The sequence below is a fragment of the Triturus cristatus genome, chromosome 8 (assembly GCF_964204655.1).
Source record: "Triturus cristatus chromosome 8, aTriCri1.1, whole genome shotgun sequence".
Classification (NCBI taxonomy): Eukaryota; Metazoa; Chordata; class Amphibia; order Caudata; family Salamandridae; genus Triturus; species Triturus cristatus.
This window is the reverse complement of record NC_140591.1, coordinates 662,281,515-662,425,693: the sequence shown is the minus strand read 5'-3', so window position 1 is coordinate 662,425,693 and position 144,179 is coordinate 662,281,515. Positions and strand designations below refer to the sequence as shown.

The following is a 144,179-nucleotide window of genomic DNA, read 5'->3' as shown; positions in this document are numbered from 1 at the left end:
CCATTGATTCCAATGCTAAGGGCTATATTTACAAGCTCTTTTTGCAACCAGAGTGTCACTTTTTCTGATGCTCCGGTGGCATTGTGCCATTCCCCGTATTTACAATGTGGCGCTAAGCCATTTAATGTGGCTTAACAACACCTTGTGAATATGCGCCTACTCGCAGCAGTCCGCTGCGGCAAAGGGGCATTGAATGGGTGTTGCTGTGGGCATTCCATCTAACCATTCATTGATTTTTGATGCTGCCCCAGATATACAAGGCCGGGGCAGCACCAAAAACTAAGGCCAGGTAATACCTGGTCTAAGAATGGTGATACAAAGAGAAATTATGAAACTCTCTCCCATTTCTTGCTCTTTCTATGTGTGCTGCATTCTGCAGCACTCATAGAAAGAGCAAATCACCATGAATTATTGTTTATGTGCAGGAAGGTGTCTTTTTCTTCACATAAACAGTCATCCCTGCAGCTTTTTTTGCACCAGCGCTAGGGGAAACACAGGGATGCGCTGTGTTTTTTTGAAATACAGCGCATTCCTGCGTTTTAAAAACATCAGAGCGCAGCTTTGCCAAATTTGGCACAGCATCGTGATCCAACATAATTTTGCAAAGTTGCTACTAAGTCCAGGCAATTAGAAAATGTTCTACTAGTATGATGGGAATTCATTGGAGATATATGATCTTGTAAAACTGTGAGAATGCTATTATAGTGAGTGTGGCCTGTGGACACCATCTGTGTAGCACATTTTGTTAATGTCGAAGCAATAAAAATAAATTTTAAAAAATGATGAACAAGAACCAGCAATATCTATAGTATTAGCAAAAACTGAAAGCCAATCTTCAGTCACTTGTGAATCTAGGCCATCAATAAACATACGATACATGACCTCATGTATCCATGAACTAATGCATCCATTTGTTCAGAAACAAACTAATTCCTGCATTCATCTATCCACGAAAAAAAAAATACAAGCATGCGCATGGTAGATTAAAACAAGGTATAAAAAAGAAAAACATGTCACCCCCTAAATGTAGCAGGCAATAGCTTGCAAATAGAAAAGTAATAAGTTAAACATAGCAGTGGGCAGTTACCTTGAAATGGTATTGTGCAATGTTTGTCATTGTTGCACTCATAGAAGATGACAGACGTGATCACTCTAATTAAGGTTACTACCTTGGAACAGCAAAACAATGATTCATTCTGGACAACACCATTCTAAGGCGGATGCCCTGTTTAGAAGCAGTCACCGTGTAGGATGAGCCGCCCTGTAGATCCAATAGGCTGCAACTGAGCGGCCCAGTGGCACTGTCAGTGGAACTGCAGGGTGCTTTAAAAAAATGCAAACAGAGGCGGCGTGGCCAGCCAAGATGGCTGTGTGGACGTCATCCACGACGACTCCGCTGCCAGCTGAAAGCTTTTCAAGGACAACATCACGCAAAAGCCATCAAAAGTGTGGTAATGTACCTGGAGTATTGCAGAGACTAATCCAGATTGTCTTGAGACGTTCTGAACTGTAGGAAGGTCGGCAGGTGGCGTTCCATTGAAGGAGGACTGGGTAGCAGCATACCTGGCTGGAGTTTAGTCCGTGGACGAGAGCGGAGGAGTCCGGGAGTCAGAGAGCAGATTTCCCGGAGCCCGTCAGGAGAGACTTCAACACCGAGCATCCCTCTCCCTGTCCCCAGCGGTTCGGTGAGTGAAAGCCACGCGATGTGGGGGACGCGATGGCCGCCATTTCCTTATGGCACAGCACAACATGAGGAGGAGTGCAGACCCTTCAGGAAAGACCTGAAGTGGCTGCCTAGTGGCAGCCTTGGGTGCATCAACGAGCGATTCCTGACGGAGATAGCTTTAAAATATGCCACTAGATTCTGCTCCCATTTGGGAATCGGCTGTGCCTGACTCTAAGATGGTGCCTGCTAAGGACGAAACGCCTTGTGTTGATTCTGGTGTTACACAGCAGGCTGGACTACAGCACTAGCGGCAGGGCACATCTCATACCCTGAGGATGGTCCCTTGGTGCATCCTGCTGCCCACAGATCTGATATGTTGCAGGATATACAAGACAATACTACCCTCATATTCACATACCTGCAACATGACTGAGGCACCTAAAGGAGGTGTGTGGAGGCCATCTTTTGCTGGAGAGACCGCGGGGGCAGAGGGGTGGTGAACGAAGAGCAATACATCGTGGATAGGACAGAAGGCGAACTTGTGCCCCCACATTGAAGAGGGCTGAGAACAGGACTCAGGCGACATCCTGGGGGTTGAAGGCTGCCCGTTATCATTCGCAGAGTATACCGGCACTGGTGAGGGGGCCATGGACAGTTCAGGCATTGAGATTTTGATAAGACCTGGACTCAAGACACCTCCCACAGGCAATATTGACTACTTCTCTATGCCACCCAAAAAACAACAACAGAGCAACAGGGTATCTACCTACTTCACTCTCGCCACCACTACAGAATCACAATCATGCCTACGAGAGGAGACCAGACTGGCGCTGTCTAAGGAGGACCTACTTCCTCTTTGAGAGCATTTAAACAGGAACTACCGGACGAACTGAAGGTGGACAAGACCTAATCCCTGGATTCACTGGAGGCGGATCTCATGGCAAACTCACTGCACTACAGCAAGACATTGATTAGGTGGGCACGAGGCTGCTAGATACAGAAGCCAAAACCGCGGACCTCAAACGAAGAACGGAACAGATCTCAGTGATGATGAGGGAACTTCAGACTCAACTCGCAGCAACACAACTAAAACAAGAGAATTTGGAGAACCGCTTCCGGCGGGATAGCATTAGAATCCGCAATCTGGAAGAAGGGGCAGAAGGCCTGGATCTCGAGGCCTTGGGAGCGCGTAATTTAAGGTGAAATTGGAGAGAGTACATAGAGTAGGAAGGCCTTTGCAAGATGAGAAAAGTCAACCACGGGATATCCTCTCTAAACTACATTCTTTCAAGACCAAAGAAGATATACTACAAGCTGCCAGGAAAGTAGAAGTGGTGAAGTTTCAAAGGATACCCATGTGAGTTGTACCAGGATATCGCCCCAGCGACCCTGGTCCGCCGCCGGCAACTCAGGCCTGTAACTGACAAACTACGGCAGGACAACATCAGATACATATGGACCTACCCCTTTGGTCTCAGTTTTGAATACAAAAACAAAGCCCATCCTATCACCGAGGACCAAGAGGCATGCTGCATCCTGGGAATCCCACTACCAGTCAACAACCCCAGGGTGACCACCCAAGATCCTCAAGGCAACGCCATGACTGGTGAAAGAGCGACAAATTCGTGGCACACCCGCCTGCTTCCCAGAACGAAGAAGACTCAAGGTACTCCTGAAACAAACTGAAAGACTCCACATGGTGAGCCAGACATGAGGGACATCTTACCGGCTCTCAAATAATAAGCGGCTTTGGCACGGATGACCTGGGGCTCATCAACGCTAAGATATGGACAGCAGAGACCAAGCTCCCTTTTTATTTTTGGGAGCTAGACACTTTTGCCACCATCACCATCTACCCCAATCCTCCGAGAACTCTCAAGCGACACAGACACTGTAGACTGGCCAAGGAAGAACAGTGATTGTCTTTGCAATTAGCTGCATCATAGAACTCTTGGCAGCAGACTTTGGTCCAAATTGCCTCACAGTGTCGGACAGACACCATGGAGGTACGCTGGACTGGGGACGTACAGTTGACATTGTTCAAGTTCATTTTTTACTTTTTTCTTTTTTGTTTTTTCTTTTTGACTCTGGGTGATGGGGAGGACATGGAGGGCTCTGAGGTGAGGGACAGGCTCAGGCGAAACATGACTCGGTGACCTGAAGGGGTGGGAGAGGAGGGGAGGCCGGGGGGGAGGAGTGGGTGGAGGGATACAGGTTAAGACTCAATCACGAGAAGTTAATCCAATCGCCACAACCAATATGGTGATCACCACATTGTCTTGGAACGTTTGAGCTATGATTGCTCCCTTTAAGCATCAGACGATCTGGAAATACCTCACAGACCAACACTATGATGTGGTGGCTCTTCAAGAGACTCACCTCAAATGATCAGAAGATCACAGGTTGAAGCAAAAGTCATACCCACCGATCTAGAAATCCTCCTCCACCACAAAACATAACGGTGTAGCTTCCCTTTTTCACTCTTCGCCTAAATTCCAGCCAGACGACTTCGGGGGCGACAATGTACCATTGTGTCTATATACGCACCCAAAACTAATCAGGCGATGTGCCTTTACACCACTCTGTCTTTGTTGGGGGGCTTTGCTACGGGTGACAGAATACTCATGGGGGATTTTATCCTCACTTGGCAGTCGGGGACAGATAGTTCAAACCCACATAAAACACACAGGGGGAGTTTTCCCAAAACTCTGAAAAAAGTGGTTCAGGAAATGGCCCTCAAGGAGGCGTGGAAGGAAGCGCACGTAGACAATACAGATTATAAATTTTTCTCTGCAGCTATTCGAGGCTCGACTTCACTTTCCTAAGACAAACCCTAAATGGCCAAGTTCAAGAGGCCATTATCCACCCGATTGTTATCTCTGATCACCCCCCAATAGCAGTATCGTTGGAGTGGTCTTACCCTATACATAAATACAAGAGGTGGTATTTTTCCCAATGCCTTAATCCACGATAAAACATTGTGTGACTCGTTACATTCTTCCATCAGGGAATGTTTCCATATAAATGACCCCCAGGACACGTCTATGGTGAACAACTGGGACACGTTTAAAGCAGTGATTCGAGGCCAATGTCTGTCCCTCATGTTTGCTCTTAATAAAGAAAGGACGACAGAGCGACTACTCCTAGAGGGGGAGTTGAAAACCGCAGAACGCGCGCACAAGGCCACTCCACACTCACAGTCCCGAGGAAAGTCACAGCCCTGAAAAGAAAATTACAAGCAATTTACTCGAATTGGGCAGAACTGACATTACTTCGCCTTCAACAGACATCCTATGCCTAGGGTAATAAAGTAGGGGCACATTTGGCGCGACAACTGCGAGTAAAAAGGGAAAGAGCTTACATTACATTGAAAGCATAAAAGACCCTACGGGCGCGCAGATTCGACAGGAGTCCGGGAAGGCTTGTATTTTTAGAGATTTTTATGACACACTATACACAACCAGCCAACCCAACCCCAAAGCACAGGCAAGTTACCTAAGTACAGTGACGCTCCCTCAGGTTACGAGTACCCAGAACAAACAACTTGGAGAGCCCATATCAGGGGACGAGGTTCAGACGGCCCTCAAGAACCTCAGCTGCACAAGGCCCCAGTGCTTGATGGGCTGACAGCTCATTTCTTCAAAACCTTCAGCGCAGAACTCATTCCCCAATTGACCATTCTTTTTAATCACATTGCGTCCTCTACACGGGTGACACGCACCATGAGTGAAGCATTAATCACTGTGATCCCTAAGGCGGGAAGGACCCCCAGCTCTGTGGATCCTACCGCCCCATAGCACTTCTTAATCTAAATTCCAAATTGTGCACAAAATATTGGCTTCTTGGCTAGATAACCTAATGCCAGAACTCATACACCCGGACCAATCTGGTTTTGTTAGGGGCAGACAAACTCATGACAATGTGCGTAGGGTGATCCACTTAATAGAAAAAAAGACAAAAAAACAGATTCCCGCAGTGCTCTTGGGTCTGGATGCAGAGAAGTCGTTTGACTGGGAAGACTTGTCCTTTATCTACCAAATTCTACATAAGTTAGGATTCTGCAACACATTCATCAACATGATACGGGCTAACTTTGTGGCTCCAAGTGCTAGAATCATGGTTAATGGGGTGGCCTCGGACCGGTTCTACTTAGGGAGGGGAAACAGACAGGGCTGCCTCCTGTCCCCACTCCTCTTTGCGCTTAGCATTGAACCCTTAGCTGCAACTATTAGAGAGTCAACTGAGATTAGAGGGGTGCCCTTCCAATGAACATAAAATATCTCTGTTTGCAGACGATGTCTTGCTGACATTGGCAGACCCCCTGCAATCTCTGACATCATTACAAGGGGAGTTGATCTGCTTCGAGCAGGGAGCAGGACTCAAAATTATTCTCCCTTAATCATTCATTCTAAACCTGGCAATGCCAGAAGCTGAAATGATAACTCTGGTGGCATATACACCATTTCAATGGGCCAAGAGGGAACTGACATAACTATGGATTAAACTAACCCCCAAAATATCAAATTTGTTTGCAGCTAATTATCCGCCGCTTCTCACACCACGACAAGCCGACCTTAAGCGCTGGTCACCACTTTATCTGTCTTGGATGGTGATAATGCCAAAGCTTCTGCACCAATTTCAGAGTCTCCCCATCAGCCTAGAGAAACACTCCCTAAATAGAGAGCATATATTGCTTAAAAAAATCCTTTGGCAAAATAAGAGGCCGAGGCTACCATTCCACCTCTTACACAAACCCTCAGACGAAGGAGGCCTGGTGTTGCCTGACCTGACCATTTATTATAAAGCAGCACAACTCCGAGTCATAGTCGAATGGTCCCAAGGCAAGTCAGACAAACACTGGCTACACATGGACCTGGTGATAGCGGGTTGGGTGCTCTGGGATCTCTTTTGGAAGCCAAAAACAGATCAGTCGGCAAATGCATATATAAGCACCCCCACTAGAACGACTCTTCAAATCTGGGACGACATATTGAGACAGACTGACTGGATGACGCTTCCATCCCCATTCACACCCATACACTACAATCCGACGTTCCCTCCCACACTACAACCGGGTCCTTTCGATGCATGGAGGGAAGGGTCTGCCTCACTCTTGTGCATATATTCCACAACTGGAATATCCTAACATTTGAACATTGTCAGCGAGACTTCAATCTGCCCAAGTCAGAAAATTTTCACTATCTCGAATTACACCATTGGGTCCTGCAACCCGAGATCCGGGAGGGGGCGATGAGGGAACTCACACCACTGGAGCGCTTTCTAATGGGGGAGGGCACAATGACAGGGGCTATCCCCTTCCTCTACGCACTACTACTTCACACCTTGCTATCTCCCCGTCCACGCTATCTTGACTTCTGGGAAAGAACGCTTGGTCATGCTATCACTGATGCTCAATGGAAAGCTTTATGGAGGTACATACAACATCACAACCACTCGCTGGCCCAGGGTGAGGCCCATTACAAGGTTCTCTACGACTGTTACTTATACCCCACCAAACTCAAGAAGATATTCCCTAACACAGCAGACTTATGCTGGAGGGGTTGCGGCATCCTAGATGATTTTCACCACATATGGTGGGACTGCTCGACCATTCGCCCTTTTGGGACTGAAATTCTCGCTCACATTAAAGAAATACTAGGGTACCCCATCCCGGATTCTCCTGAATTTGCACTTCTGGGGCTCTGAGACCCGGGTCCATCATGTGACTGTGTCTAGGAGTAGCCAAAATAGCTTTGGCAGCAGCCTGGAAGAAGAAGGATGTTCCGGCCATGACGCAATGGCAGGCGCGCTTATGGAGAGCACTAACCATGGAACATATGAGTGACATTTATAGGGATGCCTTTAAAATTTTCGAACATGCTTGGGGACCCTTGGGCAATTACTTGTCCACTGGCCTTTGGCTGACTACTTGCTCCCCGAGGGTTAGAGCATTACACCTGTTACAATTCTAAACAGAGCAAAACTCCACACCAGAGTACATCACAGGCTTCGTCCTACATCACCTAGTCACCCAGGACCACAATTAGACTGGGTTGGTTGAACCCAGCTTGTTGTTTTTTTCTTATTTTTTGTTCTCTCAGGTTCTCCTGACTGCTCCCCGCATGTGGTAGTAGGAGCATAGTCCTGTTTAAAAGGATTGGGTTCTGGGGAGGGGGAGGTTTAAGGGTCTATGGGAGGGGTCAGATTAAGAGGAAGCTGCTGAATCTAAGGTATTGGTATTATGCATATGATGACCTGAGAATGCTACTACTCCTATCAACCGCAATATTCTGTACACGGAAATAGATTTCTGACAGCTGTATACGGGTGAACCGATTATATGTTTTACCATGTGCTATGATACTTATTGTGTAAAACTTAATAAAACAAGTTTGACAAAAAAAAATGCGAAGAAAAGAAATCAAAGGGTTTTTGCATAAAGACGAAAATGGAAAGTAAAAGAATGGCCTCCCAACCTAGCAGTTAAGCTCAATCATTTTGGGACAGACATGTACATATGATTCAGAAATGCTGTGACTCAGTGTGCCTTTTATTGTCCCATTCTAAATGCTCTCATGGATACAGAATGTAAATGACACTCAAACATACCAATGGCTAAAGAGGGCTAGCCTGAATCCTGTCTATGTATGGCTATGTATTTTTTATGATTGTTTAAATTACAAAACCTAGCAGACAGTAAAGGAGTCAAACGAGACCTACAAAGTACTTTCTTACACCCACAGTAAAAATAGTAAAATCAAGTTAGAAAAAAAATATGAATCACCTCAAATGAAGGGCTAGCAACGATTATCACAGCGTATGTCTTCTACACTGGGCGGCATATTCACAAGGATTTATTGCCGAGTCATCGGCACTTTATCACAGCCAAAGTGGCGATAAATTTACCTCCCCATTCACAAGCTGGTTATAACAGCCCACAGCACCATTTTCCCCGCGATAGCAGCCACAAAAAAACATCGCCACAGAGGAACACCACAACTATTGCTAATGAGATGCAAAGTGGGCGTTCCCGTGCCAAAAGCCGTGACCACACCACAGCTCAACATTCTCAATGACCAGACAGATCGGCGATAAAACCACAAAACAGGCAATAAGGGGCGTTAGCACCAGAAAATCTACACCTGCTCTGACCTGGTGTTAAGTTGGACGGCAAAAACAACAGTTGATGGACAGAATGCAGAACAATGTCATACATTCACCCCAGTACAGAGATCTGGGCCTAAATCCATCGTTTTGTTGCTCACCATGCCATTCCAGTTTGAACCCAGCCATATGCAAATCAGTCTTGACCCTGTGCCTCATGGGAACAGTCCAGCCCAAACTGCCACGCCAGGTCCTCCCTGGACTGGAACCAAGCATCCTAGGACCGGTTTCGGGGTTTCACCCCTCTTCAGCCAGGATAGCTTGATTCCAGTGGCATGGAGAGCACGGGTCTCACGTCTGAGCATACCTGTCCCACTCGGGGTGACAAATGCAAAAACAACAGTTGATGGACAGCATGCAGAACAATGTCATACATTCACCCTAGTACAGAGATCTGGGCCTAAATCCATCGTTTTTTTGCTCACCATGACATTCCAGTTTGAACCCAACCATATGCAAATCAGTCTTGACCCTGTGCCTCATGGCAACAGTCCAGCCCGAACTGCCAAGCCAGGTCCTCCCTGGACTGGAACCAAGCGTCCTAGAACTGGTTTCGGTGTTTCACCCCTCTTCAGCCAGGATAGCTTGATTCCAGTGGCATGGAGAGCACGGGACTCACGTCTGAGCATACCTGTCCCACTCGGGGTGACAAATGCAAAAACAACAGTTGATGGACAGAATGCAGAACAATGTCATACATTGACCCCAGTACAGAGATCTGGGTCTAAATCCATCGTTTTTGTGCTCACCATGCCATTCCAGTTTGAACCCAGCCATATGCAAATCAGTCTTGACCCTGTGCCTCATGGGAACAGTCCAGCCCAAACTGCTAAGCCAGGTCCTCCCTGGACTGGAACCAAGCATCCTAGGACCGGTTTCGGGGTTTCACCCCTCTTCAGCCAGGATAGCTTGATTCCAGTGGCATGGAGAGCACAGGACTCACGTCTGAGCATACCCATCCCACTCGGGGTGACAAATGCAAAAACAACAGTTGATGGACAGAATGCAGAACAATGTCATACATTCACCCCAGTACAAAGATCTGGGCCTAAATCCATCGTTTTTTTGCTCACCACGCCATTCCAGTATGAACCTAGCCATATGCAAATCAGTCTTGACCTTGTGCCTCATGGGTACAGTCCCGCCCAAACTGCCAAGCCAGGTCCTCCCTGGACTGGAACCAAGCATCCTAGGACCGGTTTCGGGGTTTCACCCCTCTTCAGCCAGGATAGCTTGATTCCAGTGGCATGGAGAGCACGGGACTCACGTCTGAGCATACCCGTCCCACTCGGGGTGACAAATGCAAAAACAACAGTTGATGGACAGTTAAGTCGGACGGCAGCCAGCACCACAAAAGAGAGACCAGCCCAGGGCCACATCTGAAGGGCAACAGATACCATGGAGCCACTCATCATGCGGCCCGGACACCCAAGATAGCCACAACACCCACCGACACCACCCCCTGGACCACCCCCCCCGGACCACGCCTCCCTGGCACCCCCCACCAACAAGGACATGCCACATCAGCTACACAAAAACATGTACAAAATATTCTGCATGAAAATGAGCATCTCACATTCACTTTTGAAGAAACAAATAAAACTTTATTAACATGAACACCGAAATGAAAAGAAGACACATGGCGGCTCCGTGGGTCACAGCCTGCAAGAAAAAGACAGGATGAGAAGGTGTGTCCGGAGCACATCAAAGGACAGAGAGAGAGTGAAGGAGAGAGAGAGAGGAAGAGAGGGAGAGACAGAGAGAGAGAAGAAGAGATGGAGAGAGAGAGAGAGAGAGAAGAAGGGAAAGAGAGAGAGAGAGAAGAAGGGAGCGAGAGAGGGAGAGAGAGAGAGAGAGGGAGAAAGGAGAGAGAGAGGGAGAGAGAGAGAAAGAGAGAGAGAGAGGAAGGGAGAGAGAGGGAGAGAGAGAGAGAGAGAGAAGAAGGGAGAGAGAGAAGAAAGGAGAGAGAGAGAGAGAGAGAGAGATGCCCCTGCACACCCAGGCAACACTGCTCACCTGCTGCCACCGGTGTGTCTCCAACCACGTGCCGGTATGTAGAGCAGTTCACCAGAACACACATCTGAGTCAGAGCCGTCATCTGAAACAGAGTCCAGATACATGACTGGCACAGTACACACACTTGCACAAGATAACATCACCTACCCACCCATGCACACCCAGGCAGAGGCATCACAAAGGCGCCCACGGAGCATGCCCGCCCATGCACACCCAGGCCTCACTGCTCTCCTTCTGCCACCGGCGTGTAGACTGGATGTCCCAACACGTGCCACTGCAAGCCACAAGCCTGGGGCCCGCAGACATGGCACCCTCCACACCATGCAGCCACGCACCGCAGGCCACCAGACCTCACGTTTGGTGCTGCCTGCAGGCTCTGGCCTACACTGCAGTCCAGCAGGGCATATGAAACTTGAGTCGACTGGACCACCGGGACGGGGCATTATCGCAGGGTGCCCACCCGCTCAGCAGCCTAAGGTGCCACTTACTCAGTGCACCCAAAGTCACCATCCCGTGGCGGGGTGCCTCTGCCTGCCGCAATGAGCCGGGTGCGACTAACCCTGTGCAACCCCAGTCAGCACCACGTGGTGGTCAGCCCATGCCTTATGCAGGCCTGGGTTACCACTAACCCTGTGCAACCCCAGTCAGCGCCACGTGGTGGTCAGCCCATGCCGTACACAGGCCTGGGTTCCCACTAACCCTGTGCGCAACAAAAACTCATGGGCCCTTTATGGTTGGGAACCATGGCGTGCGCAATCCAGTCTCCATGGGCAGAGGAGAATGTAACGTCGTCTGCCCCTTATGTTGGCGGAGTCACATGGCCTGTGACGCCTGTGCTGGATGGGTATGGTGTGTGTGCAAACCTGCCCTCAGGGAGTGGCTGTGACATGCTGACAACTAGACCAGTGCCCTGCACACCACCAGCGAGTACGTGCACATGGAAGTGAGTGATGCGTGTGTCCCTGTTGTAGTGCCCATGGGGCCCGGTGCACAAAATGCAATGTAGCACCTCTGACTGGCGTCCCACAGGATGAGCATCATTGATGCAAGGGTAATCACTGCCCCTACATTCATCTTCACATGCATACATGACTGATGAAAGACGTGACACAGCAGTGCGTCAATGGATGTTGATTGCACATCCAGTGCAGTTATGCAGATGGAGCGGTTCAGGGCAATGCCCAGCACACTACACAATATGGGCCCGTGGAGGGCCAGCCAGAGTCCATCCGGGGATGACAAGTCCTGCTGAAGGGAAGGGTACATTCAGCAGCCTGGTCGACGTGTCATTGGTCACCAATCCAGAAGTGGCAGTCCATGTCACTGTCCAAGGTGAGTGCACCGGAGTGTGTCGTGGGTCAGTGTATGGTCATGAGGCCATGTGCGGGACCATGCAGAAACAGGCCAGGTGGCAGCAATGAATGCTAGTGCCTAGTCCTTCTGACCACAGTCCCATCCATGTCCTCGTCCCCGGGTGTGTGCCCTGTCTCACCTGTGGGTGTTGCAGAACCAGCTGCCGCTCTGTGTGCCACTGACACATCAGGGGCCTGAGTGTATCCGGCTGCCACACTGGGTGGCACTGACACCCCAGGGGGCGGGGATGTGGATGGTGTGGGGGCAGCAGCATTCATCTGCGCCATGCCTTGTGGTGGCAATGCCATGGTGGAAGTCAGTAGGGCACCTCCATAGCACTATGTCCTCCATGAGCCTCCGTATCTGTGTCAGCTCACGGCTGGCATCGCTGGAGTCACTCTGAGTGGACAGGTGTTCTTCTCTTTGCGTCATGACTCCAGCGATGTCAGTCAGGGCTCGTTGGAGACCATGGGGTGGACATAGACACCCAAGGATGGCATTCAGTTTGGCAGCCATGATGCCGAAGCCCACCAGCACCTGCTCAGCCGTCTCCATCTGGCACTCCAGCACACGGCGTTGGAAGGCCATGTGTTGTTCCTGGAGGTCTTGGGAGGGTGCCGGGGCTATGAGTGCATCCTGCTGGGTGGTTTGGGTGGCGGGTGGGGTCTCATCGATGTAGCTGGGCTGCCCTGAGTCTGGAGGTGAGTGGCAGATTAGGTTAATCATGTCTTGGATGTCGATGCTGGCGTTGTCCTCCACGTCATCTGTGAGAAGTGGTTGGGACTGCTCTGCAGGAGGTTAAGACGGTGCCCCTGCGATGTGAAGGGGAGATGCGTGTATTAATATGTTTCCACATGTGTGTAGACACATGGTACAGGTTGACATTCAGACAGCATTGCATTGTACATTGTGACAGTCTGTAAATCTGGGCGATGACCCAGAGTCATTGTGGGTGTGCACTGTGCTCTGCTTGACTGTGCATGTGTGCCATTTTGGCCATCTCCACCTGTCCCCCCAGTACGTGGTGGTCACTCACCCTGTTGTGGTTGTGTTGTGTCCTGTCGAGCAGTGTCCGGTCCCCTGACTCCAGCCAAGTCTCCACGCTGATGAGTGTCGACAACAGCTTCTCCATGTCATCCGGCTCCAGCTGTGGCACGTTGCCCCCACCTCCAGTCTGCATTGCTGCCTTCTGGTTGGCGGAGAGTTTCTCCTTGGTCTTCCGCTTGATGTCATTCCATCGCCTCTTGACCTCGTCCCTTGTCCTCTTGTGCTCTCCGACGGCATCCACCTTGTCGACGATGTCCCGCCATATTGCAGTTTTGGTGCCCAGTGACACGGAGGTGATGAATAGTTGTTGTTGGTGTTCCATCACCTCCGTGACTATGACACTGTTCACCTGCGGACAGAACTTTGCCTTCCTCGTCTTCTTGTCCTTGCCCTTCCCTGTCCCCGTGGTCTCAGGCTGGTCGTCCGGGCTGCTTGTTGGGTTGCGCTTGTACTCTGCGCCTGCTCCAGCTGCCTCCATGGTGCTTGGGTGTAGGTCAGGTTGTGTGTGGGTGGGAGTTTTATCTGCTTTTATTGGGATGTTTTCCCGCCCACCAAGTGTGTAGTGCAGGCCTGGCACTGCTTATCGCTGATTTCGTTATCGCACTTTGGCCCTTCGCAGGTTTTTTGGTGTTGTGGTTTGTGTTTTTATTTCCATGAAGGTGGTTTTATCGCAGACACTGTCCGTGGTTTCGGCAGACTATCACATGCTACCGCATTATTGGGAATCCCATGTTGTCAAGGGTTTAGGTTCCCGCGATGGGCTGCGATATTGAAAGTTGTGTTACGCTACTCTTGCGGTAGTTATCACACGTTCTTGTGAATATACCCCCCAAAGTTTGTTTGAGCGAGCAAATAACACCAAAAACGTTGCCTACTTGGGTAAACTGTGAGACTCCTTGCAACACAAAACCTATTTATAGGCCTTACAACAGTGCAATATAATTCGCACCTATAAACATATTAACGTAACATATACATTTCACAATGAAAAAAGTAAAAAAGGAAGTCAAAAGGTAGACAAAAATAAAATTACACAAAGGAAAAAGGGGACAACTGCGATAAAAATTAGAAGTGTTAAAAATTAAGTAAAGACTAATTAAATAAAACACATGGGAGAAAATAACTAAAATGATACTATTTAGAAGTAAAGAAAAAACAATAAGCAAAACAAGGTGCAACCCTACTGTGTGGCTGGCAATAACAACAGGGAGAGGGGAAGAGGCAGATTTCCAAACAGGTGCATGCCTCTATAGGTCAGCCCAGTAATAGCAAACGTGGTTACATTTCAGGCTCCCCTGTAAGAGGACATTAGGAATTAGGAAAGTTAGGCCTTTCCTTCAGGTACAGAGAAGGCTGGGACTGAGTCAATCACATGTAAGGGTCGCCAAGAACTGTGTAGTAATGCACGGTGGGACTGGGAGGAGTGAGTTCGGTACCAGCCCTGCTCTGAAATGACAAGAAGACTGAGGCTTACCCTACTGGTCTGCACTGGAGTGCCTGATAGACACTGCTGTAGTAGAGGTTCCAGGGCTCCAATTCAAGCCCTCAGATGCTAGTTGGGAAGTAATGGACAACCAGACATGGTGTACAGTGGGCCCCTTGGGCTCCTGGTCTTCAGTGCTACTCACCTGCTGCAATGGTGATGGCTACATCTGTGTCAGTAGGGTTGGGCCAGAGTATGTGTTTGAGCACTACCTTTAAAATCCTGGTAGACCCATGAAAGTTTGCTACATGACTTTGTGCATTTATGCCCGGTAGGGCCGAAACAGATTTAGTCGCACTGTACATCAGATGACTTTACTCAACCGTGTCAGTCTTTTCAGAAGAATCAGCGGCTAGAATTTTTCATTTCGCTTGCAGGCCCGTCCACACCATTCACAGCAAAATATGACTAGTTCTGGCACTTCAGATCGGAGGTACCTAATAATTATCCCCACATAACACCTTTCTCAATGTTGAGATAAATATGTTTTTTGAAGTGAACAGCAAGCAAACCCTTCCTATTGTAGATGAAAAGTAGAAAATTATCTAGTAAGATATTTCAAAAGTTTTAACGGTACAGGAATTAAATAGTAGCAGCAGTAAAAAAAAATCCCGGTTAAGTCCCTCAGTTGCCTCCAACCACCACTCTTGCTCGGGCAGGGTGATTACCCAGAAGATGCCCAAAAAGAGGCGGTTTTGCTGAGTGACCCAGCAAGAGTCAGACTTCTGCGGTACCTGCTCAGGCTCCTCCATCTCAGATGCCATGCTAAAGATAGACCCACATAAATCAAGACATAAACCACTTCCGGGCCACAGGGTAAGAGGTATGGACATTAAGAATGGAATACTGAAAAACAGTGAAGCAGCACTTTCCAAAATGACACTCATAAATAAAGCAGCCATCATAGATGTGTTATTTCCAGTTACTGGACACACATTTACAATCATAATCTGCGGTTGGATAAGCGTGCAGAAAAAAAGAGCCAGGACCATATAGGTACCATGCAGCAGGGGAAACAAGCAAGCCTGCAGAAGTAATGAAATTGACGTGGCTTTCCGAAGCAGCCCCATGCTGAAAGATGAAGTGTGACATCCATGATGCGGGGCCACACTGATCAAGAGAAACACACTAGCGCTTGTGTGTAGAGGACATGGGAGGAGTTAGAAGGGATTAAAGATGCATTAAAAAGCAAGCAGCTACGGGTGCTGAAGCTGAACACAGGCAAACAGAACAACTAAAAAAATAGAACCCCAAAAGCGTTAGGAAACCATACTAGGTAAATGCTCCAAGTAGGAGGAAACAAAAAACAAAAGGGAGGGACAAGAGGAAGGATTGACCACTAGCAAGTAAGGAGTTTTAAAGGACACTGAAACAGACAAATGAAGACAGTGGGCGGGCTGTAAGCCCACAAAGAATTATATGTAGGAGTATATAATTAAGCATATACTAAAGCATGGGTACTCACAAACTTTCTGTTGGAGGCCAAAATTGCAGTGTGGTTTGTGGCCAAGGGCCGCACCGGTAGGGTTGGGGTCAGTGGAGGGCAGGGTCAGGGGGGTGGGGCTAAAGTAAAAAAAAATCAACCCCTTTTCAAGACATTAGACAATGCAACAATGCTGTATTTCAAAAGCAGATGTAACTACAAAGAGCACATTTTGATAATACATTTTTAGTAGCAGACAATAGCAATCCTAAGAAGCATTGCATAGCTCTATACACACTTTGACCCAAATTCCATCACAGGGTTACTTTTGGCCCACCCTTTACCCTGCAATAGCCTGCAATGTCTTGCAAATGGAATGGCAGAAAGGCAAGGACCAAAAACTGAAGAAAGTCAAGAAGACTCCAAGAGTTTACTTTTTATTCCTGGAGCAAACTCCATGACCGCTGAAGCCAGTCTGAGAGGGCTTCCCAGATTTTCTTTCCTGTCTGCCTGGCCTTCCTCACTTTATGCTTTTATAGTGCAGATGCTAAGAAACACCCTTGCCCTTGCTGGAAGGAGGGGGGATTGCGATCCAGGCATGCTGAAGCAATACAAATACGACAAACTGCCACGGTGATGAAGACCATCCCTTCTTTCACTGTTTACTTCATCCTTTCTCCTACAAGGCAGATAACCTCATATCCACGCCACCACAATGCCATCACACACCCTGAATCTACTACCCACAGGCACTTTCAGTGTAGCTGAGTGTTCTGATCATTTTTGTGGGCTGTCTATAGACGGCTTCAGAAGTCTTTTGCAGCTTTGCATACAATATTACATGGAGTGGGCTTTGGTTCAGGCCCCTGCTCATGATTGCAAGGCTTTTTGTCCATGTCATTGGCAGATCCTGATTTTGTATTTTCTCTCTATTCTTGTGCTGATCCCAGTCCAAGAGGAATTTTGTTTTACCCTGATTAAATGAGTTGTTTCCTTGAAATGCTGATATCAGCGAACAACTTGCTTTTCCCCTACAGTAATCTTTTGTAGTTTCCTCCCCTTGCACATTGTACTGACTTCACAAAGTGCTGATGTCTCTCTCTCTCTCTCTCTCTCTCTCTCTCTCGCTCTCTCTCTCGCTCGCTCTCTCTGTCAGTAAGTCTTTCTCTCTCTCAGTCAGTCAGTCTCTCTCTCTCTCTCAGTCAGTCAGTCAGTCTCTCTCTCTCTCAGTCAGTCAGTCTCATGCTCTCTCTCAGTCAGTCTCTCTCTCTGTCAGTCAGTCTCTCGCCCAGTCAGTCAGTCAGTCTCTCTCTGTCGGTACATATCTCTCTCTTTCAGTCTGTATCTCTCTTTCTGTCAGTCAGTGTCTCTAAGTCAGTCAGTGTCTTTCTCACTCTGAGTCAGTCTCTCTCTCTGAGTCAGTGTCTCTCTCTCAGCCAGTCTCTCTCAGTCAGTCAGTCTCTCTCTCTGTCAATCAGTCAGTCTCTCTCTCTCTCAGTCAGTCTCCCTCTCCATCATTCAGTCAGTCTCTCTCTCTCTCTCTCTCTCTCAGTCATTCTCTCTCTGTCAGTCAGTCAGTCAGTCTCTCTCTGTCAGTCAGTCAGTCTCTCTCTCTCAGTCAGTCTCTCTCTCCACCATTCAGTCAGTCTCTCTCTCTCTCTCTGTCAGTCAGTATCTCTCTGTCAGTCAGTCTCTCTCTCTTAGTCAGTCTCTCTCTCTCTCTCTCAGCCTGTCAGTCTCTCTCAGCCAGTCAGTCTCTCTGTCAGTCTCTCTCTCTCTCTCTGTCAGTCCCTCTCAGTCAGTATCTCTCTCTCTTTCAGTCAGTCAGTCAGTCAGTCTCTCTCTTGTAGTCACTCTCTCAGTCTCTGTCAGTCAGTCAGTCAGTCTCTCTGTCAGTAAGTCTCTCTGTCAGTCAGTCTGTCTCCTCTCTGTCAGTCAGTTTGTCTCCTCTCTGTCAGCCAGTCTGTCTCTCAGTCAATCTCTCTCAGTCAGTCAGTCTCTATCAGTCTCACTCTCTGTCAGCCTCTCAGTCAGTCAGTCTCTCTCAGTCAGTCAGTCTCTCTCTCCACTCTCTCTCTCCACTCTCCCTCACTCTCACTAGCCACGCTCTCGCTCCACTCTCTCTCTCCACTATCTCTCTGCCTCCACTCTCTCTCTCCCCACTCTCTCTCTCCACTTTCTCTTTCTCCACTCTCTCTCCTCTCTCTCTCTCCACTGTCTCTCACTCTCTCTCTCTCCACTGTCTCTCTCTCTACTTTCTCTCTCTCTTTCTCGCTCTCTCTCTCTCTCTCCACTCTCTCTCTCTCTCCCCATTCTCTCTCTCCACTTTCTCTCTCTCCACGCGCTCTCTCCACTCTCTCTCTCGGCTTATTCTCTCTAAACAAATGCTGGGAGGCCATTGGTACATTATCTGCAAGGTCCGCGGGCAACCAAGGAAGGCATGCCCAGCCGGTGGCGGCCCACAGGCCGTACTATGAGTAGCCCGGTACTAAAGTATATATCCAGAGATCTTGAATGCTTAACCTGGAAATGGGTGGTGTGGAGGGACAAATGAGGAATGTATGCCTGCAAACCATTCCCATGAGTGTCTTAGCAAATGGGAATCATAGTGGGCATGTTTACATAGGATTCACTTTGTGGAGAGCATATAATAAATGAATAAATAATTAACATAAATAGACTAAGCCTGTCCACAATCAGGCAAATTAACCTAATCTTGTTCTAGCCAAGAGCAGACTGCTAATGATAGTTGTAGGGAAATGCCTCTTTTTGCATGATCGGCCCCTTTTTGGTGAACTGATGCTGCTTTTTTTTTACTTTGCGCTCAGGAACTCTGCTAATCAGGCCAAGTGATTTGTGCTCTGACTACTAAAACCTGTCAAAATTGTTTATAGTCCTAATTGCCATATGTAACTTACCTATAAATCCCTAGTTTATGGAACAAAGAATACAAAGGGACTCTTAATTAAATGTCACTAGGGTACTGCAGCACCTATTGTGCCACCCACCTCAGTGACAGTGCAGACATGACTGGAGGTCTACCATTAAAGCTTGGCTGTGGGAGTTTCAAAATACAATAAGACTTGTGAAATAAAACATGCTTGACTGGGCAAAACATTTCTGTTAAATATTAGTAAGTCACCCCTATGTAGGACTCATAATCCAATCAAAGGTATCAGAGCCACAGAATAGGAGAGTGGCTCTTCCAGTTGTCTGCTGCTACAACTTGGTGAAATGTAGTGGGTATCACCTGCTCTGAGGACACCAGATGACCCCTGAAAGTAGTCATACTGGCTCCTGTGTCCCTGAGAACCTCCACCCTCTGCCCATTGAGGCTGACCCACTCGGCATTCGGTACCATATTCTTCTCATTCAGGGACACTAGGGTAACATCAGCTTTCTCCCCCCCACATTAACTGGGGCCATCTCCTTCCTAAGCACTAGACTTGCCAACCCCAGGATCTGCTTGCCACTGGGGATTGTGCCCTCTTCAGACATTTGAGATCCCCCTTGGTGTGCACATACTGATAACACTTATAACACGTGTAGACAAATTTATCAGTATTCTTGTCAACAAACCCTGTTTTCTTGTGGCCAGATTGGGAATGCGACCATTTCCCCCAAAACTATTTTGGGGCCCTTGCGAAGACTCCTTGTTTTCATTTCCTCCTCTTTCTTCTTATGGGAACCCTGACCACCCTCGTGGGAGTTCCTCCCAAATGCCTTCTTGGACACGCTGGTGCTGACCCAGAGGTCCACCTCCTCAGCAAGCTTCCTGTGATCAGTAAGCCTGTTATCCATTAGGTGCTGGCACAGCTTAGTAAAACAAGCATTGAGCATGTTTTAAGTTACACAGCTCTGTATAATCATTCAGTGCCTTTCTGGAGTAGTCTAAGAAGTCCACCCAAAACTGGTCTGTGAGTTTGTGGCTGTCCCTGAACCTCTGACGGTATTTCTCTGAGTCAAACCAAATTTGGCAACAGGTAAAGCTTTCAAGGGGGCATACTTTGCCTGGTCCTCTGTCTCAAGTGTGAGAAGTGTGTCCCTCTACACTGTGGGCATGTCTTTCCATAAGCTTCTCCCAAGTACTCATCCGGAACCTCATAAGCAGAAAAACACTTGTTTATATCATCTCCTACCATATAATTGGGCATCTGATCTTGTGGTATGCGGACCCTCACCCCTCAAGTAGACACTGCAGGTATGCTGCCACCAATGTTGCTCGGCTCTGCTTGATTTGCTTTTACATCCAGCTGTCTGAAACTGTGCTCATGTGCCATTCTACTTTCCTCCATGGCTAGTCTCTACTTTGCCTTTCTCTCCTCAGATTCCATCTTTAGTTTGTCCAGTTGCAATTTGAGCTCCCTCTTTACCCTTCCAGCCCTTCAGCTAATCTGGGTACAGGCCCCTGGAAGACATACTGCTCCCTGCCCCATCCTGGACATCCTGTGCTTCTGCTGAGATTGGGTTGGGCTCTCGTTGCAGCTCAGGGCCCATGGTTTGGTCTTCAATCTCCTCATCATCCTCTGAGAGTCCTCTCCTCATCATCCTCCTCTGGGGTGGTCTGCTATCTCTACGTATGTATGTATGTATGTATTTTGTTCTTATAGAGCGCTACTGTCACCCAACGGGTATCCTGGCGCTTAAGACTGAGATGGTAAAGAGACTTTTAACGAGCCAAGTGACCATAGACAAACCAAAGAGAAATACAGAATTAGGAGATCAAGGGCTTCTCCCTAGGGAAAAGCCAGGTTTTCAGGCTGTGCCTAAAATCCATCAGAGAGTTAGCCTGTCTAATATTCAGAGGAAGATCATTCCAGCACCGCGATGCCACTGTACTAAAGGCCCTGCCCCCCATCCTGGCCCTCTTGACCCTACCAGTAGTTAGCAGAGAAGCATTTGAAAAATGTAGAGTCCTTTGAGGCTTATACCAGGACAATTTCTCCTGCAGGGAGATTGGGCCGAGGCCGTGAGCCGCTCTGTAAACAATGCATAGGGCTTTAAACCTAACCCTTTCCCTTATGGGGAGCCAATGGAGCTCTTGTAACGCTAGTGTGGTTGCAGATCCGCGTTTCTTATTCAGCCCCAATTTGGCTGCCATAGACTGGACCCTCTGCAAGCTCTGAAGGATGTAGAGAGGAGCTCCCAGGTACAGAGAATTGCAGTAGTCCAGCCTGCTCAGGATGATACTGCGTACCACCAGAGGTCTTTTCTCCTCTGGCAGAAGAGGTAGAATCTGGCATAAGGCTTTCAGGAGAGCAAAGCAAACACCCACAGTTTTTTTTAGCTTGAGAGGCCATTTGAAGATTATCATCAAACATAACCCCCAGATTCCGCACTGTTGTCACAGGGACAATGGGTTCCACCTCTGGGGCCAGTCTGAGGTCAAAAGGCATACCTCATACTCCTGCAGAGGAACAGTAGATCACCTCTGTCTTTCCTCCATTAAACTGCAGGGAGTTAGCCCTAAGCCAGTCCGAAGTCTGGCGCATACATTTCTGGAAGTTATCCATAGTCAAAGCACCCTTCCCCTCCAATGAGAACACCAGTTGGGTGTCGTCGGCATAGTTGACCAAGTCGACCCCATGCGACTTGATAATAGAGATTAATGGCTGCAGGTAAATATTAAAGAGGATGGGGCTAATGGCCGAACCCTGAGGGACCCCATGCTCCACCAAGGTCCTGCTAGAGTGAAGTGAGACAGGGTGACCACCTGTTGTCTCCCTGTAAGATAGGATTGCATCCACCTCATGGCATGTCCCTTAACTCCCAGATGCTCCAATCTGTTCAACAGAATTCGGTGGTTAACCGTGTCGAATGCGGCTGACATATCTAAGAGGACCAATACAGATGAAAGGCCTCTGTCAGCCCGCATCCACAGATTGTCTAGTACGGTGACCAGAGCTGTCTCCGTTCCATGACCTGGCCGGAAGCCAAACTGGCTCTTATCCAGGAGATGGAACTCTTCAAGGTACCCTGAGAGAGACCTACTCACTACCTTTTCAAGAATTTTTATAGGAAAAGGCAGCAGGGAGATAGGTCTAAAACTAGTGGGATCTCCTGGGTCTAGAGATGGCTTCTTTAGTAAGGGAGTAACCACTGCCAGCTTCCATGCTTCAGGCACCACCCCTTCCTCCAAGGATTGGCAGCAAATCTGCCACATCCGAGGAAGCAGTGCCTGTGCATGCTCTTTCCAGATCTTGTTAGGTAAGGGGTCTAGCAGAGACCCTGACCTCACCTTTTGTGCACAGCTGGTAAACAGCTCATCTGTAAGGGGTGTAAAGTGCTCCAAAGAGGTTACCACCCCTGGTTCTTCCGCAGACCTATGACCATGGATGTTTTGGGGGGAAGAGTCACACAAAGTAAGCCCCCCTACAATTTTTGAAAACTTCTCCTCCAAATGGGAGGCAATTTTATCACATAGTGCCTGCGAGGCAACCACTTTATTTCCCAGACTAATGGGGGTGGAGAGGTCTCTGACGATCTTAAAGAGAGCTCTGGCGCTGTTCGATGATGACAGGATAGTATTGGTAAAAAAGTCTGCCTTGGCTTTAGCAATCAGCTCCTTATACTGAGCTAGCACCCCTTTGAAAGCCACTTTGTCATGCTCAGCGTAGTGCCTGCGCCATTTACTCTCTGCCAGCCGACAGGACCTGCGTGTAGTACTCAGCTCTTCAGTAAACCACGGTGCAGAATGTTTAATTTTGGCCCTCAAGCGCTTCAGAGGCGCATGCTGATCCAGTACTTCGTGGATGTAATTATGGTACAGATGATAGTTTGTACCCACTGACCCATAGGGGTCAAATGGAGGCAGATTTTGAAAAAGCGGCTCCGTCCTACTTTTCATAAGTTTAGCCCAGTCTCTCCCCATGCGATATGTTACGGGAGGCAACCTAGTTGCTTCTCCACCAGGTATTCGAATCCGAAACTGGATCAGCGAGTGGTCAGTCCAAGTCTGAGGTAGAATGTTAATCACCTCAGTTTCATTACAGTCCGCGAACAGAAGATCCAGAATGTGCCCCCCTTGATGGGTGGGTTGTTGGACCAGCTGATGCAGGTTGCAGCTCTCACAGGTTTCCCTGAGATCCATGTTCTCAAAAGTTCTGAGGGCTACCAGGAGTTTCAGTTTTGTAGCCCTCTAGCCAGGTTTCAGACCCTTTTCACTGCAGTGATTCAGCACCTCAGTCCGGCTCAGGGTGTGAAAGTTGATCAGACCCATCTCCGTGGCAAAAAGGAAAGTAAAGCACTTACACTTAGAAAAGGGAGAAAACAGGCAATGGGAAACCAAGAAGAATTTGAAAAGAGGTCTGCTCTGACATCTAATTATTTATATGGGATTAGCTGTGTGGTAGTGAACAACACAAGTTCTGACCCCCCCCCCCCCCGCTGCCAACAATGTGAGAAATTGTGTTGTTTGTTGAAGGGGGCGTGACTCCTATTCAAGCACCAGCCACAACCACTATCAGGGTAAACCACAAAATTAACTAAATTAACCTGTGCGTAATCCTTGGTAGCTTGACACAAAAAGCAGTCAGGCTTAACTTAGAGGCAATGTGTAAAGTACGTATGCATCATACGAACAGTAATACATTGAAAACACACACAAGAAAGGTCCCACATCAATTTAGGAAAGTAGAGTCAATTTTAATAAATGATGTGACCCCAAAACAACAAAATGCTAATAGGTAGAACTGGAGTTATGAATTTTGAATGTTTTTAGTAAAAATTAGTGCTTTAAAGATCAAAGCGACAACTGCAGACATCTAGTTGCGTGAAACTGGGTCAAAGTCAAACAATCATTAAATCAGGATTCTTAAAGCACAGCTAATCAACCGATTGGGTATCCAGGTGCTTGAAGCTCACAGAGGCGCATTCGACAGCCTGGTCTTGAGGGACCTTTGGAATTCCGGAAGTGAGGTGATGGTCCAGAGTTATGTGGGAATACTGTTCCAGGTATTTGCTGAGATATGGGAGAAGGGGGTCCTCTACTTCAGCTTTGGTAGATGTAGAGAGTATGGGCAAATTAAAGAGAGGTGGAACATAGTTTTTGTGATGGTTGGTGGAAGTTCAGGCAGTGGTTAATGTAGGCGGGCTCAATGTTTTGTAGAGGCTTGTGTGTAAGCAATTTCAATAGATATCTCTAATGTATGGGGAAACAGTGGAGTTGCCTGAACTAGGCTGTGATGTGGGTTTATCAGGGAAGTTCGAGGATGAGTCAGGCTGCGGTGTTCTGTATGGTTTGAAGTCTCTGTAGGAGATGTGCGGTGATTCATACGTAGAGTGCATAGTCCAGTCAGCTGTTGATGACAGTCTTTATCATGGTGCTTCTCATGTGCAGGGGTAGCCACTTGAAGATCTGAAATTGCATGTGCAGAGTGAGGAAACAGTTGGAGAAGATGGAGCTGATTTGTGATTTGTGATTTTATGGTGAGCTTGTTGTCAATAATGATTTTGAGGTTTCTGGCATGGTCGGAGGGAGTGGATGCGGGTCCGAGGTCTGATGGCCACCAGAAGTCATTCCATGTGTTGCTGCTGTTGCCAAAAATACATTCTTCTGTCTTATCTGTGTTCAGTTACAGGCAGTTGGGTTCCATAGTGCCCAGGGAGCCTCCCCCTTTTTGCTGGGTTCAGGAGCTCCAGCTGGAGCCCCTGAGGGCTCTGTCCTCGGGCCTGCCACGTGGCAGGGTGCTGAGGATGGGGTCCCATGGGCCCGGGGAGGCTTCCCCTGCACCTCTGGGTCTAGGAGCCCCAGCTGGTTCCAGGGGCTTCACCAGGCCCTGGGTTGGGAGCTCCAGCCCTGAGCCCCGTCCCCCGGCCTGCTGCTCTGCCAAAGGCCCTAGATGGTGTTCACTCATGCCCAGGAAGCCTCCCCCTGCTTGACTGGGTTCAGGAGCTCTGGCAGCTTCCCCACTCCGGGCTCCGTCCTCGGGCCTGATACACAGCAGGGTGCCTGGGAAGGGGTCCAGAGGGCACGGGGAGGCTCCCCCTGGGCCTCTGGGCCTGGGAGCCCCGGCTTTGGACCAGAGGCCCGCCGGGCCCGGGTCATGTGCTCCAGCCTTGGGCCCTATCCCCCGGCCTGCTGCTCTACCATAGGCCCGAGACAGGGTTCCGTCGTGCCTAAGAAGCTTGCCCTGCTTTGCCAGAACCCCTCGCGGGCTTGGGGCTCTCAGCCGGGGACCAGATGGGCTAGGGCCAGACAAAAACCTCCCCCCTGTCTGGGGCTCCATCCTCCGACCTGCTGCGTGGCAAAGTGCCAAGGATGGGGCCTATCGGACCTGGGCGGTCCTCCGTGAGGCATCCCGGCCCAAGAGCTCTGGCCGGGAAATCCCTACACTGGGCTCCATCCTCCAGTCGCCATGGGCTTAGGGCCTGTCGGGTGCTCCCCAGCTTGGCTTGGGTTCAGGACCTCCGGCAGGGGCCCTTGTTGGCCCTGGGATGGTGGGTGCCCTCCCCACCCCTGGCTCCATCCTAGGGCCTGCCGCGTGGCAGGGTGCCCAGGACGCAGGCCTTGGGGAGATCTCCCCTACGTGTGCCAGCCTGGGACATCCTGCCCGGCCCAGGGGACCGGGCTCCATCCCCCTGCTCTGCAATGGTCCCAGGACGGGGGTCCGTCAGGCCCCAGGCCGGCCACCCTCCTGCTTCTCCTGCCTATAGAGGTGCCTGGGGCACCCCGGTTCGGAGGTCTGTCGGGGAACCCCATCCGCAGCCCCGGGCCTGATGCCCAGCCAGGGTCTCTGAGACCCCGGGACGCAGAGCCCCCAAGCCCTCCAAAGGGCAGGCAGGAGGCCTGCCGCGAATGCTCGGGGCGGGCAGATTGGCATCCTTCGGGCCCGGCCATCTGGTAGCGTCTTTCCTCTTAGCCATCTGTTCACACGCAATGCTTTCCAAAGGGGCGGCCAGATGGCCGGGTTGCCCCGGAAGTCCAGATGAGGGCTTGTATGCCTCCCCAATCCCAGCCAGGGCTCCGGGAGGTCAGGCGTGTCTCCGCCTTGGGTCCCCTCAGTCTCACGGTTCTCACAGGTTACCAGGCTCTATCCTTGGCCCTGCAGCATGGCAGGGTGCCCGGGATGGGGTCCTGCGGGCCTGCGGTGGCTTCCCCAGCACCTCTGGGCCTGGGAGCCCCAGCTGGGTACAGGGGCCCCACCGGGCCCCGGGTTGGGTGCTCCATCCCTGGGCCCTGTGCCCAGGCCTGCCACTCTGCAAAGGCCTGAGACAGGGTTTCCTTGCTTGGCTGGGTTCATAAGCTCCAGACAGGGCTTCTGAGGGCCTTGGGGAGGGCAGCCTCCCCCCAGGGCTCCATCTTTGAGCCTGCCGGATGGCAGGGTGCCTGGGACGGTGTCCCACGGGGCCGGGGAGGCTTCCCCTTTGTCTCTGGGCCCGGGAGCCCCGGCTGGGTCCAGGGGCCCCACCCGGCCCTGGGTCGGGTGCTCCAGCCCTGGCCCTAGTCCCTCGGCCTGCCGCTATGCCAAAAGCCCAAGACAGGGTTCCGTTGTGCCCGGGGAGCCCCCCCCCCCCTCTGCTTGGCTGGGTTCAGGAACTCTGTCCGGGGCCCCTGAGGGCCCTGGGGAGGGCAGCCTCCCGATCCTGGGCTCCATCCTCAGGCCTGCCGTGTGGCAGGGTGCCCGGTGTTAGAACTGAAAAGTAAAATTGCTATATTACTTGGATTTTAGCCAATATCATGTTAGCATTCATATAGCTAATACGTTCTATACATATATATTGTATGTATACGCAATTAGTGAATGTAGATGTTGCGTTTGTTAGGTTCACATTGGTGCCACCAATTTTTCTCTTCAAGATAACATTTTGTAATATAATTGAAACTGTTACTTGATCATTTACGAGAAATGGTCCTTGGTAAGTTTTGTTTCTTCAATGCTGAATCTTGCTCATTAACGCATGCCTTTTCTGTTACATAGAGGCCTTCTACCACCTGTCTAGTGGGGAGGATACGCCAGACGACCTTGAGTAATAGATAACTTGTACCAGGCTGAAGAATGGAAATCTCTGTTCTTTACCCCTATTTTATTACGACAGCTACCAGTGTTTTTCCATAGTACTCAGGTGTTTGAGGGCTCCGCAACATACATAATGTAACTTTATGCCTGTTAGAGTCAGTCCCTCGTTAGCCATCATAGGAGGCTGGTCAGATTGGACTCCACTGCGGTGTACTTTGTGAATAAACTAGTTTGCTTGTATTCTCAACTGTGTCATCGACTCTTCATTCTTTGGAAGGCTGGAGGAGGTTGAGAGTGACACAGGTGACCCTAATGGGGTCACTTCCTTCACCGGGACGGGGTCCCACAGGCTCGCTTAGGCTTCCCCTGCGTCTCTGGGCCTGGGTGCCCCAGCTGGGGCCAGGGGCCCCGCTGGGCCCAGAGTTGGATGCTCCAGCCCTTCCCAGTCCCCCAGCCTGCCGCTATGCCAAAGGCCAGAGACGAAGTTCTGTTGTGCCTGGGGAGCCCCCCTTTGGCTGGTTTCAGGTGCTCCATCTGGGGCCCCTGAGGGCCTTGGGGAGGACAGCCTCCCCACCTCGGGCTCTGTCCTCGGGCCTGCCGTGTGGCAGGGTGCCCGAGACAGGGTCCTGAGGGCCCGGGGAGGCTTCCCCTTTGCCCCTGGGCCCAGGAGCCCCGATGGGGTCCAGGGGCCCCACCGGGCCCTGGGTCAGGCGCTCCCACCCTAGGCCCTGTCCTCTGACCTTCCGCTCCACCAAGGGCCTGAGACGGGGGTCCGTCGGTCCCATGCAGACCTCCCCCGCTTCGCCTGCTTGTCAAGGTGTCCGCGGGCCCTGGGCCGGGGGCCATCGGCTCCCCCTTGCAGCCCCATGGCTGGGGAACAGCTGGGGGCCCGGGCCTCTGCCCCCATGCCCCGGTGCCCGCCCACCCTTTCGTTAGGGCACAGAGCAACCAGATGGCTGCCCTTCGAGCCCAGCCATCTGGTCGAGCCTTTCCCCTCAGCCATCTGGTAGCACCTATCCCCTCCACCATCTGCTTGCACGCAATGCTTTCCAATGGGGTGACCAGATGCCTGGGCTTCCCTGGAAGTCCTGATGAGTGCTCATTTGCCTCCCCGATCCCAGCAAGGGCTCCAGGAGGTCATGCATGTTCACGCCTTGGTCCCCTCTGTCACCCGGTGCGCACGGATTAGAAGACATGGGGGTTTTTCCTCTGGTTTACTAGGGAGAGGGTCAGTTTGCTCTCCGTGAGGTCAGGCGATTCCTAAACAGGGGAAGGCAGGACCAGGGCCCACCCGCCTGGGCCCCCAGGGGCTCAGTTCTGCTCCACCTCCCAGCCCTTCCCGATGGGCATTTCCTCTGAGCTTGCCTGCCCTAGGAGCGGGATGGGACGCAAAGCCAGCATCCCTTTGCCGCCCAGCCCTTCCTTTTGCCTCACTGATCCCAGTCAGGTCTCCAGGTCCATCACTCAGGGCCCCCGGGTTACCAGAAAAGAGGGTGTCCTTCCTCCGGATTACTAGGGACAGTGTACGCCAGAACCCCTCGTGGGCTGGAGGCTCTTAGCTGGCAACCAGATGGCTAGGGCAGGGCAAAAACCTCCCCACCCTGGCCGGGGCTCTGTCCTCCAGCCCACCGTGTGGCAAAGAGCCCGGGACGAACTCCATCGGGCCCGGGCGGTCCTCCCTTGAGTGTCCGGGCCCTAGAGCTCTGGTTCTGGACACTGTGCTATGTCCTCCACTCCGCCATTGGCCCGGGGCCTGTCGGGCGTTCCCCAGCTCGGCTTTGGTTTAGGAGCTCCAGCAGGGGCCCTTTGTGGCTCAGTGGTGGAGGGTGCACTCCCCACCCCAGGCTCTTTTCTCGGGCATGCCGCGTAGCAAGGTGCCTGGGATGTGAGCCTTGGGGAGGCCTCCCCTGCGCATGCTGGCCCAGGACCTCTGGTCGGGACCAGGGATCGGGCTCTGTCCCCCTGGTCCGCCATGGTCCCAGGACGGGGATCTGTCAGGCCGGGCAGGCCTCCCTCCTGCTTCACCCACCTGTCAAAGTGCCCGGGGGACCCGAGGTCAAAGGTCTGTTGTGGACCCCCATCCGCAGCCCCGGGCCCAAGGCCCAGCCGGGGTCTCTGAGCCCCCAGAACGCGAAGCCCCAAGCCCTCCAAAGGGCAGGCAGGAGCCCTCCCGCAAAGGTTCAAGGCGGGCAGATTGGCGTCCTTCAGGCTTGGACATCTGGTCGTGCCTTTCCCCTCGGCCATCTGGTCATGCGCAATGCTTTCCAATGGGGCGACCAGATTGCCGGGCTGCCCTGGAAGTCCCGATGAGGGCTTGTTTCCCTCCCCAATCCCAGCCAGGGCTCCGGGAGGTTGGACGCGTCTGTGCCTTGGGTTCCCTCAGTCTCGCTGAACCCCGTTCTTGATAGGGATTTGGGATTGCAATTATTTCCCATGAACAAGGAATTGCCAGTAAGTGCGGGTCATAAGCTTGTGTTGATTAACTCCCTGCCCTTTGTACACACCGCCCGTCGCTACTACTGATCGGATGGTTTAGTGAGGTCCTCGGAAGACTCTGGACGTGAGCCGGGTCCTTCCTTTGGATCGCCCCATCTGCAGTGGTCGCCTCTCCCCGTGCCCCCTCCCTGGGGGCACGGGGCCGGTGTTCTGCCTCGGGTGGCACCCAGCAGCTGATATTGAACTGGTGCAGACCAGGGAAATCCAACTGTTTAATTAAAACAAAGCATCGTGAAGGCCAGAGGCGGGTGTTGACAAAATGTGATTTCTGCCCATTGCTCTGAATGTCAAAGTGAAGAAATTCGAAGAAGCGCAGGTCACCAAACATTGGATTGTCACCCACTAATAGGGAACATGAGCTGGGTTTAGACCATTGTGAGACAGGTTAGTTTTACCCTACTGATGATGTGTTGTTGCAATAGTAATCCTGCTCAGTACGAGAGGAACCGCAGGTTCAGACATTTGGTGTATGTCCTAGGCTGAGGAGCCAATGGGGCGAAGCTACCATCTGTGGGATTATGACAGAACGCCTCTAAGTCAGAATCCCCACTAAACCATAACGATACCGCAGTGCTGTGTAGCCTAGTTTGGCCTGGGACAGCCGGCCTCTTTTGGATGGGCCAGTACATAGAGCCGCTCGCTTGCTGACAGAAGGGGCCACCATCATCGCCCTTAGTGCACCGCATGTTCGTAGGGAACCTGGTGCTAAATCATTCGTAGATGACCTCATTCTGGGACATGGTTTCATAAGTAGCAGAGCAGCTACATTGGTGCGATCTATTGAAAGTCATCCTCTGAGCCAAGCTTTTGTCTCTCTGTGCGTGGGTGCCCGCGGATGCCCTCCTCCACCACACACAGGGGTGGGTTCCTCTGCTGCCGGGCAAGTGGGAAGGACACGTCGGGGGTGATGTGGGCCTGCAGGAGGCCGCCTCCATCATGTGCCCTCCGGCACGGGGGCGTCTCGCTCCTATCCCTACCCCACCGGGGTGCGGGGTCGGGGCCACCATCCCTTGCGGGTCAGCAGGGTGACGAGATGGCCTGGGTCAGCCGGGGCCCCCCTTCCCCCATGCAAGTCGAGCACTGCAAGGGCGACTGGGTCCAGCTGTCTCAGGCCATCTGGGCGCTGGGTTGTCCCGGGCCATCTGGTGGCCTGGAAGCGTGACCATATGGCCCTGGGGGGCTGGGCATCCAGATGGCCCTGCGGGCTAGGCAACCAGATGACCCTGTGGGCTGGGTGACCAGATGGCAATGCGGGCTGGGTGACCAGATGGCTGGCCTGCCAGCCGGCCAGTCTAACTCCATCTTTTGTCCTTCCCCAGGGTTCGGAAAGCCCCCACGCCCCTGGAGAGCTTGGAGAAGTCCTGAGCAGGGGACGCCTGGGCCCGAACTGGGACGTCAGTGAGTTGCGGATGCCCCGCGCTGCCCAGGAGGACAACCGGGGCCTGGGGAGGCTCTCCCCAGCCTGGCTGGGTTCAATAGCAGGCACCGGGCCCGGGGCTTGAGCTCCGTCTGGCAGGCCTTGGGGTGCGGGAGCTCCCCGGTCCTGCAAGCCAGCCGAGAATCTGTGTGCTGGGGATGGGGCTCCATCGGGGCCCGGGGAGGCTCTGCCCTGCCTGGCTGGATTCGGAAGCAGGGACCGGGCCAGGGGCTTGAGCCCCGTCCGGGAGGCCCTGGGGGGCGGGAGCCCCTGGTCCTGCAAGCCAGCCAAGGGTCTGGGTGCTGGGGACAAGGGGGTCCACCGGGGCCCTGGGAGGCTCTCCCCATCCTGGCTGGGTTCAGAAGTGGGGACCGGGCCCAGGGCTTGAGATCCTTCCTGCACAAGAACAAACCACTGAGGCATTTTCCCATTTCTATGTGTGCTGCAGAGTGCAGCACACATAGAAAGAGGGAAAAATGAGGAGAAATAAATCATTTTCTCCTTGTTACGCCTCACCTGGGGAGGCATAGGTTTTTGGCAAATTCTCAGGTCTACCACTTCTGGTTAATCTGGGTATGTGTCAAAATCCATGGAGATTGTGTGGGAACACCCATGCAACATCCATGCAATTCTTTCCTGATGCAGAGTAAAGTAAAGCATCAATTTGCACTGCATTGTTTTGTTCAAGATTTATGAAGCCAGTCAAGGTCTCGCAAGGTGGCCATGCATGGCTTTATAAATCTCATTTTTTAGTTGCATTGCTTTTGCACCACGATGTGTGGTTCAAGAGCGACGTAACAAGGCTCATAAATATACCCCTTTGAATATAAAAAACACCACAATGCAATGTGCTGTATGCTCACTGCAAGTTTCACATTAAAGATACTGACAGTGGTGAGGGTGGGGGGCTGGGGGGAGAAGGGATGGTCAGTGGGGGTAGGCTGAGGAAAGCCAAACAAACTAGTATGAACGAAGCATGTGTGGAAAGAGGTGTATAGGCGGGTGGTGGCCCACGGAGGTGGTCCTGAGGATATGGTAATTATGAAGAGTTTATGCTTAGGGTGTGGGGGGAACATTGGCCAGTGAATGATAGCCCAATGATTTGTATCGCATCTATCAACATATGCGGTCCAAATGACCCTAAGAAATGAGCCAGGACTTGTTTGGGTTTAAAACTCCTGAGGGCGGACATTGTCTGCCTCCAGGAGACACATATTGAAGCTTCACTAAGAGATATTCTCAACTCCCTGGGATATAGACTGGTAACTGGCACCTCCCAGGGTGTGTGTACTGCTGGTGTGGCAGTTTTAGCCTGATGAAGTATGCTGACATTTTCACAGGTAAGGTATGATCCTAGAGGGAGATGGGTAGTCAGAGTTTGTCATTCACTCGACACGGCACACACATGCCCGCCTTGATTACTTTTTTGTGTCCAACAAGCTGATCAAGACCTGCCAGATTGAATGATACCCCTGGTTCAACTCAGACCACATTCCTCTTGTCTTAGTGCTGCAAGGAATAGGGGGGAAGCAGGCTAGCTCATGGAACTTTGAACGTGCACTTTTAACCAACAAGGAGTATTGTGAGTATATCGGAAGGTGGATTCCAACTTTCTTCAAGAAGAATAATGGCAGTGCCTCTGTCTGTATGGTATGGGATACCTTCAAGGCCTGCTTAAGGCGGGTTACCTTAAAATTCTCATTGAATAAAGGGAAGCAAGAAAGGCTGATTTTTAAAGCTAAACAAGATAACTTAGCAGTAGCCGAGGAGGATCTGATGAAGACCATACAGCATGTTGGGGATATAAGTGAAGCTCAAGCTACGGTAGCACTGGTAAGGACAGACCTGGAGGCAATTTTTGCAGATAGAGCAGCAACTATGTCTATTGCCTGGAAAGAGAGATGCTATGAGTGCAGTGATCAGGTTGGGCACCACCTGGCAGTAAGAGCAAGGCAGAGGTGTACCGAAGTGAGATCAGAGAAATATGCAATTATACTCTTGGGGTGGTTACCAATACTAGCAAAATCCGAGAGGCATTCCAAGTGTTTTATCAAAACCTGTACACAGAGGGAAATTGAGTATGTCCTGAATGAATTAAGGTGTTTTTGAAAGCAGTATCCTTAAGGAAATTTTCCCTAGAAGAGTGCAAAATGTTAGAAGAAGATCTAACGTGGGATGAGATATTGCTAGCTATTACTAGCCTCCCCCCAGAAAAGCTGCTGGCGTGGATGCAATCCCTTCGAGATTTTATAAAACGTTTGCCCCTAGCTGAAAGATCAGATAGTGCCACTTTTTAATCATATATTCAAAGAATCTACACCTCCTGATTCATGGTCGGTGATGAAAATAGTTGTCTTTTTGAAGAAGGATAAATCTTCTGCCAAGATTGGCTCTTATAGGCCAATCACATTAATAAATGGTGATTCAAAGATTTACTCCAAGGTTCTGGCAGCTTGATTTTGCCCAGGTCATCAAAAAACTGGTGATTCAGCATCAACATGGTTTCATCACCGGTAGGGACACCACCGACCATATTCGACTTGTGATATCACATTTTGACGCAGCGGAAGTGTCAGGAGACCCTATGGCTCTGATTTTATTAGATGATGAAAAAGCATTTGATAGGGTCTCCTGGCAGTTCCTCTGCTAGGCAATGTACGCAAGGGACTTTGGGACAGGTTTTGTGCGTGGAATTAAGGCCCTATATCACAACCCTGTCGCTAGGGTTTGTATATCTGGTAGCCTGACAGGGGCAGTGACGATTACTCGGGGAACCTGACAGGGGTGTCCTTGCTCCCCTCTTTTGTTTGCATTGTATATTGATCCTTTTTTAAGAAAAATAGCGTAAAATGTACTGTTATTCTACCAATTATTATGCATGGCCAGGAGACAAAGATCTTGGCTTATGCCGATGTTGTGGCAGTCATAACACCTGATCCAGAGGCTGCCATTAAGACAATAGAGTCAGAAGCTGCTATGTTTGGGGGTATGTCTGGCTTCTCGCTAAACAAAGACAAGCATTGGCATAGCCAATAGGTCTCCCCTTTGGGACCTTATAAGTGTTTAGCCATGCAACAGTTGCATAACTAAATACTTATAAGGTCCCAAAAGCGAGACCTATTGGCCGCGAAAGTGAAAGTGATTGCGGTCAAGCACATGCACTGTAGCTCTAGGCTGGCCAGGTAGCACTTTTTGGAGCCCTATCAATAAGTCTCGCAAGACCAGCGCATGCGCTGGGTCAGGCGAGACCTAAAAACATTATGGCGTGAGCTGTATTTAACATGTCATAGCGTTTTTATTTTTTACTTTCAGCTGCTGTAGAACATGACTAAAAACTTTGACAAAGCCAAAAGATCTTGCATAGGCAGTGCTTTAAATGGGAAAAAATAGTGCAGGTACTGATTTAAATGTGGCGAGTGGGCGGGGCTAGAGGCGGGGCTAAAGGCAAGACATGCAAAGTTTATTGGTTTATATACTAGTTGCAGTACACACGAGAAATGTCTTTCTATAAACAAATCAGGATAATTCTTTATACAAAATGAAAGTCAAACAGTGATATTTTAACCTTTCCTTATTTTGTAATATTTCTCTCACAAAAAGACGCACACACAAGCAGGCAAACAGACCCACATAAGCAGACACTCACACAAAAGAATCAGGTAGGAGTAAAGACCTTTTAACCTCCCATGGCTTTTCTCATTGGGCTGTCACTGGGCTGCCTCGATTCCTTGCAACACAGCATGACGGCGAACACTGGGATATCATGCAAATGAGCCCATGCTGAAAAGTTCAGCGGGGGCTCAGCTCAGGGCTTTAAAATTGATTTGGCTGAACAAAGAGACAGGCTATCACCACTAGAGGCCAATGCGCCTACCCTCCATGAGTACCGGTACTCTCCACGGCTGTAGAGAAGTGCCATTACTCAGGGTGATAAAATTAAGAAGGGCCGGTACTCAGTACTGGTGAGTAAAGGCCCATTTAAAGCACTGTGCATAGGCAAGACTTATTTGCTTTGCCAATGCTTGTTGATTATACTTTAACATGTGACTTACTCTGCTTAGCATTATTGATTTTTCAGAGTTAGAGCGAGAAAATCTAAAAAATTTTAATAGCCTGTCAAGTGAAAAACTTCTCAGCCGCACTGGCCTTCAAAGGGAGCGAGGTCCGAACATGAGAGGAAATATACGGGTTGGTTTCCGCTTGGGCAAGTCCACATCTGCCAATATAGATAGATCTGGAAAGAAGATATAGCCCGGTCAGCGGGATCCCCGAGGCTCAGCTGCAAAGCCTGGCTTCTCTCGGGATGAGCCTCCCTCTCAGCCGCCCGTGCCTGCAAAGCCCAGCAGTACGCGGCCTGGGGCTGCAGTGGTATTGTTTCCAGGGTCAGAAAATCCTGTCAGCTTCGGCAACTCAGGGAGACACGAGCCCGGAGGGCTGGGACAGACAGCCTTGTGAACTGTGGCAATTAAGAGCAGAAGAGATTCAACCAAAGAGAAGCTTTTATCGGAGGCTGGTTAAAGCTGCATGCAGTCTTGCAGGGCTGCTTGATCTCAACTCGACATCATATTTCCAGCCCTGGCTTCTGAGAGTTGCAATCTCCGTTTGCTTCATGAGTACATTACATATGTGTGAGACTGTCTTGGCCACGTACAGCCGCTGTGCGAAAGAAAAACATTAAAAACAAGTACAGGCTATGCCAAGCGGAAGTGATCGCGTTTGCGATCAAACATCAAAGCGGCGAAAGTGAAAGTAATCGAGCAGAGCATCAAAGGGCTGGGTGAGAAGGGAGGGGGGAATGCAAGGAGCAGAGGAGCAGCTGTGCACGTGCACGCCATCGCGCACTCAAGCCCTAGGCCAGCAAAACCATGTGGGTAGCACTTTTGAAAGCCCACTTACAAAATGTCTCAAAGAGACAGCTTTCGCTGTCTCAGCGAGACCTAAAAAAGCACCGTTTGTTATTAATGAAAAGATAGTACTGGTGGATAACAGAGTGGTGGAGAAAGCGCTATGTTTGGGTGTTTATATCTGCTCGATAGTTGAATCGATCGTCAATAATAATCTAGTTCCTTTGGCAGATAGAAGGAAGAAAGGGTTGGCAAGATTAAATAATTTGCACATCACTATGATAGGCCGCTGTAATTTGATAAAAAAAGAATTATTTCCTGAAATTATTGTACTTTTTTACAGCAATCCCATTTGAATTCCTTAGTGAATGTTTTAAAATCTTTGATGCAGTATTCATTAGACTTTTATGGGCCTATTCTATGCCAAGGAGAGCACTGACGTATCTTTCACTTCCAAGAAAAGGGGGGTGGGGCTCTCCCAAACCTCAGATTGTAGTACTGGGCTTCACTATTGCAATATAGCCGGATCCTACTGATGGAACCACCACAAGCAGCAGTGCCCAATGCTACGCCTTCCATATATGAATTATTGCTTGTGGAACAGGCTTGGGGGTGTTTGCCAAGACAAGTTGAATATAGCTACTATAAAAAAGTTATGTTCAAGTTCCTTCTGGGTACGACAAAGGCCTGGGTTGCAATAAAGAAGATGCTGGGCTTGGGGAGACATAATTATTATACCCCGATTTTAAATAATCCAAAACGTCCTGGAATTTTTTATTGCGACTACATGCATGTATGGTTTGGGGCAGGTATAGATAAACTGCTTGTCTTTTTCTCTCAGGCAGGCCTTGTCTCGTTTGACCAATTAAAAATAAAATTTGGCATAAACAACAAAGAGTTTTTCAAGTACCTGCAAGTAAGTGATTACCTTCAGCGGAAAGCGGGGGGCCCGAGCGGCTTTGATAAGAATGCCCTGGTGGATCGGCTAATAGCTGAGGACCCAATCTGCATTGGGTCAATCTATCTGATGTTGAATTGTGAAATGAAAGATGATCTCGACAAACAGTGCATGAAATGGCAGTATAAGGTGACGGTGACTGAAAAGGAATTTGCAAAAGCACTTAACTTATCCCAAACAGTGTTAGTTTTTTTAAGACTTGCTTTATACTTTATTATACGCCTGCAAGACTAGCCAAGTGAAGTTCGGTGCAGGGCACTTAGTGCCCGCGTTGTTTCACGTTTAGTGCCGACATTGTGCATACTTTTTCAACGTATTTTTCTTTGAATCCTTTAAAGAATGAACTCCAAAACTTTTTTCATACCAAGCTTGATATTAATGTTGCACTGAGCCCAAAGGTTATCTTGCTTGGAGTTGTTGATGAAAAATCGACCCCGGAAATAAATTATTTTATTGCGGTCGCTATGACAATTCTTAGATTGGTATTAGCCACAGCATGGCTAGATTTACAACCCCCGCAGTTCCAACACTGGCCTGCACACTCATTCGCTATTTCCAGTCTAGAGAAAGCAATTTACGCCAGAAAGGGTGCTAAAACAAAGAAAAAAGGATTGCTAAAATGGGTACCCTTTCCTATATTAGAAATTTGAAGGGGGTTTGAAACTCATAGGAGGGATTGCCCTGGCTCTCCCTTCTTTATCTGTACTTTGCACTTTAAATAATAGACTTATGTCAACATTCGTATGCCTTAAAGTATAGTGCATTTTAAACGGCATTCCGGTGATGAAAGGCTAAGGTAAGGGTACGTGCAAAATTGGGATTATTGTTAATATTTGAAATTTATCATTGTAAGCCTGGCAATTATATTTATTTTGCACACTTGCACGTTGAAGAATGGCCTGTTCACATTGCATGCTGTGCTATTGCCGCTTTTTACCTCAGTCAGGTTTTTTTTTTATCATCAGTCCCGTCATTATATTTATTCCGCACGTTGCACTTTGAATAATGGTTCCCTGTTGACAAGTGTGCTTTACTACTGCTGATTTTACTCTGCTCTCTTTCCGATTGTATCAAAATGAATTTTAACTGTTTGATGATATCCTACCCTGACCGGGGGAGGGTAGAGATTATTAAAAAGAAAAAAAAGATACTGACTGTAGAAGGCTGGGCTGCCACATATCTACAATAGTATGTATTTCTTTAAAGTCACAGAAAGCTGCACACACAGACATCTGGAACATCAATATATTGTGAATTAAGACAAGGTAAAATTTGCTGCACTATTTCAGTGCATTTTCTTGTCTCAATCTTTTGTAATCAGTTGATGATCGTATGTGCTCAGCTGGCACGAGCCTTATATATGGACTATAATCCCACATGGATTGAAGATATTAGTTGTTAAAATTTCAATTATATTGGGGCCTAAATCTTTTTCCGTCTCATATGAGTTCTAAAAAAAGCAAAACCACGTGTCTGGAGCATTTTATTGACATTGGGAATATGTGTTTTATGTGTTACACTTATACTTTTCACGTTTAGCACCTTATGAGTCAAAGGGGACATCATTAGCAACATCAGCTTCAAAGTGAAGGATTATTGGTGGAAGGTCTTGTTGCTGAGTCATCTGAAAATTCTTGCGGGAGGTCGATACAAAACTATGAAACACGAGCCTTTGGAAGGTGTAGATGTTCATTATGTTCTGAGATGTGAAGTGAAATATCTATAAAAAAAGTTCCTCTAGGAATGATATCCACGTATAATGTAACTAAAATTGTGAGCTATGTCTTGCATGCTGGCAATATATGCCTTCCAATTTTTTTTTTTTTTTACTGTAAATTGTAAACAAACTTTACCATAATTACATTATTATGTATGAGTATTGTAACAAAATATGCAGGCAAGTCAACAGAATATTAATGTAAATATGTGCAAAGTCAAAAATATTTTGCTAGTAAATTTCCCTCAGTTCACCTCGGTCTTTGCACATCAATTCAAAAACGGCAAAGCATTTTTTAGCAAAAGTGCATGTGTTGTATGAAGTACATCTTAAAGAGAATGTTTGCATGCCTAAAACGGCCTGTCCAAACAAAGACAGGGATGCACACATTTACTTAAGGAAGATGTTAGAAACTGGGGGGCATATGTACAAGCCCCTATCGTCACCACGTCACTTTTACCGACGTTGTGGTGGCGATAGGGGCTGCGCCTTATGTACAAGGCAGCGATAAGCCACTTAAAGTGGCTTAAGGCTGCCTTGTACATAAGGCCCCCTTTCATGCTATGGTTAGCGTGAAAGGGGTGGGCAGTGGGTGTTCGGTGGGCATTTCACCGCAACACGCATTCATGTTGATGCTGCCCCATATGTACAACGGTGGTGTACATAGGAGGCATCACCAAAATTAAGACCAGGTAAACCCTGGTCTCAAGTTGACGAAACGAGGAGAAATGCATTCTTTCGCTGTGTTTTTGATTTTTCCACGTGTGCTGCCTTGTGCAGCACACATGGAAAAAGAAAAGTGCCATTCTTTGTTTATTTACAGGAAGGTGTCCCTTCCTGTACATAAACAAACCTTTAAAAAAAATGCCAGTTTATCATTTACATGTGTGCTGCATGAAGCAGCACACATGACAGTGACAGAATGGCATTTTAGGATCGTTTATGTGCAGGAAGGGACACCTTCCTACACATAAAAAATCCTCCTCTGCACGCAAACACCTTTGCACTATGGTGCAAGGGTACCTGTATTGCCATCGCAGGGCGAAACGCAAGGCTGCTCCACATTCTTGTAAATATGGTGCAGCCTTGCGTTTCAGAAGTGACGGAGCGTGGCGTTAAGCCAAGGAGGCTAATGCCCACGCTCCGCCACTTCCTTGTACATATCCCCCTGCGTGTCTAGTTGGCAGAGGTATGTACCCTTTCCAAGGAGGGACCACAATCCTAGTCATGGTAAGTTAGATACACACTAAAAGATAACATGTGCTCACCCTCTGGTAACTTGGCACAGAGCTGTCAGGCTTATCAGGCTAAAGAGGCAATGTGTAAAGTATTTGTGCAAAACACACACACACAGTAACATAGGGTTAGATAAATAGATTATATTATTATGAGGAAACCATGACCACAACAACAGAAATTCAATAAGTAAAACCGGAGTTATGATTTTTTAAGGAATAAATCAAAAAGTAGTGCTTAAAAGTCAATAGAGGTTAGTGGTTATGTAGTATCATGTCCATGTTAATGTTATGCCATTTTCCCTTCACTTTCACTTTTTTGCATCGTTTATGCTGACTCTATATTTCTCTTATTCTTTCCTCTTTTATGTTTCTCCTTTTTCAGTTTACCTTCGTAATTGCTTCTGTTATATAAGAAAGGGGGATATGTAGTATCCTGTCCATGTTAATGTTATGCCATTTTCACTACCTCCTCAGCCAGTGGAATGTTGCAGTGATGATGCAATTAGGAATGTTGGGAGCCTGTGAGGAGAAGTCACAGTTGATATTGGGCTGAGCAGCATGCTGGCTGCTCCTGGTGGGGCCATCTACATAACTTGTAACCTACTACAATAAATCATCCTTAACTTCTACCTACTTGCTTGGACCTCGTTACTACAATTTAATTGAGGTTGCACTGGACCAGTGCAAATCCAAAATTCAGGCCTACCGCAATGGAGGGCAGGCCAGCTACAAGACTTATGCAGGTCCCGCTGAGAAAGTACCTTGGATGGAGCAAGCAACGAAGTCAAAGACCCGATGCGAGGAATCATGTAGGTGCTGCTTCGTCATCGATAAATGCTTCCACATCAAACCTCTTTAGGATGCAGGTGCTGCGTCATCATCGAGTCAGGCTGTCCATCGTTATCAAGCTCCGCAGTCCATAGAGACAATGTCATCAATCGACTCCTGCGTCAACGTCAAAGGGCAAAGGGCTGGTTCCAATAGTTGAAAAGTTGTCACTGCATTGATTTTTATGGTTCTGCATAGCAGACATCACCTTCCAAGGGCCCAGGACTGGATTTGCAACACGTTGCAGGGAAGGGCTCAGAGATGGCGGAGTCCAGGTGTTGCTGCAGAGTGGAAGGAAGTCTATGATGGCCATAACACTTCAGAACAAGAGGCAAGCCAGCCAGCCCTTGAGGTCACTCTGGGTTCAAGTGAGATGGATACAGTCCTTCTCCTCAGTAGGGCAGAGATCATCAGGTAGCAGGGCAGCTTAGCAAATCAGAAAGCAATTCCTTCAGAGCAACAGTCATAAAGAGATGGAATCCTAGTAGCACAGCAGTTCTTACTCCTGGCAGAGTTCTTCACAGGTCCAATAATGTATTGTCTTGGTAGGGTCAGAGCCCCAGTTCTTATACCCAAATGTGCCTTTGAGGTGGGGGAGACTTCAAAGCAGGCCCTTGAAGTGCACAGGCCCCCTCTCATCCCAGGCCTGTCTTCCAGACTATCCATGAGTGTTAATCAACCCTTTGTGTGGGACAAAGGACACTACCTACTCAGGTGTAAGTGTCACCTATGAAGAGCTATGAAAATGTAGATGAATGCAGAAGAGAAGAACACATCTTCTTGTGTTTTTGGCTGTCTAGAGGGAATGCACAAAGTGTAGCTGTTACCCCTCCCAGATGTGTATTGGAGGTAGGCTGCAAAGCACGCAGAGCAGTGAGAGCAGAAAAATGTCCTCTTTCTTAAAGTGGCCTTTCTAAAGCAATGAGAGTTTCATATAAGAAACCCCTTCAGACGGGAAAGGGTTCAAGGAGGACAGGGAGCTGGTTCAAGAGATCCAGAAGCCCGTGCTCATAGTAGCAATTACAAAATTCAATGATAGAACTGGTGTTCCTTTGTAAAACTAGAGAATAAGAGAGGCACGATTTCTCGGAGTGTGGAGAGTGCCTGTGTTCGGGTAATGAGAGTGGACAGTCAATGGGGCTGTTTCTGTTGCCCTCACACATCCCCTAGAGGATATCATGCTTCATTATTGGGGGGTGCTCCTCGTTCGGCCGATACCGCAATGCCCAATGGGTCCCCCGAAGGGTCAGTTTAGCAGAGATCTTTTTCAAGGCTGCTGTATAGATGAGTGCAAGTGAGGTGGGTTGCGTATAATGTGCAAGTTAAAACTGGTAAGGGAGTTTCCAAAGCAAAGCTTTACTGAAAGGAATACCCTTCCAGAGATTAAAAAAACTATGGTGGGTTAGAGCTACCTCTGAGTTTCGAAGGAACCCAGGTAGTCAACAATTATGAGAACAAGTATAAGAGCTCCAATTACTGTCTTAAGAGTGGGACCTAGTAGTGGTCACCCCTCAATAAAGCTATTGACATGTTCCACGCCTGTATTAGTGATCACGCCTGTGATTAAACAACATCACAAAACACTCATAACAGATGTTTATCACAACCCCTCTAAAGGTCAGGAGAAATCTGATCTTCTACACCTCTTGACCAATAAAATGGAATACCATCCTCTCAAGCTACCTACGCATCAGCAAAACCTCCAACATTCCTCACGGCCATTTACTGACGTTATCTCACTACCCCTTGTTCAAAGGCAAGGCCACCCTCACTATCTACAAAAACGGAATCATACTGATTCAAGCCACTGATGCTAACCTACTCTCCTTTAAATCCATATTTCCCACACTCTGCAAGGTCCTCTCTGATCTCTCCCCTCCCCACCCTAAGCCGGACAAAAACTCTCTACACACCCAGATCAGGAAACCTCACTCCCAGAACTCGGATCGCACAATCAGAACTATCAGCCCTGATCCGAACACCAAAGTCAATGCTCCCACCCAACCCAGCTCCTCTCCTAATAGCCCGCTCCTCAACCATACACTCCTCCTTACTTCCACCCACATCACTAGAGAAACAGCACCCACTCAGAACAGGCATCGTGCATCCTCTTTCCCTTCCAAACCGCGGACTGACTCCGTGCCAAGCCCACCCAAAGCACCCTCAGGAAAAGTCCCTGACAGAGAAAGTGCCCGTATGCCCCCTGCTCAGTCACTCTCTGACCTGCCCTCCGCATACCCTAAACACTCCACACCCAACAATTTGCAGCCACTGACCCCATCCCCTCCTCTCTTAACAAATTTCCCCCACTAGACTTAAAGGAAAGACGTAGTCTTATGGAAAGTCAGCTCAATAAAGTGATTCTAGGTATCAATACAATCCTTATGACCCTCAAAACTGACCATGCCCACTGCTCACTTCTCTCCCCCTCTAGCAACACCAGTACTCCACTCCAACCTTCAAAAATTCAGCCTAATAGCTGGATCTCTACTCCCTTGCACAACCGTGCTCACAGACCGATTCGATTTAATCCTAACATGTCACACAACGAAGTGATAGAACTGACCAAAACATATCACTTGACGCCTACCAGTAAATAAGAACCCACCTCCATGATTCAGGTGATCACTGGTATCGGGAGAAACCCTAGGCCACCAAGAAAAATGGCCAGACCAACAACTCATCTCTCGGATCTCCCCAGGGCGCCCTCCACTCAGAAACAGAATAACAACTCTAGCAACACCAACTGCCTTCTCAAAACTGTAGATCTGCCTCCAAACATGCTACTGAACTAGCAGAAACCATCCTTAACTATGACATCGATATCACATTCATCCCAGAGACTTGGCTCAATGAATCATCCTACCCGATCCTTAACCTATTAGTTCCTCCTGGGTTCTCAATCATCAAGAAAGAGAGAATGGACCAACAGTGCAGTGGTTTAGCCATTATCCACAGGGAATCCATCACGATGATCGAAACTGTCTCCTCCACTTACAGCACTTTTGAATATCTCAACACCTCTATATGGATTAAAAATAATAAAACCACAAACTGCCACTGTGAGAAAGTGGCCTGATATATGCTGTCCACTAGTTCTAGTGGGCACCTTGTATCAGTCCAAACAACCCCTTATGGTGATAGGTTAAAGACAACCTTTATCGAAAGCTATCCTAGTGGTAGCTATGGAGAGCAGCCTTCAGGCTAAGTCTTGAAGGAATGTAAAGCAGCTTGTTTTACCAGTCTATAATCTCTTGAATGATCAAATGAAAGGAAAACCACACCAGGTATATATTTAAAAAATATGTATTTAGGTTAACACACACCCCTCTAGTCTCTTTATGAGACTGGAGTTCGAAATACTTAAGCTACAAGATAGCAATCATCAGTAAAAGCACAAATACACGTTTGGGCCCTAGGGGCGTACTAAACCATATACCAAAAAAGTGGTATAAGAACCATGACTGGACACTTCTAATCGAGTCTGGACTAAACCCTTTTGGACTTAACGTGAGCACCGGAGTACTCGAGTTACCTCGGGACAAGGTAATTCAGCTCCTACCTGCCTTGATATCAGCGCACAGTCCAGCGCAGCGCTGTCTGTAGTCGTATTTTAATTCTTCCCGTTTAATATTTGCGTTTTATTTTACTTTATTATCCTTGCTTTTAGGTACGCCGTGGTCCTCTTACCCGCACTTTAAATTGTTGAGCACCGCTGTTTGGCGGGTCCTTGTCCTCGGGGGGAAGCGTCGGGGATTGCTTGGACGCCATCTTTGCTTGGGGTAGTGGTGGGCCATTGCCGGGCGCCATATTGGGGGAGGAGGCCTGCAGCCTATGCGCGGACGGTGCATTTAAGGCGGGCAGTGGCACGGGTCAGTCGGACAAGGTAATTCAGCTCCTACCTGCCTTGATATCAGCGCACAGTCCAGCGCAGGGCTGTCTGTAGTCGTATTTTAATTCTTCCCGTTTAATATTTGCGTTTTATTTTACTTTATTATCCTTGCTTTTAGGTACGCCGTGGTCCTCTTACCCGCACTTTAAATTGTTGAGCACCGCTGTTTGGCGGGTCCTTGTCCTCGGGGGGAAGCGTCGGGGATTGCTTGGACGCCATCTTTGCTTGGGGTAGTGGTGGGCCATTGCCGGGCGCCATATTGGGGGAGGAAGCCTGCAGCCTATGCGCGGACGGTGCATTTAAGCCAGCCACTTGCACGCGCAGCGGTGACGCGCAGTGGTGGGCGCCTTCTCTGCGCCGGAGTCGCGCCAGAGTCCTGCCCGTCTGCGCTCGTCCGCGTCTCGGAGGCGTTCGGAGGATAGGTAGTGGCCATTGAACAGTCCGAAGGTTTACCCCTGTTGCTGGCGTTATGCTGTGCTACACGGCACATGCACTACGCTCTTTGCAGAGGATGTCCTGCAGCTGTCGTAAGGTATTTCCTGGGAGGTTTAGGGGGAAGAATAGATGCCCTGGTTGTGGGTGGCTCCCTACTAAGTCCGCGGCCCATTTCTCCAATGAGGAAGTGGATCCTGTAAGGCATTTGTTCATGCTCCTTAATACTAGATCCGTGCGTCGTCACGCACAGGACATCTACGATCTTTTAGCCACCGAAAAACCACTTTGTTTAATGCTGACTGAGACCTGGTTGGGGGAGTTCTCCAACCCGGACATAGCGGTAGCTATTCCCCCTGATTATAACATCTACCGTCACGATAGATCGGGCGGAAGGGGTGGGGGGGTGGCTCTGGTAGTGAGTAAATCGGTTGCATGCTCCATCATCCCTACTGAGGCCATCACTGGATCGGAATGCCTTGCGTTTTCTTTAGCGCCGGCGCACCATCATTCCCTAAAAGGACTGTTAGTCTATAGACCTACTGGTCCAGCCGGTTCTTTCTTTGATGAGCTCCAGTCGCTAATTACCGTGCTTGCTATGAGAGCTCAGCACTGTGTTCTGGCGGGGGACTTCAATTTCCATATGGATGATGGATCTGATCCTGATACGATGAAGCTCTTGGATGTTACAGTTCCTCTTGGTTTCACTCCGTATCTCACTGGACCCACACATGATAAAGGCCACACCTTGGACCAGGTCTTCTCCACGCTTCCTATCGAAGCTTTCGTACTTCTTCCGGTGATTTGGTCTGACCACTGGCTGGTCAAGTTCTCTGTACCTGGCCTGAAGAAACCTGTCAGTACTGGTCCTAGATATCAGGCGCGCTCATCTAGAGCATACTATCGGGTGACCCCCGATATGCTGACTCGGGCATTTCATGATCATCCCTGCTCCTTTACGGGTGATTTGGAGAGTGACCTCGAATCCTTGCAGGTTTGGCTAACTAGGTGCCTGAACGATCTGGCCCCTGAGAGGGCCCCCCGGTTATCTTCTAATCGGGCTTCGGCCCCCTGGTTTTCTGCTGCTCTGCTGGCGTCTCGCCGCTTATGCAAGGTAGCCGAGAGGGCCTGGCGGTCGCAGTACGATCCTGCTGCCAAGCTGACGTACATGTTGGCAATTAAAGCTTACCATCGTGCTATTCTCGCGGAAAAAAGGACTATCTGGCTAAGAGGATTGAGGCCGCCTCTAACTCCTGTAAGGAGATCTTTACTATTGTCAGAGAATTCACGTCCACGCGCCAAAATGAGACGGTGGCTGCTCTCTCTGAGTCATGGGCTTTCGCCCTAGCAGACTTCTTTGTCAAGAAGATTCAGGATACTCTTCCACGGAGTATCATTAAGCCTTGTCCCAGTTCTGAGAGTGACCTAGATCCGGGGACTCCTTCGGGCCCGGTTTTGGTATCCTTTCCGCCTATTTCGACTGCATCATCTCTGGCTCTTATGGCCAATCTCAAATCTGGCTCACCTCTAGATCCATGCCCAGCCAAGTTTTTGGCCAAGGTGGCGGAAGTTGTTAATCCTTTGGCTAATCCTCTTCTGAACTTGTCCCTTAGTCGGGGTCTGGTTCCGCGGGCTTGGAAGCAAGCGCTGGTGATTCCTCTTCTTAAAAAGCCTGGCCTGGATCCAAAGGTCTTGGCCAACTATAGACCTATTTCTCTTCTTCCGGCCTTGGCCAAGATTGTGGAGAAACATGTTCACTCTGTGCTCTCCAATTTCTTGGAATTTCATAGCCTCCTGCATCCATCACAATCCGGCTTTCGCCCCAATTTAAGTACGGAGACGGCGCTTCTGGAAGTGTCCGAGGCCATTAAAGAGGTGCTGGACGCTGGTGGCAAGGCTATGCTTGTCATGTTAGACCTGTCGGCAGCCTTTGACACCGTCCCCCACGAGGGTCTCCTCGCCAGGCTATATGACATCGGTCTGAGGGGGACGGTGCTCAGGTGGTTTAGATCTTTCCTGGAAGGCCGTCAGCAAACGGTTTGGGTTCCCCCTGGCTCCGCCGCGATGCCGACTCTGGGAGTAGGAGTTCCATAAGGATCTGTGTTGAGCCCTAATCTTTTCAACATCTTTATGACCCCTTTGGCGGCCCTGGCGGAGTCTCGGGGAGCTCAGATCGTTTCCTATGCCGACGACACTCAGCTCCTCTTCACATGCAGGAAAGGCGAAGACTTTGATGGGGAGAGCATTCGTGAGTGCCTTGGGGCTGTTTTGAATGGTTTCAGGGTAACAGTCTCAAGTGCAACTCAGACAAATCAGAGGTACTTTTCTTTGGCTGCTCGTCGGACCCTAACTGGCGGGAATGGTGGCCTCCTAACATGTTTCCTCCAGCGAGCTCTTCTCAGCTCGCTAAGAATCTGGGGATTAAGATTGACAATGGGTTGACAATAAAAACCCAGATTCTAGGTCTCACCGGAACTTGTTTCGGCCTCCTGAGAATGTTACGCAAGTTTCTTCCTCTTATTTCCGAAGAGCACAGAAGGACGACGGTGTTGGCCCTGATTGGCTCAAGGCTGGATTATGCTAACATCTTATATCTGGGCCTACCGGAGTATCTTCTGCAACGGCTGCAGGTAGTCCAGAATTCGGCCGCGAGGGCGATCTTCGGCCTGCACAGGCGAGCCAATGCCTCTTGCCTCTTACAGTCACTACACTGGCTTCCGATCCGGAAACGGATTGTGTTCAAGGCCCTGACGCTTACGCACAAGGCTCTTTATGCCTCCGGTGCGAAATATCTTCAAAAGAGGCTTGTCTTCTATCATCCGGCCCGAGCTCTGAGGTCCGAGTCTCTTTTTTTGGCCGTAGTCCCCCGTGTTAAGAAAGCTCGCATCGGTGGGCGTTCTTTCAGGTTTTTTGCACCGCAGTGCTGGAATGCGTTGCCCCTGGCCTTGCGCTGCACCGCCAACCTGTTGGCCTTTAGGAAAGGCCTTAAAACCTGGCTTTTTACTCTTTAGTTTGGCAGTTTTCTTTTATGTTGTGTTTCTGTTTTCTGTTTGCCTCACTGTGTCTGCTGTCTCTAGGCGGGTCTTCAATAAAAGCGCCGGGACACTCTGTAGAGTAGCCGTGCGCTATACAAGACCCATTTTAACATAACATAACATAACCTCACACAGGGAAGCCGGGTGCGTAGGTGTCATTTGGTGTCGGGTCGCGTCATCAATCTCAATGGAAGCCTGCAAAGAACTGCTGCTACCGTGAAGAGGAGAAGTTTCCGAAGAGATCCAAGCCTGGATCTAGGATGTAAGGAACCTGGAAGCAGAGGGGACAGGGTCTGGGTCACTAGCCAGTGACCGAGGGCAGGATGGACCAATGCCCACAGATGTTGGGTGCTTCAGGTGAGTTGATGGGTGTCTTGACTCTTCAGCCACGAGGTCCAGGAGGCGTTGACGAAGGCCGTGAGCAGGATTCGAGCTGTATCACAAAGTCTGTCGAGTGCTGCGGTGTCGGCGACCACAATAGACTCAACAAGCCTTGGCAACAGCAAGTCACTGGAATTCAGAGAAAGGACTGCGGTGCAGACTAGCAAGGTCTGAGGGACTCACCCAGCGAGGGTAAGTCGGGGCATGTCTGGAGCAACCAGGTAAGCACAATCAGAAAAGGAGTCACCTTCGTGGGGACCTGCTAGCCAACAGGCTAGTGATCCCGAAGAAGCCTCGAGAAGTCGCACTTGAAGCTGACCCACGGGTCGCTCGTGGAGTGGAGTCCAACAATCTTCCGTGCAGGAGGTGCTCAAGGCTGGGGCTACTCGGAGCCCAAAGCACAACTTCAAGGAGGACCAGGAAGATAGTGTTGCTGCAAAAGTTCACAGTGTCCAGGGGTCACGTTTCCACGTCACCCACGATAGCCATAGGGCTCAGCTTTGCTGTGGACTCAGTGTAGCCTCGGGGAAGTCTGGAAATATACCTCTGGGGCAGCAGAGACTTCAGCGTCCGGCGGGAGCTTCAGAATTGCAGACCAGCCAGTTGCTTCTTTGGTGCCTGCCAAGCAGGGGAATCACTCCTTAACCCCAAGGGAGATTTCTTCAGTCTTCTAGTTAAAGTAGAACGTCGAAGGTCCAGTATATGCAGAGTTTATCTAAAGTCCTAGGGACTGGATTCCTATATAGTAAGTTTAGGTGATGGACTAACTCTAAGGCCCCACCTATGGGTGAGCCACGAAAGAGGGGTGGTTACACCCATTTCCTTTGTCCAGTTTCACACCAGAGCAGGGGCAGGTAGGCCCTGCAACCGGTTTGAACTGGAGTATGCAGAGGGACACCAAGTATGCCCCCAGTGCAGGACTTCACACGCACCAGAGAGTGCGCCGCCCAGGCCCAATACACATCTGCCTGTCTGGGGAGGTGGGGACACATCCCCTAAACAGGAAACCTATTGTCCAGGCCTCCCCTGCTGGAGTTTTGGTCAGCAGCAGGAGGCCAGACCCGTGTCTGGTGCAGAGGCATCCATTTTGTGATGCCAGGGCTCAGGAAAGTCCTACCGGGTTTAGCCAGTGTGAACATGTCTCTCCCTCTAGAAGGGTGGAATGCTACCCCCGCCGCCAGAATTGGCGGGGGGTAGTATTCCAAAGCGTTTGACACCAAACACGACATCAACATTCATTCATAGAAACTTTATTCGATATATAGAAATGCCATAAAAGCAACCAAATTTATCAAAACCAGTTACAAGTACAGGTTAAAAAAAGTTAATAATACAAGATTTTTTTTTTTTTTTAAACCATATAATACAATTTCCATCTGAACATTAAAAAGATCCTTGTCACGTATCCGACCAATTCATCTTTAGTTATGGGGATCATTCATAAAACAATAAGAAATTATAACAGAAAAGCTACAGGTTACCGCTACCCCTTGTGTTCCTTAGTCTGAATGCAGCCCTTAAAAAGTTTATGATACAAAACAGTGTAAAAGTATCTGGGGCCAATTTTAAAAATAGCAGTGCCACCGGTGCCTGTTTAAATCTGGCTTTCTTTAAGATTCCCTTCAAGAAGAATCTCCTGGGGTAAGAGAAAAAAGGGCATAATAAAATGAAATGAAGGGTGTCTTGAGGAGATCTATGATCGCAGCCACAGGGCCCCTTCATTTCTATGGAAGGTGTGAACCCTGCCGGTTCCACCAAAACATGATGCAAGAGATTCAACCTGAAACGGGTCATTAAAAATCTGTCGTGTGCACTGTTTATACAAGACAGGTATGGTTCAATGCCTCTGACAGACCTAACCACAAAGGGGCATATCAACAACAACCGGCTATAATTATCTCTAAGCGCACTTAGCGTCAGGATAATTATCGCCGGCTAGCGTGAATTTTTATCGCTGAGATAGCGTGCTATTAGCAACGCTTATCTCATTAGCGATAAAAATCCTCACGCTAACAGGCTAACGTGAGATTATCGCTGGAAAGCCAGCGATAATATCACGTTACCTTGTTGATAGGGACAGGCAAACTTAGCCATGATATCCTCCTTCCATAGGATATCGTGGCTAAGTCAGAAAAATACCAGACGTAAAAAAGCAGCGTTAACCGTGGTTAGCGCTGCTTTTTTTGTCTCTAACAGGGTTAGCGACATTCTTGATAATAGGAGAAATGTCGCTTAGCGACATTTCTCCTATTATTTTACTCTGGAACGCCCCCTTTGCATCTCATTAGAGATACAAGGGGAAGCGTAGAGTAAAAGGGTGCTACCATGCAAATGTGCATGTTAGCACCCTGTTGTTGATAGGGCGCTAGTTTTATCTCTCCTTTTTTGGCTTTTAAAGCCAAAAAAGCAGAGATAAAGCCCTTGTTGATATGCCCCTAGGTGTTCCATAACCGACTGCTTGGCCAGCTCTGTGTTTTCCCGGAGCATTAGTGCATGTTTAAAAAACTGGTCCTTAACCAAAGCCTTGTCTTTCATACCCACTTTAGAAGGGTTGGCAAATAGGTCTGCAGAACCAATTTTTTCCAGAGTCTCCTTCACGTATTTAAGCCAGGGAATTTTTAGCCCGTGGTCCAGGGAAAGGCAGTCTTTTATAACCTGCCTACTAAAAACAGCCTCCTCGTTTGCCCTGATCTTTATCAAACAGACTAAGGGTTTGACTGCCATGCTGTCACTGATATATCGGACACCCAGTTCTTCATGCACAATCTGGGCTGGTGTGCTTTGAGGTACTTTTAACAGACGCCTAAGATATATGTTTTCTTCATTTTGCATCTGTGTAACCTGGGTAAAGCCCCACACCTCGCTTCCATACAGAGCTTTGGCACAGCACATAGCACTATATAATCTTAATATCTGCTCAGGGGACCAGCGACCTAACCTGTGCCCAAAGCTCATTATGGATCCGGTACAGCTGGTCATTACTCGGCGCTTATCCTCAATTAGATATTTAAAATTTAATTGATGATCAAATAAAATCCCCAGATATGAAAAAGACTGTACCTTTTCTAGCTGATGCGATCCAATTGTATACTTATAAGATTTGCTTAAACACAACATGTTTTGATGCAGCCATCCCAAAGTTAGCATTTACCGCGAGGTTAAATACACTTAAGAGTATATGGTATGGCTGTATCACAGAACAGCCATACGGAAGTATTTCCGAAAGCTGCAGAGGGGCTCAGCTCATGCTTGGGCACCCTCTCACACAAAGCCAATCACTCTGCCTCCAGGATTGTCAAGGCCTGCCATAGGAGTGGCTTATAGGCTTATATGTGTCTGTATATAGTAGTGATATAGGTAGCCTATACCACAGTAAGGGGTGCAAGCACACCCTTACCCAGGCTGCAGTAGCAGACCTGTGGTGCCATTTTGGAGTGCTTCCCAGGGGTGGCATAATACATGCTTCAGCCCCTGGTAGGCCTCTGAAGTACCTATGCCCTAGGTACATAGTATACCATATACTAGGGGCTTATAAGGCACTTCAGAATCCAATTAGATATGTACCTAATGTACATGGAAACCATTTTAGAGAGGAAGCAGCTAGGCTGTGGTCCTGATTAGCAGGGCCACAGCCAGACTAAGGTCGTAAAACAGTGAAACACCAGCAAAAAGTGGGGGTACCCATGTGAAGCTGATTCTACTCTCCTACACAACCCCCCCCAAACGCAGGGACATTAAACTAACCTTGACAAGTTGAGTCTTCATGTTCTCAATGGAAATACCTAGAGAGCCCATCTGCATTGGCATGGTTACTCCCAGGTCTATGTTCCACTGTAAAGTCCATCCCCTGTAGGGAAATGGACCACCTAAGCAGTTTGTGGTTTTCAGTCTTCATTTATTTTAGACATAAGAGGGGCTTATGGTCTGTCTGAACAAGGAAGTGAGTACCAAACAAGTATGGCCTCAACTTCTTCAGAGCCCAAACCACAGCAAAGGCCTCCCTCTCAATAGCTGCTCAACGTTTCTCTCTAGGGGTCAGCCTTCTGCTTATGGAAGCTACTGGCTGATCCTGACCTTCTTCATTCAATTGTGACAGTACAGCCCCAACCCCCAATTCAGATGCATCAGTTTGAACAATGAACTTCTTGGAGTAGTCAGGACTCTGCATAATGGGAGCAGTACACATGGCCTGCTTCAGGTCATCAAATGCCTTTTGACAGCTAACTGTCCACTGAACCTTTTTGGGCATTTTCTTTGAAGTTAAGTAATTCAAGGGTGTCACTATTGATCCATACCTTTTGACAAATCTCTTATAGTACCAAGTCAGGCCTAAGAAGGCTCTCACCTGAGTCTGGGTAGTTGGAGCAGTTTATTCAATTATGGCCTTGATTTTGCTCTGCAATGGTTGAACCTGGCCTCCACCTACAAGGTGGCCCAGGGATACAACCTGACTCTGCCCTATCTGGCACTTAGTAGCCTTGATAGTTAGGCCTGCTTTTTGCAGGGCCTCCAAAACATTCCATAAGGTGGACCATGTGATCCTCCAAGGTGGAGCTAAAGACAGCAATATCATCTAGATATGCTGCACTAAAGGCTTCCAGGCCTGTGAGAACTGTATTAACCAACCTTTGGAAAGTGGCAGGTGCATTTTTTAGACCAAAGGGCATTACCACAAATTGATAGTGCCCACTAGGGGATGAAAATGTTGTTTTTGGCTTTGCATCATCAGCTAGTCTGATCTGCCAGTAGCCAGCTGTCAAGTCAAATGTGCTGAGGTGTTTGGCTGAGGCCAAAGTATCTGTAAGCTCATCTGCCCTTGGTATTGGATGGGCATTTGTTCTAGTGACTGCATTGAGACCCCTGTAGTCCACACAAAACCTGATCTCTCTTTTCCCACCACTGGGGTGAGGTTTTGACACAAGGAGCACTCGACTAGCCCATGGGCTATCTGAGGGTTCAATAACTCCCAAATCCAACATTTTCTGGACGTCTGTCCTGATACAGTCCCTGACATGGTCAGGTTGCCTATTCATCCTATTTTTAATAGGCAGACTGTCCCCATTGTCTACTTCATGAGTGCACCAGGTAGTCTGACTTGGAGTCAGTGAGAACTTGTGTCTGAACTGATTGAGAATCTGTCTGCAATCAGTTTGCTGATGGGCAGTGAGGCTGCCTGCCAAGGCTACACCATCTACTGACCCATCATCAGGGTTCTGTGAGAGTAGGTCAGGGAGTGGGTCACTCTCTTCCTCCTGTCCCTCATCAGTTGCCATGAGCAAGCCCATGTCAGCCCTGTCCACATATGGCTTTAGACTGTTCACATGGAGAACCCTATGGGGACTCCTGGGAGTTCCTAGGTCTACTAAATAAGTAACCTCTCCCTTCTGTTCAACAATAGTGTGGGGTCCACTCCACTTGTTCTGGAGAGCTGCTGGGGCCACAGGCTCCAGCACCCACACTTTCTGTCCTGGCTGGTAAACAGTCAGTACAGCCTTTTGGTCATGCCAGGCTTTCTGCAGTTCCTGGCTAGCCTCAAGGTTTTTGTTTGCCTTTTTCATGTACTCAGCCATCCTGCAGCGGAGACCAAGTACATAGTCCGCTGTGTCTTGCTTTGGGGGCTTGAGAGGTAACTCCCATCCTTCCTTCACCAAACACAATGGACCCCTGACAGGGTGACCAAACAAAAGTTCAAATGGGCTGTAACCAACCCCCTTTTGAGGCACCTCCCTGTATGCAAATAAAAGGCAGGGCAAGAGCAGGTCCCATTTTCGCCTAAGCTTCTCTGGGAGTCCTTTGATCATGCCCTTTAAGGTTTTGTTGAATCTCTCAACTAAACCATTGCATTGTTGGTGATAGGGTGTGGTGAATTTATAATTCACTCCACACTCCTTCCACATAGCAGTTAAGTAACTTGACATAAAGTTTGCATCTCTGTCAGATACTACCTCCTTAGGAAAGCCTACTCTTGAGAACACACTCAAGAGAGCTCTTGCCACTACAGGTGCTGTAGTGGACCTGATGGGAATTGCCTCTGGGTACCTGGTGGCATGATCCACCACCAGTATAAATATGTGCCCAGATGCTGTTTGAGGATCCATGGGACCAACAATGTCAATCCCAACTCTCTCAAATGGCACCCCCACCACAGGTAGTGGTATCAGGTGGGCCTCTGTAGTGCCACCTGCATTGCCACTGGCTTGGCAGGTTACACAGGAGCGACAAAACGCCTTTGTGTCTTCTGACATGTGGGGCCAGTGAAAGTGAGGAACAATTCTGTCCCAAGTCTTGTTCTGGCCCAGGTGTCCTGCTAGGGGAATATCATGGGCTAGTGTCAATAGGAAACCCCTAAACTTCAGAGGTATAACCAACCTCCTGGATGCACCAGGCTTGGGGTCTCTACTCTCTGAGTATAGGAGTCCATCCTCCCAATAAACTTTATGGGTGTCACTAGCCTTCCCAGCAGCCTCATCAGCAGCTTGCTGTCTGAGGGTTTCAAGAAAGGGGCAGGTTTTCTGCTCCTGGCTCAGATCAGACCTGGAAGGGCCCCCTGTCCCCAAGTACTCAACCTGGTCAGGTTCAAGCTCCTCTGGGACAGTTCCTTCTGCAGGCTCAAGGTCATCTCCCTGAGTAGACTGATCAGTATCCTGAGACAGGTGGGAAGGTTTTTCCTTAACCCTACTGGTCCTCCTCCTGTGAGACACCTGGTCCATTATTCCAGAATCCAGGGTCTGTCCAGTGTTAGACATTTTAGCCTGTGACCTAGTCACAGCAAAGACATGTGCAGGGATCCCTAACATGTTTGCATGTGTCATGAGCTCCACTTCAGCCCAAGCTGAAGGTTCTAGATCATTGCCAATCAAGCACTGTACTGATAGGTCTGCACTTACCACAACCTTCTTAAGGCCAGTTACCCCTCCCCAGGAGAAGTTAGCAACTGCCAGAGAATTGTCTGTTCTGACATTGCCAGCATTGGTCACTTGGTACATTTCACCAAGTATTATCTGCCCAGGATCCACAAGATCTTTTGTCACCATTGTGACACTTGCTCCTGTGTCCCTGAATGCCAAGTTTCTACTCCATTTATTAAAGGTTGCTGTCTGTATTTGCCCAAGTTACTGGGACTCACAAAGGGGGACATATCCATGCCCCCATCACTGACAAGCACAACCTGAGTTGGTACTCTGACTAGGCCAGAGTCCATCTCAGGACCCAGGGTCAACCCTACTACACCCTTATTCTGTGTATTCCCACCACCAATTATAACTGCACTAGGGGGAGCAGGTGCCTTAGGGGCATTGGTGGTGGCTGGAGTGTTTTCTTTGGCCATGGTGCAGTCACTAGTCCAGTGAGTTTTCTGTTTACAGATTTTGCACCAAGATTTCCTTTGGCCTTTCCCTTTGTTAGCCTGTGAATCTCCAGCTGAAGAAGTTGTTGGGGCCCTTGTGAAGACTTCTGGTCTTTACCCTTGTCCCCACCCTTATCAGAGTTTTTGGAATCTTGCTTATTTGGGTCACCACCTTGGTTCTGTACCTTCTGCCTCACCCTGGTTCTGACCCATTTGTCTGCCTTCTTTTCCAGTTCTTGGGGAGAGGTCAGATCAGAGTCTGCCAGGTACTGGTGCAAAGCTGATTTTGACAGTTATTAAGAATCTGCTCCCTCATTATCAGATTGTACAGTCCTTTGAAGTCACACATTTTACTGCTCAATAACCAACCTTCCAGAGCCTTAGCAGCACAGTCAACAAAGTCAACCCAGCCCTGATTTTGTGCTTTTTGGGTGTCTCTGAACTTTAACCTGTATTGTTCAGTGGTTAGGCCAAACCCATCTATTAGAGCACTTTTCAAGACGTTGTAGTCATCAGCATCCTCTTCTCTTACAGTGAGGAGCTTGTCTCTACCTTTGTCTGCAAAGAAGAGCCATAAGATTGCTGCCCACTGACCTTGAGGGACCTTCTGTACTTTTCAGCTCCTCTCCAAGGCAGTTATCTATTTGTGGATGTCATCCCCACTCTGGTAGGGAGGGACAATCTTACTTAGGTTTCTATGGTCATAAGACCTCTCCCTATCTCTCGGGAAATTGCTGCCACCAAGGGACTCTAGTCCCCCCTTTTTACTAGCTCGGTAGAGCTCCAGGGCTTCCCTATCTAAGGCCTTCTGCTGCTTTCTGAGGTTCAACTTGTCTTGCTCATACTTCAACAGTCTCTCTCTCCTCTCCTGGGAGGTGTCACTCCCTCTGTGAGAAGAAACATAGGTTCCAATAGAGGAGTTAGACTGGATAGATCCCCTTGAGAGAGATCTATCCCTTCTAGCCCTGTTGTCAGGCCTCCCAGGAGGAATGAAGGAAGTGGCATTATTGTCATCCTCCTCATCCTCATCCTGGTGGTCTGTGTTCGCCAGAGTCTGGTCATTGCCACCAGTCTGGTCAGCATTAGGGTCAGGGGAGTTTCCACCCCTAGACCCACCCTCAGGTGCTGCCCCACCCACACTGCCTACATCATCAGACCCACTAGGCCATGTGATATCATCCAGTTTCAGTATCTTTATGAGATGCTGTGTGGATGGACTTTTGCCTGTCTTCAGCTTCCTAATGGAACATAAGGCCCTAAGCTGAGCAAAGGTGAGATCCTCATATTTATAGGGAAGGAGTTCACTGGTTCCTGGTAGGGACCCAGTGGTTCCTGGCTGGTTAGACATTACTAATGCGGTGTGGTGTATTGCACTACCTACACTAGTGTGGCCTACTAAACTCTCTTGAGTTGTAGAAAGGGTGTGCTATCCCTTAACACACAACTCTAAGTTCAGTAGAACTTACTGTAGCTAAACTTGATATTATATGTACCTCAGGTACCTTTAGTGGTTTTCAGTTGATCAATTCAATTGAGATTATCTGGTAAAACAATAGCAAGCTGGAATCCCACACGCTGCACACCAATGTGAGAAGGTGGCCTGATATATGCTGTCCACTAGTTCTAGTGGGCACCTTGTATCAGTCCAAACAACCCCTTATGGTGATAGGTTAAAGACAACCTTTATTGAAAGCTATCCTAGTGGTAGCTATGGAGAGCAGCCTTCAGCCTAAGTCTTGAAGGAATGTAAATCAGCTTGTTTTACCAGTCTATAATCTCTTGAATGATCAAATGAAAGGACAACCACACCAGGTATATATTTAAAATATATGTATTTAGGTTAACACACACCCCTCTAGTCTCTTTATGAGACTGCAGTTCGAAGTACTTAAGTTACAAGATAACAATCATCAGTAAAAGCACACATACACGTTTGGCCCCTAGAGGCGTACCAAACCATATACCAAAAAAGTGGTATAAGAACCACGACTGGAACAGGCACTAGGCCTATTGCCTCTAGAATCGCTGGGACCCCAAGGAAACACCCAAGGTAGTGACACAGGGGACCTACGGGGACTGTATGCAGTGTGTAAACACAACCGCGGGTTCCTATTATCTTCTATGGGCAATGTCGCGGTTGGAAATTTAAAGATTAAGGACACTTCTAATCAAGTCTGGACCAAACCTTTTTGGACTTAAGAAGTTCTAGGGCTAGCACCCACATGAGCACCGAAGTACTCGAGTTACCTCACCCAGGGAAGCCGGGTGCATAGGTATGTTTTGGTGTCGGGTCGCGTCGTCGGTCTCAATGGAAGCCTGCAAAGAACTGCTGCTGCCGTGAAGAGGAGAAGTGTCCGAAGAGAGCCAAGCCTGGATCTAGGATGTAAGCAGATGGGACAGAGTCTGGGTCACTGGCCAGTGACCGAGGGCAGGATGGACCAATGCCCACAGATGTCTTGTGCTTCAGGTGAGTTGATGGGTGTCTTGACTCTTCAGCCACGAGGTCCAGGAGGTGTCGACGAAGTCCATGAGCCGGATTCGAGCTGCCCCACAAAGTCTCTCGAGTACTGCGGTGTCGGCGACCAGAATGGACCCAACAAGCCTTGGCAACGGAAAATCACTGGAATTCAGAGAAAGGACTGCGGTGCAGACCAGCAAGGTCTGAGGGACTCACCCAGCGAGGGTAAGTCGGGGCACATCAAGAGCAACCAGGTAAGCCCAATTAGAAAAGGAGTCGCCTTCGTGGGGACCTGCTAGCCAACAGGCTAGTGATCGCGAAGGAGCCTTGAGCAGTCGCACTTGAAGCTGACCCATGGGTCACTCGTGGAGTGGAGGCCAACAATCTTCAGTGCAGGAGGTGCTCAAGGCTGGGGATACTCGGAGCCCAAAGCACAACTTCAAGGAGGACCAGGAAGATAGTGTTGCTGCAAAAGTTCAAGGTTTCCAGGTGTCATGGTTCCACGTCACCCACGATAGGCACGGGCATCAGCTTTGCTGTGGACTCAGGGTAGCCTCGGGGAAGTCTGGAAATCTACATCTGGGGATGCAGAGACTTCGGCGTCTGGCGGGAGCATCAGAATTGCCGACCGGTCAGCTGCTTCTTTGGTGCCTGCCAAGCAGGGGTCACTCCTTGACCCCAAGGAAGATTTCTTCAGTTTTCTAGGTAAAGTAGAACGTCAAAGGTACAGGATATATGTTGCAGAGTTTTGTCCAGGGTAATCTAAAGTCCTAGGGACTGGATTCCTATACTTATAGTAAGTTTAGGGGATGGACTAACTCTAAGGCCCCACCTATGGGTAGGACAGGAAAGAGGGGTGGTTACACCCATTTCCTTTGTCCAGTTTTGTGCCGGAGCAGGGGCAGGTAGCCCCTGCAACCGGTTTGATCTGGAGTATGCACAGGGACACCAAGTGTGCCCCCAGTGCAGGACTTCAAAGCAGCAGAGAGTGCTCCCGCACAGCCCCAATACACATCAGACTGTCTGGGGAGGTGGGGACACCTCCCCTCGACAGAAAACCTATTGTCCAGGCCTCCCCTGCCGGAGTTTCGGTCAGCAGCAGGAGGCCAGACCTGTGTCTGTGACAGAGGAATCCATTTTGTGATGCCAAGGCTCAGGAAAGTCCTACCGGGTTTAGCCAGTGTGAACATGTCTCTGCCTCTAGAAGGGTGGAATGCTACCCCCACCCCCAGAATTGGCGGGTGGCGTAGTATTCCAAAGCGTTGGACACCAAACACGAAATGTTTTGATGCAGCCATCCCAAAGTTAGCAGTTACCGCGAGGTTATAATGCACTTAAGAGTATATGGTATGGCTGTATCACAGAACAGCCATAAGGAAGTATTTACGAAAGCTGCAGAGGGGCTCAGCTCATGCTTGGGCACCCTCTCACACAAAGCCAAGCACTCTGCCTTCATGATTGTCAAGGCCTGCCATAGGAGTGGCTTATAGGTTTATATGTGTCTGTATATGGTAGTTATATAGGTAGCCTATACCACAGTAAGGGGTGCAAGCACACCCTTACCCAGGCTGTAGTAGCAGACCTGTGGTGCCATTTTGGAGTGCTTCCCAGGGGTGGCATAATACAGGCTTCTGCCCCTGGTAGGCCTCTGAAGTACCTATGCCCTAGGTACATAGTATACCATACACTAGGGGCTTATAAGGCACTCCAGAATCCAATTAGATATGTACCTAATGTACATGGAAACAATTTTAGAGAGGAAGCAGCTAGTCTGTGGTCCTGATTAGCAGGACCACAGGCAGACTAAGGTCAAAAAAGTGGGGGTACCCATGTGAAGCAGATCCTACTCTCCTACAGCCACCTCCTCTACCAACCTCCGGGCAACACCCGCCTTTTCCATGAACACCTCTCAGACCTGGTAACACACTGTTAACTCTCAGATGCCAACCACATAATCCTAGGTGATTTCAACTTCCTCTGGAATGATGAGGAAAACACTCAAGTCCAATCCTTAAAAGAACTCTTACTTGAGCACAACCTTTTCCAACACTGCAAAGAACAAACCCACAACAGAGGCTCAACCCTTGATGCCATTATAGCCAAGGAAAAGGCGATAACCATCATCAACATCCTCCCAGTCGACTGGTCGGACCACCGTATCATCCTGTTCCATCTAAACCTGGAAAAGCCGTACCCCATCCATACCAAGAAAACTCTTCAATGGTCCAGAAACCTAAGCCAGGTTCCCCTAGCTGATCTTGAAGTAAAAATGATCTCTAGCTTGCCCCCAAAAACAGACAACCTCTCAACGTTCGAACTCACAACCCGCTTTAAATCTACAATGTCAGCCATCCTAGACCAAGTAGCCCCCCTGAAACTAAAAAGTATTAAAGACACCCCTTTGAGATCCTGGTTCAACAAGGACCTCAAAACAGAAAGAAGAAAACTCAGTGCTGCAGAAAGACTCTAGCGTGCAAACCCTTCCTCAACTCACCTCCACCAACTCAGAGCTGAACACAGAACATACAAAAATCACATCATCAATGAGAAAGACGCCTCTTTCCGCAATGCCCTTGCTAATGCAATAAATCGTCCAAAAATCCTTTTCAACATCATAAAAAAGCAGACTTCTAAACCACCTGCCAAACCCCCGCAGTGCTCCAAAGAACGTGGTGATCAATTCGCCAAATTCTTTGATGATAAAATCTCGATGATTGAGTCCTCCCTTGAACGCCACACACAAGTGCCGTCCTCAATCTCCCTCCACCCCACAGATACAAAAAATCCCAGCTTTCTCTCCCCGGTCTCCGGAGCAGGGATCCCCCTTCCTGAGTCTAAGGTAAGAATCCTAATCTTAAGATCCCCCGCTTCCCGAATTTGCTGGACAGCATTCCACCGACTTTCAGAGATGGACATCTCCAAATTAATTGCGAATACAAAACCCTCCTCCCACTTCGCAGACCCCCTGCTGGCCTCCATGGTAAAAAATTTCAGTCACGTCATTTCACCCCTCTGGACATTGATTATAAAGAGCTCGCTAAGCACGAGGGTCATGCCAGACTGCCTAAAACTAGGCCAAGTCTCTCCACTTTTAAAAAAACAGGCCTAGACCCTGAAGCCCTTAACAACTTCAGGCCAATCTCCAACCTGCCCTTCCTGGACAAAATCCTCAAAAAATGTGTGCTACTCCAACTCAACCAGCACATTGACACCAACAATCTCTTGGACTCTCACCAATCAGGCTTTAGAAAGGGCTGCAGCACAGAAACAGCCTTACTAAATATAGCAGATGACATCCCTAAATGTATGGATGCAGGTCGCTGCTGCCTGCTCATCCTCCTAGACCTGTCTGCGGCCTTCGACACGGTGGACCATAAGCTTCTTCTCAACACATTTAAACAGCGGATTGGAGCAGACGGCATGATGCTGAAATGGTTCACTTCTTTCTTTCACAACTGTTCTCAACAAATCAAAATAAACAATGCAACTTCTGATACCTCCACTATAACCAGAGGTGTCCCTCAGGGCTCAGTCCTCTCACCTACTCTATTCAGTATCTACATGGAGCCCCTCACTACCATAATCAATCAAGCTAACATCACCTACCACCTCTACGCAGACGACATCCTCCTCCCCAAACGACATATGCCGTCTTAATGATACTCTAGAAAAAAATCCAAAACTGGCTATCACACAACCACTTAAAACTCAACCAAGGCACGATGGAAATCCTTCTCCTCTCAAACAACAGACAAACCCACCAGGCCCAAGAATGGATTAAGCTTATGGACACCCTAAACTTCGACCTAACCCTGGTCTGCTCCTCCAAGTAAATGGGTGTCTTACTGGACCCTAACCTGAACATGAGCTCGTACATAAAGGCTACAGTAAGGAGTGCCCATTACAACTTCAAACTATTCAACAAAATCAAGCCCTTCCTCCCGCCTAATGATCTCAAGACTGCAATGCAAGCCCTGGTTCTTTCCATACTAGATTACGGGAACGCTACCCTCACAGGATCAGCTAAATCTCACCCAGCCCTCATGCGAACCCCTCTAAACGCTAAAAGGCATGATCATATCTCACACTGAAAGAGCTCAAATGGCTCCCTATTGAAGCACGATGCCTGTTCAAAACTGCCTCTCTCACCCACAAAGTCCTTCACACTGGTAAACCAGTTTACCTGGTAGCCAAGCTCACCAAGGCAGGCCAGACAAGAAACCTGAGGAACACCAACAACCTACTTCTTATTCCCCCAAAGAGCCGCAAACAAATAGCCCTGGCCTGCTCCTTTTCGGGCAATGCCCCAAAAATCTGGAACTCCCTTCCAGCAGACCTAAGAACTAAACCCTCCTTCGTGACCTTCAAAAAAAACTAAAGGATCTCCTCCTCACTCTGCACCTTTAAACTTTTGGCTCTACACATCGTTTGTCACCATCTCTATTTTGATATGCCATTTGATATGTGCCTGTTTTCTTATTTCCTGTTGAACTTGTTGTAAAGCACTCTGATACCTTTGGGTCCTGTCAGCGCTATATAAAACTCTTTAAATAAATAAGAAAATTGGTCATAGGGATCAGGGGCGCTTCATCAGGACAAAAAACATAAAAACATATTGTGGATAAACTACCCCACACTGAGCTGTGCCTTTTCGTGCTACTTACTGTGTGGATGTTGTGTTGTCCCGGGTCCGACCTAAAGTTCGGCAGACTCCAGCATCATCGGGTGATGCAGAGGTTCTGTGTTGTATGCGTGCTATAGTTTCGGCATGCGGCCCGTTCGTCAGCACCTACCCTACTCCGCATACCCGGAAGGAGCCATCACAGGCCTGAGACAGGTTTGAAAGGCTACTTGTGTGAGTGACATAACCAGCGATGTTGGCCCACTAGTAGCATTTATATTACATGCCCTGGATACATATAAAAACACTTTACAAGGGACTTATAAGTAAACTAAATATGTCAATTGTGTATACACCATTGTCACCAAGTTGTGGGGAGAAGCAAATGCACTGTTGCACTGGTTAGCAGTGGTAAGGTGTTCATAGTCCTAATGCCAACAAAAAGATATAGCAAAAAGAGGAAGAAAGCAGGCAAATGGTTTGGGGAAGACCATCCTAAGGATGACAGTGCTACCATGTGTTCCCCCATCTTTAAGTAGGGAGATCAACACAACCTGTAGGAAGTTCTCATCACTATGACAAAAGACCCTAGATGACTATCAGCATTGGCGTAGTCTATCCCTGGTCTGTGTTCTACCCTGAAGGCCATAACCTGTAGGCAAATGGACTACCTCAACAATTTTGGAGTCTCATCCCTGGTTTGCATGAGACACCCGAGGGGCCTGTGGTCAGGCTGATTCAGGAAGTGAGTGCCAAACAGGTATGGCCTCAACTTCTTTAGTACCCAGACCACAGCAAAAGATTCTCTCTCTATAACACTCCACCTCTGTTCCCTGGGAAGTAAACGTCTGGAGCTTTAGGCTAGAGGTTGGTCCAGACTTTCTTTATTTAGCTGTGATTAAACTGCCACTATGCCATGTTCTGAAGCATTCTGTTTAAACTATGAACTCATTGGGGTGGTCACAGGCCCTAAGCACAGGGGCTGTACACACAGCATGCGTCAGGAAGTCAATTGCTTTTTGGCAGGCCTCTGTCCAAATCACATTTCTGCGCTGTTTCTTATAAATAAGCTCTGTCAAGGGGGCAACAATGGTGCCATATCCCTTGACAAACCTCCTACAGTACTCAGTGAGGCCCATGAAAGCTCTGACCTCAGTCTAGTTTTTGGGGGTCTTCAATGCAATGATAGTCTCTCTCATGCTGTACCTGCTAGTGTCTCACATGCCTCAGATCGATGTGACATTCTACGTGCTTTAGTTCACCTCCATAGTGAGCCAGAGAAACAGTTTCTAACAAAATCTCCAATTAACAAAAAACTACAGTTACATGTCCTCAAGAGTGTCCATAATCAAACCGTTATTTTCTTCATAGAAAGCAAGTCATTTCAATTTTATCATTCAGACCACAAGGAATAAGTGTTGTTAAAAAACGTATCCAAAATGTTTCACTCTGTGCCAAATTTCTAGTAGCATCAACATGTGGTAATTCTGACACCCTCTCCGGTATGGTGAAACGTAACTGTGGTATAGTGTGTTTCATCTCCTCCCAGTGCAAGGCTCACTATGGAGGTGAACTAAAGCACGTAGAGTGTCACATCGATCTGAGGCATGTAAGACACTAGCAGGTACAGCATAAACTTGATCTCATGATGTTCAATACATTATCATATCTTTATTAATTTTTCACTTTTGCATATGAGTCACCACATGGATGATTCGTAAGTCAGCTTGCCGGCACTAGCACAGTTTAATCACATGAAAGGATTTTAATAAACTAGTAACATACGATGTGTGACTAGTTGTGGTCACAATATTTTACTGGATTTATCCGCATGAGCCTTTTTTCCAATAGTATGTTCTCGCGATCAAACTACTTCGTCACGTCACAGGCACACATAGAATTAGAAATCTTTATGACTGACCTTGGGTAAAGCCTTTCACCTAAGAATCGATGCCTCGAAACTGTGGCGTTAGTTCAGAGTCTGTTTTTCATTTTTACCGCGCGGTACACGCGTCAGACGCAGACGCGGGATTCAATTGCGAGGAGCGAGTCTCCCGGCAAACATTTGCAATGCAGGAAAGAGAAGCTAACATCCTGCTGTACTAATCTCCAGACAGGTATGATTATGAGTAAGCCCAATAGTAGTGGATGCATATTAGACTCAGTTAATGTGGTTTGACACATACTAAATGATCATTTTTGTTATTTACAGCAGAATACGGGGTTTACCACTAAATACGTTTCAGGGAAGCAGCGAGAAACTATACTTGGACAGCAAGTAGGTTACTTTATTGAAGTCCTCATAGGGGCATGCGGTTTATATGATCTTTTACACGATGACACATTTGGATATAACTTGTGCTTCGTTTTTCACAGATATCACATATTGGCTGACAATTAAAGTATTTCAGCTTATGCAAAGGTGAGCGTCTTGGTTTACTGATGGCAGGCTTAAGGTAGCACGGGCAATGAGGTTTTATTTTTAGAGTTTTGTTCAGCCGTTGTGTTTAGACACTTCACTGGTCTATTATATTTCCTGACAGTGGGTGACATCAGTGGACATACTTTCACTTAAGCACGGTACCTCTGATGTGTTCATTGTGCGTGATTTAGGTCGCCATGAGTGATGAGCAAGATAAACACACAATATACTTTTGTGATGGGACCCCTGGTGGTTGTCCGATACTCCTTTTGTTGCACATTGTGGATATTACTGTGTTTTCAAACAGAAGAGAATGTGTTTTTCTATACATTGAATTGTATTATTTGCAGTATTCCCCTGACGAAGGTTTTTCACCGAAATGTATTGGCAAATGTAAACACTTTGCTCTGAGAAATGAAGAAATGAGAACATAAGCAAGAAAATAAACGAGAAAATGTTGATTGCTATTTGATTGATATTTTTGTGTTATTTTCTTTTTTTTGAAAAACGTTATGTTAAACGATTCATATTGAAAGTATGGAACATTTTTCTAACCAAACATTTGTATAAGGATTTTTGACAAGTTACAAACAACACTGATTATTTGAGATTATTTTGAATTAATTATGTATTTGAAAAATATAGCACCATAAGGGCATGTGAAAAGTGCCTCCTCATACACAAACAGGTTCTGTTTGTTTTTTGTAGTATTCATATCAGTGTATCATGTCTGGTCCCCTGCCTCTATTGTGAGAAGTGTATCCCTCCCCATCGTGAGCATATACCTCCATAAACTACCACCACAGAACTCCTCTGGGACTTTGAGCACTCTTTGAGCCACTTCATATGTTGCAAAATATTTGTCTATGTCATCCCCCACCACATAACTGGGCACTAAATCCTTGGGGATCATGACTATGGACTCACCAGTGGATAATGCAGGTATGCTTTTACCATTGCTGCTGCTGGACGGCACTTGTAGGGCTCATATGTCCAGCTTTCTGAGACTGAGCTCATGGGACAGCTTCCTCTCCACCATGGCTAGTCTCCTTTCTTCTAGAGCCTGCTTTTTCTCAGCCAAAGCAAGTTTCTATGCCTGCTTCAACTTGGCAAGGTCCAAATTAAGTTTTCTTTCCTACCTCCGGTCTGCCTGCTCCTCATGGGACAGGTACCCCTGAAAAGACACTGCTCCCTGGTTTGATAACCACTACTGCTCCTGGAAAGTGGTTGGCCCCTTCTACAGGCAGTCCCATATCCACAATGGAATCCAGAATCAGGTCATCCTCCTACTATGGAATTTCCTGGTCCTCCTCCCCCGGATGATCATCCTCTGCTACCAGGGTCTTCAGAACAATTCTCAAATCCTTCCATAGCACATCTAGCCTGGTGAAACCCCTTGTAGACACTTGAAAGTCATTACAGAAATCCTTCAGCTGCTGCACAGAATAAGACTATCCGAGTAAGCTCAAAATCAGTACTGCAGGTGCAACTGCTGCTTCTCCAGGGTGAAACATGGTTTTAGCAGAAACATCAAAAAGCCAATTAGGGAGAATTGAAAAAGGATTGAATTGGTCTTAGTATAGAGTTTTTATTTTATTTTAATTGTATTTAGTGTTTTATAGAGCACAAACGTGACCCACTAGGGTATCAGAGCGCTTTACAAGGCTAAGCAAATTGTTTACAAGATTCAGAACAGACAATCATGGGATAAACAGGTTATTGCAATAAGAGGGAATAGCAGGAGCAGAGGCAGACTGCACAGCACCAGCATCTGCCACTTAAAGTGACAGTGAAGTATGAATGAAGCAAAAACAGATAGCAACAACCATGATACAAGACATTGTGTAGGCTACATCAATGGAATCCAGACTGGCATACACAAGTAGAGATCAAGAAGAGAGCATATCGCTAGGCCGCTGAGCTGTATATGCGATGAGAGTGTTTATAGAAGGAAATTGCCCATTAGGAAAGTCTCAGCTTCCTTTTAGAATCTTGACAAGGAAGGTATTCTTCTGACGTTAGGTGGCAGCGAGTTCCAGATTCTGGGTGCGGCCCCAGGGAAAGCTCTGTTGTATGTTTTCTTCTTCAGGAAGAGGGGTGGCTTTAGAACAAAAATCCTGGCGGAAAAACAGGTGAAAAACAAATTTAGTTGATTGTCACTACCGGGACATGTAAAACTTAAAAGTAAATTTTAGTTATGCAGCACCTTGCCCTTAGGGTTACCTACAGCCTACCTTAGGGGTTACTTATGTGTAATGAAAGGGTAGTTCAGGGCTTGGCAAGTGGCTGTAAATGCCAAGTCGAAGTGGCAGTAAACTGCACACACAGGCCTTGCAATGGAAAGCCTGAGACAGGTTTGAAAGGTTACTTGTGTGGGGGGCACAACCAGCGCTGCAGGCCCACTAGTAGCGTTTAGATTACAGGCCCTGGGAATATGGTAGACCACTTTACTAGGGAGTTATGCCAATGTCACTATGTTTAGGTTAGAAACACATGCAAGTTAGAACTGGTCAGCAGAGGTAAAGTACTCAGAGTCCCAAGGCCAACAAACAAATACAGCCAAAAGAGGTGGTGTACAGGCAACAAGTTGGGGAAGACCACCATATGGATGGCAGGTCTTACAGGGGAAATTTGCATTTGGGTCTTTGCCAACTGGCGACTCAAATCCAGATTCCATCACATACCTCTTTCATGCACAAAACTCTGCACTTCTCTTTCCCGTTCATAGCCTAACATTTCATAACACTGTTACATACAGAATACGGATGCCATTTTCTACTGGTCAGTCAATCCATGATAAGTATATTGTAAGAAAGTAATCTCACCTCTTATTTACTGGTGAAAAACTAATTATAAGCATCAGCATGTAGAGGCCAATTTGAGTCCATACGCACCAGTGCGCTACCATGGAGAAATTGTGGAGACCTGCTACCAGCAGCAAGCTCCATCAACATATCCATAGGACTCATAAAACTGAATGCAGAGTAGAGCAATAGGTATCTTCTGCTGGTTAGGTCTCATGCGAGACAGCACATGTGCTGTTGCTTGCAAGACATTTTGTATAATTACAGGGGGCTTAGAGCCCGCTGATTGCTCCTCAATGGTTAACCTCATCGTCATTCGCATTTCCTTGCTTCTCTTTAGTCAGAGTGTACCAGCTTTACTTCAGATTAATGCATTTGTCCCCCCCATGGCCCAAGTACTATTTCCATGCCCAGCATCCTTCCAGTGCTTGCGCTTTTAAAGCTAATAGTTCCTTTTAGTGGCAACACATGCATGTGTTTGCAGGTAATATTCTTCCCTCCCACTCTGTATTGGCACCTGCCCCCTCCTGTGTTATTACTTCCAACCAATCCTCCTAAATTGCTGCTTGCCCTGTCTTCCCTTCCCAACTGAATTATTGCATGCCCTGTCCTAACCTCCTGACCTCCTCCTGCATTGTTGCTTGCCCTGTCCTTTCCAACCCAATCACATGACTTCTTGCCCCTTTATTGTTGTTGCCTCCTTGTTACTTGCCTGATCCCTTCCACCCTCTCTAGCTTTTTTACTTACTGCATCCCTCCCGCCACATCCGTGTTGTTGCATATCCCATTGTTATTCCTTGTCTGGCAGCGTCAAAGCACTTTTTTTTCTTTTGCCATGCTGCATAGCAAATGCACTGGCCTACAACATGGCTAAAGACATTAACAAAACCAATAGCTCTTGCATAAGCACAGACTTTTGGCTTTGCCAGTGACCGTTAATTAAACATGAATGCCCACAATTAAACTTTCAGCACACCATTTATCTTTCTACAAGGTTTTTCCTTACAATCAGGTCATAATTGAGAACCAGAACCTGCAGATGGTTTTAAATTGCATTGTCATTGGCAATATCAATAAGGTCTGACTAGCCAACCTAATTCTTTGGAATACATTCTTTTCTATTCACAAAATGATAGTTGCCACATTGTGTAACACAACTTGATGATACAATTTGATTGCCATTTTGAAAATATAGAAAATAATGGGGCTCATTTATGAGTCCTTGCATCACTTTTGCGCCGCCGGTGCGTCACTTTTTGTGACGCATCAGTGGCGTAAAAACTGGACCTTGTTGCACCATATTTACAAAGTGACGCATCTAGGCAGATGCGTCACTTTGTAAACCCCTGCGCTACATTATACCTGCGTCAGGTATAATGTATGCAGGGTGGGCGTTCCCACGTAAGTAAGCATCGTAGAAGTAACGCAGTGAAATCTACGAGATTTCACTGCGCCACTTCTAGGGTGCAAATGCGTCAATATCTAGCACCTGCTTTACAGCAGGCGTAAGACTGACGCAGGCCCTTTCACATGGGGCTTGCCCCATGTGAAAGGACACATTGCTGGAGTTTCATCACTTTCGTGACACACTCCAGCAATGCGTCACTTTTGCGCCTACAGATACGTCAGAAATACTGACGTATCTGTGACTCCTTGCGACATGATGCGTCATACTGTAAATATGACGCATCATTGGAGTCGCAGGGAGGGAGCAGTGAAAAGTGACGCATCACTGTTTTCACGCAGTGATGCGTCACTTTTCATAAATGAGGCCCAATATTTTTATACTGTGAAGAGGGCAGCCAATATGTGAGATGCAAAGTGACAATGCAACATGGTGTCATAGTCAAAGTACAGATAATAATGTTTTAAATGTTCTCGATGACTGCCGCATTGCATGACACAACACAAAAACAAAATGCAGTGGCCATCTTGAAAGAATGAAAACTCTCTTTTTGATTTCTTTGTTACTTACTGGCTTAGCTTCGGTTTTATCAAAGATTCCGAACTTTACCCTCAAACTCCAGCATCAGTTAGTTAATGTGTTACTGCATGTTGAACATTTGATCAATCCGGAAGCAAAGCAATAGGCCTACAACATAGCAGAGATTGTTTGTATCTTTATTACCTCCTAAACAATTTAGGCACAAATATTAACGTGACACACGTTTTGGCCTTTGGGAACACCCTTCAAATTTCTCTTTGGTACTGAGTGAAGAGCAAATATGCAATAAACATTACCAGCCTTACAAGTGATATTAAAATAGTACTATTCAAATATTACTTTAAATAAACCAGCGTGGAAGAAAACTCCATAGCACAGAAATGATTTGATGAAGTAATTGTTGGCCACTAAAGGTAAACATCTACAGTCAACAACAGAATTGTCAGTGCAAAAATATGAAAGTATAAATCAGATCATTATACGGCTATTTATATCCTAAGGGTGAAGACATTATGATAATAAATTTCCTTTCACGAGGACTTAGATTATGTAAAAGGGAAATACTCTTTTATTAAATTGAGCGAAATGTAGTCATACTTTGGTTTATCTGATTACTTGAGAACTGTATAGAATAAAAGTATTCTCTTTTGCAAAAGATGAGGTTAGGACAGGGTTTAAAACAGTGTCATTGGGATGATAAATCATTGTTTGTGTACACTTACATATGCATGAACTTTCTTCCAATTTTGAAGGAAAGAGAAATGAGATCTACAAATTGGGCTAGTGATTTTTTGTTTCGCCTAGAAACATCGCTAGGGGGCCAGAATTTGATATCAGCTCTGTAAATTTTGCAATGTGTGTTATAGCTTGAAAATGAAAAAATTGAATCTTTTATGTTGATGGCATTATATGATAATGCAAGTAATTGATTTAATAGACCTTTTCTATGAAACAAAAAATAAAGCTTGACCGATTGCCTTCAAACTGAAATGTAGGTTAGCCAGATTTAACACATTTATTATGAAATATTTTCACTTTGCCATGAGAACAAGTATTTGGAAAAGATGATTTACTGCATTCATAGTTTTTAAGAGAGTAGACATTTGAGGACTCATTTACAAAAAATTGGCATAGCGCAGTGCTGCAAGCATTTTTGCTGTGCTGCCCTACGCCAGTTTGAAAGGGGAGGAGTGAACAGTATTTATGGGATACAGTGCACTCCTGTCCTTTCATCCGGTGCTGGTGCACAATTTGGTGCCTAGAGCTAATGCAGGTGCCCTTGCAGCATGATGCGGGGGGAATCTGCATTGGTAGCAGGATTGTTTTTGTGCAGGAACGGGCGACTTCCTGCACAAAAACATTTCATGGAGGAGTTTTCCTCGTTGTAATGAAACCATTTGTCCTAGATACTCCTGCTCTGGGGAGGCGTAAGTTTATGTCACCGCCCCAGGTTTACGTGACTTTGTAAATCTGGGCAGCTCAAAATCCATGGGTGTTGCGTGCAAACATGCACAGCAGTGGCCATGGAACGCCTCCTTGACGCAGAGTAAGGCAAGGCAGAGCTTTGTGCTGCCTTGCCTTACTCCATATGTATGAGGCCATGGAAAACCTTGCGTCGTCCAGGGCTTTAAGTGGGATGGAAAAACTGAGGGGTCTCTCAAAGGGGTCTGGCCTATGTAATTAAAGGCAATGCTTAAAAACTCTGTTGTAAAGAAACGAGGATCCAGTTCCAGGGTAAGTTAAGATGTATTTATTCAAGTAGTAGGTTCAAGGTAAAAGGTACAAAGAGCCACACCAGGAGGAGACTTCCTGCTGCTCAGCCCATACTCCAACTGACCACCTCACTCATCCAACATTCCAGAGTCATCACGCACCAACATTCCACACCACACTCACACTGGCTGAGCAGCAGGCACAACTCTTCTCTCTTCCTCAGAGTAAACAAAAACACAATGCAGTGATCCAAGGGAACAGCACACAATAGTGAGAATAGTGAAAATAACATGCACATGAATCTGGAAAGGTACCATTGCAAAGACCTGAAGATGGTTGAGGGCAAACCAGCTAGGATCAAAACAAGGGAAACAAAGTGCAATGGGCTTACAGGTTAACATCGAAAATGCAGAAATGCACAGTAGGAAGTGCTAAATAGCATAAATGACAACATAAGGCAATCCAATCATTACAAAATTACAATGCCCACCCATGTACTTAAAGGGAAGAAAACACCAAACGGGAGAAGGAAAATAGGTCTTCATCTTCAAACAGAAAGACAACACCTACACACATCCACTCCCCTTCCACACAAAACAGAAAAATCTTCCACCTTACCACACAAAACCAAACAAACCAGCAAGCAACAACACCACTTACAATTAACCAACCCCTGATGCCACAAACACATCAGCTGGCCAGACCAGGGAACCAAACCACAACGGCGCAGAAGACAACAGGCCTGAACAAAACAAATACACACCCAGAGACAAACCCCCAAGCTGAAAGGGAGAAAGAAAAAGAGGACAAGCACAAAGAAAATCCTCAGCAACAACTCCAAAGCTGAAGGTGAAGCAAAATTCACCTACCAACCACACAAAGGTGGTAGACAGAAGAGAGTCGAAAACAAGTCAACTCAAACACAACGCCCACAAGTGTGACCAGCCTAGGTCAACCACAACCACAAAAATAGTGGTAGGCAGGAGATGCTCAGAACCTGTGAGCCTTCTCGTACACACCCCCCCAACAGTGAGAGATAAAGAAACTCCCACAACAACAAGAGGTAACCCAGAGCGACTTCACGTGTAAAAGTCAACTCACACACACGCAGTAGAAAACTGTACAAAGTTTCCCACAACCACCGCAAGGTGGTAACCTTGGATGACTCAACAACAAAAGTCATCTCAAACAATATACCAATAGTAGGGGATCCCTCCCACATCCACACAAAAGTGGAAACACTGAATGACTTGTGCCATAAAGTCCACTCACACACACACACACACACACTCAGTAGAAACAGTCATTCTAATGAATAAACGTTGTCAAGGGGAATTAAAAGCCAGCATAGGAGTGGTTCCCTTTACAACACAGAGCAATAGCGAAAATGTCACCAGAGACAATGGTACTGTGCCAATCCACACCCAATACAAGACCACAACTTACTTATGATATGTATGCAATGAGAGATGAAGCAGTCAATACCCAGAGTGAAACAAAACAATTGACAGACTATAGCATTAACAAAACTACAATGCCTTAAGAATATTTGCTGCCGTTAGAATCAAAACCCCTCATCTTTTTACAACATTTCCTCCAACAATTTAAACAATACCTGGAACAAAGGTCTCTAAAGTCTCAAATGTCCTGACAACAGGAAACCCAAACACCTCACCAGCTTCTCCACAAGATACAGGTGTGCAAACAGGTCTTGGACTCCGACCCACAAACACCAGAAAACTGTGCATCGGAAAACGCTGCTGGTGCTGATACTCCCCTCCGCAACTCAAAAAATGGTGACATTGATGACGTGAATAAATGTCTTGTCGGTGCGGTATTCCTGCTCTCTGTGGTAAAAGAAGAAAAGAAGAAAATGGCGGCATGCAAATTGACGTGGAACCAGGTGGCTCCCGGCACGTCTGTGCAAAACGACTTGGAAGCTGCAAGAAGCTGCGCGAACTGAAAGCAGGGCTTGCGCAATCACCAACCAACAAGAAGAGGCCATTAAAGGTAGGTGACAATTGCCAGCTGTAAATTTTAAAAAAAAGTGAGGCACAGCGATCAAGGGACTAACCCAAGAACAAGAAACACGTGAAAGCAAGAAAGTTGGTCCAAACAACGCACTCTCTGCACAATAAAGTCAGCACTTTAAAAACAAGTAGGAGGGAACACCCTGCAGGGCCTAAGATGCCCTTCACACAGGGAGCAAGGGAACTCCTCCTTCATGCTGGATAACTTTTCCCAAAAGAAGCAGGTCCGAGTAGCTCAACCTCACAGGATCTGTGAGGATTCCACTTGCCAGACGACTATCGCCTCTCACCAGACGCTCCTCCTCAAGGCACGTACAATGGACTCCTCAGTCCAGACGCTCCTCCTCATGGCACACACAAGGGACTCCTCAGTCCAACGGAAAGGGACTGCAGGTGCTTCTTCACATGATGGTCACAGGGGCTAGTAGCTCTCGGGAACACTTGGTAAGTGACACTTCCATAGAGAGGCTCCGGGGCAAGACACACTTTATACTGGTTTCTCCTCTGGAGAACTCCTCTTGATGGAGACACTCTCTCAAAGAAATACGACATGGGCACTTCTTCCAAGGTTACAGCTGACAGGAAGAGGGAAAGTCCAACAGGAACTGGCACGCCCGGGTTGGGGCCAACCGCTCTCCTGGTCACTGGTGGGGCTCAGGGCTGCCAGCTTGCTGTACACGCTGAACTTAGGGGCTCATTAGGATGGCGGGCGGACCTGAGTCCTCCCGCCAACCCTGAGGTGTTTGAACCGGCCGCCAGACAAGCAGTGGTCCCGTGCCACTAATCAGGATGCGACCACCACCACGGCGGTCGCATTCTGCAATTTAACATTGTGGCGGGTGCTGCTGACAGTAGCACCCCCGGCGATGTTAAAATCGCATGTCTAGCATTTCACTGCACCACATGTCAGGAACCACACGGTGCCTGCCACATGGAGCAGTAAAATGTCGGGGGGTACCATAGGTACCCCCCCAAGTGCAGCCCACCTCCCTCAGACACAAGGGGGACACGCAACGGGCCCCTAGACCCAATCCCCACCAGCCAGATGCCGCTGGCTTTTCATTTCCCAGATCCTAATATGGTGGACGGTGCCTGATAGGCACCGCCACCATATTAGTGGCCCTGCTCCACCCACCAGGCAATCGTTACGATTGCCACAAGTGGAAAAGCGTAGGACGCACTTTGCGTCTGCCGCAATACCCACCGCCATTCTAATATGTTGGTGGGTAAATCTCATTGTGATGGCGGAATGATTGCCATTGCTGGCCCGGAGTTGCCGATCGTTCCGCCATCGTAATGAGCCCCAAAGTTACGTGAGGAGCTGCGATAAGAACTTCTTCTTCAGTTTCCAAGTGCTCTAAGCTTCAAAGTTAAAGTCCTTTCAGGTAGCACACGCAGGTTCTTTTCAGTAAAATAGTCAACAAAATAATGTAAAACAATGAGGATCCAGTTCCAGGGTAACTTAAGATAGTATTTATTCAAGTAGTAGGTTCAAGGTAAAAGGTACAATGAGCCACACCAGGAGCAGCCGTCCTGTTGCTCAGCCCATATTCCAACTGACCACCTCACTCATCCAACATTCCACAGCGTCATCACGCACCAACATTTCACACCACACTCACACTGACTGAACAGGAGGCACAACAAACTCCTAGGCTAAAAAGCTGTGCTTAGCATAGTACGCCTCCTGACTGGTATTTTGGTGTTTCTGTCATTGCATCCAGATATATAATACAACGAGTAACATTATACCTACAACAAGCCAGGACTATTGGTTTTGTCAATGGTTGTTAGTTGCATAAGATAAATAAGCAATAACTATGGAGTTGTTGTATATAATATTGAAAATGCTTCAGTTCTAAAATGATGAGATTGTTGTAGAACCATAACAAGTCTCTTTGAAGTTACACCAACGGCAGTGAAGGGTGGTACTGCTGCATGGTTAAGATATTTTTTTTCACCCTGAGGGTGAGGGCAGAATGGAAAGCCCGATAGGGACCTGTCTCAGCACCTGCTTCAGCACCAGCAGGACCCGGCCCACTTATAGCCCTGGCGTCGCTTCATAGATATGATTGATTGACGCTCTGGTGGCTCAGGCCTTTTTTAATAAGGCCTCTTGGTGTGCTGGGTACATGAATTCTGTGGGTGTAGAACATCACTGGTTCATGAGAAAAAAATCTAAATTGTGTGAAACAGAGTGTGTGTGACTCTCTAGAATTTTACTTGAGGTGATAAGAGGATAACTGATGATATTGTTTTAGACGATCCTTGAAATTGATGTTCACTTTCAGAAGCTAACTCTTATACCAATGGCAAGTATGAGGTTCTGTCATTGTTGGTATTTGCACATGGATGCAATAAAAGTGGTATATTAGCTTGTTACAACAGATATTTATTTCTCTGCCCCTAATCTTTTTTTAAGTTGCTGCTCTTTGTCTCTTTTCTAATAATGTTATACCTGATCTATAATTTAAGTCCCCTTTTGAAATGACCAATCATGTTCTTTCTTATTTAAATGTCTGTCTTCAGTGGTGAAGCTGTGGAACATCGTCTAAACAGGACTCAACCATGCTCCTCCACTGAAACCCCTATATCACCTTACAGATGTCTGATGTGTTTTTCTCATTAACATTTGAGCTGATACAAGTGTAACCAAATAAATACTTTTTCTTTAATGTATCCTATTGGGTCTTCTGAAGTTATTCTGAATCTCTAACTTTACTGAAGAAGTCACAAAATGTGACCAGGACTTATGCTGCACTGAGAGGCATGAGACATAGCCATGCTGAAAATAATGTGAAGTTGCAGCATTTTTCAGGATTTTAAGGAAGGCAAATATGGATGGATAGAAAGATTGAATTTAAATAAGATATGTTCAATTACTGACCACTTTTTTGCTTACTCTCCCATAAAGAATTTGCAGTGGCCACAATAACAACCTTTTTTTTTTTTTTTTTTTTTCACTCCATATCTCTTCTCCGGAGGTCCCAGGCAGCTCTGAGTGCATTGTCACCCTGCCACAATCAATCGGTGGATTCCCCTACCCTCGGACCGGAACTCCCGGCCATTTACAGCCCGGTTGCCTCGCCTCCTTACCTCGACTGGATTACCCATTACGGCTTTGGTTCCGTGGCTTGGCTTAGCTGTTCGGCACTACCAGTGTGCCTTTTTCCGTACCCTTGGTCTCTCTACCCTCGGTCAGGAACTCCCGACCTGTCACCACACAGGTCAGCTACACCTGACCTTGCTCCCGTTTGAGCCCTGTCTCATTCAGCCGGCCACCTGGCCCTGCTCCCGCGACCAATTGCTGAGATCCCCATGGCAATTTCTTATGCTCAGGCCAGCCAATTATTCTTGTCCTGATGATGATCCTAGTATTTTAGACAGGATCGAAACGTCGTCGACCCAAGTTAACAACTTGCACATTAAGCCAGTGTGTTAAAAGAGTGCAATTGTTGTTACTCAAAAAGCTTTTACATTGGATCTGTAACAAAGCTCATTACGTCTTGCCTGAAAATGCCCCTTTGTATGTAATTGTTTTACATGTATTGTCTCTCCCCTTTTTTCCCCAAAGGATACAGGACTGTGTCCCACCATTAGTATGTCATTGTAATTGTTATTTTTTCATTCAAGAAATAAATAGGGTTGTCCGGCTGGACATCCCAAAATACAATATAGTTTCGATTCTGCACTATATTTATCCTAAGTGTATTTTCTCTCTTTCCAAGGGCCACTGTTTCTTTTAAAACATAATTACCCAAGGTCCTTGATTACCTTTTGGGTCCCCTTGTGTTCTTAAATATATATATATATATATATATATATATACACAATAACAACCTGGCACGTTACAGAAGGGGATCATCAACTATGAACTTCTAGACCATCTCTCTTCTGTATGACAAACAGCAGCCACAAGAATTTTGCAGACTTCTTGAGGTGCAATTGAGTTTTATGGTATGGTATGCTATGGAATGCATGTCATGGTGTGCATGTCCCATTCGGGCAACTTGCTGAGAATATAAAGGGAGCAAATCAATTCTTGAGAGTATTGCAGGGACTAGTAACTACTCTTACTACTGAAGTAGTGTTATAATGCACTGCATTTATCATGATATATTGGGGCATATTTTATGGTTGGATGTGAGGCAATGTGCTCCCACCCTCCTCCTGTTTGTAAAGGCTCCCTTGAGCTAATGAGTTGACAAGATTGTGTTGATGCACCTGCGCCCAGTGAGCAGGGCAGAGACCTGAGAAGACTTTGGACAGCATTTCCAGCCCCCTAAAATGACTTGCTGCTCTGTACTGATGAAGGAAAGCATGCAGAAACACACACCTAGAGTTATAGAGCACATGCTGCACCAACAAGAGTGAAAAATCAAAGACTACTACTGAAGTAAGTGTTCTCATGCACTGCATTTACCATGATGCATTGGGGCAAATTGAGTGCTGGGATGTGCAGCAGTGTGCTCCCACCCTCCTTCTTTAATAACTACTCTTATCCAGATTCCAATCTGTCTGTTTTTTGTCACTGTGACATATGTGAGTATCACAAGGGACACCATGGATGTTCCAAGCTTACTGTTAGCAGTGTGAGCTCACGGTCTGCTAAATGAAAAAGGCAACTTAAGAAAGTCTGTGATCACTATCCTGAAACATATAGACAGCCTTGACCGTAGAATACCCTGGGCCTCAATTTCTTCAACAAAGGTAATAACGGATCTCATTGAGGTAAATAAAGTCTTAAAATACCCCTAGCTCAGCGGGGTCACTTTATTACTAAAAAGACTTCTAGGAGTTTATGTTGGCGACCTATACCTGAGATAAACGAAAGGAAAAATTAATAGCTAGGTGGGGATAAACAATTTCATTTTGATGATAGTCCTGGGCCAAACAACTTCAAAAGTTAATAGCCATGTTGGACAGATATTTATTGGAGGAAATGTTTCTTGTTTATACCTGGCTCAAAAATATTGTGTGCCCTCTCTAAAAAAGGATATGTTATTGCTGAACTTATTGGAAAACCAATTGCAGTCCCACATGGCTGAATGGTGTCTTGGAAGCCGCCGCCCTAGACAGTATGTCTTTCCAGGCTCTTTTTACAGAGCCTTGCAAAATGTCAGGACCTTGATCTTTTTTAATTTGAACAAATGGAAAAAATGCATTGTGCACATTCTACAGCCCTATTCTACCTTCAACGTGGATACAAAATAATCCCAAAAATCTCTTTGAATAGACTGAATACTTTTCTGCCAAAGCTGATGCGCCTGGAGCAGTCTAGTTTCATTCTTTTTTTAGTTTTTTCTATTTCAGAACAACAGCTGGTATGTCCTAAGCCTAATTTGCTATGAAGAGGAAAATAGGTTACAAACACCTTAGTTCATATGAAACATAAAAAAGGGGTTTGTTCAAAAGGAATGGTCAATTATTTGATAAGCATTATAATATTTGGTGTTTCACTTTCTTTCATCTCGTTTTAAATGCAATTCTGAAGGCACCATTATTTATCACTGTGGTTCACATCTTGGAGCCCCTGTTAAAGGGAGGCATCCGATAAGGCTGTCTCTGCTCCTCTTTGTTTTTCCCACTACCAATGGAGTTTCTCAGAGAAATTCCATGAGGCTTCCAATTGCAGTGGCAAAGGAACAAGATATATCAGCTTAAGTGGAATTCCATGCCAAATGACAAAAACTTCATTCAATATCTTGGAGTGTTTATTCCTTCAAACATTGAACAGTATGCACTTTTCAATTACTTTTAATGCTATCTTTGTTAAAAGAAGATGTGAATAAATGGTGGAATATGACAGTTGTTTAGTTTAAGAACATGACTACAATGAAGATGGATGTCTTAAAACTGATCCTCTTTCTGTTACCAGTGCCTATGGTCATGATTCCAGATTATTTTTCACAGGCCTTAAACCGATTGTTCAAGAATACTCAGTCAGTCAGTCAGTCAGTCAGAAAACTTTATTTCGGCTATCAGCCATAAAAGTTCATACGTCACAATATTTTAAAACAATAAGAGTAATAAAAAGAACAACATTAAAAGTGTGGTTAGGTAGACATATGGGTATACACTTAGACCAGAACAATAAGTTTAACAGTATATTAAAAAGGATGATGCAAGGGGATACCTTATCATGATATTGAACGTCTTCTAATCAACCACATTGAAAATAAAAATTTAGCAATCACTGTAACAAATACAGGCGATGGATCATATTTTAACAGCCGAAACAAATCTCTATAGTTTCTAACCCCAAAATTTTGGCGAGCTGTATAATCCATTTTCTGCGGGGGTTTGTATAGGCTGTGCAGAAAAATATGACATGTACCTCTGTCTCTTCATCAACACCACACCCAGGACAAGGCTGTCTACAGGAACCAGCCCACTTATTCGTTCTACAAAAAAGAGGAAGTGATCCATGTCTAAATTGCATGTAAAGTTTCTTAGCAATTAACGGATGGATCAGATCTAATGCAGGCTCAAAGCTGTATCCAATCTTCACCTTGAAGAATACCGAGGTCAGATTGTTTCTATTTTCTGTCCGCAAGATCTGCATTAAGTTATATTCCTCCAAAGCTTTGGCCAATATATTTTTTGGTAGAGCAGGGCATGACTCCTCAGGTGTATGCCAAAGTTCTTCTCTCCCGATTGCCCTCAAGGATTTTTTTACATGGGCTATCCACGGAATGTCGCCTGCCTTTGGGAGCATCAAAATAGATTTCAGTTCCTCCCGAAAGTTTGCAAGTTCGGGAGTGCTCCATAATCGGCGCCAATACATGACCGGGCGTGTGGCTACCAGATCAGCGATTGGGTGTATGCCCAAATCCATCCTGAGAGGGTGAATGGGGGTACTCGTAGGTAGTGCCAGTAGTTGTCTCATAAAATGGTTTTCTGACTTGGTTAAAATCTGAGCTGAGTTGTGACCCCAGAGTTCAGCACCGTATACCACCACCCCTCTCGCCTGAGTTTTGTATACCTCTACTAGTGGGCTAATTAGCTTTAATGGGCTTTCTTTGTACATCTTTAGGATGCCCTCTGTTATCTGTGTACATTTTAAGTTAGCTTTTGATATCTGGGGGCCCCAATTCATTTTATTATTAAGTGTTAAGCCCAAATAGTCGAAAATGCTCACCCGTTCTAGATATAGACCATCCAGTTTTGGGATGGGGCAATTTGTAGTGTCCGCATGAAGAACCATATATTTGGTCTTACTCACATTTATGACCAGGTTCCTTTTCCTGCAGAATGAAGCAAATCCATCCAGGACTCTGTCCATCCCCATAGGGGTCCTGGACAAGAGCAGGGTGTCATCTGCGAACATTAGTGCTGGTATTTTCCTGCCCGCCAACCTAGGTGCATCTACATCTCTTAAATCCAAGAGTTCATCTACCAGCCCATTTAGGACAAGAGAAAAGAGGGTTGGCGCTAGTACGCAGCCCTGCCTAACTCCCTTCTCAACTCGAAAAGGGGAAGTTAGTTCCCCATTTAGGCCGAACCTAACTCTGGCGAAGGTGTCTTTATGGAGATGCTCTAAAAGGTAACATAGGTGGGGGGGCACTCCCATGCCTTTGAACAACTCCCACAACTGTCGGCGATCTACCATATCGAAGGCAGACTTTAAGTCTACAAAAGAGAGATAAAGGCTGCCTCCTTCTAGAATAATAGATTTCCAGTGGATCATCTGTAATTTAAACAGTTGGTCTATGGTTGACATTTTAGCTCTAAAGCCCACCTGCAGTGGTGTTAAAATATTGAATTCATCCATCCATTCTTGGAGTCTCCCTAATAAAATGCGCGCAAAAATCTTCTGGGCCACATCAATTAAGCTGATCGGTCTATAGTTTGCCGGATCAAGAGGGGAGCCCTTTTTGTGAATGGGTATGATCTCGGCACCGGCCCATGTCGGGGGTAACGGCATTCCAGCCAAAATTGCATTAAAAAGAGCCAATAGATAGGGGACCCAGATGTCCGGCTCGCTCTTGTATAGATCACCTGGGATCCTGTCTAGGCCTGGGTCTTTATTTTGGAGTACTTTACTCAGAACCATTTTTACTTCAGCAAGCGTACACATTTGAACCACACCCAAGTCGGGGGTAAGGTTTCATTAGGCAGGGAAACAGGGACGTCTAGTTCTATTGTTTTAAAAGCATAAAGGTCTTCAAAGTGACGACGCCATATTTCCTCCCCTAATTTAGGTTGTACTGCATGCAGGGAACCTGATGACCCTGTTTTGACCAAATTCCAAAATGACATTGGGTCCCTTTTCTTTAACGCGATAGAGATCTCCTCCCATCTATTACATTCCCAATCTTTTTTAGCTTCTTCAATGACTTTCTTAAAATGTATCCTTGCCTCCTTAATCAGTATCTTGTTTCCCTTTTTTAGATTTGTTAGGAGAACTAACTTGGCTTCACTACAAGATTTATTATACCATGCATTTTTCCCCCTCGTGACTGCTTCCGGTTTCCTCCTAGTTTCCCGATATAAATGGGTCGCCAAGATGCCACATAGTTCTACATGTGTAGATCCTATCATAGCCTGAGCTGAGGATCCCTCTCCCAAAGCAGCATCACCCAGCACCCTCTCCAAAAGGGGGTAGATCTCCCTATACATATCTTTTGACTCTCTATGGGATTGGGCGATCTTCTCCCATCTGACTCTTCGAGCGCCACAAGTTGTAACCATGGCCGTTAGAGGAACCAAGTCTCTTCCCAGATGAGAACTATTTCTACAACCCTTCATAATTGCAACAATGGGGTTATGATCACTTTCACAGCGTTGTTTTACTTGGAAATCCAGGATCCTAGACCACAATCCCATACCGAGCATTATGTAGTCGATGATGGAAGCATGTCCATTCCTCTCAAATGTAAATTTGCCTGGATTATCTGCCGGAAATCTTCCATTGCATGCTCTTCATGAAAAAGTGAGGGTTAGCAAAGTGAGTTGGAGAACCAAAGGTGTCCAACCCCTCGTAATGTAAGAATTACATAAGGGAATTGCCCATACTTGGTCCTCTTCCTGTGACACTGGGGTGGACTAACCCTGGGCGAGACACTATGCTTCGCCCACGTAGTGTACGTAGCGCTGCCTGCTTCGCAGTTTTCGAAGTAGGCGAAGCAGGCTAGCGCTACGCACACCCAGGGCGAAGCGTAGGTGCCTGCTGCTGCCACCCACCTCCCGCCCGCCCTCCTTTTAAATCAAACCCCCGGATTTACAATAAATACTAAATTAAAGAAACTTACCTGAAACGCGGCGTCTCCGGGGCTCCCTCTTCCATTTCAAACTTCTTCTGACTAATGCGCATGCGCGGATGCCCGCGCATGCGCATTTCTCGCAAGAAATGCGCATGTGCGGGCTTCCGCGCATGCGCATTTGTCAGAAGAAGTTTGAAATGGAAGAGGGAGCCCCGGAGACGCCGCGTTTCAGGTAAGTTTCTTTAATTTAGTATTTATTGTAAATCCGGGGGTTTGATTTAAAAGGAGGGCGGGCGGGAGGCGGGTGGCGCGTAGTGGGGCTACGCGAAGCACGTAGTGTGCGTAGATTTGGGCACACTACATGCTGCTTCACGTAGCCCCACTACGCCCACCCTTAGGGTGGACAACCCATTCAAGGGTTAATAGTGGCAATTAAAGTCGCCACCAATAATCAGGTGTCCTAAGTTGGTAGATGAGCTCAGGAATTCCTCTAGGCTAGTGGGGGTACTGGAAACCTGGCCATAATTCACTGGGCGAGAGTAGATGTTAATCAAACTCAACGTAACGTACCCTAGGCGGTGGTAGGCCTTCAATGCCCAAGTTTCCTGAAAAAGACAAATGTCGTGCTCATCAATGAACTCCCCCCAATCGGCGGAGTCTATCAAGCAGGATAAGCCCGCCACATTCCATGATAAAATTTTTAGCCCCTTAGCATGATTTGAGCAATGGATATCAGAATGTGTGGGTTGGGGGGCAATATCTCCAGATGGAATTTGTATATTTTCCCTAGTGTTGTCGGTTAGCCCTGGAGGAGTGGAAAGCCTAGGGGATGTCGAATAGTTGGGAGAAGAATCGGAGTGAATCTCAGTTGTCTTTGGGTAGCATATCTCCAATTTGTTCACCCTTGTTTGATGGTTTATCCCTTTGGTACAACTATCAACTAGCTCAGGGATCAGGGCGGATGCGAGGAGACTACAATCACCCCGCACTAATCTCATGGCATTCCTGTCCTTCCATGATGTCACACCTTCAATCCTTGGACTAACCTGACAATGAGGGGATTCCTGCGCGCTCACCCAGGTATGGGCCTCCGCCTGCACAGGATCACTGGGTCCAGCATCAACAGCTGGCAACAGTCAATCGACACATTCAAGCAGGCTGAACCTATTGTGACATGGTATATTAAAACATAAATCATGTTGGAATGCCTCTGGGATTCCATGCGGTCCTGAGCCCATCCCACCTATAGCCCCATATGGCTTCACTGGGCCCATCCTATAATTAAATACTTCCAACGGGTAAAAGTGTGGTAGAAAGGAAGTTTGTATTCCGTCGACTATTCTAGGCCACCCCCCCAGGTACTTAACCACCTTTTTGTCCCTAAGGTTAACAACAATGCAATCTCCCCTTGTGGTTTTCACACCCCGGCCTACCCACGCCACTCTGCGTACCATCATAATATCCCCATTAAGTTTAGGCGGGAGGGGTCTATTTGTGTTGAACCAGTGGATTACTTTATGCTTCAGGGACAAGTAAGGTTCAGCTCTATTGGGGGGCAGTTCAGGGACGCCTGTTAAGACCACAACATAGGGGCTGCACTCTGGGGGCAAATCAATTCTCGACAGATCCTTATGACTTGTGGGTATGTTTTTGCTGGAGTCCTTGGGAGATGGTGGTACGAGTTGTTGTAAAGGCCACCCTAATCGACTCATGTCTCCTGGAGCCTGCACATTTTGTGGGGGGGGGGTGTAGAAGCTGTTTTTCCGTCTTTGTTGAATAATATGTCCCTTCCAGTTGAAGGTGGATTACAAGAAGGATTAGAGACTTGGACCGACTCACTTGGTTTGTCAAGACATGGGGGATTAGTTTGTGAAAAAAGAGCCTTCTGTCCCAACTGCGCCATTGCCGCAGAGTTCAAATCAGTGGCATTGGCTATCGACGTTATTTTATCTTCCAGTATGGATAAACGCTTAATTAAAGGGGACAGTCTCCCAGCAATTACGGATTCCATTTTTGCCCAAAAGGCATAATTAGTGAGGCCCCGTGAATCCTCTTCCCCTATCGGTAAAAGTGTAGTAGGGACCGCGAGGTCCAGCATGGGGCATCAGGGCGAAACATTTTCCTGAGTCAAAGTATTAGGACCAAAGTTTATACTAGGGGGACTTTTTTGTTTTTTCCTAGAGGAATTTCTCGTAGGGCCCCCTTCTCGTTTCTTCCCCTTTGTAACTAGTAGGTTCGTACCTGGGTACTTACTTCTTACACTCGGGTCCGACATTGACCTAGTTGTAGCAAAATTAGTAAAGATGGGGGCAGATGGAAGGGGCTCGGGACCTGATAGATTGGACTCTGTGGACTTTGCATCAGAGGAAGTAAATGGGTTAGGGCCAACAACGGAGACTAAATTTGTTAGCAGTGGGTCGTCTAATGGACCATCGGAATGCAAAGTCATAGACTTTTTGGGGGAAGGTACTAGCATAATAGCTCCCAGTGAGGAACGCTTTCCTGATAGTGGGTCCAAAGATAAATGGCGTTCTGTGGCAGCAATCTCGTAGGCAAGGACATTACTATCACGGGTGATGAAATTTCCCAGAGTCCCTGCGACGTTACAACCCTTAGAAGGCAGTCTCGTAGATCCAGTAGCCATAATACCTATGCCAAGAGTAACAATCACAAACTACGTGTGTCACAATCAGGTCAGAACGGAAGTGCAGTTGATATACATGTAGCAGTGATATCGGACCATGGGCAGCGAGGCCGCCGAGGGGTGCGGGAAAGGGAGTGTACCCAGCCCAGCCTCACACAGCCTCTAATGGGCTCAAATGGGCACGCGCGCGTCCAGCGATGGGTGACCTATGAAATGAATTTATTTCCTACCACAATTTACACAGGTGCAACGAGTGATGAGTCCCGCTGGGCCACCTGGGCAATAGAGTCCTCGCAGGTAGGAAGGTCAGCAGCAAAGTCTCAGGGTACGAAGCGGTCCCGCGCAGCGTGAGCGGCGAGCTGGTTTTGAATGCCTTGAGTCCCTGGGCACAGGTGCAACAAGTGATGAGTCCCGCTGGGCCCCCTGGGCAATGGAGTCCTCGCAGGTAGGAAGGTCAGCAGCAAAGTCTAAGAGTACGAAGCGGCTCCCGCGCAGTGGGAGTGGCGAGCTGGTTGTGAATGCCTTGGGTCCCTGGGCACAGGTGCAACGAGTGATGAGTCCCGCTGGGCCCCCTGGGCAATGGAGTCCTCGCAGGTAGGAAGATCAGCAGCAAAGTCTCAGGGTACGAAGCGGCTCCCGCGCAGCGGGAGCGGCGAGCTGGTTTTGAAAGCCTTGAGTCCCTGGGCACAGGTGCAACGAGTGATGAGTCCCGCTGGGCCCCCTGGGCAATGGAGTCCTCGCAGGTAGGAAGGTCAGCAGCAAAGTCTCAGGGTACGAAGCGGCTCCCGCGCAGCGGGAGCGTCGAGCTGTTTTTGAATGCCTTGAGTCCCTGGGCACAGGTGCAACGAGTGATGAGTCCCGCTGGGCCCCCTGGGCAATGGAGTCCTCGCAGGTAGGAAGGTCAGCAGCAAAGTCTCAGGGTACGAAACGGCTTGCGCGCAGCGGGAGCGGCGAGCTGGTTTTGAATGCCTTGAGTCCCTGGGCACAGGTGCAACGAGTGATGAGTCCCGCTGGGCCCCGTGGGCAATGGAGTCCTCGCAGGTAGGGAGGTCAGCAGCAAAGTCTCAGGGTACGAAGCAGCTTTGTATTATAATGATAATCAACAATCACGGTAATGATCAAAATTTACACAAAAGGGGGTTTCAGAGATAGTTATTTTATGTATATGTATTGAAATTGTCTTCAATTCGTATGCAGATATTGTGACAACACTAAACATAAGTGCAGGCGACGCAGTGCTCCAGTGTGTGAGTGAATGTGAAAAAAATGTACAAAGGACACGCAACGAAGATTAACTCATTACAAATATTTACAGACAGAGACACATGTGCTTATAACATTGCACCAACAACAATCACGATTGATCAGTAACCAAGTGGGAGAATGTCGACGTTTCGACCCCTTGTGATTTTCATGAACTTCTTCAGGACAACAGGTCATCTGACTTAATATCTGATGGATCAGGCTGTTCCACTTCACGATCCACCAGCAGGAGATGTGTCTCCATTGAAGGCTTCAGCAGGAGTAGGAGTGGTGGTTGGGAGATTCTCAAAGGGTTGCTAGACTTCACCTCTGGCTGGTGTTCCTTAGTGCAATGTGGCGGGGGCTCAGCAGTCCGGGAGATTTCGTCTTCGTGACGCTCCCGGGCCTCAGGCGCAGCTCTGCTTCCTGGAACAAGTGTGGGGAAGCCCTCAAGCCTGGGACCAATCCCAGCGCGGCACGGCAATGACGAGGCGGGAATCCCTGAAGGCTGAGACCAATCTCAGCGCGGCACAGCAATGACTTCAGCGGACTCCGGGCCAGCAGTGGTTAAGCGGAATACTAACTGGTAGAGAAATGTGCTATGGGATCTCACTCCACTCTGTGTGACAACATACCATGGATGGTACGTCTTCCAGATTACTACCTATAGTATACGATGCTAGAACACTGGATGGTCTCCGATCTCCTTTTGGAATGAACAGTTGTTAGAAATTAGGTTTATGGTTGGCTACAGGATGCACCTAAGCCAGGCAGAACCCACCACTCTGGTCAGGGTAAGGGAGTTACACACTCAAGATAACCCCTGCTCACCCCCTTGGTAGCTTGGCAGAGCAGTGAGACTTATCCCACAGGCAATGTGTAAAGTGTTTGCGCAACACACACACACCAGTGACACAATAAATACACCACCAAAGAGACTGCACACAATATTATATAAAAAGATCTCATATATTGTATACAACACATAGACCACAATAACATAAATCACTTTGCCAGATAGGAAATTGTCATGACATCACAGTTTGTGCAATAAAGACTTAAAGGCTGCACATGTCATCAAAATATCACCACTGTACATAATATGCAGATCCTGAAATTATACTCATTATTCTGTCATTACAAGGCCTAAAACAATATAAATCATAACATCAAGACATAAAATGCAGGTTAGGACATTCATAAATCATGGGCATACCATGCTAGTCCAGGAAATGTGACGAAAACAACATACATCACAACATCAGGGCATGGATATGAGGCACATAATGAATGAAACCCCTACACCAGGTAACATCACACATATGCAGTATGTGGTAAATAATCACATAAATCATCACCTGTCTCCATAGGCAAGCCACAGCACATCTGTGCTCCTGCTAGGCTTTATATGATAATTACGCATCAGGTGCAGGGTATAGCAGTACCTGCATGCCTCTTAGCAGTAATACAGTAATTGTTAGCATACACACACACCAGGAACCTCAGTCGAGGATTTACCCCACCCTGCAACAATAACAGCTGCCGCCCCCAGGTACATCCCTGCAGTGAGACGAGACACACACCTACTGCTACAGTCGGCAGGCAGGTCCCCCGCATATGAAATGATCACAAGGCAGCTGCCAGTGAACACGTGGTGCTGCTGTCCCACAGTGAAGCTCAGTCCCAACTCAACAGTCACCTACTCTGGGGCTGAGCGGGTTAGATTTCCGCCATAGGCTGAAAAAACGAAAAGGTGCAGGCGCTCTCCCTCGGCTTACTCCGATTGGAGAGAACACATTCTCTGGCAGGCCAGGCTTGACGCAGGGAGGAGCGTCCATCACACCTCTCGCCCTCTGGGTAAATCTCCTCCTGTGACGGACATTCTGGCAGGTCAGTTCATTCTGCGGGTTGGCTCCGGTTTCAGGAGCATAGCGGCTCAGACAAATAATTAGGGAGGCGGGGTCCGAGGGCAATCAATCTGGTTGGTGCCTCTTGTGCTGCGGCACATCAATAGAGAGTGTGGCTCTGTCCGCATTAGCCAGTCACTGATACTACCGCCTGAAGCCACTGCCGGACTTCTCCCCAGCCTTGCCACCATAGGGGGGACAATGCAGCCCTCCAATCACTCATGGCCACAAATGAAGCGCTCACACGAGCTGATTGCGGAGAAAGTAGAAAGTGTGATTATAGCAAGACACAGAGAGGGGCATGCCACCCAATTCTTGGATAACAGCTGGGGAGCATGAGAGCAGGAAACAAGCAGCAGGCCAGCCCATCAGGGTCCTTGAAGCAAAGTAGCAGCCCTTCTTGCAGCACTCCAAACACTCATGGCCATAAATGAAGCGCTCAAACGAGCTGATTGCGGAGATATTAGAAAGAGTGATTATTGCAAGACACGGAGCTGGGCATGCCACCCAGTTCTTGGATAACAGCTGGGGGGCATGAGAGCAGGAAACAAGCAGCAGGCCAGCACATCAGGGTCCTTGAAGCAAAGTAGCAGCCCTTCTTGCAACACAAGCAGGCTACAGGTCTGCACAACAAGCAAAGTCCCATGGCGGTTTTTCCTGGCAGCTTAAGAGTTCTTCCTAGCAGTGTGTAGTCTATAGAGCCAGCAGCCTCTGGTTACAAGTCCATGCAGTGTCTAACAACATGGGGTCAGATCCCCTGTACTTATATTCATAATGTCTTTGATGTGGAACGTAACATCAATACAACTTTAGAAGTGCACAACATCTCCATTCAATTCTTAGCCCTGGCTCCAGACACACTACTGGGGGGCAGAGTCAACAGTATGAAAGGCAGGCACAGCCATATTCAGGTGCAGTTGACAACTCCTCCCACCAATGTAGCCCAGGAAAATCCATCTGGATATGCTGGCACACCTCAGATCCCTATTTGACTGGCTGGAGTGAATGCACAAAACAGGCCCTTGTCAGTCTAAACCAGATGTTGATTGGAGTCAGGCCGCGAAGCACAAAGAGTTATGAGCACACAGAAAACCCCACTTCCTAAAGTGGCATCTCTAAAATATTAATAACAAATTCACTTTCACCAATAAGAAGGATTTATCATCACTTTCCAAACATACCAAAGATAGCAATGCTATTCCTTCCAGATTAGAAATTACCAATGAAACACATATTAAGGAATTCCCAATGCAAACCTAAGAGAGGAGCAGCCCCACAGCAGTGAGAAACCAAATAGGCTGTTTGTCACTACTAGGACATGCCACACAACAAAGGCATATGTCCTACATTTACCTACACTGCACCCTGCCCATAGGGCTACCTAAGGCCTACCTTAAGGGAGGCATATATATAGTAAAAGGGAAGTTTCAGACTTGGCAAGCACTTTAAATGCCAAATCACTGTGACAGTAAATGTGCATGAAGGGCCTGCAGTGGGCAAGGACTGAGGCAGGTTTAAAAGGATGCTTCTGTGGGTGGCACAAGCAGTGCTGCACGTCCACTAGGGGGCGAGAAAGTAAAAGGCACACAATTGATGGATGGAATGCAGAACAAACAAAACATTCACCCCCAGTCAAGAGATCATCATTCTTTTGCTCACCATGCCACCCCAGTTTAGACCTGGCCATATGCAAATCAGTCTTGACCCTGTGCCTCATGAGAACAGTCCAGCCCGAACTGCCAAGTAAGGTCCTCTCTAAACCGGAAACAAGCATCCTAGGACCTGTTTCAAGGTTTCACCCCTCATCAGTCAGGATAGCTTGAATCCAGTGGCAAAGTGAGCCTGGGACCCACGTCTGGGCATATCCGGTGCACGTAGGGCAAGAAAGCAAAAGACACACAATTGATGGACTAGTAGCATTTAATTTACAGGCTATGGATTATAGGATACCACTATACAAAAGACTTACAGGTAAATTAAATATGCCAAACAGGTGTAAACCAATCATACCACGTTTACATGAGAGAGCACATGCACCTTAGCACTGATTAGCAGTAGTAAAGTGCCCAGAGTCTTAACACCAACAAAAACAGGCCAGATAAAATACAGGAGGAAGGCAAAATGTTTGGGAACAACACTGCTAAAAGGGCCAGGTCCAACAACAGTGGATAAGAATTTAATCAGATTTGGCCCCAGGCTTTATACTTCCTGATCACAAATGAACTTTCCTTCAGGAGATTTGAAGATATGTGGTATAATCTCCCTTCCCTGGTCATTTGACCTACTGCATAATACAAAAAAAATAAATGTGGATAACATGCCTGATTTCCGTGTCCAAATTTTCTAAACGTTCAAGTATCTGGAATGCTCAAAGTTTTAATATTCTGTAGAGAAACATAGTTACTTGACTGTGACTTGTTGACTAAATGAGAAAGGACATTCTGCCTGAAAAATTACCCTGCATTACATAATATTTACTAGAAACAGGGGAGACAACGGTCTCATTTGTAGTCTACTCAGTGTTTATACCCTTACCTAACCCTCTGTCTGAAGCCTAATCTCACCGGAGCATTTGTTAGGTATATATTATTAACGTGTTAGAGAAAGCATGAAGTGAAAGGTCTAGCCAGGACATTTAGATCCTTCTCAGGGCAATTAATGAAGAGAATATAATGGTCCATGTTAAGTGCCAATGATTTTCAAACATCATATCAAAAGTTAGGAACTTACTCACAGCTCGGTTCTTCATTGAGACTAACATTCATATTAAGAGATGTTTGTTAATTTCATCCTTGATTTCTCGAATCTAATCAAATGAGCTTTCAATCATGTTGAAAAAGCCATAATAGCACAATAAATAACACATATGACACATTAAAGTCATTAAGAATTAAAATACAAGTGATTAATTATATCTGGAGAACCAGACAGCTCCAACACAGGATTTTCAAATATTATTGCCAAATGTTACTTTACTTTTCAGTGCTACACATATAGAATTAATACCCATAAAACAAGTGTGTTTTGATGAAATAGCATAAGGTTCAGAGTACAAGGAAAGGTGGAAGAGATTCAAACCATGTGCCAGTCACTGGGAATACAAATAAAACATATAACATATTCGGCCTCAATTGTATCAAATAAAATCTGTACTGTCTATTATGTACAAAACGTAAATAGCGTGTTATAGTATCCGATGGACATAATGGCACATACAATTGTATGTAGGACTTCTGATACACTTTAGGGTATTTTTACGAAAGGCTTGTGTCACGTTTTCACCACGCAACGTGGTAAGTGCGTGATGCAAACCTCTACGATAGATTTATGAAGCCACACCAAGCCACGTAGCCTGGCTCTGAGTGGCTTCATAAGCCTGGAGTAGCGCAACGTAGCCAAGTCACTGCATTGCGCTACTCTGCCCTGAGGAGGCATTCCATTGGCGGTGTGATGGATGTTCCTACACAACGCCCATGGATTTTGATGCAATCCCGGATTTACAAGAACTTGTAAACCTGGGAATGCACCAAAATCTTATGCCTTTCCAGGGGAGGCGTAATGAGGAGAAATATCTTTATTTCTCCTCATTGGTTCAGTGACAAAAGTTGGCGAATAAAATTATCTTCATAGGATTTGGGTTAGAATAGCCCCAAAACTCCTGATCTGAAAGCCCCAACCGCAATACATTTAGCCCAATATATTTGCCCCAGCTTTGCATCAAACCCATGCACTGCTTCAATTGAATTAACAAACTACTGGGTTCTTCTGGTTAAAAAAGGACTCCAATCTGCTGACACTAAGAATGGAATCCCCAAGTAGGAAACTTTTGTGACTCTTCCCAGCTTAATATTACCAATAAATTGATTTCTGATCTTGGTTGCTTTTGGACCCTAGGTCAAAACAAATGACTTTAAGAGGTCGCTATTTAGATCAATGTCATTCATAAAAGGGCATATCCATTCAGTAAAGATTGTAAGTCCTTTGGTCCCCTGGATGACAGGACAGCATCACCTGTGTAAAGTAGGACTGGCACAGGTCAGGGCGAGTCCCTAACTGTGACCTGTCTTTTCCTTTAATATTTTAAAACCTTCAAAGCCTATTAATGTAACATGAACATAGAAAAGGGGTTAAAGCACACCCCTGTCGGACCCCTCTAGTCAGCCTTATTTTATCTTTGCGTGCCGTTATTGCTTGGTTTCTTGATACCTTCTCGTTCTACCTATAGATGGCTTTTAACTCATCTATGGAGGCCCTGGCCTGAGCTCCCCTGCAGAGGATCTCTTGAGTTATTACAGATCAGGTTTTTCATCCGTCGAAGCAAAATTCGGACTCAGGGAGTTTCACCACATTCTTCCTCATTGGTTACCTAAAGGCATTGCCATAGGGTTGGGTGCTACAAGATGTGCAAAAGAGCGATTTTGAAGCAATCACTGAAGTGGGGAGCGCATGACTAGAAGTTGGGATGCGAATGTTAACATTGGTGCTGTTCTGATGATGTATTTCTGGAATCCTTTATTCATAAAAAGGACGAATGAAGGATTATAGTGGAATTTCAACCCTACTCTCTCCCATTATAATTTTCAATCGCCATCAAATAAACAACAAATGATGGCGTTTCTCTTCTCTTGAGAAAATAAATACATGCTACAAAAAGCAAATAATCGACCTCAAGTGCTATTCCATTCGCATTCTATATGTATTTAACATACCTCAGACTATAATTCCATAAGACCTTTTTTTAGAATTTGAATATACAGTCATCCCAAATTTACACATCCTTCAAGGCCTGGGGAAGTAGCGATAATAATTGACTGTAATCAATTTGGAATCGTAATAGATACAACTTTTAATTCATTTGGATTTGTATATCTTTATTCCATGGCCTGTGTGGGATTTTTTTTATATACCGCAGGGTAGTTCTCCGTATTAAATAAAGGGCAGACAATTCATATATCTAGTTGGAGGACATTTGCATATTATTTTCCAACTCTAATGGCCAAAGTATTACCGGATAGGTACTGGGGAATCAACCGAATCGTTGTTCCGAGAAAATATTTAAATCATTTCTGGCCTATTAATCAAAATAAGAAGTTTGATGGACAGCTGCAACAACCATTAGGAAGACACACATCATGATCTCAGGCGGGATGTGTCAATCACATGAGAGTGAATACATGTTTATTTCCAGGTACCACAAACTCATGTCAAATGATGAGTCAGAATAAAACAAGGGAACATGCCTGCTCCACTCTCCACCCTCATTTCGTATGAAACTATTTCATTGGACGAAGCCCTGTGCCTCATTTCATTGAACCAGGAAAGGGGAGTCTAGCCCAATTGTTTTTTCTTTAGTAAAGAACATACCTGGTTAAGGCTGATTGTGTCATACCGAATGTATAATGTATGGCGAGAGCAGTCATTCGGATAATGTAATTACTTATTTAGCATCCGATAAATGAATGCTACTATGGAGAAAGAAATATCCCAATTTCCAAGTCACTGAGTCCATCGGTCATGACATAAAATAAACAATGTAAAGGCAAAGCTCTCCCGTTGCTCGTTCGCATTGGGATATCAAATTGTCAGACTGTCAAACTGTCAAGCGCTCGCGGGTATAAATGATCTGACAACTATGAGCAGATATTCTATTCTTTCCATGACAAATTTAAAGCAGCCTAATCAGATGAATGCATGCATTCTAGAATGCTGGAATTCTACATTACGAAGGATTCCTTACAGGGCCGAAATACTCACATAGCTATTTTTTGTAATGTTGTAAGTTTTTTTTTAACCAAAATTATGTAACAAATGTTATCAATATTAACGAAGACTCAACACGCTTTTCATCAATAATTAAAAAAAGAAAACATCCTTTCTAAAAGACATTGCAAATCCATGGGTGGTCGACCACGAGGTTAGTGAGAGCAAAAGTTGAGGGAAACAGTGAATAAAACATAAGGTCCATCAGGACCAATTCAAAAAGGTAAGTGATGTTCCTTTGAGCGCAAAGTACACACTTACACCTGACAAGAGGTACCATAGGAATACAGGGTGTCTTTTCCCTACTCCTATTTCTATTCATGATTTCACACCACACGGTCCTGACGAAGCGCACAGAGATCCATTAGGGACCCATTCCCAGCGCGAAACATGTTGACCAACACACTCATTCACAATCACACACGGGCACTGAGAGCAAAAGAGTAATATCCTGACCTCTATGGTATTTGTTAAGAGAGGTGCTTCATCTCCCCTGTATAATTCTTTTAGTCCTACCTCCTGGACCTACGAATAAAAATTGACCCTAAAGTACCGATGGGGTAATTTTAACACACTTTCACCTACCCTTTTAGGCCCACACACCCGCATGCACAACTGCGGCGTCTCCTAAAAGATCTCCGACAAAGAGCCCTCTCGCGGGGACGTGGGGGACAGCAGCGCCACCCCCACGAGGAGCAATGCGCGATGATGAAGCATGACACTCGCGAGAGTGTGTGAGGGCACTCATTTCTAAAGGAGAAATTCCACCACCTTCATCAACTGGGAACCACATATAGCAACTACCTTACTTTTCATTCTCTATTTTTCTTTCATGCGTAACCAAGTTGGTTATGGGTCCTTGTTTTAGGAGCAGTTACCACACAGTGATTACATCCATCTTCTGCATCCTTATTTAAATTTCACCTAGGCTTATACTTAGCCTTGTAAAAAGATAGGGCCATATTCTCAAGGAAGTGGCGGAGAGAGACATTAGCCTTCTTGGCTTAACGCCTCTCTCTGCCCCTTCGGAAACACGAGGCTGCACACTATTCACAAGGATATGGTACAGCCTCGCGTTTCCCCCTGCGATGGCAATAAGTTTCACAACTTAGCACCAATGCAGGCACTCTTGCACCAGAGTGCAAGGGTGTCTGCAAGCAGGGAGGTTTGTTTATGTACAGAAAGGTGTCCCTTCCTGCACATAATCAAACCATAAATGCCAGTTTGTAACTTACGTGTGTGCTGCTTCATGCAGCACACATGTAAGTTACAAAACGGCATTTAACAGGAAGGGACACCCTCCTGTACATAAACAAACAATGGCATTTTGTTTTTTCTATGTGTGCTGCACAAGGCAGAACACGTGGAAAAAGCAAAAAAGAGGAGAAATAAAGCATTTCTCCTCGTTTCGCTACCTTAAGAACAGATTTTTCCTGGTCTTAAGTTTGGAGCTACCTTCTATTTACGCTGCCCTTGTGAATGGGAGGTAGCTCTAAACTTAATGGGTGTTGCGGTGGAATGCCCACCGCAATACCCACTGCATGCCCCTTTCACGCTAAAAACAGGGTGAAGGGGGCCCATTTCACAAGGCAGCTTTAAGCCGCGTTAGGCCACTTACTTGGCTTAACACTGCCTTGTGAATAGGACTAAGCCCCTATCGCCACAACGTTGTAGACTGAAAGTTACGTTGTGGTGGCGATGGGGGCTTGAGAATATGCCCCACAGTTGCTTCAGAGCAGCAACGGGTGAATGGAGCCTTCTCTTGGTGCAGTGGGTCTTTATTGATCAATGGTCTTCAAAGGGAAGAACTCCTGGTAAGAAACAACCTATAAGGAAAGAAAAACAAGGTTAGTGTGTGAATGTTCAGAGAAAACAGGAATTAATGAACAAAATTCTGCATGACACATTATGGATATTTGTTGGCAGTGCCCGACGTAACATCAACAGAAAATACAAACTAATGTGTCATGATTTTATGGATTGTTGTATATTTTCTTGGATATTCAGTACACCAAAAGGATTTTCGACCATTATAAAGCAGGCATAGTGGGATTCTGATCATTTTCTAAAATGAAATATACAGCCTATGAGCATCTTAATCTTAGGAAAGGTGGATGTTTCATCTTGATGGCTGGATAATGAATGTGACTTCAAGAGTCTAATATTAGCGCTCCGATTTTAGCACCAGTAGCTCATACAATGCTGAAAAATCGGTGTGAAGAGCACCCCCCTTTTTTAAGTTGATTTTTCTCCCACCCGAATAGAAAATCTACTTGGGAAGCAGGCCTCTGACCGCAATTGGTAGAATTCTGACCTCTGATTCTAACTGTAGCTAAGGGAAGCCGAATGAATCTCTGCTGCTCCTTCCCTCTTTTGATTAAACAGACTCTGACCGCAACCACTAGAGTTTGTCAAATCTCACCCGAAGTCCTCCTAGGGACTGGAAATTGAGCTGCAGGATGTCAAATTTCGCGTGTGCTCACCAGCTCACATTCTGAAGCCTCGTGTTGTTTCCGTTGTCATTGTGTTGCTCGAACTGGAAAAAAGTTCCACCACGCGGCGTCTGGCGGAATTTGGGGGGGAACTCTGCATTACAAGATTAACCCTGAGTTGCCAAAATTCTCCAGTTCTGCTCCCAGAATTAAAATTCCGCCGAGGCCTAATCCTAACTCCAACAAAGGCCCGCTCTTCCATAGCCGGTGACATAGCTAATTCTCCCCTATAAATGTCCGAGACACCGTGAGGTGGATCTTAAATTCCGTTCTGCCGGTGGAGGTGACGGAATTTCCACCATCTGCCTCGTGGCAGAATATTTTCTTGTGCACAGATTACCAACGGTAAATTGGCATGTGCAAGCACGATTTGTCAAGCCCTAATGTGATTTTTGGTTGCTAGGAGGGTACCTGCCGAAATGTTCCCATCATGGGTGGTCGACGGCGGTCACGACTGTTTGCGGTCAGACATCTACCGCTCGAGTAGGAAATCAACTTGAGCAATATCAAAATCAATTCGAGAAAAAGCGCCCTATGTCATGCCACGTGGAGCCATTTGCGCTTACTTTTGAGTGATCAAATTAAGCACGAGCAGCATGGTGGGCCTAATTTCCCTGTTCATGGAACTCTGAAGAATCTCAATGAATTTTCTTCTAAACTAGCGGAATTTTGCAGAGTGAAACTCCGTGAGTTCTGCTCAGCCCTAGAGACAACCACCCCAAACATATAAAAAACTAGCACCATCCCCGGCCTTACATATCACAATTCCTTTATGAGTTTTTCCCTATCCCAAATAGATTGATATGTTACAACTTTCTTGTAGAAGAGGTGTGGCGCAGCGGCCAGGTGCCTGACTCCAGGTTAGCCCAGAACCACGTGACTCTGGTCAAAAGCTCACCTAATCTTCCCGACAGCCCCCAGCGCCGGGACACCTCTCCGGAGGTAGCTGTGCGTTTTACAAATGCTGGTATTTCATTTCATTTCCTGTGCTGCCTAACACAACCAATATCTTTAGGCTTTACTTTATATTGCTTTTATTATGATCGCTACCTGCAGCTACAAATGCAAAATATATTTGAACAGGAAGGTAGTGAGTGACAGCTATCATGTAACTATGCTGAATACCCTCAGGACATCTCAATGACACATTCAGCAACAGCTACACTCACACAGATTGAAAAGAGATAATCTAGGAATTGGGATAGGCGACTAGGATAGAATGAAATGTTCTAGGAAAGGGATAGCAACACAAATAAGTCCCAAGTCTAGGTACGGAGTAGATGGAAATTGGGGGTGGGCGCACATACAAATGAACTCTAATAATGGCAAGAAAATTAAAATGGAAATGACAGAGGAAATGTCTTCATAAAATATCCAAGGTGAAACAAAAACATTTAAGGTCCAACATCCTAAACAAATATCCCAAATTCTCAAATGAAAGTGTAATCCACAACAGAAGCCCATAAAGTACAATAAAAAAAAATGTCACTTCCCCAACTGAGACGGTATCTTCATTGTTGTCCTGATTTGAGGGCATTTGCTCCTGAGGGTCCTCCAATTACAAATTGAGTGTTGATCTCTACTACCTACTGTTGCATGGTCATGTTGGTTGGCAGTGTAAAAGCCAACATTCCTTATTGGTTTTAGACACAGCATTAAATGCAGGGCAGTGCATGTGGATGATGAGAAGATGACAAAGTAAGTGGCAAGTAATCGGTTGTATAAACAAATATGGGATGGAGAGGAAGAACATTAGGAAGACTCAGAGGTGACTGAGGCATATTACACCCCTTGCCACTGAAGGCCCAGTGACTGGGCACTTTCTATGGGAAGAGGTGGATTGGTAGAGGAATCCTCAGGCCTCAGTGTTTGCATGTCCTGGTCTGTGAGTAAGGAAGAGACCTGTTCTTTGAACCCCACAGCTTCTTCTGTGGTATCAAGGATAATCAACTCTGCAGTGGATGTCTGAGGGTGGGTGCCCCTGACTTCAAAACGTATTACCTGGTGGCCCAACTATAGTGATGTATGAGGTGACTTTGGGGGCAGACACAGGCGCTGTGCCTTCCGGTGAGCCTGACGGGGCCCTACTCTGAACTCTGATGCTTGACCCCAAATGGACACTTACTGTGGGCCAGCAGTACCTATTGGTACTGTGGCACTGTTAGCCACAGGCACTCCGCTGGATGTGAACATGCGCTCCCTCTTTCCTGGAATTGACACTTCAGGGTGATTGAACATGGTCGACTGGATGTCAGCAGGCGTAGATATGGTAGGTACACTTTATGCTGATTGGGTGTTGAGCTCCTTTGTGGACCTCAAGAGGACTATGACCTACCAGCAGGACAGTTTCTACTGCATTGGACTCTGACTGTGGTGGTAGGATGACCCTGGGGATGGTGAGATTTTGAACCTCCAAAATATTATAGCTCTAAATTTCTTTGTGAAGCTACTGGCACTCAGTGGCTGGTGACATGGATTTATGAGGCGCTACGGGTGAACATGGTCTTACCTCTTACTCACCTGCAAGAGAGATGGGAAAATGATCTGAGGTCTCCCTTGACAGATGGAAACTGGCTTAAAGTGTGGGAGGCTGCCCCTTGGGTTTCCTGCAGTGCCCGTTTTAAGCTCATTCAATATTACATTATCCATTGGGCATATCCTACCCTCCAAAAATGTAACAGCAGGGTCCCGTTTACAATGCATGAATGTTATTGGTACCATGTTGGGATGGCGGTCAACTTCACATGCAGTGGAGCTGTGTCCACCTGACCTATTTTTGGTCTGAGGTTCTGTGCTTAGTGTCAGAGATCATAGAACACTCATTGCACCTCTACCCAACGCATTGTTTACTGGGGATCTTTCCCCGATCAGCTAATATTAGGGTAACTTCTAGGTTCATTGACCTGGCCTTGGTGCTGGCCAAACGATGGATAAGTGTGGCTCAATGATGGAGAAGTGTGGCTCAATGATTAGAGCGGCAGACCCTGATGCAGAGATCTAGCCCGGGACCAGGGTTCAATTCCCCGCCTCGGCGGGTCTTGGGCTAAAAAATTCCACGGACCTGATAATTCTTGCCTCGGTGCCATTCCAATCATGGAGTCCCACTCTTCAACTCTAGGCAATAGCTTGCTTAATCTCCACAACGGCCCCAACAACGCTAAGGATGCCTGGCCTCCACCTTGGGGGTGCCCAGGAGTGGATGCCTCACAGGGAAAGCCAGGATGGGTTCCACAGCGGTATTCGTACAAGCGCCTTGAGACCCTTGCGGGTGAGTAGTGCGCTATACAAGTATCAATTTACATTTACATAATGCTGCAGTGGAAGCACACTGCTGGCCCTGGAGTGGATCGCTGGAGGGCTGACCAATTTTGGTGGGCCAGTTGGGAAGTGGGTACATTGATAGGAGAAGCTCACCAGGGTAGGTGACATGGTAGAAATTGGATTCCTGGTTGACTGGGGTATGATCCCTGGTCAAACAGTAACCACAATCCTAGTCAGGGTAAGGCACAAGCACACCCTAAATTAACATGTGCTCACCCTGTGTTAGCTTTGTACAGAGCTGTCAGGCTTATCTTTAGGTTTAGAGGCAATGGATAAAGTATTTGTGCAACACTTCAAGCAGTAAAACAGAGAAAAAAATCATACAAAAATATTCCACACCAGGTCAGAAAAGTAGAGCTTATGTTTATAAATAAAACAAGAACAAAATGACAAAACTCCAACAAGTAGAACTGGGTTATGATTTTTTTCTTAAATAAACTGTAAAATATTGCTTCAAAGCATAAGGTGCCATACCAGGGATATCTGGTTGCTCTCGACCGGGTCAAATCCAAAAGTTCGGACTGACTGAAATGGAGCGTGGGGCGGATACAATCCCAGAATAGTGCAGCTGAAGTTTTACCCTCTTAAGTTTGGTGCCAAAGTCCTGTTCTCAGCAGAGAGGTTTGCAAGGAGTTTCACACTGGCAATGGTAAGCAGGGTATGAAAAGCAAGTTGGGTGTCGCAGACAGACGTGCTAGGGCCTTGTGATGGCAACCCACACTTGTGGGGGATTCTTGCTGTGCGACAAGACAAATTTGTGGTAGATCTTGCTGATTTTTTGTGCAACCAGCACAGTTCAGGAGTGAACAGGTCCATTCACAAAGAACTCCAAAGCTTGACTGTAAGATGTCGAGATCCACCCCAGGGGCCTAGAGACCTGCGAGATGCGTCTTGGTGGTCTGGAACTCCTTAAAGATGGGTCCAGAAGCTGTGAGGATCCTGTCATGTCCCTGAGACTCAGACCTGGTGGCCAGCATACTAGCCCTTTGATTCCCACTGGGGTCCTGGGTTCAACATGGGTTCCAGGTCTAGTTCTTCCTCTACAGGCAAGAAGGCAGGAGGCAGCAGATCAGCACAGCAAGGCAGCAGCTCCTTCAGAGTGGCAGTCCAGCAGCGTGGCAGTTTATTCAGCAGCACAGCAGTCCTTCTTCCTAGCAGAGGCTACACAGGTCCAGAGGTGTACTGAAGTGGTGGTGTCAGAGGTCCAGTTCTTATATCCAGTTGTGCTTTTGAAGTGGAAGATACTTTAAAGAGATGCCTTTGGAGGGCACAGATGTCCTCCCTTATTGCCCTGGCTCCAGATTCACTATTGGGGTTTTACAGCTTTTGTGTGGGGACAGGACACACCCTATTCAGGGGAAGTGTTGCCGTGCCCAGCTTTTCCCTCCCATCCTGCCAGGATTGGCCATCAGGTCACACCTAAGCTCCCATTGTGTGCAGTTGTGTAGGAGGAATACACAAAGCCCATCTGTTGCTCACCCCAGACATGTGACCAGAGACAGGCAGAAGGCACCAAATGGTTCAAGTAAAAAAATGTCAACTTTCTAAAAGTGGCATTTCTTAGAATTGCAATTTAAAATCCAGCTTTACCATCAGTTGTGATTTTGAAAAGTGATTCCAGAGACACCAAACTTGAATCAGTGTGTCTTCCCATTTGGGAATTAAGCTTATAGGATGTACTAAGGTGATACCAATGGTATCTGATGGGAGACAAAGGTCTTGCAGTAATGAAAAAGGAATGTAAGAATTCTTCACTATCAATACATGTAAAATTTAAAAATACATGCCCTGCTTCTTAAATACATTGCACCCTGCCCTCGTGCTCTGTAGGGCCTTCCCTAGGGCTGACATATTTATTAAAAAGGAAGCATTGGGCCTTGCAAGACTTGGCAGTTTAAAACTGCACTCACAAGCTCTGCAATGGCAGGCCTGAAACATGTATAAAAAGGCCAACGTTTGTAGGTGGCACAACCAGTGCTGCAGGCCCATTAGTAGCATATAGTTTACAGGCCCAAAGCACAGGTAGTACACTTTACAAGGTGACTTACCACTAAATTAAATATGTTAATTTTGGATAAGTGAATGTTACCATGTTTTAAGTAGAGAGCACTTGTACTTTAGAATTGATTAGCAGTGGTAAAGAGCCCAGAGTCCTAATGCCAAGAAAAACAAATTCACCAAAAATGGAAGGGGGAAGGCAAAATGTTTGGGGTTGACCCTGAAGAAAGGGCCATTCACAACAAGACCTATGGATATTGAATGAGCTTAGGGATGCATTGACGGATGTGTTGAGAGCAGAAGAGCATGGGTGAAGAGATGGTGAATCAGATTAGTGGCCCTGTGCTCTGGCCTGGGATGACCTTTGGCTACAGGAGGCCACTGGGTAAAGACAGTTGGTTACGGAAGACCCAGCCAGTGCCTGCCATGCATGATGAGGGCGTGAGTGCTGCCCTGCATAGAACCCCCACTCGATCAGATGACTGGTCTCCTCATTCCAGACAACCCAGCGTAATGCATGGAACAGAGTTGGGGGCTGGCACAGCACGGTTGAGGGAGGGAAGCAGGGCGGATGAGTACTCTACATGGCCAAGGGCCTTCCACCAATTGCAAAGATCTAGCAAGTACTGAATCTGCAACACGGGTGGACGGATGTTAAACTTATTATGTAGCTGTACTGTACTCATGGTGATGCAAATTGGGTGTGGCATATTACCCTGTTGATGTACGGTACAATATACTTCCTTCTTGTATATTGGATGTGGATTGCCAGCGTTTCAATAAAATCTGTTTGTAAAAAACAATGGATGAGCAAACCTCCGAAGTTCCCATCACCAAACAGAATAATTATTTTTGGGGCCTTGCCTGCCTCCAGGTGGACACTTCTGTGTTTGTGTTGTCATCCTCCCCCTCCTAACTTCTGCACTTGACAAAAGTACATCTGTGACCAATTCATGCTTGGAAGGAGATGGAAAGAAGTCTCTGTTGATTTTCACAACGGCTCTAAGGTAACCACACTTTAGCAAGTGTTCAAGTTTCAAGTTTAACTTTATTGTTTCAGTTAATCAATGCCATTACAATTTTGCAGATTAAAACTATTATCCATTCCAATTTCTAAAATTCATAAAAGGTGCATCCAAAAGGAATTTCATAGGTGGGTCAGATTGTTTCCTGTTAATATACATCTTAGAGTGAGGTAATGAATTAAAACTTATCCCATATTTGTCCAAGATAGGCAGACATTAAAATGATAAACCTTGGGAACAAAGATGACAGTCATTCAACACTGACCTTTAATGTTCCTATCCCAGAATATATTAAAACAAATTAATAGTTATCATCTGATAGGAGAGATAGGCACTTCAAACTGTAAACATTTACAGGGACAACTAACTACATGAGATTAAGATAGGTTAACGAGGTGCCTTCATTGGCAATTATTTCGCAATTGCATGACAGTCATTCATCATAATCATTGGTTTTTAGTAGTATTGGAGGACCTAGACCAAGTTCAAGAAGCTGGGGTGGTTTTTATGCACAATAAGTTGGGCCGCTATGGACTTCGTTTGCAACAGATAAAACCCAAGCCAGTTTTAAAAGATTTGCTTAACCCCAGGTTTCTCGTTGGTTTGAGGCAAAAAAGCCTGACCACTGTGGACCTCTTTTCACCATGGATACAACCTGGACCAGTTTTATGAAATTTGAGTGGCCCCGGGCTTCTCGCTAAGGTACATTGCCTGGCATTTATTGAAATTGCAGTTAAACAGCAGGTCGCTGGAATTGAGGGCACTCTGTTATGCTTTTCCTACACGTACGGCTGCCTCTGTTATTGAAGCTTCCCTTTAATAGTTGCAAATGGAGCTTGCACAGCTGAGGACAGATGCAGATCAAGGGAATGAGGTCCTCTTCTTACTCTGTAGAACCTGCATGATGTCGGACTACAGTGTTTCCATGCTTGTTTATTTGCTAGGGCCAATTTGTTGTCCATGCGTGGGGACATTAGACTGCTTTTGATGCATACTGGAAATACAATTGCCAAGTAGGGTGTAGGGGACAGTGGGTTCTAATATTTGAGTACCATCCATGCGTGCCAGAAGGAGCTGAATTTGATTATTTTCTTCAAGGGAAGATTGTAAATTTGTGGCCCTGTAGTTTCCATTTTTAAGGCATTTTATGGCACATTTGAAGCCCATAGTTCTGTTAGGCTATATTTTTTATAGAAATGTTCAAGTATTTGTAGTGTTTCAAGAGCTGGTTGCTTTGGAGAGCTGACCATGAGGCACTATATAATGTGTCTTGGGCATGGCTGATCTTGTATCTGTTTTTTTATCATGGTTGCTCTTCTGGCCAAATCTTGCTTTAGTAGACCAAGCTTGAGGCGGGTTTGTACCAGAGATGAATTCTGGGGGAGGTTGAACACTCGCCTGAAGGTGTTGACCTGCATTTTGTACACTATTCCCACATTCAGCCCTCTCATGGCCACACCAGCATAAGTGATGGTTGGTAATAACCTGGAGGTGATGACTGCACAGTGGTTGAAATGATGGCCCATCCAATATTTCCTCGATGTATTGTTTTGCTGGATGAAGGCTCCTCTTGAATCGAGAAATTGCCCCAGATATTTATAACTAGTTACTAACTCCACATGGACATTGTTTCGAACCATCAAGGCGGACATTGTTTTTGTTTTAGTCACATTTGTGTCTAGGTGGTTGATTCTTGCATAGTTAGAAAGGTCGTTCAGTGATCTTTGTAGGCCTACTTTGGTTAGACTAAATAGCACAATGTCGCCTCCATATGATAGGTGGTTAAAGCAAAGTGGGCCAAGCCGGTGGGTGATAATTTTCCTGATCAAGAGCAGGTGAAAGGTCCACCCAAAAAAGATTAAAAAGGTCAGGCACTAACAAGCACCCCTGTGATGTGGTTGTGACCCTGAGGCTCGAAACTTGGTTTCCAGCACCAAAGTCTGCAATCTAGCCATCAGACCACATCCTCTCCCCATATTGATGACTTTCAAACACATGCTGGCCCTTTACTAGCACCAGTACATAGCTCTGGTAGATAGTGTGTAACCCTGTGGCAAAGATATTCTGCAGGTCACTAGAGGCATCATAATTTGCGCTATTTGTTTCACATCATTGATCTGTATACTTTCTCAACCTTTGTGAACTCCCAAAACAGGGTTATTGGCATCCTAAACAATATTAAAACAACATAGCTTCAACAAAGAGCTAAATACAGCCCTTCCATGGACCATGCAAGAGTTTCACTACTAGACTGAGTTGGTAACAGCTGATAAGGATACCAATACTGTTTTGTCCATAGCAGTGAGCTGCTCCCCGAGTAATTGTTGTATGAGGGGTGTCTCATGACAGCAAGCACTCTGCTGTTTTCTTCCCACTCTCCTTCTCTAACTGGGTTCACCTGGTATCCCTGTGAATTATTGGATAGGCAGAACCGTTGTCCCTCACCCTCCTTTCATGTAGGAAGGCTCCTTTCCACTTTTTCTTATATAAAGGCAGTGCTGAAAATGTTTTTTTTTTCTGTAGAAGTTACTGTTAACTAGGCCTGGGCGAAAATTTCGTTCTGTTCGCGGAAATTGCGATAATTTGACATTTTCGCGTTCCGGGGAGAGCGCGAAAATGTCAACATTTCCGGTTTCCGCAGCTTGGCGATAATTTGTTTCTTGCTCGCGCTGTAAAATAATACATTCTCGCGCACGCGCGATCGCCTTACCTGAATCCCTGCGTTCGCCGACAAGTTTTCTTGATCCGGTCGCGTTCTCCATGAGATGTTGTATTGTTTTTAGCCATTTGCGCTGTCTCGCGACAGTTCGCGCCCACGGTGACATCATGCGTCGTGCGATCACGTCTTTCTTCTCGCGATCATGCACCGCGAGACAACTCAAAACAAGATGGCCGCTCCCGCAAGCAACCACATGGGTTCCGCATCTTCGAGATATTTCCGCTTGTTTGCGATAATTTTAAACATTTTCGCGATAATTTGCGAAAGTTAATTTCGCAAATTCCGCCCACCCCTACTGTTAACTCTGCACTATATAGCAATGAGGCACAGCAAGGTATTCTTCCTCCGGCAGAATTTTGGTTTAACTTTGTATATTGTGACATGTTAAGATATTTCACAAAGAAGAATTATGGTAGTATTTAACAAAGCAGTATTTATTTATTTGCCTGATTAATTAAAACCATTGCAGTTACAACCGTGCTAAAAATAATCCACAAATTTGTAAAACCATGTTAATAAATCTAAATTAGCTCAGTAACTTTAGACAACATATGTCGTAGTATCTATCCCCAACTTCATAAGACCATGTTAATAAAATAAAAAAAACACAATAGTTTTAAACAATGAATGCCATAATATCTGTAAAAACTAAGGGGTCGATTACAATGGCGGCCGGATCGCCACCGCCCGCATGGCGGTGGCGATCTGCCCGCCATAATCCACCGCCCGCCACCCATTTCCCCCGCCATGGTAATATGGACCCCAGTGGATGGAAAGACCGTCTGCCAGTTTTCCGCCGGTCGACACGTCGACCGGGCGGAAAAAGCCCATCACATGAAGGCAGTGTCTGCAAGACACCGCCGTCCATATTATGTAGCAGGCGGTCCTCAGCCTTTAAAGGCATGTGGTCTTCTGTGTTGGTGGCCCGTAGCAGGCCCCCAGGGTGTTGGGGGATGGGGGTACACATGGGGGCCCTGCATTTGCATGTACAACGTGGCAGGCACCGTGCGGTGCCTGTCACGTTGTGCATTCAAATGCAAAACTTGCATTTTTAACCTTGCGGCGGGTGCTGCTGGCATCACCGCCCGCTGCAATGGTAAACATATGGGATGCGCCCGCCAGTGTGGCGGACGCATAATAATTGCAAGGACGGGACCACCACACCTATGGCGGGCGGTCCCTTTATCCGTTGCGGTGGCGGGCGGACTTCGGAATCGACCCGTAAGTATTTCATTGTGGAGGTTAAAGTTCATTTAAACTTTTGCAATTAAAAACTTTTCCAGCTTGTTCTAAAATAAATGATAATCGCAGGTTTCTGTCCAGTAAATCAGTTTGCTACTGGATTTAGCTTTGTTCCTGCTGCTCTCATGAAGCAGACTAGGCTGCAGGCTAGCTGGATATCTCCTCCTTCGAAGCAAGCTTTCACTGCCTGTCTGCATGTTCAAATCTGTCTTTCATTCAGGACGAATTTTAGTAATGATCTTCGTTCCTTCTCTAAACCCTATCAGATGCACAGAAAATGTAGTCCATCTTCTTTGGCATCACCGCATAATCTATTCTGTGTTATTGTATCTGACTGTTTCCATGGTGGAAGGTGCTGCATTGCTGGTAGGATACCCAGTCTCAGATGCAGGAATCTTTCCTTCGCTGCTCCAGAAAAACCTATGCCAAGGTACGTTTGTTGCGAGCACCTGGAATAGCCCTGAATGGCAAACCAGCCATGGGCCCTCTCCTTTAGTGCGTCTTTGTCTTCTCCAAGGGACAGCAACTTTACTGATTTATTTACTATTTCCCAGAAACATTTATGAGACCCATCGGTTTCCCAAAGGTCCTGTAAGGCAAGACTGCTTATTTCTGATTGAAGATAGGCCATGGCGGGACTGTCTTTTTTCTGTTTGAGCTCCTTCCATAAATATGAGTTCAGTGATCCAGTCTCGGCTCCCATTATTATGTGCCAGCATTTAACGTAGGCACGCTTGCGTGCTATTTGCCTATTTTGGAGGTCAAACTCTAGCCTTATGTGTCAGTAAAGTATTCTGTTGGAGATTAAATATTATTCTCATGTCCTTGGAATCGCTTTATCCAGAGTGCCCTCATCTCTCCCTCTCAGGCATTCGCTGCCATAGGTGATAGTCGGTAGAAGCCTCACTCGAAGCACCTGTACTAGAAGGGTGAGGCTGGGACCAGTTAGTTTGTGTTTTATATTTTTCAATGCAAAAGCCAGTGAAGTCCCTCTTCCTCTAATAACCACTTTTTGTTGAAGGAATGTGCATTTCCTGTCAAAGATTATGCCCAAGTACATAAATTCTTCAACCAGTTCAAGCAGGCCATCGGAACTGGTATTTGTTACTTCTCTGGTTTAGTACCATCACTTTGGATTTATCTAGATTTACGCTTATGCCGTTCTTGGCCGAAAAGTTGTTTGTGATGCTTATGGGATGCTGTAGGTTGATTGGAATCAGGCTGATTAAAATTAGGTCATAGGCGTACAGAAAGTTCACAAGAGTAAAACCCCCCTAATTCGGGGCGTGATGGTTACAGTTATCAAGCTCTGTTGTGAGATCTGACATGAAAAGATTAAACAGGGTCGGGCCAGGACACAACCTTGCTTCAGCCCCTTGGTAGTCAGTATTTTTCTCAATAGGCAATCGCCTGCCCCCAGTTTTATTTGAACCCATGTGTTGGAGTGGAGTAAAATTAACTGATTTAGGAGGTTTGGGGCGATTTCCCAGCCAGATTATTTTAGCCCAGAGTTTCTCCCTTTCGATGCTGTCAAAGGCAGCTGTATAGTCTATGAAGTAGACAAATAATGGCTTATTGATTTCTTGGTAGCGTCTATTAAGAGTGAAAGGGCAGTATTTAGCCAATCAACCAAATGCTTGCTATTTGTTTTTTTGCTGCAGCATTTACTTTTCTACTCATTTGCTAGTTCTATTAAAGCCATTAAATAATAAATTAACTAATGCTTGTTTGTACAGACAGGCGAAAAACATATCTTCCTTTTAACAAATAAAAAGCATCATTTGAGCATCCAAATCAAATTACAGTCAAATTACAGTCTGTAAAATCGTGCCCAAAACGTATACTTTTTCAATGTTCGAAACTTTGCATTCTTCTTTCACAACAAAGAAGGTTTTGTTGCCCCTCCTGTCATTATTTAGAAAGTGAATGCCAATCCAATGTCTACCAATAACCTGCTTTGTACTTGCTAAGAAATGAATGTGAGCACCTTGTGTTTGACTGCTGTCACTTTTGCGGTTAATAACATAATTCAGGTGTTTTATCTGAAGGTCATGCATCTTCTTTCTTGTTTGATCTGATCTTTTTCAGAAAGTACTTCCATCATAGCTTCCTTGGCCTGCCACTTTGCAGTAGCACTTGCTCAAATGTGGATTTATAGACAGCTTAGACATTTTCTCTGAAGGCTTATGGCCACAATAAGTCACATTTTTACCCACCATAACAGTAATGTGTGCTCCACATCCCAGTTTAGGCACTCCCTTACTTTCAATTTTGTTCTGAAGAGGTAAAGTGTTGTTTTACTGCCTAATTTCTCCTTTAACTAATTAGGTGGCCTATTGATAGACCAAAAAATATGTTTATATTAGCCTAAAGACACATGGAAAAAGCAAAATGCCATGGTTTGTTTATGTGCAGGAAGGTGTCTCTTCCTGTACATAAACAAACTTTTTTTTAAAAATCAAATTGTTTCTTTCATGTGTACTGCATTAAGCAGCACACATGAAAGTGACAGAATGGCATATCTAGGATTGTTTATGTGCAGGAAGGGACACCTTCCTACACATAAACAATCTTCCCCTGCACGCAGGCACCCTTGCACTATGGTGCAAGGGTGCCTGCGTTGGCGGCAAGTTGCTAAACTTAGTGTCATCGCAGGGGGAAATCAAGGCTGCATCACATTCTTGTAAATATGGTGCAGCCTTGTGTTTCAGAAGTGGAAGAGAGAGGCATTAAGCAGAGGAAAGCTCACGCCTCTCTCCTCCACTTCCTTGCACATATCCCCCATAGTTTCTAGGACTCTGGATTAACTTTATCATTATTACAACTGATTTTTCATATATATTTTTTGGAAGACAGGCCAAATTATCAGTCTTGGATGGTGTAAGCAAACCGGGCTATTAGTTGTGCAGGATGTGAGGCCTGCAAAAGTAATAGTTTCACAATTACCCCTTCAATGGCAACTAAACAACCCATCATAAAGCTTGACTCTCCCAAGGTATTGAAGCAGAGCAGTCCAAGGCCTCCTCATTGGAGGTTTTGTGGGCTAGTCACCATAAACTGGCATGCAATAATAACACACAATAAGTGATGTACAACCTGTGCTTTTTTTTGGAAGAGGAAAAGTACATTTATTGCACACACACTACTTAATACTACAGAGTAATGCACAAAATTTCATAATTTTGTGAAAATACCGTTGTTACATTACATTTGACCACTAAAGTATCATGACCCCAAAAATCACAGTACCCCCGTTCCATACCATATATCACATTATCATAAAGGAGGGTGCCACTTTAAATCAGGCAAGTCTATTAGCATTATCCAGGTTAACACATTTAAAGACCAAGGGCCATATGTAGGTAGCATACAAGTTACCACTTTTTAAATACCGAACTTTACCGATTCGGTATTTAAGAAGTGGTAACTCGTATGTAGATAATCATTCGGTAAATATTACCGAATCGGAGAAATTCGGTAATTACCGAATAGGTATTTACCGATTCGGTAATGAAGCATACCTTCCCATTGAAGGTATGCCTCATTACCGAATCGGTAAATACCGATTCGGTAATGGGGGGAGCACATTCAAGGGTGGCAGGGTGTCACATTGACACCCTGTTGCACCCCTGATTCCTGCATGTGTGCACATGGGGCACACATACATGCCCTAAGGGCATGTATGTCTGCCACATGGCACTGTTAGTCCAGCAAAATATTGCTTTTTACAATGAATTCGGTATTTAGCACCAACATATATTTGGTGCTAAATACCCAATTATTTTCCCTACACATCACTCATTTGAGTGTCACCTACATCTCATTTCAGGATTTTGGTATTTACCGAATCGGTAAAATTACCGGTTCGGTAATTTTACCGATTCGGTAAATTACCGAATCCTGAAATGTTCCCCCTACATAGCAAAAGCCTAAATACCGGTCGGTAACGGGATATTTACCGAAAATCGGCCGTTACCGACCGGTATTAGGCTACCTACATTTGGCCCCAAGTACCACATGTTATAATGCACCATTCTACCACTGATGTCAGCAACCAGATTTCATCTGCAATCAATATAATTAAGAAAGCATTACAGCCTTCATGATACATTACTGTCAGCAATATATCTTTAAATAAAACATCATTAAACAACATTGCATATGTCTGTGTCCTTCTTTTACCACTTTAGGCAATATCAACAAAACATGCACCTATAAGACTATCCACTACAGACAGCTACTCCCCCATACTGTCGAACAAAGGTTTCAACCCTGGGAGTGCATGAAACTTAGGCTGAAAAGCCAGGCAGTGGAGGGGGTTATACATTCCTTGACCCTGGATCTAAGGGGCAATTTTTATTTAAACATATTGGGAGGGACTGTGATGGCTCCTACAGCCCACACAACTCTCCATGAAACCCCATGGTGCCCCTGCCATCCTAGGGCCACCACATGCACCAGAAATGTATGCAAATAAATCCCAGCGGGATATGGGGACCCCGGGCTTTGTAGAACTCTGGGCAGGGGGCTACATTCATAACCTTTTGTGAGCTCATTAAAAATGAATGAACAGTGTTATGAGGAATCCTGGGAGGGAGAATGTGAGAGGGCAGAGCAAAACGTATGTTTGTTAGTCTATCGGTCACAGGAAGGAAGAAGCAGAGGAGAAAAACTAAAGAGGGACTTTTGTTGTCTCTCACGGATAGGAAAGTGGGGCATGACTGACACCACAGACTAATCAGAGGACGCAAGAGAGAAAGAAAAGCCAGCCACCAATCTACGCATTGTAGAAGATCGAGGTCGTGAACAGGACAAGCCAAAAGATGCGCAGATCCAGCCTTAAGACTCGGACATCGGGAAGCCGGTGTCGGTGTGGCCAGGAGACGCAGTGTAGGAGTTTCCTGAAGACGAGGGTCCCGACAAAAGCCAGGAGGCCTGCTGTGAGGAGTGGTGGTCACCCTCGGAGGAGAACACACTACCCGCTGCAACTTGGAGAGTTGCAGCAGATGTGGTACTTATGTGAGAGGATGGGCAGAAGGAGAGTGCGATTCGGGAAGTTTTCTTTTGTTTTCCCTTTCCTTTTTCTTTTGTCTTTTTTTTCTCCCTCTGTCTTCTTTTCCCCCAACTCATGGGAGAGGGGTGAGCATAGGCCATTGTAAATTTGAACCGTTGTTCTTTTCTTTTGTGCCTCCGTCTTCACATATTGATGTGCGTTCTTTAGACCCCGGTGACTGGTAGAAAGGGAGAAACCAGTGCCCCCTGCATAAAGAAGACTATAAGGAAGTTCTGGCTCATTTTCTTTTCTGTTTTCACTGGCTGACCTCAAACCGTGTCACCTGAGGAGACTAACTAGAGAGTGTGCCTACTACTCTCTACCCTGTTTACCCTAAAAACTTGACTATTCCAAGTCACTATATAATTCAGACTACGTTGTCTCCACTACGTCTCACTATATTTTGAGTTTGGTGAAGGGAAACTGTAAAAGGGACTCATACTTACCACCACCTTCGCATTTCTTTTCTTTTTTGAGCCTCCAAGCGGTCCCCCTCCTGAGGTAAGATGATGATCGGCGACATCACCCTGTAAAGAGAAGAAGAAGGAGGAAGAATTAAAGACACTGTTTAAAAGAGAGACTTTTATCCTAAACAATATAGTTTTCAACACTTCCGTCAAATAAATTTGCTCATCATAAAAAAACTTGTCCAGCCTCCTCGCTTCTGTTTCCGCCTATCCCTCCCACAAGTGTATTGCCCCCTTGGCACTGTCCCACCCTGAGGTCATCTTGAAAGTTTGCAGCAAATCCCTATGCACTACGTCACTCCAGCCCGGCAGTCTCCATAATGTTTCCCTACAAAATGTAGGGAAAAGGTATCCAGACCAAATGTGCCTAATGTTTACCTTTGTTGTGGATTCTAAAGGCACCCACAATTTGTGGATTTCGCTGGAAGGAACTGAGAAAACAGTCAAAATGTAGCAAAACTTTTGATTAAAAAAAAATGGGAACAATGTTTCATGCATTTTCTTTTTTTCTAAGAATGGCTTCAACAAAAAGCTTGCTGTGGCAAGATTATCTTTTTCCCAGCTTTCAGGAGCAGGTAGAGGTATCAGGTCAGAAAAATAGGAACCAAAGGTAAGGGGATGGTTCCTTTTTGGACCTAGGACCCTCACACACCCAGAAGGGTCTCATGCTTTATCGTTGGGCTGGTTCCTTGTCGGGCTAGCGCTGCAATGCCTGACGGGCACCCTCGAGGGGCCACTTTATCAGAGATCTTTTGTCCAAATGTTGTTTGTAAAGTGCAGGTAGAGGGCCTTAGGTTTAGAATGAAATAATGTGAATATCAGTGTACAGTGAATAGCGACTTTAAAATAGACTAACTAATACTCTAAGAAAGGGGATTGTTTGGTGAGTTTGCTTGTCCAATTAAAAATGTGATAGCCACCAGTGGAGGCAATGGAGTTTGTATGAGACCCACTCAGTCCTGACAAATTGCTCATTGATCTTTACTGACTTCATGAAGGCAAGAAACATGCTGACCTTTTAAACTACTCTGCTACCAAGGATCATTGCCTCCACGGGTGGCTATTGCTTTTTTTATTGGACAAGCAGACTCGCAAAATAAATCGCGTAGGGGCAGATCTACAAGGAAGTGCCGCAGCGCAGCAACGCAAGCCCTTTGGCTGCGCCACACTGCGGCACTTCTGAAGAACAGGAATACAACATATTTATAATAGTATGTCGCATTCCTGTGCTTCCCCCTACACGGGTGCACAAACTGCAGCCATGCGCCGGAGAAGGCACCCTTTCACCATGGTGCAAGGATGCCTACGTCATAGGGGAGATTGTCTTTGTGCAGGAAGGGGCACCTTCATGCACAAAAACAATCACTGCTGGCATTTTCCTCTTCCAATGCGTGCTGTAGAATGCAGCGCGCTTTGAAAGAGGAAAAAACAAGGAGAAATTAAAACATTCTCCTCTTTGTTCCTCGCTACGCCTCCCCTGGGGAGGCGTAGCAATGACACACATTTCCAGATTTACGATTCCTCTTTCCATGGGTGTGCATGGGAACACCCACAGCAACATCCATGGAATGCCCCTTCCACGCAAAGTGCTGCGTGTGAAGGGGCCATATTTACAAGGAGAGGAAAAGTCACGCAGGGTGGCTTTTTCTCTCCTTGTAAATATGGAGAAGTGAAATGCGCCTCCAGTACGTCACAAAAAGTGACGTACTGGTGGCGCATGGGGCTTGTAAGCTAAAGTATTGCTAGTCTATTTTAAAGTCACTACATACTACACATTTATATGCACATTTTTTTCAATCTACACATAGGGCCCTCCACCTGCACCTCACAAATGGCACTGGGACAAAAGATCTGCAATAACAAGCCCCCTCAAGGATGCCCTTTGTGCATTGCAGCACTAGCGCAACGAGGAGCCACCCCTATGATGAAGCATGACAACCGTCTGGGTGTGTGAGGTCCCTAGTTCCAAAAAGGAACCGTCCCCCTACCTCTGGTTCCTATTTTTCTTACCTGAAACCTCCCTTCTTAGGACCTGCATACTCTTAATTGTTATTTTTCTACCCTGGAGCATGTATGCTGGACCGTTTTGTGCTCCTGTTGCCCCCTCTTTTTTAATTGAGATGTTTATTATAAACACAGTTGTTGTCATTTTCTAATTTTCTAGGTAGTCAATTATTAGGTAGTCAATTATTCCTACTTTTGTGGTTTCTACCAACTTGGAGCTGGTCATGGAAATAGATGTGAAATCCATGGTTGAACCCTGAAAGGTATATGTGTCTATAAAGTAGACATGATTTAGAATTCAGTAAGGGGTCATTTGTATAGATCGCTTGTAGCTTTCCCATTGAAATCAAAAGCTAATGAAAAATAAACAGGAAAAATGGAACTAGGTAACAATTTGTTCAACTGTTGTTTTTTGTACAGGTGGATGATCTACTACGCTAATGTATTGTTACATATGACAGACTATTATGGCTGCAGGTACATGCTTTTTTGTTTGCCCAAAAACACACAATACATAGGGCCTTGAATACAGATACTGACTATAATACATTTTCATTAGGTACCATCTAAGCACCAAATTATAAAGTAACATTTGATGAATGAAAAATGGGCACAAATGAAATGTATGCATTTTTGAAAGGTGTCTAAGATACTGAGTTTGGGAATCATGAGTATTTGTACAGGTCCTACTTTTGGGTTACTAATAGTATCATACGATTCAAAGAGCATTTTTGCACACTGGCTTGCAATCGGAAGCAAAAACTGGGGGTAAATAAATTGATGTCAACTATATCTTTGAATACAACGTGTACCCGCAGTTCTCCCAATTTAAACGGTACCCTACTTGTGTGAATAGGCTTATCATACGTGAGAGGAAAGCTAAAAAATGCAACAAGGAAGCATCAGGTTTTTTCCTTTGAAATTCACTTGTCTGCCGATAGGGTAGCTGTGGTATCTTGGCTCAGGCTAGGCTGACACTAAGGGACACCTACAAACCTAGACATTTCAGAAAGTAGACACCTAAAACACACTTATTTACATAAAAACGACTGTAGAGGAAAAGATGCAGCGTGACTTACCTGGCTCTTTCTCATTCTGTTGTTATCAAAAATAATAAACCCTAGTGTGTCTAGTGGGATGTTTTGCTCCCCAGAGAGATCAGAAAGATAGTTGCAGCTACTTGTGGTGGCGTTTCATCCCAATACCTGGATGGAATGGCCCGTAAGCCCATTCTATTTTTTAAAAATGAACTCTGGTGTCTTGTGGGTTTTATGCCCCAGAGGGAGGAAGATTGGGGTCAAACTACCCAATAACCCTATACGTGGTGCAAAAAAAGTGAAGCCGTGGTCAGGAGAACATTTGACCTGCCTGGGGACACGCACCCCTCCTGGAAACTATCCTTAGTGGCTGATGGGTACATCCCTGATTAGTAACACCTTCCTGCAATGATCTTTAGGTCGATATCCACTAGAGCAAGGTACCATAGGAAAGGTGAGATTCTCCCCTTTCCATCTGTAACTCTCCTGTGGGACGTGGTGCTGAGAGGGGGTTGAGATATTCCCTCGAGCACCGTTCATTGTGAAAGCAGATTAGACATAAAGACTCTGTCTGCTTTCACTTTCAGTAGCCGTCACTGCTCCAAAACAATCCCAAGCTGTGAGGAAACCTCTCCCTGAGATTAAGTTTTGGAAAATGGATCCCTGTGGTGCATGCACTGGCAGGTCAATTGTTGGTTGATTTTTTCTCATCTGGTTGCCATCTCGCTATTTTATTGTCACACTCTTCTGTTGAGCCTCCTGAAGTTGAACTGGAGAATTGTAGCCACTGGTAACTGTAGATGAAAACTGGTGTAAGGGGGATTTGAATGAATGCCTTAAACAGGCTGTTGTCTGGACCTTGAAGCACATTACCTCCCCATGACAGCCCTTTGCTGCACTACAGGTGTATTTCAAAAGTACTGTTAAGGAATGCCAATATGTGGAGCGAAACCCATTATTTCAGACATATTTGACTTTCCAGACACTGTTCTGGGTCCTGCATTGCTGGTATTGTGGGCACAATTTGACTTTTATTCAATGGTCAAGAGAATTCAGAGAAAATGTTTAAGCTGGCCATAAATCCACATTAGAGTGAGTGCTAGTGTATTATTTCAAGTTGCAAGAAAATTACCCTGTGAAGGAAGTAAACGCTAAAAAATCAGAAAGAAGATTTATAATCTTCAGACAAAGCACCTTATTTATGTAACTAACCTTCTAGACAACAGTCATCAAACTAGTGCATACACACTGAGTGTACACAGTCATGTCTTAGCAAGTACAAAGCAGGACATTGGTACACACTGTTCTCGTTTACTTTCTGAATATTGACACAAGCAGTAGCACAACATCTTTTGTTGTGAAAAAAATCGTAAGATTCTGACATTGGAACAGCGCAATCTTTGAACACAGTTTAATGGACTGTAATTTGATTCGAATGAGCAACTCATGCTCTTGATTTGTTAATAAATATATGTCTCTGCCTGACTACAGCAAACATTAGTTAATCTATTATTTAATGGCCTTGATAGAACCAGCAAATGAGTAGAAATGAAAATGTAGCAGCAAAAAGCAGATAAAAAAGCATGTTAATGTTAATCAGATATATAATTGGGAAAGGATAAATAGTACTGTAGTTCTTTTCAATTGAATAACATACAATTCCAGAACATGCAAAGGTAAACCAACACCTTGAAGACGAAATACATTGCTATGCTTCATAGCTCTCTGCGACCTGCAGAGTTAACAAAAACATCTAAATAACATTATACAAGAGAAGAAATTAGGTTACTTTCCTGTTTTGAAAAAAAAGAAAACAATTTAAGCACTGCTTTTTAATAAGATCACGAAAAACAAGCCATCCTACAGAAAAGGTGTGTGGTGGATAAAAACTATCTGCATTTCGAATAAATACCCCTGTGATCTGGTGAGACCCAGCGGTCAGCCAACAAGAAAATATAAAGAGAAACGCACAAAGCTTGCAGTCATGAAAAAACTCAAATTAGGACAGACTGTGATGCCTCAAGCTGCCTGCAGGGTTTCTTCACACTTCTTTACACACTGCCATCCACAGTTGTGCATTGGTGCTGGTGAAGCGTCAACATTTGTTACACAGGTCACAATTACAGGATCAATTACATTTCTAATTCTTCCAGGTAATGTGTTCCCAAATATCTCAGGAATTACAAGGAAAGAAAGAGGACTGCATCCCCATTAGCTCCCCCAGATATTACAACAGCGAAACTATGTTTTGAGAAAAACTAACAAAATATGTGGTATTTCTAAAGGAATACGATGAAGCATTCTTGAACCTTTTGTTAGCTGCACATTTCTGAGGGATCCTTGGGAGAATAGTTGCATATATTTGCAATACTGTGGTATTTCAATATTGCAAAATTATCAATACAAGTAATAGCGGTAATATGGGACTACCACATCATTAATACTGCTTCTCTTGTAGTGGGCCTAAAGTGACTCAGATGGCCAGATGTATGAACACATTTTCCCATAGACACAGAATGGGTAAAACTGTTTGATACATCTGTCCGAGAGTGATTGAAAGCAAGAAAAATTATTAGAAACATGTTGACATGCTAAATGAGGAGTATTTCCTGTCTGGAAGTGGGCCTGACTGATAATCAACAGGAGACTGCCCTCAAAATCTTTAATGCCGACATCCGCCAATTATTAGCCGGATTGGAGGCAACATTAGTCTCAGACTTCTCATGAAGCTGAACAATTTGTTTGACTAATTTCACTCTCAGGAAAAGAAGAAATACAACTTTGTGAAGTCAGAAATTTTAGAATGCATTTCTAGCGTTCGAAGATTTGTTGTAAATTTGATATTTCAGCACCTCTTCATTAAAATCTTAATGGGAAAGCAAAGACCGAATGTGATACTAAATAGTATAACCAAGCTTCATCACTAACATAGGTTAAATGGTCCTAACTAGACCCTTTAGCCCTAAAAAGATGATACAAGCATAATTTTGTGTTATCTGTGCAGTGAATATCTCTTTGGTACACATTTCTTGTCATAAGTCTATTTCATAGTTGTCAAAATGGCAAATAATCGGATATAAGCAAAGGCAGAAAATGATTTGCAAAAGATGGAACTGTTTGGGAAAGTACGAGAATGAAGACAGCAATGCTCAGCTTATTGTTGCTAGGTACGGTAATTTCCCACTGTAGCAAATGTTGAAAAGTAGTGTATAAGAGTGACACAGCCTTCCCTCAGGTAATATATATTTTTGTTTTTTTAGTCTAGTGCAGTTTTCGCAATGGAAATTTATTAGCAGTTTTAGCCTGATTCTAAGTACTCCCATTCATGTCAAAAATGGGATTAGAGGAGTAAAATCGAAAAGTGATTCTGTAGGATCACACGAGTAGGACTGGGTTTAAAACCATGTCTCCTGTTTCTAAAAATGTACCACTCTCCCACTAGACCACAACTGGAGCAAGGGTGGTTCTGGTAGAAAGATCAAGGGTCTGCCACTTTGATGGGGACCCTTCCCAAATGTATAATACAATGCTTTATACCTTCATGGTTCGATTAATTGATAAAGCTGATATTATGTAGCAAATGTCCTATTTCCATAGTTGAAACAGAGACAAAGGTTCTCATCTAGTGGGAGGGGTGGTGACTACCTACCCAAGAGAAGCTGCACATTTGTTTGATGTGCTGTGACAGGTTTATTAATATCACCTACTTCCTCAATTGGGCTAGTTTCTAAATGCTAACAAAGTTTGCAATCAAGGGAATAAAGGTAAGCAGAGTTTGAGTGCCCTTTTTTCAATGGTTATTGGTAATGTATGTAGAGGAATGTTGTTCGGAATTGGTGTCTCAGGGACAAAACTATATAATTCTGTTATATTTTCAGGAACAGTTTCTAATCATGATCTGGTAGATTCCACTTAGACCTATGTTAAATACAGATATACAAACGTTCCCACTAAAGAGAGAACACACACATTTTGGCCCACACGTCTCTCAGAGGTTACCTGAGAGAATGAGTGCTAGGCTGTATATAAATTCACACTACATTTTTTAAGGATGTATTTACATTTATTTATTTATTTATAGAAAAGTTTTTATATAGCGCTGGCTAGACCAGAGGGTATCAGCGCGCTTTACAATGGTTAGCTGAGAAAAACAATTGCAATATAACATTTGTACAAAAAGGTAAAATGCAGGACAGTAAGAACAGTATGCATATGACAATTATAACATGGGCAAGAAAATAAGAAATAAAATTAGGCCATAACAAGTCTTGGATAATTAAGCTAGCGTGAGAGGTCAGGGATGAGGGGGGGGGGGGATATGAAAGAAGGAGGGAACTGAGAAAGGTGATGGGAGAGGTGATAGCGTGCGGGAGTAGACAGTAATTATAAGAGAACTGGTGGGGGAGGTTAGAAGTATATGAAAAAAAATGAGAACAGGGGGGAGTGAGTCAGGTATAATGTGGCAGGAACATGGGGGCATATTAACAAGCCAGGCGAGAAAACTGCCACTAAAACGGTGATAATGGGCTTGATAATATGCCCATTATCGACGTTTTAGCGGCAGTTTTCTGCTGCTAAAGCGGCGATAATTTTATCGCCTGGCTTGTTAATATGCCCCATAGTACAGTCAGGAGCAGGCTGAGACACCATGCTAGGCGGCAAGGATTAAGGACCCCAGTATTTGTTGAGAAGGTGCAGCTTGAGGTCTTTTTTGAAGCTTAGGTAGGAGGGGTTGCAACGTAGATCTTTAGAGAGTGAGTTCCAGATAGTAGATGCATTTCTGGAGAAGGAGCGTGATTGAGTAGATTTCTTGTTTAACAAAGGAGGAACTAGCATTAGAGCATTGGTGCTCCTCATTTCTCTAGAGCAGCCCGCTTTGTGGAGTTTATCTGAGAGATACAATGGGGTGTGATGATGCAAGGCTTTATGCGTAATGCAAGCGGTCTTGTAGGTGGACCTTTGAGGACGGGGAGATGTGGTCAAACCATCTACAATCAGAAATAATCCTGGCCGCGAGGTTGAGGACTGATTTGATTCGGGCTAAGTGGACTTTTGGTGTTGCAGAGAGAACGGCATTACCATAGTCCAATTTAGACACTACCAGTTATTGAACAACTAATTTAAAGTCAGCAGCAGGAATGAAGGGTTTAATTTTCTTGGGGCGATGAAGAGTGAAGAGAGCTCCTTTGGCCGAATTTTTTATGTGGAGAGTAAGGCTGAGGTTGTCAGGTTGTCAGTAGCGCAAAAGAAAGAAAAACAAGCCACTAACCTCTTCTCAGCAGCCAGCGGGGACGATAGCCTGTAGAGGAGCCTCTCTATTCACCAGGGTGCAACTCCCCACAGTGTACTAAACACAACTATGGAAAACAGCACTCCGGGGAACAGGGAAGGGGATAAAACAACAAAGAGTACTGCCGGGAATGCTTGCTTCCTAGGTCTGGTCTAGGTGTCTGTATTTCTCCTTTTAGGTAAAGCACTGCATAAGGAAATAAAAAATAGGCAAACGTGAAATGACCCACAACTACACAAATACAAAGCCAGACAACATTCACAAATACTTCAATAACTCACAAGGAGCCCAGCAGCCGTTATCCTGAAATAATGGGTTTCTTATTTCCTTCAGATAACAAAGACCTGCAGGTCACCAAAAGATCAGGTTCTTCAGAACGTAAAATAAGAACAGCTGAATAACTAAGGAGATGTGCAGTCAAGCTGTTAACGTCACAGCCAAAGTTTGTAAGTCACAATAAAATGTTTCCCAAGCTGCTTTGAAAGTAATGTCACGGTAATGCCTTGCAGCAGCACTTTCGCAGAAAACACTGGGCCGTGGTAGGAAATGCCAGGAAGACACGCTGTATATTATACAAGCGCGAGTCAAGTATTTGAGACAAAAACGCTCCAGCGCTTTATGAAAATAAAGAAAACACAAACAAACTCGCGCTCGATTCCTGGGAATGTAGCCTCTCGAGCGGTAAAACCCAGGACCGCACACACCCGAAATCAAAATGCGGTGTTTCCCGAATCGTCAGGGGGAAGGAAAGCGTCCACTCACGCCGGGGAACTTCGGAAGGTAAATGCGGCGTTTCTCAGGCCCTCAGCGGGAAGGAAAGCGTCTGCTCACGGCGGGGAACTTCGGAAGGTAAATGCGGTGTTTCCCAGGTTCTCAGCGGGAAGGAAAGCTTCCGCTCACGGCGGGGAACTTGAAAGGATTGTCAAGCATTCTCCCATTGTGGAGGAGGTGCTTATAAGGAGCCGTGCCTGTAACGGTTGCTCTGTTTCTTACGGCCATGCCCTGCTGCCTTCTGGGATTTGAAGTGCAGCGGGCTCCTCGTCCATTTACGCCAATGCCCATGCACACAGGTGGACTTGCTGGGGTGTGTGTATACCGGGGCAAGCTCTATACAGTGTAGCATCACTACAGAGGTTCTGGTCAATGCTAATTCCGAGGGATTTAACTGAGTTAGAAGTGGAAAGAGAGCATTTGAGAGCTTTAAGGTCAGAGATCCAGTGATGAATGGGGAGCTTGTTGTTTTTAGGAGCGAAGAGAATGATTTCCGTTTTTTTAGGGTTGAGTTTAAGGTGATTGTGATGGAACCTGTGTAGAATCTTAGTCAGGGCATCATTGAGGTGTAGAATGTCAGCTTGGGATTTGATTTTATAGTAAAGTTGAGTGTGAGGGGTTCCATGAAGAGGTTGAATAGAGAATGTGAGAGAATAGAACCCTGAGGAACACCCAAGGAGACAGGAATAGGTTTAGAAAGGCAATTGCTAAAGGATTGATCGATCTTGGAGATTTTTTCAGAAAAGAAGTTCGCAATTTCTTCACATCTTTCGATAGAGGCCATCAATTTGGGGTGGGGGGCAATTTCAATGCAGAATAAATGTAGTAACTAATTGTAGATATCAGAATAATGGTAGTAAACATAAATGAGCATAATGTAAAAGTCCCTCCACTTCTAATATTAGCTAAAAGACATATTAGCTTCAAATGTCGGCTGTTTTATTAGGGTTCAGTATTTACATGTTGTTGCATATGTATTGTATTGTATGAGGCACTTATAAAGCGCGGCTGCCACCCAGCAGGTATCCTGGCGCTGGGATTACCATTGAAGATTGCACTGTGCGTAACTGAAGGTCTGATCAGAGGCTGAGAGTTAGTTTCCCGGAAAGAGTCTGGTTTTCAAAATCTTCTTAAACCTCAGTAAGGTGTTACTTTGTCTAATCTCAATAGGTAGTGAGTTCCAAAGTCTGAATACTACCAGACTGAATGATCTACCTCCTAATCGGGCCTTGTTGAAATGAGGAGTACATATCAAATTACCTGAGGAAGAGCAGAGGTTTCTAGTTGGAGAATACCAGAGGAATTTCCTCTGCAGAGGCTTAGGTCCCATTTTGTGAGCTGCCCTATAGACAATGCAGAGTGCCTTGAACTGGACTCTCTGTGCCAAAGGTAGCCAGTGGAAATCCTCCAAGGCAAGTGAGGCAGAGGCTCTGCGTTGTCTATTTAATGCCAGCTTAGCTGCGATCCCTTGAATCCTTTGTAGCTTTTTAAGCAGGGAGTCAGGGGCTCCTAGCAGTAGCGCATTGCAGTAGTCTAATCTGCTCATAATAATGCTCCTTACCACTTGTGGTCTAGCCGAAGTTGGTAAAAAAGGGAGAATTTTTCGCAAGGCTGGAAGCAGAGATAGACAGGTGCTCACTGTTTTGTCCACTTGGGAGTCCAGCTGTAAGTTACAGTCTAGTAGTACTCCCAGGTTGCGAACTGTCATAACAGGCACCGAGGGGTTGTTTACAGAGGCTGGCTAGAAATCCAACGGGAGAGGACGAGAAACTTTATTTGCGGAGCAGTGGAGTATTTCCGTCTTATCTCCATTAAATTGTAGGGAGTTGGCTCTGAGCCAGCCTGCTGTTTCCTGCATACAGCTATGGAATTTTTCTAAGGGAATTGCCTTATTGCCCTCCAAGGATAAGACAAGTTGAGTATCATCAGCATAGTTGATGACTTCAATACCGAAGGATTGTATAAGGGAGATAAGTGGGTGCAAATATGCATACATGAACCTCATTTAATTTTCTAGTACTCAGCCTGTCTGTGAGACACAGCTGAATTATGTCTCAAAAGCTACATTGGTTTTTAAATTATGGTCTGGCTCCGGTACATGGTGGACCGACCTGCTTTGCTTTTTCTGTAACCCAAATCTCCTTGCTTTCTTGTTGAGTCGCCCCCAGGGAATTATTTATATTGTTCATGTCATGTATTTTGGGGAAAGTCGAACTCTTGATTAATGGTGTAAACTGGGACGTAAAGCAATATAATTCACTTATACATTCTCATTAAATCCAATATGCTTTTTTCTAAGAATCAAACATTCCAATGAGTTCACAAATATATGAAGTAGGGCAACGTAATCCTCAAGTCAGATTTACTAAGCCATACAAGGATACCGTGAGTGGCCCTGCAATGTTTGGAAAACCTAGAGTAATACAAGGCAGGGCAAGTTGCTTCCTTGCTTTACTCTGCGCCAGGAAGACATTACATGGGTGGAGCATGAGTGCTCCCAAGCATACACCAATGCTTTTTGGCGCATCCCCAGATTAACCAAGAATAGGAAACCTGGGAATGCACCAAAATTGTACGCCAACCCGATACAGGCGCAAGGAGGAGAAATATCTTTAGTTCTCCCCACTGTTTCCTGTTACTGAGTGTGCTGCAGTCTGCAGTACACTAAGAAAGAGGAAAACACCTCCATGGATTGTTTTTGTGTAAGAAGGTATCCCTTCCTGTACAATACCAATCCATGTTGCAAGGGTACATGCATTGGCACTAGACAGCATGTAGTGCGCCAGCTCAGGGAGAGACCAGGAATGTTTCATATCTTGGTAAATGTAGCATATTCATGTCCTCTCCATTTGACACAGCATGGCACAGCAAGACGTCTTGTTGCGTTGGGGGCATGACAAGCCAACCACGGATGGGTGTGGCTGGAAACAGGCCGTCAGGCACACTGCCTGACCTGGGGACCTATCCGTGTGCTGTAAAGCCCAGGACTACTGGGAACAGAGTAGCGTTGACCCGACTAGAGGCCATGTCGCATGGGGGAGCTGCAGGAGAGGCCAGCGTAGTACAGGCCGATAGCAGCGACAAGCCTAAGAGTTGCATGCTCAACAGCACCCTCTCACAATTAATAGTGGAAGGAGACAGTGGTGATGTGGGTTTGCAGCCTGTGAGTGGGTGCAGAGGCTGTGAGCTGCAGGACATAGACCGTCTGCCTTGGGAGGAAGCTCCGTTGTGTGAGCTAAGCTATCTAGAGGCGGGGGATGTTGAAAGGGGTCGAGTGGTTACCTGCATGGGAACACAAGCAGCGCTGCTGACCGGAAATAAAAGTGCCCGTGTGGAGCTGGATTGGGCCTATGCTCTCCCCACAGGCATTGTAATGTCCATAATGGCAAGCACTCAGCAAGGCATATGCACACACCACAGAGAACCTGCCGGTGGTGAGCGAACACGAGGTCCTAGCAGCCACTGGTGCCCTTGGTGTGGAGACAGGGGAACAAGAGCCCAAGCAGAATCCCAGAAGCACAATACTAAGTCAAAGACGTGGTGAGTGACAGACCAGGCCGCAAGCAGTGGACGCCCAACATGCGAAACCTGCATGCCGAATTGCGCAGCACGCATAATTACAGGGGCCAAAAACTGGAGAACAGCGAAATACTGTGAACAGCAGAACATTTCACAGCCGGAGGCCTGGGGTGAGACAGGGAGGGTAGGGGGGACTCCACTCATTCCCTGAACCTCCTGGGGTCGTGGGTCGCAGTATTGGGTCCGGGGGCCAGATCTGGCCTAGATCCAGATAGGACACATCCTCGCACAGTAATGGCCAGTGTGGGTGGCTGAGCCAGGGTATTAAGTGCACCATAGGACAGCTGCAGGTTGCCAGGCTGGACCCAGGTGCCCTCCTTAGATACTAAAAATACTGACATGCAAGGCACATAATAGAACACAGGTGCATGTAGCCCCACAGCGCAGTGGAGCTTGAACGCCTTTGGTGCGCAGACAAGGCAGCATTGCATACGAGTGAACAAACCAAAAACAGAGCCTTTGCCCAAGAGCATGACAGAGGGCTGGCCGGGCCATAAACAGCGGACACCTAGAAGGCAACACCCAAATGCTGTGTTGGATTGTCTCCTCGTCACCAGTGATGTAAAGTTGATGCCCGGGACATCACCCACAGACGCCTTCCGCATTGGTGAATGCCAAGGAAAAATGCAGCAGTTGCAACATCAGACCTTCATCAACACAACTGCAAACAGGGAATTGTGTCTGAGTCCAAGTGGGAGTAATTTGAAGTCCCGAGCACGTTGCACCAAACTCTTTCCACAAGTGACATGAAGTAGAGAGAGGTACTGCAACTGGGAGACCTCTTGCAACCTTATCCCCACACCATCTAGAGACTCAAGAACAGAACAACGAGTATCCCCAAACACAAGACTAGCAGACCCATCAGCACCTGTGTGTGCTAAAGCAGAGATACGAAAGGTGCACCAATAAGGAAGGCTGTATACCCTCAGCTCAGATGCTAGCCATGGGTCGCCTGCGGACACATGCCCCAGTCATGGCGACACGGTCTAAGATAACTAAAGCTACACCAGCGAAGGCATCCTCAATCTGGAAGCAACACCATTGACTCTTGCAGCTAAACTGGGCACACTACTGGAGGTGGTAGAGAAGATAGGAGCAGTCCTCGATCACACATGCGCATCACTGAAATCTAAAATCATCAAAGTCACATTGGACTTTACGCTCCTACGGGCGGAGCACAGCAAGTTGGCAGACAAAATCCGCACCAACGAGCCTACTTTAACTGAACTGCAGCCAACAACACAGGGAAACACAAATGTGCTGCTAACCCTGCTACACAAGGTGAGCACCCTGGAAGATAGGTTGGAGGATGCAGAAGGGCATTCCCATTTGAATAACATAAGAGTGATGGGCCTTCCAGAAGGAGAGAAGGACCAAGATGCGGTGGCTTACCTTGAATGCTTGCTAAGGGCCCTGCTGCCTGAAAATGCATTATCAACCCAATTTGTGGTGGAACGTGAGCATAGAGTGCAAGCTTGCAAGCCTCCTCCAGGTGCGAACCCAAGACCATTACTGTTCCAGTTGTTAAACTATAGGGACAGGTACACTATAATGAGAGAAGCTCGGAGGCTGAATGAAACAAATGTTCAAAATGCTCACATCATGCTCTTTCATGATTACAAGATGTGGAATGTACCCAGTGTCAACATGAAGAGAACTATACCCCTGCATACACCGGAGGCCCAACTTGCAGGGTCTACCTGTTGTCAATCCGCAAACCTCAGACGATATCATATGATTGAAAGAGGAGAGACATGAGACAAGCCTGCTGTCTTACACAGCCACTTAGAAAGATGAAAACTGATCTCACAATCACTGAGCCTAACACCCCTACTACAGAAGCTATAGCAGAAGCATTGTATGGACTACATGGTGAAACCCAGGAGGGGCTGAATAGTTAGGTTGTCACTGTCCACAAAGTGACATTAGATGCAATGCGACACAGCTAGAAATACACGAGTCACCATAGGGTTGATCAGGAGCTGGGACCACATTGCACACAACCACACACTTGACACCAGTACACCTGGTAGTTGTCACAGTTAGATGACCTATCATGGACATATCAAAAAATAAGGGGGAGGTAGAGGTATATGCTAGGGCCACCCTCCTAAAGCAATCATAGACCTGAAAAACCTGAAATGTCGGGTAAAGAACCTAGCAACAAGGGAGGGATTCTCGCTCAATCTGAGCCACAAAATCAGCAGGAAAGAAAACTTTCTTTCTTGCGTCCCCTCTCTCACCAGGGTTTCCCCTTGGTGACATGCTTCATCATAGGGGCCCAAATACCTAGCTAGTGGGCGAAACAATTTTATTCTTGCTCGTAGTTGGTATGTCTAAAAACGGGGTAAGATACTGGAAAGACCTAGCTGTAATGGGTTAGGAATCCCTAGTATAAGTCAACATGTTTCGAGCATTCCCCAGAGCTCTTCGTCAGGACTACACAGGGTCCAGCCCTGTATACGCCACTCCTAAATTACCTACAATCAGGTATTCAAAAGAAAATAGAAAATACGCTGCAACTAATAAGCATGCGTTAATACATACGATCAACCATTGTCACGTAGTATTTATCTGTAAGCAAAATTGTGCCCCATGGTCTTGGTGGGTGTGTCACCTTGCAGATGCGGTCTGGAGGGGAACCAAGTAGACCTGGTGGAGGATTTTGAGTTGGAGAAGTCGCATGCGCATTGGAATGGCCACTTCGCGAGGGAAGGCCAGCGCGTCTCGCCAGTCATCGTCGTCTAACATTCCCAGGTCTTTTTCCCGGACCACCCTCAACTTCTGCATCGGATCTGCATGATTATTAACCAGTTTCTTGTAGGTGAGTGAGATGGCATTGTGGTCCATGGGATCCAATAACAACCGGTCCACCAGAGGGGAGGAGTCAGGAAGTGGGACGTCCCCAGGCAGAAAGGACGACACGGCATGACTGATCTGCGAGAATCTGAAGGTTTCGGTTTGTGCTAATTAGTATTTTGCCTGAAGTTCTGCAAATGTGGCCAGTTTCCCCTTCACCCACATACCCCCAACTGTAGATATCCCAATGGTGTCCCATTTTCAAACCCCGGGCATTTACGGAGCTGGCCCAGGATGTCAGGCTCCCATAGTGGAGTCGCCTTTGTCAGAGGCTTATGCCAACCCAGCTTCCTAGTGACGGCATGCCAGGTCTCGACCGTGCGTGCCGTGGGGCAGGTTAAATTGAGTTTGCGGGGATTGGTGTAAAGTGCTTTGTTATATCCATGCCTTCCCATGAGCCAATGATCTGTTCTGAAATTGGGTTCATCATGGGGGCCAAATACCAATCTATTGATTGCGATCAGCTGGGAAGCCTGATAATAAAGTTTCAGATCTGGCAACCCAATGCCCCCGTCATACCACCCCATGGTGAGCTTATTCATGGCTATCCCCGGCAAATGGTCTTCCCACAGTAAGCCCCGTAGTACATCATCTATCTGAGAAAAATAAGAATCTGGGACTGGGTTGGGGTATTCTGTAATACATAAAGAAAACGCGGAAGCGCAAGCATCTTGAACAGGGACGCATGCCCCAGGAGAGTGAGAGGGAGAGATCGCCAGTGTAGTGCATCTGATTTGAGACGTTGAAGCGGTCTGAGCAAATTTTGTTAAAAAAAGAGATCAATGTCTGGGGTGAAGGGGGGCGTGACCTGCTGCACAGCGGAATGGCCGCTTGCTAAGTGTGCTCTGCCGGCCGGGACCTAATCCTGGAACGATCCTGCAAGCTGGACGACTCCTCTGCTGCCCTGAACTCACCGTCCTGCTTAGGAGTGCTGGCGGACCCTGCTGCGAAAGTTCCGGCGTCTTACTCCGATCCAGAGCCGAGATGTGGATGCCGTAGCTCAGGTGCCCTGAGCTGCATGAGTCAGGGCTGGGCTGCGGGGCGGGGACTGCGGAATCAAGGCCGCGCGGTGCTGCAGAAGACGGCTGGGCGCCTTGCGGTGCCCGAACTTGGACACGCGACGTCCCACGGTGCCTGCGCCCGGACCCAAACCGTCCTTAGGCGGGGGGGCTGTGTGAATACCCGTTTTGAGCCTGGGAGCCCCATTCGCTCGGGAGGTGAGGAGCGTGGCGCAGAGGAGACTGCCGGTTTAAGCCCTGAGGTGGGCTCAGCCCGTGCGCACCACCGGCGGCATAAGGATCGCTTTGCCTGGCGGTTTGCTGGTAGAAGATGGGAGATGCGATCTGGAAATGCTGCTGCAGGCCAGAGGGCTTTTGGTGACCGCCATGCGCGATTAACTGCCGGAGCGGAAGTGTGGTTGCCCCCGCGAGCAGGGTTGCGCGTTGTTGCTGCTGTGGGTGCTGCGTTTGGATGGTCTGAGGAGACATCATGGGAATACCAGCTTTGGCTGGGGCCCTGAGACTTTGGTCAGTTCCTGGTAGCCATATAGGATTGAGCGCGTTTGTTACTCCGATGTCCTGGGGCAGTTGCTCTTGGTGACGGTGTGCCCTCGTGCCTGTGGCTGATGAATGGCTAAGCGAATCCATCCGATGACACCGGCATTGTCATAGTGGAGCCCCCTGGAGCTTTACCCTTTGGTGGATCTTGGACGTTAGTGGTTGTGGACAGGGGGGTCCTCCTCAGAGGACGAAGCGCGGCCGCATTGTCATAGCATTGGCGCATCCTGGCCTCATGCAGCGTTTGCGACTTGGAAAGATAATCTGCTGCAGCAGGAAGCATTGCCCCCTTGGCACTGCTGCACGGAACGCACGGGCTGCTTGTGGCCGCTGTGGTGTAGAAGGGGGGAGCTACACTGCACTGAAGAAGCCGAGCGTGAACAGAAGGTGCACCTCGTAAGAGGACTGAGACGGTGGGTCTGCGCCACTATCGTCATGGGCAAAGCAGATGCGAAGCAGCCAAAACTGACATTCGAGAACAAACGCTCTACGCTGCATGCTGAGGCAGAGGAGGAGGCACGGCCTAGTAGTCACCTTGCTTCACAGGTGGAGGACCAGGGCGAGGATTTGCGAACACTTATGCTGGAAATGCGATCCAGCATTCGTAACATCGATACAAAGCTGGACACATTGACTTTGCAGCTAGACTCAGTCAAATCCCAGGTTACAGCACACGAAACATGTCTGGATGCGCTCGAGAACCGCCACACCGAATTCCACGAGTTTCAGGTGGAGACAAAAGAGCAGTTACTACACATGGACAAGCTTCTGGGAGTCATCAGAGCCAAGAATGAGGATTTAGAAGCCAGATCGAGATGTAACAACCTCCGTACCACGGGTATTCCCGAGACGACGGCGATTTCCAAAATGGAGTCCTTCATCACGGATCTGCGCCATGAGCTGTTCGACCCTGGACTGTCATCTGTGTTCATGGTGTAAAGAGCTCATCGCTCGCTGGGGCTGAAGCCCCCGGTTGGCGCGCCACCCAGACCTATCATAGCTAAATTATTGAATTATCAGGACAGGGATTGTATCCTTCAGCTGGCTAGAGAGAAAGGTCAAATCAAGCACAAGGGTGACACCATTTCCTTCTATCCTGGCTTCACCCCGGCGGTGTAGGCGGCGAGACGGGAATTCCGCCTGGCCAAGCGTCTCCTGTTACAGGCACAGATTCCATGCTCACTGCTCTATCCGGCCAAGTTGAAAGTATCGTATGATGGAACCGCACACTTCTTCACCGACTCGAAATCCGCATTGAAATTTGCGAAGCATGTTGGCGGCAAGACTGCGAAGGGGAACCGCAGGGCGGAGACGACTGCGGACAGCAACCTGAGTGACAATGACTGATATGGGTATCGTATTGTTGAGCTGCTTGGTAATTTGTGCACACTGAACTGCGACATCTAGAGCAATGTGTAGTTGAATATTGGTATGCGACCTGCTGGTCTCCTATTTGGCTTTTTTACCTTGCCTTATCTCTTTTTCCGCTCAGCGGATTTTGGTATTGATAGTATGGTTGGGCATTTAGCACAGTCCACAGTACTCCCGGCCACCTTTTGTAAACGAGAAAGTTTGCCGGCACTACCGCGCCCCCGTGGGAAGAATCCCGATTTTGGTTACAATGTTTGGTTTGATGTTCTTTGTGTTTTTTAATGTGGGGGGGATATCCTGCAACCTAATTGGGGGGTTGGAGTGGGTGGTGGGGGGGAAGGCTAAGCGGGGATTTTCGTTTTATGCCAGTATGCATTTCAATGGTTGACTAACATGTGCAGTACATGGTGGGAGTTTAACAAAACAACAATGTCTCAACTGGATGTCATTTAAAAGACAAATTTCAAAGCAATAATGAAATCACAAGGGGAAGGAAGGGAGACCACAAAGAAATTCATGAAAAAAGTATATTGTAAGTAGTTAGAACAGCACTACGGTACAATAAAAGTACAAATGACCAAAACACACAAGTGAGCACTGGGCGTGCTAGTGATGGTGAACGGCGCAGTGAACACAATAGGTGAAGACAGCGTGAACGGCGATGAAATAATAATGACAATGTGGTCATAAGAATATAAGTATATACAATCTAATTTAAATAATTTTACAAGTGACCACAGAAAAGCCAAAGTTCTTTGCTGAGGGTTGTCGACGGCGTTTCAGCCTGATTGATTTCAGGCCATCATCAGGACAATGGTCATAAATAAACGTGTGCTGTGAGGAAAGGAAAAAAGAAAAGCGAGGATTTTGAGTTATCTCAAAGAGAAAGGCCCAAGTAGAAACGTAACCCCAAGAATGAGGGAAAAAAGGAGAAAAATACCTGGACGTAGTACAGATAAATACGGAGAATCCAATAAAGATAAGTCTGGATGCAAATCAGCGTATAATCTAAGGGGGAACAGAAGGGCGAAGGGAGCGGGATTAGTAACCAAAATCATGAGTAGAAAGGGAGGGAAACAAGGGGGGGGGGTTGTACTTGTAGTTACCAGTAGATTAGTAATCAGGGGTAAACATCACTAGGGTCTGCAACCGGAAACCACTCGAAGTCCGGGAGCCAGGTGTAGGCATCAAAAGGGTACGTGCCTAAGGGGACGGAAGGGGAGAGAGGAATGAAGCGGAGTGTGTCTAAAATAATAAGGAGCGGAAAATTACACGGCTCCTACAATGTATAATCTTACTTTGGGGGAAGAATCAAAAACGACTAAATCGAAGGGCTGGAACAAATCTTCAAAGAATGCGGGACGGAGCGGGCGAATCAAGCGTCCATGCCGGTAGCAGCAAAACCCTTCGCAACACTGTTAAGAGTCAGTTACAGCGTGTCACGTGACCGGGACAAACCTGGGAAAGGCTAGAGCTATGGCTAACATGAGTTGAATGGTGCCCCGGGGGGACAATTTAGAAGAGGAGAAAAGTAAAGTAAGGAAGAGAAACGGACATGCGGGAAAAAAACACCGAGGGTGAGCGGTTCGAGGCTGGTATTAACCGCATTGGGAGAAATAATAATTATTATTTATTCATATTGCAAGTCACAGTTAAATAAAAATTAAAATTACATTTATTAGAAAGGAAAAAGGAAGGGAGTGGGGGTGGGGTTTGGGTGTGTTGGAAAAGGCACCAGGAACAAATTGAGAGAGGATAAGAAGGTGATGCGGGAAGGACGGGGTGGAGTGGAGTGGGGGGGGGTTGTGGGGGGGGTTTGGTTTGGGGGGTGTTAAAGGGGGGGGTGGGGGGGTGGGAGGGGGGGTGGGGAGAGAGAAGGGGCGGGGCAGGGATACACGAAAAATCAAGGTATAAATCAATTAAGGACATGATTACATCAATCTGAGGTTGGATAAACAATTGCACCATAGTGACATGTTTAACAATCATGTTTTGCGATAAATCACATACACATAAACAATCGAGATACAATAACGTCCTATAATAGTAATCAAAAACAAGTCTATATATGATAGAGAGAGGGGGGAGAGAAAGGGGGGGGGAGAGAAGGGGTAGGGGGAAGAACAGGGGAGGGGGAGGGGGAAAAAAGGGAAAATGACAACGTAAGTAAACCAGTGGGTAATTCGGAGGGCAATGGGTCATATGTTAAAAAACATGTCAGAGCAAGTAATCAAAGGGGAAGTTAGGATGTGTTGGTGACTGTATTCCATTCATCCAAAGTATTCAATCCATGATTGACTGAGTCACAGCGTGCGATCCATCGGCATTCGCATTTGTTCAGCAAGAGTTGAAGATTACCACCTCGTAGTGGGACTTGCAATATGAATAAATAATAATTTATTAGTGTGTGTGTTGCAGGAGACACATCTTGCTGCTACACCTTCGCAGAGGCTTCGTCATAGTCGGTAAGGGTGGGGTCTATTCATCTGTGTACTCCAATTATGCGCAGGGGGTGGCTGTCCTGGTCAAGCGGGGATTGGATTGGAGGGAGGGGCTAGTGCAGGCTGATCCCGAAGGTCGGTATGTCATTCTACGGGGGGTATTGTGTGGTGTCTCTCTGGTCATTGTGACTGTTTGTTTATGGGCCAAATGTGGACTCCCCAGAGTTTTTTAACAATGTCTGGACGAAGGTCAGGGCGCTGCTCTGTTTCTAACGGTAACAGCTGCTGCTCCATTCCTGCATCCTTGTCTCTGACATTGCCTTAACTTGCACTATTGCGTATCTTGCACCTATTTTAAATGTGTTGTATATTTTAAACCACTTATTTTAAATTGTGTTTTAAGCAATATTCCTTGCCCTACCTTGCTTAAACTTAAATTCATTCCCAAACCAACCTATAATCTTAATAAACAAGAATTTGTAGCAATGAACACCCTAAAGCAGAACAAAAACCTAACAATAAAATGCTGCGATAAAGGTGGTGGCATAGTCATCTTGAATACAGATGACTATAAAAACAAAATGCTCCACATGCTAAAAGATAATACATTTTACTCTGAGATACAAACCAATCCTATATCAGGAATAGAAAAAAGAATATTCACTTTAACAACTCTTGCTCTAGATGAGGGATACATTACCACCAAAGAACATGACTATCTCAATTTCTCGAAAGGTAAAACGGCATGTATATATGGAGTACCAAAAATTCATAAAAACTTGAATAACCCTCCATATAGACCAATAGTCTCCACCATTGGCACAGTCACAGAACCCCTATCTAAGTTCGTAGACAACCAGCTGAGACCGTATATCCCCCTCATCAAGTCCTATGTGCAAGACACTAGAGACATAATAAATAAAGTAGAACATTTAACATTTCATTATAACCATGATGTATTAGTGACTCTTGACATTGAGTCACTATACAGCAACATTCCACAACAAGAAGCCATAGATGCCACTGACTGGTTTATAGACACATTCAAAATACCTTGCTCTAAACCATTCATAAAAGAATGTTTACAAATAATACTAACCGAAAATATTTTCTCATTTGGACACCATCTTTTTCGCCAAACAAAAGGCGTTAGTATGGGAGCTTCTGTAGCCCCATCTGTAGCCAATATCTATATGGCCAGGTGGGAATCCAAATTTATCTATAATGAAATAGCCACATTTTTTGAATCGGTCACCCACTGGTCTAGGTACATTGATGACATCTTTTTTATCTGGACCGATGGGGATGACACCCTTTCTGAATTCATACAATGGCTTAACCTTACAGACCCTCATTTAAAATTCACCAGCAACAGCAGTAGTAATCAAGTTGAATTCTTAGATATCAACATCATAAATCGATCAGGACTATTAGAAGTAGACCTCCATACAAAACCCACGGCAAGAAACACTTTGCTACATTTCCAAAGTTATCATCCCTGCAGTCAAAAACAGAGTATCCCATTCTCACAATTTCTACGAGTTAGACGTAATTGTTCTAACTTACTAGATTTTGATAAACAAGCCACCATTATGAAAACCAAATTTTTAGAAAGAGGCTACCCACGCCGCCTCATAAGAGAATCTTACAAGAGAGCGAGGTTCTATGATCGAGACTGTCTACTGCGTAAAGAGAAAATCCAAGAACAAAAGCAACTGGTATGTGTAACAAGGCACTCCACTTTGAATGCCAAAGTTAAACATATAATCAATAAAAACTGGCACATTCTGAACTGTAACTCCACTAATACCACCAAATTAGAAAAACCTCTATATGCTCACCGCAGAAATAAAAATCTCAAAGATATCATAGTACGCTCCAGATTTGAGGATCACAACACCAAACCCGCTTGCACCCAAAAGTCTATAGATGGCAAGCACGCTATCAGAGGAACATTTAAATGCTCCAACTGTAAATCATGTGACCCTATAAATCCAGGCGAAACACTGATACATAATGGATTTAAAATCCAAGCAACACATATGTGGAACTGTAAAACACAAAATGTTATATATCTGATTTTGTGCCCGTGCCAATTAGGCTACGTAGGAGAAACAGCTAGAGCCATACAAACGAGAATATCTGAACATCGCTCAGCTATAAAAACTAAAAAATTTACAGCCCCATTAGTAAAGCACTTCACAGAACTACAACACAAACCAGAAGATATCCGCTGGCGCATATTGGAGAAAATAAATATGCCAGAAAATACACATGGAGCGAAAATCCGTAAAAAACGTGAGGTTTTTTGGATTTTTTCATTAAACACGTTTAATAATGGCCTTAACAATGAATTACCGTGGGAAAATGCTATTATGTAAGCAATCCTACAGCTAGCCTTAATTCTGATAAGACTAACTGATGTAACATAGTTTCAACCTGACTTTGATTCAACTGTACTTCTACTATGGAAAGGATCCACATAATGGTGTAACTTACCGACTGGCTAATAACACAGTATTCCGTAACGACCCTATATATTTATCATACTACATACTCTGCAAGTAGCCCGACATGTCCCGACATGTCCCGATATACGGCAACCTATAGATTAGCTAATAATATGGGGCCCTGTACTGCTCCCTATGCTTATTACACGAGGTTTATTTGAAAAGAATTACACATCTCGAAGTTAGCTATCTTATGCGTTTATATCGTCCACCGATACGTTAAACATCGTCTTAATACACTTGCATTTGCGAGTCAAGAAGACATTACCAAAGAAACACCGTCAAAAGTAAAGAATCGTCCTCTTTTATTCTTCTTTCACCGCCTATCTTAAAGTGTAAACAAACACTATAGATAAAAAATACCTTTGTTTTTTCTCTTTATATAAAATCTAAATGCCTAACATACATGTGATCCTTTTCACCCAATAGCGACACGCCATTTAAATACATCCTATCGGGGTCATTAGAGCAATGAAATCAACGATAGACGCGTCACGCTGCTGCATGCACCAATTAGCATTCACCTAACAAACAACGAGATAAAATATAAACGCGAGGCTTTTCATGCTACATGGTTTCTTCTATCGCCTAAAGAGCCCGGTCGACACTGCGCGTGTTTATCAAGCTGAAGGTAAGCCTCCGCAAATTCCAACTTAGCAGACAGACACGATACTATGCCCCATTAGTCAGTTGTGAGTGCTGCCCCTCGCATGACTATCAGAATTCTATTTGTTCACCAGTTTTAGAAATACAGTCCTCGACTTTATAGGCTATAACCTGATAACCATATGCCACTAGATAGGTTACTTTGTGTCAAATAAAACACACATTTTACGTTAATTAATCCCCCTATCAATTTATACTTACCCTATTTTTGTCATCCCTTACTTTTAGGTTATATCATACCTATCACGCCAATGCAGCTATCGCTCTAAACGTTCATCATTTTTATTTAAGACTCGGCACCGTGCATAATCCAATATCAAATAAGGTAATATATGTGCTTTAAAAGATATATCGTTCTACATAGCTTTGTCTATAAATAATATATAATAGCTATATATTATTTTTTAACTCTAATCCTCTAGATTCCATTATCATTTATATGGGCTCATCATTACGCTAGGTATAAAAGAACTGCTAGCAACTCTTCGATTAACTGATCTTTTCTTGAAGAATCATCACCTACCAAGGTACCTATTCCTAGTTTCTGAACAACATCTACAAGAGATATATAGATACATGTAGCAATGTATAACAATATGTTCTTTATCACTAGACATCCTCGTATCTGAAAAGTATCTCTTTTAACCTCCTGGTATTTCAAGAATTCCATCGCTTGGAACACAGGTAGATACATAATGTAGGATCAAATCCTTTTACTAAACATGATGAAGTAAGGAGACATAGAACTTAAATCTTCTGTTCTTTCTTTCTCTCCTCTTCTTATTTCTTTTTTCACCCTTATAATAACTTGCACCAAATAAATAAAAGATCTATAGAATTTCCCTAACAAAGATATCTGTGATGCATCAGACATTGTTTCTATTATGTTTTATTTGTTAAACCTGATTGAATCTATGAATGTATTAATGTTATATCAGATATTTTTCTCATCATGTTATAATTCAATGACTCAATTGAATGTTTGCTCTGATCATGTAAGCACCATCACAACGTTCGAATGAAGGCATACATTAAATGTATCAATAATCTCAGTTAGACTATAGAGATGTTAGAACCAATAAATGACAAAATGACCACATATGTATATGTATATGAACATAAATAAGCAGTGTTGAAATATTATTTAGATCCCTTTCTTTCTTTTTTCTTGAATTACAGGAATTGTGGCTTTTTCCTGACGAAGGCGCTAATTACGCCGAAACGCGCGTAGAATAACATACAATTGTGCCACAACATTTGTTCATTTTTTATTCACTTTTATGTAACCCATAAATCCCCATTTTTTATTGTGTATAATGATTTTATTTTGTGTATAATAAATTTGTTTTTATTCCTGAATGTACTAAACAACTACAATTGTAAACAAATTATAATTAATAAATAACCACTATTTCTATTTTCTGTCTCACTGCTTATATATTTCTGACTGCAAGATATAAAATTAATTTTCGTTGTCATTTAAAAGAATTTGCCTAGGTTGTTATTTTACAAATATATATTGCCCTGTCCTAGGAAGTATCAGGGGGTCCCTGTTATCTACGAGAACACAATCCACCTTACAGACACTGCCCCAGACCCCAGTCCATCACGGTGTGTGCCGATTGCACGGAGGGTCGCTTTGGGGTTAGCACAAATTCCGGTACTTGGCGGAAGTTCAGGGTGACTTTCTAGTCTTTTTGCAAATCTTCCTACTTTAGCAGGGTGAGGGCGCGGACGCGCGCAGCGGCGCGCCAAAGGCAAGCCCGCCTGCGCCCGTCCACACCTGGTCGCAGCCAGCGGCCAGAAACCTTGATAGTCTATGGTCGCGCCCTTGACATAGTCTGCCTTCCTGTCTCACTTGCATTCCGGGGTAACCTTCCTTTCTGACTATCTGGAAAATGGGTCTTATTCAATATTCAAGCACCCAACTAAAAGACTTAAATGTCTCTTTTACTAAATGCTCCGGTACATATGAAATGGATCTGCTTCAGTGCCCAGAAATTAGGCGTTCATCTACCCTAATTAACCCAATTGCACCTATTAGTCCCAGGGTTTTGAGGAAACGCAAAGCCCCCTCTACCTCACTGAAAGCAATCTATTTTAATGCCCGCTCCGTCTGTAAACATTCTTTGGAGATATGGGACTTACTGGATCAAACTGATCCAGACATATGCTTCATCACAGAAACCTGGCTACAGGAACACGCCTGTCCGGACTTGCATGTGGCCTTCCAGCCCGAATATAAAACTATTCGTATTGATAGAAAGGCGAAAAGAGGGGGCGGTCTACTAATTGCTTATAAATCTGTTTTAACTATTAGTGTTCTGGAAAATGTATCATGTAGTAAGATAGAAGTCTGTACTTTTAAGATCACTGGTCTCTTAAATGGATCTTGGAGAGGAGCCCTGGTCTATAGACCCCCTGGTATAAAGGGTGACTTCTCTGACCAGTTAGTTGAAATCATTGCCCCGCATGTTTTAGCCTCTGACAATTTCCTCCTTATTAGAGATTTTAACCATCATGCGGAACTGCTTACTAATCCTGATTCTGATAAACTGCTTTCAAATATGAGTACCCTAGGTCTTGCCCAAATGGTGGTGGGTCTACCCACTGCGCCGGCCATACGCTTGATCTTCTCTTTACAAATGTATTGGAAATGGTCGTTGAAACCCCTGAGCCGCTATTATGGACTGATAATTTTTTATTGAAATTTACCATTCCGACCATCCCTAAAAAGAAACCTAACTCTGATAGCGATTTTGTATTGCGCAGGCCTTGGCGTAAAGTAACTTCGCCGTTATTTAAAGATAATTTCTGTCTTAACTCCCTAAACCCTGCAGCTAGTGTCAATTATGACGCTCTACAATTAAATAACGCTATTTTAACTACACTTGACATAATTGCCCCGGTACAGAAGATTAGGTCCAAGAACAGAACCTCTTCTTGGTTCACTGACCAACTAAAGACTACCAAAAGTCTATGTCGTATCGCAGAAAAACTGTGGCGGAAAACAAAAAATCCCGTAGACCGCGAAAACTATAAGAAGCGGCATCATGGCTATATGCACGAAATAAAATTAGCCAAAAAATTGTACTTAGTCAATCGGATAAATAAGGCAGAAAACTTCTCAAGGGCATTATATCATATCCTCAAAGAGTTCACTACTTCTACTAATGATGAACCTACTGTATCCGTCTCTCAAAAGTGGACGGACTCCCTATCAGAATTTTTTGAGGAAAAAATAATGAACATCCATCAGACCTTTCCTACCTCCCCTGACCACATCTACATTGAAGAATTTCCTGTCCTCCAATTGACTTGTGTGAATTTTTAAATGATTTTAGGGAATGCGACCTTAAGTCTGTCACTGAGGCTATGATAAAAATAAAATCCGGCTCTCCAGATGATCCTTTCCTTTCTAAGTTTTTCCCTATTTCCCTAGACAGCCAGAATCAGACCAATTTTAAAGAAGCCATCGGCAGACCCGGAGGTACTTCTGAATTACCGTCCAATTTCAAAATCACCTCTAGCGAACAACCAGTAAAGATGGGTGTCTCCCAGGGCTCCATCTTGAGCCCTACCCTTTTTAATCTTTACATGACCCCTCTAGCTGCAGTGATCAGATTATATGGCTTTGATGTCATATCCTACGCTGATGATACACAGATTCTGGTCACTTTAGGCCCTGATCCCAGTGAAACTAAGCAACGTTTTAAAGACTGTTTGATCCACGTGGCTAAATGGATGACATCTAACCATCTCCAGTTAAATGGGACCAAGTCTGAGATTATGCTCTTCGGAAAAGCGACTGACCACTGGACGCAGGACTGGTGGGCGTCCAGGCTTGGTCCGTGTCCTCCCCATAAGAACGTGGTCCGAAACTTAGGATTCTACATGGACAACTGTTTGTCCATGAGGGGGCATGTGAATCATGTTATTGGCACCTGTTTTGGTGTCATGCGGAGCCTTCACAAGGTTTTTAAATGGATTCCCTTTGTGGCCCGCAGACCCTTAATACAAGGTCTAATTCTCAATAGAATGGACTATGGCAACGCTCTTCTGCTATCAATTAATTTAGATCTTTTAAATAGACTCCAGATTCTTCAGAACACAGCCACCAGGCTGGTCCTCGACCGCCCATACAGAACCCCGTCGGCATCCTGCTTAAGCACCCTTCACTGGCTCCCAGTGAGAAAACAAACCCTCTTTAAAACTTTATGTTTAACTCATAAACATATGTATGGAAGCGGTCCAAAATATTAGTTGCCAAAGCTACGATGGTATCAACCCTCCAGGGCTCTGTGCTCTAGTGACTCTGCTCTGCTTACCCCCCTTAAAATTCACACTGCAAGGCAGGGGGGCCGTGCTTTTTCTTTTCTGGCCCCAGCATCTTGGAATAAAATGCCTTACCACCTCCGCAACATGTCAGACCACAGCTGTTTCCTCAAAAAGCTTAAGACCTGGCTTTTTGGAAACTAGTTTTTTGTTCCGTTTCACTTCTCAGAGCTGTCTGCAAGCGCCATGAGACTCGGAAGAGTGATTTGTGTGCGATATAAGTACTCTTGACTTGACTTGACTCTTGACTAGACAGTGCTGTGGGGGGGTGACTTTAATGCTATCCTAGATGATGACCTAGATAGACAAGGCGCCTCCCGCACACTGCACCCGTCAGCTAGTGCTGCCTTGCGTGCTATCATCACTGATGGGGACTTGGTGGACGTGTGGCGTGCTCGACACCCCCGAAACAGGGAGGGTACGTGTATTTCAGATCACCACAGCGCATGGTCCCGCCTGGATTTCTGGCTGGGGTCTAGAGACATAGCCACCTGGACTGTCGATGTTGCGCATCTGCCACGTTCATAATCGGATCATGCTCCTTGCTTGCTGAGGTTAACCATTCCTAATTCTCCGCCGCAGGCCTTCACTTGGCGTCTCCCGCCATATGCTCTGCTTGATGAGGCCTTTAAGGAAGAGATACGGAGGGATATTACTGAATACTACACTTTGAACTCAGGGTCAGTGGCCACTGAGGCCTCACTATGGGAGGCTTTCAAAGTTGTGATAAGGGGTCAGTGTATTGCCCGGCAGGCGGGAGTATTAAAGGCAATCAGGGGCTCGATTACTACGATAGAGGCTCAAATTAAGTAACTTAAGGAGAGATTTTACTCTACCAACGACCCTACCGTGCTTGACCTTTTGAAGACCAAGTTATTGGATTTCTCTGAGGAGGCACAAAGAGAGCTGAAGTTTCTTGGGAAATATGCAGATGCGAGGCGCTATGGAGAGGGGGACAGGCCAGGACGTACACTAGCGGGTATGATCAGACCACCGAGACACACAGCATTTATCCATGAAATATACACTGCACCAGACACTGTTGTTAGAGGCCAGACAGACATCCTAAATGCTTTTTCCACATTTTACGCCAAGCTCTATACTGTTACTCAAGAGGTATGCCCCGAGGGACTACAGTCGTTCTTGGACTTGATTGCGTTAGTCTGGTTCAACAACACACACAGGGAATATATGGATCTCCCCTTCACTGTTGAAGATGTTGCTCAGGTTATTAAAAGTCTGCCGCTTGATAAGGCCCCTGGCCCCGATGGTCTGACCACAGCCTTTTATAAAAACATACGCTGAGGAGCTGGCGCCTAGCTTGCGGGCGGTATATGAGGAAGCTTTGGAGGGGGGGATATTGCCCGACTCCATGAGGGAAGCTGTGATTATTACCTTGTTGAAGCCCGGTAAGCCCGACTCTGAGGTTGACTCGTATAGACCGCTGTCGATGATAAATGTAGACATTAAAATTGTAGCTAAACTACTTGCGAACCGGCTGCAGCCGCTCTTACCTATGATTGCGCTCCCGGATCAGTCTGGGTTCATCCCGGAGAGGTCTACATCCCATAATCTATGAACAATTTTCTCCGTTTTGCATTACCTGCACCCAGAGGTCCGCGCCGCGGTGGTGTTCTTGGATGCCACCAAGGCATTTGATACCCTGGAATGGCCGTATCTCTTTGCCATACTGGGACGGATGGGGTTTAGCCCGCTGTTCATTAGAAGCATATGTTTACTGTATACTGTGCATCAGGGTGAATGGGATGCTGTCTGATCCCTTTCCCATCTCTCGTGGCACGAGGGAGGGCTGCCCTTTATCTCTACTCCTGTTCGCAATTGCAATGGAGCCACTTGCTGCTCGTATTCGGCAGCACCATATGGCGCGAGGTATAGGGTTTAGTACCAGAAGCCTGCTCATCTCCTTATATGCAGATGATGTCACTCTCTATCTCGTCAATCCTGAGGAGAATTTAGACCCGGTCTTAAGGGAATTCATTCGGTTTGGTGGCTTGGCTGGCCTAGTTGTTGAAAATTGGGCAAAATCAGTGATATTTCCCCTAACGGACGGGACGCCCCAGGTGCGCTCTGAATATCCTCTAAAATGGGAAGCGGAGGAGGTCAAGTATTTGGGCATTTGGATCAGTCGGGATACGCAGGAGGTGTGAAATCTGAATTACGGGCGGGCTGTAATGTGGCTGGAAGAAAAAGTTAAGTTGTGGTCGCAGCTGCCGCTGTCTCTGACTGGCAGGATAGCGCTAGCAAAAATGGTCATCCTGCCCAAGTTTTTGTATCTATTCGCCAACATCCCAATTCCGCTCATGCAGCATTTTTTCAAGATCCTTAAGTCACAACTTATAACCCTGGCATGGGCGGGTGGGCAGGCCAGAGTATCCTGGGATAAGTTGACACTCCCACTCAGGCAGGGACGATTGGGAGTGCCTGACATGCATCTTTATGCACTTTGTGCTCAGGCCAAATTTCTGCAGTTTTGGGGGCACCCAACGCCCTTCCAACCCCATGTGGTGGTGGAGCTGGACGCAGTAGCACCGTTCCCTCTCAAAGTAGCCCTTTACAAAGCGTCGAAGCGCCCACGTGGAGACATTGACTCCACCGGAAAGCTGTGTTGGGCATGGGAGGAGCTGCGCAAGCGGGCTGGAATCCCTGTACTGTATGCTCCCTCGATCCCGATAGCCCGTAATCCAATGCTGCCATGTGTGGAGGACGGAATCAGCAAGGCATTAACAAAATATTGCATTTCCGAAAAACAAGTTCACACCACCTCCGACTGCAGATGGGGAGAAAAGGTACCCTTCACTGATCTGTTTTTATATCATAAACTACGCACTGCTCAAGGGCTGACATATTTTTAACCCTGCTACTGTGATTTTTACTTGCTGTCATCCGCTGCTACTTTGTTTTAATTCTGTGTGTGAATCATTTCTACCTTTTAAAAATTGCGTTATTTGCACATCTATTGTTTATTACTTGACTTGGG

At 46.2% G+C, this 144,179-nt stretch overlaps 2 long non-coding RNA genes across 2 annotated transcripts; one reads left to right on the top strand and one right to left on the bottom strand.

The window, feature by feature from the left end:
* Window positions 1-66,821: 66,821 nt before the first annotated feature.
* On the bottom strand, window positions 66,822-136,548 carry LOC146802525 (uncharacterized). Its single transcript, XR_014967407.1, has 3 exons — window positions 136,449-136,548; window positions 112,742-112,822; window positions 66,822-67,311 (listed from the first exon to the last, which is right to left on the bottom strand). It is a non-coding gene; the product is annotated as an uncharacterized LOC146802525 (long non-coding RNA).
* A 173-nt stretch (window positions 136,549-136,721) lies between these two features.
* On the top strand, window positions 136,722-138,263 carry LOC146802524 (uncharacterized). Its single transcript, XR_014967406.1, has 5 exons — window positions 136,722-136,811; window positions 137,075-137,171; window positions 137,269-137,373; window positions 137,460-137,530; window positions 138,026-138,263. It is a non-coding gene; the product is annotated as an uncharacterized LOC146802524 (long non-coding RNA).
* The last annotated feature ends 5,916 nt before the right edge of the window (window positions 138,264-144,179 follow it).